Source organism: Pleuronectes platessa, chromosome 6, assembly GCF_947347685.1.
Source record: "Pleuronectes platessa chromosome 6, fPlePla1.1, whole genome shotgun sequence".
NCBI classification, from domain to species: domain Eukaryota; kingdom Metazoa; phylum Chordata; class Actinopteri; order Pleuronectiformes; family Pleuronectidae; genus Pleuronectes; species Pleuronectes platessa.
In genome coordinates, this window is record NC_070631.1 from 8498774 (window position 1) to 8639182 (window position 140409).

Consider the following 140409-nt stretch of genomic DNA (forward strand, 5'->3'; position numbering starts at 1 on the left):
GTTTCTCTATTTGCAGCGCGTTTCTCTATTTAAAGTGCGTTTGTCTATTTGCAGCGCGTTTCTGTAACGTGTTGTGTTGTGTTGTGAAATTGATGAAGATGTTTTCTAACTTTGCTTGTGTTTTGTCAACTTGCATGTGTTTTGTCAACTTGCATGTGTTTTCTTAAGTTGTTGTTCGTTGAGCTCTCAGGGCCACCGTAGTGGAGTGATTTGACTCTGCATAAAGGACAAGGCAAACAACGCACATAGTTTCATTCAGGAGATTTTGGTGAGATTAGGATTAAGGTATGATATTTATAAATGAAGTTGTGCTCAACACCATAAGGATCAAAACTCCTAAAAGATGACTTCTTTATAGTTAAATCATTTTAACTGAAAATCCTCAGTATTCATGACCGACTCTGTCAGGACCTATGGTCAGGACAGAAAAATCTTTGTGTTTACATCCACTTCTTTGACTTCATGTGTTCCTCCGGAGGTCTCAACTTGATGCCGGCACATCTACCCATGCAAAGAAATAGACCGTTGGAAACAGATCTTTTTTTAGACGGTAGGAATCTGCAGACATTTCAGATCTAAGCAAATCCGTTTGGATCTAGATGGAGCGAGAACACAGAGGAATCATTTAGTTGCTCTGTTTGTGTGGACTTTAAGATGTCACTTGGGTTTCCTTTATTGCCCCACCTTACCTCACCTGCAGGGATGCTGGAGCAGCTTGAAGCAACATCTCAACAAACTGCATAAACTCTAATTAAACCATCTCTAGATTGGTAAATGCAAAAACCCTGCAGCCAAGCTAAGTCCAAGACATCATTTAAAATTCAAGTGGGGATCATAAAAAAGTGAAATGTGAATAAATTGATGCACAAGATACCTGGAATAATCTCATTTGATGCTTTGGTGCAGCCCCAAAAATAAGTGTTAGGTCAGAATGTTTTCAACCCAGTGTGGCTTTAATGAAGATAAAGTGGAATTAAAGGATTTTAACAACCTTGAATATAATTGAAGGGGGAATTAAAGTGGGGAGTGGATGGTGATAGGTTTAAATATGGAAACTTGTACAGACTTTAGCACGCTGCACTTTTTAAAAAGACCAACTCAAAATACCTCTTGCTACCCCGGAGTAAAGCTACTCGGATAAATGAAGCTGTTTTGCATCGTGACTAGAAAGCATATTGTTTGTGCTCAGAGAAACCAGGTAGGTTCAACTCTCCCTCCTGAATCCTGTGGTACAACATATGAATGCATGTCTCTGCCACCTGTAACAGGGTCCAAAGGGAGACCAGCTAACCTTTTCGGTGCATCAAAAAACAACAAGGGGAACAAATCTTTAAACTGAAAATAATTTGGAAACTCATGGATTAATGTGCAGTCATACACTTAATTTCTGTGAATGAATTCATCTCATGTGGTCAATGTGTAGCGGAGCCAGCTGTCTATCTAATACTCAGCCCTTTATTTGTTTTTCAAATGACAAATTGGGCCTCAGCTCCTGTAGGGGGATCATTCAGTTGCGCACGACTTGCTGACATCATCGGGGGACGAGGGATCCTGAAAAATAACCCCAGCGTCAGTGTGACGACAGTGAGCGGTGAGTATAAATGCTGGGACGGAAAGTTGTCTGCTCATACCTCCAGACTTGGCCTTTGAGGGTCATCAACCGCTGCGAGAAGCTGAGAGCAAAAGCACCATCACTGTGCGCACAACGGGGAACGAGCAGAACTTGGATCATTCAGGTAAGACTGGTGCGATTCAGAGTAACTTCTTGTAAACAAGTAAGTAAGTAAGTTCTGCTTGATGATGTCTAGGTGGATCAATTGTTGTCAATTACTCGTTATTCAAAGGTATGTTTGAGGTTCTGCAGCTTCAGGACTTTATATGCATGTGAGAAATAAAGGACAGTAATTTACTTAAAGTAATCTACGTTAATCAACGGTTGGATAAATGATCTCTGGTCGTTTGACATTTGTTTAAAATAAATCTGCAGTTTAGCCGTTTGTTTCTAGGTCAGTTCACTTAAATTCCTGTCCTGCGATCTAATTCCTCCACAGACGATCATCCAATTTACCATGAAGTCGATATGCCTTCTCCTCCTGGCTTCTCTCGTGCTCTGCAACTTGGCGGTGTCTGGAGGACAGGGCATCCCCGCTGACGATGACACTGACCGGAGGACCATCGACGATATCCTCCTACAGGGAGCAGGGAGTCTCCTGATACGCTCCATCCTCAAAAAGATGCATGAGGAAGACGACAGAAACGGTGCGTAAAATGAGCACGGGCTACATCTTGGATCAACTTGACACAAGACACCGGATTTAATTTTATGATACTTATCGCCATGGTGTTTAGAAAATTAGATTTTCAGTTTATTTTATGTCGGTGATTATATTCCTATCTTTTCATAGATATTGAGGTTTTGTGCTCGAGGCAGTTCTGACCTTTACGCATACAGTTGGATTTGTCCAGTTGGATCATTTAAAATAAAGTTACAAATAAGGTTATAGATAAAGTTTTAAATTGTGTTTTACATCACGAAAATGGGAAAGAATATCCATCCAGTTTGATATGTTGCGTGGAATGTGAACCACCAGACAGATTTGTGCGCAATTTACGCACGGGGAATATTTACAGTACAGGGATAGGCAACTCAAAGTCTCGAGACTTCTTGAAGTAGCTAATTTAATGTTGTATGTTCTCCAGAGGGATTTTCCTCTCAGCCAGAATGGGTGACAAAAAGACAGCATCCCGGTAAGAGATACAGCGACGACTTGGAGAAGCGGCAGCATCCGGGGAGGAGAGAGGAGGACGATGAAGATGAGTACATGGACGTTCAAAAGAGACAGCACCCGGGGAAACGCGACGATGAAACGCACGAGTACACGGAGTTCCAGAAAAGACAGCACCCAGGGAAGCGCTCCACGATGGGCTACCTTTCTGACGAGCCCGTGGTACTCCTGGAGAGCGAACTTTCAAAACGCCAGCACCCTGGCAAGCGCTACCTGCTGGTACACAGCAAACGCCAGCACCCAGGCAAACGCCAGGGAGAGAACGAGGAGGGAGACGTGGACTGGGACGCGGACGGAGACGAAGACCTCACGGGGTTGGAGAAGCGGCAACACCCCGGGAAACGGTTTTGGGATAACGCAAATCCGGATTTGGGCACAAACAGTCCGTGCGATGTTTTGGACCCTACAAGCTGCAGCAAGTCCAATCTGCTGCTCGACTTTTTAGACAACATCAACAAGAGCCACGCCGAGGAGAAGAGACAACACCCGGGGAAAAGGTTTGCACCAGAGCAGGATCTAGTGACAGGAGAGTAGAGAGTGAAGAAAATAACCTCTGACGTGCGTAAACTGATGTATTGTAAACAAATCAATGTGAAAATCAAGTGACCATAATGAATTATTAAAGTTGGAAAAAAGAAATTACATCCTTTGACATTTTGTGCAGCTGTTTTTTTCATTTGGCAAATTACTGTATCATCATTGCAAAACATGAATCTGCTGTTTATTTACTTGGGGAGCTTGTGCGTAAGTAAGATTAATAATGACTTCTCACAAAAGCGAGTGTCCTATGTTAAACTTTAATAATAAATCATAGTTATAATTAGAATTAGCATTATTTAGCATTTTTTTTAAGTTGATGATGAAGTCAAGTCCAATATGGAAGCATTAGTCTACTGGCTTTTGCGACGTCGCCTCTGTGAGGCAACAGACGCTCGTCAGTACAGTTCATGCTTGAATCCAATCCAAGTGGCTGCGTTCACACTAAATGTATAGAAACCTCTTTCACTCACTGATTTGCTTCATTCTTTTGTACTTATGTCAAATATAACGAGTACCCTGAGCGAATAAATTGTGCCAGTTATTATTTTTCTACATATTCTTGCATGGATTCAGTTTATTTAACCTAATGTTGTAAATTGGAAGAAAAAGAAACTACCACCAATGTTTTTGTTGGACAATAAAGTGCATTGGTCAAAATGTATTACTTGCTTTGTTTGCAGTAATTGCACTCCTCACTGAGCGAAAATCTTTTATACTGCTGATTCAACCCAACTTAGTCTAATTAGTGTTTACGTCCCAACAGAGCATTGGCCCTGACTTTGCCTCAGTGAGAATGATTAATGCAGTTGAGTTAGAAGAGTGTCAGGTATCCTCCTCTCTGTAATTGGGCTTATTCCATCAGAGGCTCCGGAGCAGCTGTCCAGGGCCTGATCAATATGCAGATTATTCATGAGCCATGTGAGCCAGAGGTGGAGATCAGATGGTGGAGATACTCCAATGAAACACACACTCACAGAGAGGAAGGAAGGGAGAGATCATAAAATGTCTCAAACACACTTCAGTGACTCTGTCGAAACTGTAGTTCAGGGATTTCCAACTGTTGTGGTCTGCAAACTCTGGAAAACGGAGCAAAGTCTGCACGTGTGAGCACCAATCACAGGTACTGTCTCAATGAGGACACAAGGTTTTTTAGAGTTCAATCAAAGACTGATTGGTCATTTTCAGCCTGTTTAGTATATGAATCACTATTCAAGACGTAAAAGTTTTGATTTTGCAACAAAGAAGCAAGATTTTAAAATGATTTATCTACAGATCAACATTTTGCATTCACCTCAACTTTCGGTGATGAGCAACTGATACCGCAGACTTAGACGATTGATATTATCCTACCGATTTAATTTGCTTGTGACTGGAACAACCCACTAGGGCATGATGACCTTTGGGCCCTTATTGGCCCTGTGTTTCTCCTCTTCTATTCTATATCAAGCTGCCTTGTGCCCATTCACTTAAGTGCACTGGGGCATCTTGACTTCAAAATATGCACGGAGAGACTGACAAAAATCATTGTTTTCAGCAACCACTCACCAGAATCTGCGGTCGTGATCAGGAGATGTAGCCACGGTAGCCAGGTCCTGTTGACACACGTACTTGACCAATCACGAGCCATGTCTCAGCTGTCAATCATGATGTTTCCCCCCAGTTTTAGAGAAAAAAACTATTTAAAAACCAAACTTGCTGGAAAACATTCACACTTGAACATACATCAGTGAGCTAAGAACGACCTAAAATGACAGAAACCATCTTTAAAAAAAAATATGTACTTGGACTTTTTAGTTTGGTGCATGTCCCATCTGCTCACATGGAGGAGGAGGGAATTATAGACTATACTGCTGCCCGACAACAGAAGGCGATTGAGGTATATCGTCCATCTTTATGTAAAGTCTGTCGCTGTGTCCCAATTGGGTTGCTTAGAATGCACTGGCAGAACCGAATGAGAGGGTCAGGCCTGTGGAGGATTTCTGTGACGATTACAGGGACGTTCAAAAGAGTCAGCACCCGGGGAAAGAAGAACGCATTTGTCAACTGCATTGGAAGGAGCCTTCGCAACAGAACAGCCTGGGGACGCAAACGATCTTCAAATGCAGCCTCTGAAGGATGCAGGCCTCTGAATCGAGACACAGCCATAGACTGTATATAAAGAGGACACAGCTTACGTGTACGACCAATTCACTCTGGTCATCTCATATAAGGAATCTAGCAAAAACTCGCATGTCACAAGTGGCTGACAGACTCCAGCGATGGATGTGAGCTGACACAGTTTGATCCAGGGTTGTGGGGACATGTTGTTGTGCGTTTGGTTTGGTTTGTCCCTCGTATCCTCCCGTACAGCCAGGAAGGTTGGTCACATGACCAGGCTGCTGCTGCTGCTGCTGCAGCTGGAGTTCGAGCTGTCACACAAACCAAACTAACAACAACACAGCGGCGGTGGGACACGTCTGTGAGTAGAAACGATCCATCGGGTTTTTAACTCTGAGGGTTTCGGATTTGTGGAGCTGGAAGCGGCTTGTGTTCCGCAGAGAAACGGTAGAAACGGTGGCTACAGACGGCGATAGCTGCTGCTAGCATGGTCCTGCTAACGGTACATTGTTGTCCAGTAGCACGGCGGCTAACGCTACATAATTATTGAACACTATCACCTCGGATGTACACATCACACATATCAACAAAGCACTCGCTATAGCTGCTTGTGTGGTTGTGTTTGTGTAGATCAAACGAGTTGTCAATGTGTATTAATTGCTAGTTAACGTTAGCCGCCCTAAAACCTGATATAAGTTCATTATAATGGAGACGTTTTAATCTACATCAAGTCAGTGTAACATGTTTGATGTGTGTGATTCGTGTTAAAGCTGCTGTGATGTCTGCTCCTTCGCTGTTGTCCAAAATAAAAGACATGCAGCTTTCTACAAGTGGGACACACAACATTTTACCACAGTTAGGATCCTATCACATGGTTTACAGCTGAATCTGAACAGTGTTTTATACCAAAAAGGTATTTCTTTAATATTTTATTTTCACATGCCTTTTATATTTAAAATCGCCTCTCATATTTTAGTATGATTTTCAGTGTGTCTCTGCATTGACGTGTGTTTTTAATGGTTTGGCATTAAAGACCAAAAGCTCAGAATCAGAGTGTAAATCTGTGTTGGATTTAGCACAAATATTGAATATCTAAATGAACTGCATGTCATTAATGGATCCAGCTCGGGTGTGGCAATAAAACAATAGAAATAATTATCGCAATATAAATTTCCTCAATAGCAATATAATAAAGCCCAATATATATTGTATCAGTTTTGCAATCTCAGTGAGGAGGTATAACACTTAATTGATCTACCTTCTATCTATCTATCTATCTATCTATCTAGGAGCAAAACACCAGTCTTTTAACTTTGCTGTGAGGTTTATCATGACAATTATCGTTACTGAATGACTCCATTCATAGATTTACTTCGATTCATGTTTGTCTCGTTCTTCAGTGTCCTGTGATCGTGATGGAGCTGCTATGGGGTGGGTCGTACACCCTGTGACATGGAGGCCACAGCAGGATCCTCCCACCTCGCACCTCTTCTCTGACAACACAGTCGACCGCCGTCATGGCCTCCAGCTACCCTCCCCCCTTTGAGGGCACAGGTGAGGTGAAGGAGGGCTTTCTTTGCCCTCTTTGCCTGAAAGACCTTCAGTCGTTCTACCAACTCCAAGACCACTACGAAGAGGAGCACTCCGGGGACGATCGCCATGTGAGGGGGCAGCTCAAAAGTGAGTCTTCTATTTTGTGGAAATTAATTGGAATATCTAATTTTGCCAAAAAATTAAACCCAGTCAATTTTTATGTTCTCCAATGTTTGTATGTGAGTTTATGTTATGGCTGATTAGTTTAGATCCAAAGACACTGCAGCACAGAAGTCACTGCACCATTGTAAACTATCACCAGGATGAACTGGCAGAATGGATTAATTGCCTCTAGTGTACACTGTTTAAAAATCCTTTCTGCTTTTTCTTTTAATGTAATCTTTCTCAATGCACAGATTTGGTTCAAAAGGCAAAGAAAGCCAAAGACAAGCTCCTAAAGAGGGATGGTGATGACAGAGCGGATACTGGCAGTTATGAGTCCTTCTACTACGGTGGAGTGGACCCTTACATGTGGGAGCCTCAGGAACTGGGTAAGACGATAGTAACAGGAAGAAAGTAAAAATAAGCGTTTACCAGATTTCTTATATAATATACTGACAATGACTGTTCTTTTTCCTTTTGTAGGAGCAGCTAGAAGTCATCTGGACTTATTCAAAAAACACCGGGCAGCCAGGATAGACCATTATGTGATTGAGGTCAACAAGCTCATCATCAGACTGGAGAAGGTGTGTTTACAGTAGCAATTCACAGCTCATTTAAACCATAACGTTCTTCCTGTGGTTGTCGATATAAGACCTGAACACGGGCTCCACTGTGCTTCCCATTTATCATGAAAACTGTCGTTTCAGTTGACATCGTTTGACAGGATCAACTCAGATGCGGCCAAAATCCGAGGTCTGTCTGCATGCACGAGTCCTCTCAGTATATGTTAATATATATTACGGTAAACTAATGAATGTTTATCCTCCTTTATAGCCATTGAGAAGTCTGTAGTTTCATGGGTGAGCGACTCAGACGTCCCGTTTTGTCCCGACTGTGGAAACAAGTTCAACATTCGGAACAGGCGGCACCACTGTCGTCTCTGTGGGTCCATCATGTGTAGAAAGTGCATGGACTTTGTCCCCTTACCTTTAGCCCGTATGTATGAACTAAATATTACAGAAACTCCTCATACGTCTTGATGAAGTTCCGTTTTCCAATTGGGTCTCGTTGCTGTGAGTTGTTTGCTCTTTCGTCACAGAAAAGCTGATTAGTGGGACGCGAGAAGCCCTGTGTGTTCACGGGAGTCCCAGTCACTCCCAGTCTCCCCCGGCAGGAGGTGGCAGCAGTAGCATGGGCTCCAGGAGAGGCAGCATCAGCAGCCTGAGCAGCGTGACCTCCATGCTGGAGGAGAAGGACGACGAGAAGATCCGCTGCTGCCACCACTGTATGGACACACTGATGAAGATACAGCATAAACTGGAGGAGAAGGACCACACGCCTGATATAGTGAAACTTTATGAGGTTAGTTAATACAACATAAAAAGGAGTCTTTCAGAACTCACTATCTGCCTCTTGTTCAGGTCCCAGTTGTTGATTCTTCAAGCAGACTTGAGTTTACTCTGCTGTATCCGTCCCACCATGCACTGTTTGTCTTTTTGGGTTTCCTGTTGTTCACTTGCTATAAACTTTCTTCCTGTCAGAGGCTGAGAATGTGCATGGACAAAGTGGATGAACGGGCTCCAGAATACATCCGGATGGCAGAGTCGCTCAAGTGAGCCTCATATAAATTAGTTATTTTAATAATTATGGAAATCCGCCTTATTTCAGAGACTGTTTTTATTTCTTACTGTGATATTCTTTAACAGTGCCGGTGAAACTACATACAACCTTGACACTGCCGCTGGACTCCGACTGGAAGTACAGAAATATTATGAACTCATCGATGCATTAAGGTACAAGCCATTCCTGAACTACTGTTTCTAAAATTGAATATTACTTTTTTATCATGTTTATCACATATGGAGTTTGACAAGATTAACTATGTTTTATTGTCAGTAAGAGGATTTTAACACTAGGAGTTAAAGATGATCCACAACCACGTCCTAAGGCGCTGCAGCTGCAGAAGATGATCCGATACACAGCCACACTATTTGTTCAGGTGAGACCATGTACAGAAAGGGTGAAACATACATTCACACATACTAGATACTGAACCTATTAGGTGGTAGTTTTTTTTTTACAGCTGTTATTTAAATTCAGTCTTTCTGAAATTAAAGTATAAAACATATAAACAATTGGAAATAATAGTGAAAACAAATCACTTCCCTCAGAGAAACAAGTCTAAAATCTGAATGGGATCATACTGCATCTTTCAAGCATTCAGTTACATTTACGCAGTATTTCTACTTCAAATGTGTTTCGACCTTGATCCTTCCTTTCACTGAACTCCCTCATTCTTTGTGTCCTCCCGGTTTCAGGAGAAGCTGTTAGGCCTCATGTCTTTACCCACTAAGGAGAAATATGAAGAGCTGAAAGAAAAGAAGAAACAAGAACAAGAGAAGAGACTCCAACAAGAGAGACTGGTGAGATGATGTTCTGAAACCTCTGTCTTGTTTTTTCATCAGTCCATCAGTTGCTGAAAGTTTGTTCTTTGTTTGCTTTCTTGCTCAACAGGCATCCCAGGAGACCCTGAAGAGGAGGCAGGAGTCTGAGAGGAACCGTCCACCCGTCAGTACCAACGGGGAGCTGCCGCAAGCCCAGAGAGCGCTGCGCATGACCAAAGCTGCCGGCTGGTTGCCCTCCGCAGACTCTGGTCATACACGCAGTGAGTTCGAAGACCCCCTCCTACAGCAGATCGAGAACATTCAGTCGTTCCTCCGTCAAGCACGAGAGGCCCAGAGAGCAGACGAGGTTGCCATGTTAGAGGAGAACCTGCGTCAGCTGCAGGACGAATACGACCAGCAGCAGACCAGTCTGGCCATCGCTCTCTCCCAGAAGCTGGCTAAGGAGGAGAGCTTGCAGCAGGGGGAGTTCCATCGCCTTGAGGCCTGGGAACGGGAGGAAAGGGAGGAAAGGGAGGAACGGGAACACAGGGGCCCTGCTGTGGGCTCAGCTCAGTCGTCCTTCACCATGGAGAGGTCTCTAGATATCAGCCCAGTGGTCGTCTTCCAGGGAGAGCAAGACACTGCAGCAGAGGAGCTGACTCCTAAAGCTGAGAGGAGTCCTGCGTCTCTAAGAGCGTTTCCTGCTCTCACAATCCAGGAGGAGTCGCCTCCTCGTCTGAGGAGCTTAGGGGGACACATAACTCCCCCTGGTGGTGAAGGGCAGAATAGCACCTCCCTTAACCCTTTTGAGGAGGAGGACTCTACTCCCACTGAGGAGGATCCCAACAATCCTTTCTCAGAAGACATCAAGAGGGAACACAAAGACGTACCCAACGGGAAGAAAGAATACAACCCTTTTGATGAAGGTGTCGAGGAGGACTCTCGGGCCGACTCCGCGGCCAGGAACCCCTTTGAGGAGGAGGACAACACCGACACTCGTAACCCTTTCATGGAGGCCTCTGGCAATTCCCCAGGAGTATCAACCAATCCCTTTGACGGGTTAGATGAAGGCGAGGCTTTGCCCGATTTGGACATGATAGAGGAGGAACTGCTGCTGCAGCAGATCGACAACATAAGGGCCTACATTTTTGATGCCAAGCTCAGCGGCCGCCTTGACGAGGTGGAGCTCCTGTCAGAGAATCTGAGAGAGCTACAGCACACCCTACAGGAGCAGAAGAAAAAGAAGCACTGACAACTTTTCTTAAAAATCCCCCTGATCACCTGCTACTTACCAAGTCCTGCAAGGCTAGTTCACTTTACATGACTAATGAGCCCGCTGAGTTTAGTACGGGTGAAGTCTGCAAGAAAGATTAGGTCTGTCCCAAAATTACACATACTAGAGACAAGGGGTCTGGAACGATTCATTTTCAAACACCTTTCTAAACCACTTAACCTGCACAGAGGGCTGGAGCCAATCCCAGCATGCACAGTTTCTAAGCACCACAAGTAAAACATGTCTATTTGTACAGGCAGCGTTGCCGATCTCCAGCTGCATCAGTGCAAACATGAACAATAGAAGATGGAAGAATGCCACTGTAAAGAATGTTGTAATGGGACCAATGGCTGGTCCTTTGAGTTTTGTCTGACTGTGGTCTTGTGTGATTTGGCGTCGTCTGCCAGAAGCTACGAATGAAGACATAACAAGTTAACATGGCGACGGTTGAACCATGGGACGGAATGATGCACAAAATCCATTATTCATCATTTCAAGAGTTTTTCTTCCAAAGGAATTGAGTGGCAGTATAAAAAAGTGTCAAAATTGATGAACCGTAACCTGAGATTTTATTTTTCCTCTTGGTCAAAACCTATTGCTTGCATTACCCACCGTGCAATTCAGCTCTCCGCAGGTCAGTTGGATATATGGATGTTTTATACTCGATGTGGCTGATGAGGCTTTGAACGAAGATTAATTTTTTTGTCTTCAGCTCATTGATGAACATTCTTCATCGGCTGAAATCTACATCCGATTTTTCTCTGTAGCCACTTTAGGTTTTAAACAACTGCTCGTCACATATACAGAATCAATCCCCCTTAGAGCTGGGAAACTATCAAGTGAAAAATCCACTGTTCATTTAATTTATGCCAAAGAACTGAACCACGACTGTTGTAACTGGAACATGAACTATTCCTATAACATCTCTTTCTTTAGTAAGACACAAAATGAATTAGACTTTTGAGACTGTTTGGGGGCAATTTGGTTTTTGAAACAGCCTGATCATTAAATAAATTAAGATATTTATATTTTTAATCACAGGCTCAAATTAATAATGCCATCTCACCACTTGCAACACTGCAGTAGCTGTTGCAGCACCTATGACTCTTTGCTCATATATTTGAAAGGGAAATCTCCATTCCACAGAATTAGGCAATTTTTGTTGCTTGTCAAATATGCTGACGTATCTGATCCTGAGGACGTTTACCACGAATCACACTGATACTAACGACTGGCTTGTTTGAGAAAGGGTTTTGTTCCGGCAGCGTATTATTTCAGTTTCCGTTAGTTTTTGTTTTAAACATCAAATGAATTTATCACATGAGCCTGTTCCTGTCCTGCATGGTGGACTTGGTCGAGGAGATTAAACTCAGCGTTTTGTGCGTCTGGTTAGTGTGTCAGTCAGCTTTGACAGTAGAGACGTTTATTCTTAAAAGTTGCGTCGTATTTGCCACAGTGAGCCAAGTGAACTAAAGTTTTTCCACGTTGTACTGTGCGCCCCCTGCTGGTTGTGATCTCGATGTTTACAGTGGCTGCCCCTGATCTGAGCGAGGATCAGGGGTTGCATGATTTGTGCGTTTGTGAGTCTCTGAAGTGCTGTTTGATTCTGGTCTGTCTATCCAGCTTGTGGCCAAGCTTGTCTTCCTGCTTTTAGTTTTTTTGTTTTCACATTTGGACAAATCGATCGGTTTGACACGCCGCTCTTGTTCCGTGTTGTTGGATAAGATCTGTTTGTAAAGCATGTGATTCGTTCGCTTGTTTCATCTCAGACGTCCAGTCAAAGTTGGTCCAGCCGGCTTGTTGCAGCACTCACCATCTACATACTTAACACTACTTTCTAACACACATAGTAGACAACTATAACGTCAACGAACAAGGCACAAGATTTCACTAAAATTGCAGAGTGTACAAAAATGTAAGGACTAAATCCTTTGGTCAGGGCTACATCTTAGACATATTTACACTACATGAATGCCAGCAAGTATTATCACTCAGTCAGTGCTGCTACATCTGTCCCTAAGTGAATCTTTCCTGTCACTCACTGTCTGTATTTCTCTTCGTAGACCCGAGCGTTTGTTGCCTGTTAATCTCACACTGCTCATCAGAAGATCGTGAGCAAAACGTTTAGCGACGGACTGAAGAACTCGAGGAGCAGCTTCTCAATGTGTTGACTTTAGCTTTGGAAGTACTTTGACTAACGCTGCTGTATTTAAAAACTAACTACAATCTTCTGGACCCGCGCAGACGTCTCTGTATTAACTTTAGGAAACTCCATCCCAGCACCAATAAAAAAGAAAGTTGTCTACAGTAAATGATGTTTGTATTTCTCCTTCTTCCATAAATGCTTTGATCCTTTTCTGATCACTCACTTATATTACTCTGTAATTTTTTTCCTTTCAGTTTGCACTTAATGTAAAAGTATAGGCTCATTACTACAGCCACACGGGGAAATCTGGGTTTTATTGTTTACACTGGAACATTCAGTGAGGAATCTTTAACCAGGTCACATTATTTACAAACACAAGGTTCAATCTCAACATATCCAAACCTACAGGAACCAAAAGAATGAACTTCCCGGATGCTGACGAGCGTTGCTGCTGGATTTCTGTTGGAGTGGATCCAGGCATCCTCCATTTGCAATAAGTTAGTCCTTTACTGTAATCGTACAAAATACTAATATTGTTCATTAAATCAGCAATAGTATCCTCTCCTTCCCGGCCTTTTAGTCCTGTGACGCTGCCATCCTTGTTCGATATTTGCCCGTCATCTCTTTGGGCAGCGGCGTGGTGCCAGGACACGGCACCTGGCCGTCCACCTGACAGATGCACTCCCTCAGACAGTACTTCTTTGGCCCGAAGTTTGCAGGGTTGGAGGCCTGCATCCGCGCAAGAGCCTCAGCCTCTAACAGTTCTCTGTGAGCAGAGAGAGAGACAGTCAAATAAATCACCTGGTCACTGCTGGAACAGGGCTGCGTTCGACAAAGTTCACTCAACCGTAAAATGTTTGTGTTGCAACTACGGCAGCTCAGAAGGCCATTCTATGAGATTTTGTTGAAGACATCTCAGGGGGGGAGATGACCTGGCTTTAAACACATGATAAATTCTTGTCTCCCATCATCTTTAACTGACGGGAGCACGAAGCAGCAGTTCACTCAATAATCAATTGTGTGCGCTGCCTTTGGAATAGGGCGGAGTTTGTGTACCCGTCACTGCTGATTGGGCAGCATCTGACACACCCACCTCTTGTTAACGGGTTTGAGCAAAAGTGACTTTGAACTTTGAAACCATAGCAAAATGTTTTGAGATTCTCAGCAGACATTTAGAGATTCACTGTTAAAACACAGATGGGTAAGAAAATAAAAAAAGATAATGGCTAAAATTCTATTCAGCTGCTTCTATATCAAGGTCCCGATTTTACTAGAGTATATGATAATATATGTAACTCGCATGAATAATTACATCAACATAACTCATCATGTTTGCCCCTGATCACCAGGATATTCTCATGTCAGTGTCGTGCAACAAGGACCATGTGCAGAAATCAATCTGAAGATCTTACTCTGATTTGCCCACAATCTTCTTAACATGTTGGGAAATGACTTTGAGGTCTTTCCCTTCCACGTCCACCAGCACCTGCTCCCCATCATCTGCAAGAGACGAGACATTAGCACCACTGCATGGAGTTACACAGGTATAATGGTTATTATTGTTATCATAGAGTTTTAATAACTGGTACAAACCCAGGTAGAACTTCACGAACGGTGATGGAGTCATATTTTTGAACATCATTATTTGGACCCATGGGTTTTTGTACTGGATCTGAGGGATGTTGAAGAACACAAACTTCCTGCAAAACAAAAAGGGACAAAACAAAGAGTTGGAAGCAAACATCAACACAAAGCTTTAACATGTCACTCTAGTTCTCCTTCTCACCCACATCACACCATGTGTATTCATCTTTTTATATCAAGTTAATGAAAGTAACAGCGCATTAAAATAAAATGTGTTTAGTGTAGGGGTTTTATTTACTTGGTTTCTCTTCAGGAATGAAGACATGTTAAATATGTTCCTCTTTCACACGCACACAAACACATACAGTGGGATGCTAGCAGTTAGCCGTTAGCTCTGACCTTGCTCCGTCGCTCAGCTCCCCGTGTGTGTTGTAATTCACTGTCATGATCTTCACTCTGTTCTTGAAGATGATGTCGCCTTTCTGCAGATACTCCAGCGTCCTCCTGATCGGAAACCTCCCCTTCATCGGCATCTTGAACCGTTTAGTTATTCACCTTTTATTCACTCAGAGTCCAACATCTGACGAGTGTGTACCGGAGACAGTGGCGCGGTTTGATGACGTCAAACGTGGAGCTGGTTGTCGTTTGTTTGTTTTTAACAATCTGTATTTTATTCACGTTTATTTTTTAAACAAGATAATAACCCTAACCCTAACCCTAAATGCTGAGGTCAAATATAACTAATGTTGCTCATGTTGTTAGCAAATCTCTATTACTGTGATGATTGATTCTGGTAAAAACCCTTCAAGGCTCAATGTTATATTCTATTCCCTACTGTAGGGGGAATTTTTCTCAGATTAAGGGAATACTAAAAATAAAACACCACAATGACATAAATGATTACAACAAAAAGCACAAACACTTAAACGATAAGAATGATAAAAGAACTAGTACCTGCAGATACCATAACAGTCACTGATCATGAACAGTTTCCAGCATGAACATACTCAGTCTTGTTGTATTTGATGAATAATTGTTTATTTATTTTTATAATACGTGGCTTCAGAGAAGCCGGCCCCAGAGACTGGAATGCTGATACAGGAACTCAGTCGTTAATACATTTTGTCTTACATCTGCATTGGTGTGAGGTAGAAATGTAGAGTTGTGAGAGAAGAAAACATGAATATCTGAATTTCACAATCTCTTGTTTGAAGACGTACATTTTACATGAGCAAAAATAATGGAGACAAAAAAAAAACGACATTTAACACAGTATAAAACTTTAACCATGGGATGCTCAATCCACAAAGGTGAAGAAAAATGCACTAATACCCTCTAATGTGGGAGCTGCTCATGGTTGACACTGTAAAGCCACAACATTTAAATCAATATTTCTTATACAGCATTTAATTAAATGCACTTAAGCAACTTTGTCATGCACTTCAAAGCACTATAAAAAATCATAACAATTCTCCTTTATTAGGGCAATCAGCCACAACATTATAAAACCCCGCTTAAAAACAACATGCACTCATTTTAATGAAATTACATGAAAAAAAGGTCATTTCACGCCAGTGTCTTTTACAAACAGTCTGAAAGGGTTTTTAACCCGATTATTACAACCGACATTACAACCGACATTAACTTCACAAGACATAATAATTTACTTCTTTATATCCCCATCATCATTCATGTTGCTGTGGATCTTTCTTCTGAACCGTTAGACAAGTGGGTAAACCAATGTTGCCAGATGGTCTTCAAGACATTCAGTGTTTCCCATAACATTACCTTGAGAGGGCAGACAGGCCCAAAAAAAAAAATAGATTGAAAAAGAGAGGAGAATTCTTTTAAAAATCTAATACATTTATTTTACCTAATTGAAGTGCACTCTTTTAATTTCAGCTCATTGAGTCTGATTTAAAGTCACATTTCTCTTCGCTCACGTTTTGAAAATTTGTTATGATGAGTGCAATAAAAACTTTCCAACAAGTGCAATAAATCTTTCTTAGAATTAGGATCAATACATCCCAACCGTCTGAAAGTTAGGACAAAATATCAGCATTTTTTGTACGCAAGTTATCTGGTGACAGCGCCACAGAGGTTCTCTCCCCAGTCGATGCAAGGGAAACACTGACACTGGAGACTGGTTTCCCAGTAGATCTATTCACTATTCTTCCTTTTTTTTTACCAGGGAAACCTGCCCAAAAGTACTTTAAGTACACTTAGTATGCAACTAGCAAATTTGTTTACAACAAATAAAAGTCTTTAGAAAACAAAGAGATGACAAAGTTTTAGTCAGCATGAAAGCAGTGGAACGCCTCAGAAGCTGATTAATGTGCACTTAGCAGAAAACAAACAAAGCAGCATAGAACGTAAGAAACATTTCTGAACCAAACATCTTCAAAGTAAGGACTTAAAAGAAATATTTGCCACTGATAAATACGCATATAAAATGCTGACAGTTGTGACACTGATGCATCAGAAGGAAACAACAGATGATTGTCGTAGAAGGACAAGCGATGAGGTGATTGCACGGCTAAGTAAAGAAAGTTTAAGAAACGTAATCATGAACAAATGTACCTTAACATAACAACTCTCTCAAACCGAAACTCTGCGATGTCATTCAATGTAAACCAAGGAGAACTTAATCTGTAAATTTGTGATTTTGAGAATGTAAATTAAAACTTAAAATTTGTATTATCACATTGTATTGAGCTATGTGTTAGCTCAATGATGAATACTTTGCAAAAACATTATTTAAATTAATGATTGAGGTTTGAGTTTCCTCATATACCTGATTGAAATAATCCCAACGATTATTTCAATTAATGTTGAAAGTGAAGATCTGTTCATTTGTGTCAAGTGTGTCACTTTCAAAAGAAAAAAAAGAAGAAAATTTCAAATAAGTCACACTTAATCTTTTTCAAAGTCTGAATTCTCAATTAAACAGCACAGTCATTAATTATACAAGATTATACTGTACCATGTTCAGAAAATCTAAAATAAATAAATACTTTACTACTTTAAAGTACATTAGAAAAGAAAATACTCAGATTTACAATAATCTTAGAGACTAGAGTTTTTAAACACGTGAAAATTCAATTCTACATGTCAAATTCCATCTAAGATCTTTAGATTCTGGTTCATTTATATATCTCGCCTTATATCTGCAGATGATATATGCAATCATCATGAAAGCATAGTAAGGCTTAGATAAAACCAATTGAAAGGCTTAGGTCGAAGGGTAAAGTTCACACGTAACAAGCTTTAAGTGCTATAAAGATGTGCAGGAAATGAGCACCGCTGCAGCTGAGGAGAATTTCTTTTGGATCTAATTCAGTGTGGCTGAATTTAGGCCAGAAACTCCAGATAACCACACAGTGTCGGCTCCAGAGAAGAATCCAGGAGTCATCCCAGTGCCAGGTTGTCCTAATCTACCAGGGATTCCTGAATGACTTTTCACTTTGCATCACTAGAAAGCAAGGAGCTGCTGCAGCATTTTAGATCGGGGTTAATAATTAAACCCTCTGAGAGACAAAGAGAGTACCATCTTTAAATTGACAGTTCTGGGTCCTGGAGCAGTGGGATGTTATTCTGCGGTATCAGAGTCCTGGCTGTTATATTCAGCCGTCTCCATCTTGAGGATGTAGGGAATTATACTGTCAATGGAGACGTTACCTATCAGGCCAGTGAAGAAGAGCTCCTCTGTGATACTCGAGTTCATGAGGCGCAGGGCGGGGAGACGAGTCAGGATACGGGTCATCCTGGGGAGGCACAGACACAACACGTCCGGTCATTCTTACATTTTGTGTTTACTGTTTGTTTGCAAATATGAGCTCCTTTTCTTTATCATCAGTGTCACTTCAATCTTCTACATCCTCCTGCATTCTTCAGGGTGCAAGGTTCAAAACTGTCTTTATTGTTCTAGTTGGGGGGGAATTGATTTGCTGCCAGGGTTCACATCCAACTAATACACAGCATGGACTGTGACCAGAACATATGGCACATGGAAACAATATGTCACTGATGTATTATTAGAAGATACTACTCTGAGGTAGCACAGATAAAGGGCTTGTTGCTGCTGCGGATTATTAGATAGGCTCGAGAGCACAGCTACAAACGTTGAGCAAAGAACAAGTGAAACGTTGGCATGTCTATTAAAACTGGTACATGCCTGTGAGAAGTGTTAATCTGTGATAACCTGAATCTCAGTGCTGCTTAGTGAGTAAAACAGCTGAAACCGAAAGTGACTTATAATTAAGTAGTTATTGTGAAGATTTTACTCCTCATAATGTAATGTTGAATTACTCTCTACCTTAAATGCACGATGATCCAATGCAATTCACCGTGTTCCTGCTTTAAGCTGCTTTGAGGTGGTGGTGCTGGAAGGCTGGAGGTGTGACTGTACCTGTACATGTCATCAGGATAAGTTTTCTGCACATAGTCCTGCAGCTCCATCAGCGCCCTCTCCTGGAACTTCTCAATCTGCCCACTGCTGTCCACACCTGGGTGATCTGATGAGACAAACACACAACTGTCATTCCGCAAATTACTAAATATAGGCAGATTATTTAAGTTTCATTCTCTCCTCTATGGAATTCCTTAGATTTAGCGCACCACAGCTATAGTGTCTGTTATAAATAAGACACCCCTCTAGACTCACCAGGGCTGAACAGCACTATAGCTTTCAGGTAGGCGTATTCATAGCTGTCGGTGTCCAATCTCGTCATGCTGTTACAGAACTCCTGGAACTTCCAGATATGCTCCATCACCTGCTTCACCCTGTCCCCTGAAAGTTTGTCTGAGACAGAAGAACATGTCTGGTTTGATGTATCAACATTCGTGATATCCTCAGTCTTATTACTTTAGCTGTTTGAGCTTCATCTAACAAGGAATGTCCCTACAACAATCACATGATCACTCTCAGAAGTTGCAATTCCCCATAATCATCATGTCAGTAGTTGGGGGGATACATAAAAATGACTCGCCATCTGGGGCATGTACCAACATGGTAGTAAAACATGTAATATCTCAAACTTTCATCAGTATTCTCCAGGACTTTCTTTGTTTGAGTAACATGTTTAAACGTCACATTTCTTCTCTCCTGTTTATGTCCGACTGTGAGGTGCTGACGAGGCCTGTGGTCCATACCTTCCTGGATGCTGCTCTGAAGGTGGTTGACGATGGCAGTGAGGATGGTCGACAGGTTCATCACGTGAGCACACTGAGCAAGACCCAGAGTGAACAGCTCATTCCAGCAGGCTCTTACCAGACTGGTGTTTGCCTCCTGACTGAAAAAGAAAGAGACAGTGGGTGTGAGCTCATAGACCGTTTCCTGTGACCGTCTCAACTTTATCTTCATGTCTTCATGTGTCAAATCCATTCTTACCCCAGAGCTGAGAAGGCAGGTATGGAGCGCGCCCAGTGCATGGATAGAAAGAGAAGCCTGGATGCTGATTCACAGATGTAGTGTACATTCAGATACTCTGGTATGGGGCTGGGCATGCTCAGCTGGAGGAAGGACACAGGGACAGAGAATGAGGACACAAGAAATGGATATTAAGGGGTGATAAGAAGCATACATGTGTAACTGGAATGTCAAACAACTTGACACCTGACTGGGGATCCTCGTTGCATTTCAAACGTCTCTCTCTCCAAACATTTCATGTATGTATCTCAACTACCACTAAAATTATACTTAATAATATTGTACTTAACTACTACTGAACAACAATATGCAGTCAATATACACACATCATGTACAGACACACATTGGTTACTTCCTCTTTAAAATACTGTATAGCCACCTGAATAAGGACTTTGTTATTTGGCCATTAGCTTTGACCATCGGTTGACCGCACCCACCTTGAAGCCAACATGGCCGTCAGTGAGCAGTGGTCCCTCCACCTCAATGATAGGGGTCCCCTGGTCTCGACCAATCAGCTGGATTGTTGTTCCACCAACACACGCCAATTTCTCTGTCAGACTATGTACGACCCGTATTTCAGGTGGGTTGAATACTTTGGCCAGGGTGTCGAAGGCACTTTGTACAACACACACACAAACACGTTTTAGTACACTGATTAGACAGAAACGTTGGCGACATAAATGTTTACTTCTCATTTACATATAATTTATTTCATACTTGTAAATTCAAGACACAAAGTGTCTTTGTTATCAAATAATTCATTTGTGAGCTCTTTCTTGTCTTGTGGTGCTGTTCTGAACTTTTGGAAAAGTTTAGCTGTGTAAATCAACAATGAAGCTGTCACTCTTTATAATAAAATTATTTAAAAAAAAAAAAATCATCAGATCGAAAAGTTATATTAGAAAAGTGATAATAAGGTCTAAATTTATATATTTGAAGGCTTTATTATTTTTACTAAATCTGAATGGGTAAAAATATTATGCTTGTACTCGAGTAAGAAGACAATCTTCAGGAAGTCCTGGTTTTACCTCTATTTCTACATATTTTGCCTCAGTAGAGACAAACACTCTCCCTTTAAAGATAATCTGCTTCTGAATTAGAGAAGCTGGTCAGCCACTAACATGACATGTGACCCCGGGGCAGACACATGCAGAAAAGACTTAGCAGAGCACCTGCCAAACAAAGTGAGCAATGAAACATTTCTGATAGCTCTCACAAACACACTCCCCCTGTCTGTGCTCTGCTGACTTACCGTGTTATCTCGATGGCAGATTGCTCCTCTTGTTGACTCTCTGAGGTGTCCCCATTGTTTAGATTTTCTTTCAATGTGTCACTCAGGTTGGCCAGTGACGTCACCACATTAGCTAGTGTCCCCAAGTCCCCCTGCCCAGAATCCATCTGAAAAGAGAACAGCCTATGCAGATTAGTTTACTTCATATAGGCCAAGGTCACGACACTTGATCCATTCTAGACACAAAATGTTTGAAATTGAGTGTCATGCAACAAAGAAAACTGTGAATGCTTCTTAAAACACACAAAGGACCTACATAAAGAGGGAATCTACTGTATCTCAGCTCTAAATCATTTGGGTCAGAACTTATTTGTTGTATTTATTTTACACGTATCAGAAGGAGACAGATATATCTGTGACTGTATCTGCAGAGACGTCTGTACCTTTGAGTCATTGGCCAGCAGCAAAGTTCCATCACTTTGGATGACAGGCTGCTGGATGTTCACCAGCATCCCCTGGTCAAGCAGGCTGGATCTGCACATGACACAAAGCATTATCAAAAACCAGTTCACGTCACACTAAACACCTGAGAAATAGAACAAGACATCCGTCTGTCATCCTGATTCCAACCGACCTGGAGCCGTCTGTCTCTGAATCTGAGATAAAGGTTGGCGTGGCGATGAGCGGACTGTTTAGGTCCTTACGAATGTAGATCTTCTGGGTGGAGGCAGCACAGTTGGCATGTTTCTCTCTGGGCACTACATCGATGGGTTTTCTCTCACTCTGAACAGCTGAAGACAAACAGTAAACAGACAAATGCAAATTACCTTTTCTAACTGCTGGAAGTGACTGGATATAACAATAATACTGATCAGTACTTTATTTATCTCAGAAATCAATAGGAATAATATGGTTTACTATCATTTAAAATATAAATTACTACATATAAAATTACTGAAAACAAAAAGGGACTATAAGATCTATAATTATTCAATAGATGAATATCATATCAAAGTTTAAGCAGTAGTTCTCAGCCATATTTGACAATTCCCAGTAATATTATGACTCAATTAACGTGACCTTTCTGTGGTAGAAGTGGAAAAACTCACAAACATAAAGCCCCCAGCTATGGCTGTCGCCGATGCTGAGGTGTGAAGAGTATTAATAAATGTTACTGTCTACTCCAGGCAAGACAAATTATCAAGACGTTTGTAGACATAATTTAAGACTTTTTAATAACTTTTGAGACAATTTAGCTTTTTATTTAGAGAACCGAGTAATATCATGGATTGGGATGTTAACTCACAGTCAGTCTTCATCCCCATCTTAAGGCATTTGCTCAACCGACAGAACTGGCAGCGATTGCGGTGGTGTTTGTTGATGATGCAGTCCTGTTTGCTGCGGCAGCTGTAGGACAAGTTCTTCCTCACGCTCCTCTTGAAGAAGCCTTTACATCCCTCACAACTGACGGCTCCGTAGTGACGCCCTGAACACAGAGAAAACTGCTTTAGAAGTGTCCCAACATGGAACTTACAGACACATGAAGCTACATCTATTGTTAGATTTAACATCAGGAGGCATCAGTTAAACGACACAGAGAACATCACATCTCCACTTGATGCACCTGTAAGCTTTAGTACCTGAAGCCTTGTCCCCACACACCAAACAGTATTCTACGGGCTGCGATCGGGTCAAGTCCCCCGACTGCCCTAACAACCGTTCCATTGACACTGGATCTGTGACAATCTGAAAAGCAAAGTCAAACACAGGCTTTTAAGTTTTCATTTCTCTTTACTGTCTGTTACAAAGTTATACAAATGTCTGAATAACAGAAAAGGGCTTTTTGCAGATGATAATGACATCATAGCGAATTTGACCTTTGACCATTTGAATGTAAAATGTCATCTCTTCATCATTTTATTTTATTTTATAATGCATTTGTCTACAAATTCAAATAGCATTGTCAGACACAAAGGGCTGATATTGTGGGCACAACTGTACCTGTATTCTTCCTGGCATTAGGTTGTCGGCAGCAGTGAAGATGAGCTGCTTAGTGTTGTGACTGTCTGATGAGGCCAGGATAACCTTGCCCGCCCCTGAGCTGTCAGCCGTAGTGAAAATGAACTGCTGCTTGGGAGCATTGGACGGGTTCATCGCTGTTACTATCTGGATCTTCTGACCGGTCTGCTGGTCAGTTACAATCTGATCAGGGTGGAGGAAGAAGACACAAAGAGAGGGAGGTGGAAATGAGCAAACACCAGTGGGGTTGAGGGGCAAAAACAAGTCTACAATGAAGAGAGGAGAGTTGAGTCACATGTTGTGGCATCAACTTGATCATTGCTGCTGCTTATGCACTGAAGTAGAACAATGTCAACAGGGAGGAGCAGTGTCACATTATCTGATGTCTTCTACACAGGCAGCAGTTACCTGTATTCGCTGTGGTGTTGTGGCAGGCTCAGTAGAGATGACCTGAAAGCGCTGCGGAGACTCACTCATCACTGAGTCTGATGGAGAGGAGGACGCCTACGATTTACAAAACATGTCAACCACGGTAAACACATGCAAATTATAATCAGTATGTCTGCAACAGAAATATATTTCACTTGACTGTGTGTAAAGCATGAAAACCTTATTATAAAACACATAATTTTATGTCACTGTGAAAAAAATCATATCAGCATTTACTAAGCACACAAATATTTGTTTATTTAAAAGTACCCTTCATGTTTTGTATGGAGCAGATCAGACTGCCAGCCAGTGTCCTTCTGCACACTCACCTCTGCCTCGTGCTCAGAATCCACTTTCTGCTGAGAGAGCAGATTCAGGCCCGTTGTCATGATGATGTAAGGTCATTAGTGAGGTCTGTTTGGAAAGACGCCACAGACATTAATCAGCCACAAAGGGGCAAAACCGACACAGGAGAGCTGAATAATGCTGGGAAATTTTCAGAAGAATAACGGTAATGCTTGAATATCATAGACACAAAAAATATTTATACATTCTTTAATGTAATATTCTACAAGACCAGAAACCTTAAACAAAATGCGTTTGACAAATCCAGTCTTGACATGACACCAGTGATAATCATCACAAGCTGAGTCATTGACCTCGGAGTGTGACCTGAACATGACATTTATGTTTCACTGAGGAAGAGAACACGCTGACGGGTGACAACCAGAGTGCACTGCACCCGGTAACGCAGGTGGACAGCAGATGTCCCCCCCAGAGAAAAGTATCATCTTCTACATGCACTACATCTAACACCACAGCTGCTTTCCCCACTCCCTCTGCTTCCACTGTCTAGGAAACAAGGTAACAAACCAGGTCTGCTCGTCTACATGTCACTTCATGCTGATTATTAAGTTTCTCTTAAACCAGATTACTGCAAGCAGAACATTTTGTCTTGGGTCTTTCTGTTTCAAATAATCTAACTTTTGGGCCACACTGACAGAGATCAAGATGAAAGTTGGCGTGCTGAATTTTGTCATATGAGAAAACTAAGGAACCGATATTGTATGAGTCTTGGATCCTAATTCACCGAGATATGGGCAAACAAACTTGAACTTTTCGTGGGGACTTTTACTGGTCATGTCTTTTAATGTAGGTCATAAATAAATGCTTCTCATATTTATCTGAGCAGTTAACTATCCACAATAAAAGACAATATATCAACATTATTAGTGGTTACAAAAGTTTAAGTTGTTTCAACAAAAATATATTTTTTGGCTCCCAGGCCATTGGATGGTGATTTAGGAGACACACATCCTGGATTCATTTTTTTTTAAACTAAAGTTTTTGACCTGATATTTTTTTAAACCTTGAGATGCTAATTAAAGGAGCCATTCTTAATTTCTCCTTCAGAGTCTTTGATGCAGCAGTTGGGTCTTTGCTCGGGTCCTGTCACAAAACATCACAATTTGCCCAAACAACCCATGTCATTTTCCAATTCATTTGAAACGTATACGACAACTCATTTTGGACATTGTCAAATCTCTCCGACACAGTTTGGAATTAGAAAACCTGTTTATCAACTACACTGCTTTTGGCATCTTACTTTGGGGACAGCATCTCGGGTAGCAGCTGACAATTATTGACATTAGTCTGATTATTTTTATGATTGATTTTTTTTTAATATTTAAAAAGGGCAAAGAAATTAGTACTGCTTGAAATACAATACACCCACTCACATACTCCACCATAACTGACAATAACTCCTCAATTCATTTGTATTCTTCATTGCTGCTCCCTTCTTCTCTATCAGACACCTTCTCATGTACAAATACACTTTTACATTATGTTAAAAACTGGTTCTTCTAATCAATGTTGTAAAAGCTGTTATTAAGATGATGCGTTCAGTTACACACCACATATATTGCACTGAAGAGGGATCCCTCACGTGTCTTTCTCTCTTTCAGGTTCTACGTATTCCCCCTATTAATCATGTTTTTCAGTAGCTTTTCCTCGCTCTTGATGAGGGTTAAGGACAGAGGATGTCCCACCTTGTAAAACCCTATGAGACCAATTGTGATTTGTGAATACAGGCTAAACAATATATACATAATAAGTTTAAATATACGTCCAGGAAATGCATCCTAATATGACTTTATATGAGTGTTTTTTAGACACAATTTTTTTTCTGTCGCTCAGCTAATCAGATAATCATCTAATCTTTATAGTCCTAATAAAACTTTGCCCTTCTATCGTTTGCCTCCTTTCACCCTCCAGGTGTCGGGTCATAATAACCCAGACACCGACAGCATTAGTGACTCATGTGCCTGCAGAGGGAAGCAGATTGCCTCTTCACGTTGTTCACCGATTGGCTCAACACCATGTCCATCAAAATAACCACTTTCCCCAAACACATCACGGAACAAAATGGAGAATGTGGCAGACAGCCAATAACACAGGAGACGAATCCTTATGATAAATATATATTAGGGACATTTTCATTACAGACATTGCAGTGCACGACTCTCAAAGCGCCGCTGGTACATTTATAAAATACAGCTGGGGGTAAATAAAAGTCATGGTTGTCTCCAGCCTGTCCTGTCCCCGTCCTGTGGCAAAGGTAAAAGGGTCGAGTTCATCTGCAGCGGCTCCATCTTTTCCCCTGCTAGCTGCGTTAGCTGACGCTAGCTTCATACAGATACCCTGCGCCAGGAGCCAACTCTACCCGTCTCTCGCCCGCTGTCACACCGGGATTAGCTCGGGTTATGTGCACGGGGCTACCACGTGTTAACAATTATATTAACTGTCTGTAAAGGACATCCGCGTTAGCCTCGCTGAGCCCAGCGTCCGTGCCCGGGTCCCGAGTTGCCGGAGACGGGGGCAGGAAGGGAGCTCCGCAGCGGCTATAGCTAACAAGCTAACCCGGAGATTAGCTTCGCGGTTTTATGATCCAGTATCTCCGAGGGCTTTGTGCGCTTTTCAGCCCGGGATTGAGACTTACCTCCGGGGCACGGCGGCCGCGTATTTAGGACGTTCCTCTATTTTATAAAATGTTTGTTTTGGTTTTCTTCTGTTAAAGGTCATAGTTCGTGACCCCGCTCCGACAGCTCCGGGATGATGGTTCAGGCTTTTTTTTTTTTTCTTCCTCTCTCGCGCCCCCCCGCCCTCCTCCTCCTTCCCTCCCCCCCCCCCCCCCTCCTCCACGCGAGCCAGACACCACTGACGTCATTGTGTCTGGTGACCAGATGGTTATGGATTATGGATGATCAAAAGAATAAAAATTGATTATATATAACCGGTTGGTATTAATATTCAGATGACTTACTTAAGATAACCACGCAGCAGTGTAAAAGTTAAGAACCCTATCGGCCAATTAATCGATCATCAAAATAGCCTGATTGATAGTGTAGTCGTAAAATCACGTGATGTTAGACCGGTTAGACAAGATGTGACTTTAGAATTAACAGCTATAAATGAGACAGAAGACACATTCATACTGTATCATGGTGTTTATAATGTCATATCCCCCTTACTCCACAGAAAACCTTCTGTAAGTCAGGTGATAAACAGTCTTGTGATAAAATCAACCCATTAGATCATTACAATTGAAGGTCCTGCATGAAATTCCAGATTCAATACTTGCCACACAACTCAGTTGTTTGGAATTTTCCTCCGTCTGCCCATGATGCGACAACAATCACAGCATAACACAAAACACTTCTGTGGAAGTAAAACACAGAATACAACTAAATAAACACCCTATATCCCAAAGACACACGTTTAATCAGCAGATTGCACTTTATGTATACGTCATATCTGACTTTGTTAATACTGAGGGATCAATGCATTTTATAGTTGTAGTTAGTAGAGGTGTAGCTTATTCAAATCACTTATTTGGGCCTGTCCCAACATAAGGGTCAGGGCCATTGGACACACAGGATCCTTTGAGTGGTGAACTGCCCTGATTTGCATTTGCAAGTGTAGACGTAAATTACTGACATGATTCATAGTGTAGTTGCTCTGCTCTGTAGCCACAGACTTTACATCTGACCTGAAATTCTGATTGAATAATTAGATAGTTAAAGGCAGTTTATGTCTGTCTTCCCATCATGCATCTCTGAAATAGACAGACAATAAATAGACAGTAAACAGGGTTGGTTCATATGTTAGCTAAAGAAAGAGAAACGAGCGAAGGAAGACAAAGAAGGGGAAAAAGAATAAGGGAAAATAGAAGAGGTAGATAGCTGGATAGATGGATTCATGGATGGATCTGTGGTCTACTGTACATGCATTACCACTAAATGACCAGCAGGTGTCGACATGCACCACTTGGTGCGACAGGGGAACGAGCGCAAGGGAAAGCTTCACATCCAGTGAACTAGCAACAAAACAACAATAACTTAAATAATAATAACGATAATATCCCCGTAGAATACTTATCATCATAATCATCATCATCATAATTATTGTTATTATAATAATTATACGTATTATTATTATTATTATTATATTACTATAATTCTTTTTATTATTATAGTCCTGTCATACTTGTTATTTTCCTCTCATTCTTGTTATTGTTACCAATATTTACAGTATACGGTTATGCTCCCTTTCGCCGGCTCCCCAGTTCAGCGCACGCAGGGTGGAGGGGCTCCAGCCGGTCTGCAAACACAAGGTGAAGCCTGATAAGAAAACTGTTGGGTCCTTGGTCAGATATTTTTTCGGTCGTAAACTTATAGCGACGTTTTTCTTCTCAGGATTTGAAATTATTTATGGACCCAGATGGCATGATTCTGTTACTGGGTCTCCAAATTCCAGTAGAGGAGATGCTCAAGAACCCGCTATAGATAGATAATCGTGATGAGTGTGTTGGCTCAGCCGTGTAAAAAAACGTCATGCATCCTCTTTTATCGACAGGATGCATTCAATAGAAACAATCTGCGTTTCACATTAAATCTATGCACCGTGCTTGGGCTGCATGGTGCGCATACAGTCGTGGATCAGGCCACATACGCAGCCCAGTGACCGAAAAATAAAAAGCTGCTCCGCACAAGCAAAAAGCCATCGCATCATCAGAGACGAGCATCTGGACGGTTCAGCACAGAAGGGTGGAGTAAAGAGCCAGAGCAGCTCCGGGCTGTTGTCGAGCGTCTCATTTGCGCAGATGCACAGATTCCCCCAGCTCCGTGAAAACGGACCGAGCTGCAGCATTAACACAAGAGAAGGTACAGGCTCTTTTTTTAATTATTTGATTGCATCACTGTCTCCTGCTGCTGCTCTGGATACATTCTGAGCAAAGAAACCGATAGCGGACGAGACGCGCAATTACGCAATGAGTGGCGAGCGCTTCTAGGGAGACAAGAAAAGGGAGAGACGGTGGGGGACGGTTGGGGGATGCTGTAGCCGCCCTCGCGGTCTCCAGATCTGAGGTCGGTTATGGTGGGACGTGGAATCTGGGTTTGTAGAGCCCGGCTCGGGAAACGAGGGAGCCGGCTCGGGGTTCTGCCCTTTCTGTGCGCTGCGGCGGCGTGCGCGGCGCTGGTGGCCCTGCTCTTCGTGGACCTCATCGAGTCATGGGTCACCTCTAGGAACATGAACACCGTGGTGGAGCCGCACGCCGGCATCATCCCCCTGCAGAGCGTCCCCCCCCGCCCGACCCGAGGAGTTCCTGCTCATGCCCAGCCCGCTCGTGTGCCAGCGTGCCAAGCCTTACCTCATCACCATGGTCACGACGGCTCCCGCCGACCAGAGGGCCCGCCAAGCCATCCGGGACACCTGGGGAGGGGAGGTGGAGGTGAGGGGCCTGCGGGTCATGACCCTCTTCATGGTGGGCGTTGCGTCTGGCCCAGGACTGGCCAAGCTGCTGATAGAGGAGGCCAGGGAGCGAGGGGATCTGGTCCAGGGCCGGTTTTTGGACACCTACTCCAACCTCACCCTGAAGACCCTGTCCATGCTGAGCTGGGCCCGCAGATTCTGCCCTCAGGCCCACTTCATGGCCAAAGTGGACGATGATGTCCTCTTCAATCCCAGCGCCCTCCTGCACTTCCTGAACAAGAGCCGTAACCCCTATGAACAAGGAGACCTGTACCTTGGCAGGGTGCATCTCCATGTGGCGCCAGACCGTGATCCAGACAGCAAGCACTACCTCCCTTCAGGTGCCTATCCTCCCTCTGTCTTCCCAGACTATTGCAGTGGTACGGCCTACGTTCTGTCCCGCTCTGCATTGCTCAAAATCTCCATGGCAGCCTCTGCTTCACCTTTATCCACACCTCTGCCCCCTGAGGATGTGTTTGTGGGTCTATGTGCCCGGACTGCTGGCGTGCTACCCTCACATTGCCCTCTCTTCTCTGGTGGTCCAGGCGTTCCCTATGGGCGCTGCTGTTACCAGGCCATGGTGTCCATCCACCACATCCCACCCAGGGAGATGCTGCACTTCTGGGCCGGCGTTCACTTATCTCCTCCCTGCTCTTGGCTGAGTCTTCGTGCTTCACTGGGGGTGTGCAAGGTCAGGGCGATGCTGGGGTCGGCTCTGGGGCTGGAGCAGGGGTTGTGAGGGGTACCCGGGCAGGAGAACAGGAACCAGGTGGGCTGTGCCTCGCTTCCATGCTGTGAACAGCACAAGTGCTCTTCATATTGTGAGGCTGCTCTATGTGTGCACTGAGAAAAGGGAAGTTTATTTTTATAGCTTTATTTTTTTAAACACTATTTAACAGGCTTTTTTTTTTCTTTTGCAAAAAAGTGACTATCAGCTGAAAGTGTGAAGAATCTCATCTTAAAAAACTTCCCTAGACTGTTACAGCTTCCGCCATTATAACATTGACACATACTGTAGATGTAGAACAAACAACTATGGCATGCTGATAGTGTATAGCCAGGAAGTAAGTACTTCTATTGCCATGTAAGGGACGAAATCTATAAGCTGCTGCTGTTATATATGTAGTTTACCACCACTTAAATTGTACATGATTATAGTCATGTAGTCTATTAAGATGCTTAAATGCATGTCTCCAAAAAACAGTGCAATTGGACTCACAAAATGCATATGTAGGCAGTACATGTATGTAGGATGTAACGATAAAAAAAGAGACATTATCTTCAAAAAGAATCACCTCTGTATATGAAATTACTATTTTGCCATCTAGTAATAAGGACATGGTGGCACGTGCATCCACGGGTCATTGATTGTTCTGTTGGAGACATTTTGCCTCAGTTTTGCTGCTGCATCAAGAACAACAGTGAAGAGGATGTGATACACGTCTACTCAACGCTATTTCAGTATTTTGATCCTCTTTCCTGCAACAGTGAGATCAACCATGAAGTCAAGTGTGAATGAGAGTTTTGTGCTGATGGGTCTAGACTGGGGTTTAGACTCTGCTAGTAGTCGGTGTAAGATGATGGTCATTTTTAAAGTTTGCAAAATGTTACAGATCAAGTGTCAGGCTGGCTTGTTCCTTCGGTAAACATGGAGGTCAGTGTGTTTACACTCAGGAAATATACTGTGATATAAATCTGGGGATACAAGAGGCTGGAAACAACAAAGTTATCTACGTGTATTTAATAAGGGGCTTTCTGCAGAAAGGATCAACACAGGGAAACCACAAGGGTCTCAGAGTGAGGATGAAGAACAGTCAAAAACACAGATCTTATATAGTAGGATTTAGGGCTGTCCTTCTGAACCAATCCAGGAAGGATACATGGGTGGGGGAAGGAGAGGAATCTAAACATTAGCAGCTGATTCACATGTGTTTCCTTAGGTGATAAGAAGACATCCACTCCTTCCTTTGATGGGTAATTAAGTAACAAATGGTCTCAACGTATTTCAACACTAACAGTGCCGAGCATAAAACAGCTCAAGTCTTAAACATTTGGTGTATGTAAATACAAGTCATAAAAGTCTCTTACAAGGCTGCAGAAACTTACTATCCAAATACAAAATAGTTTGTTACGCATGTTTAGTTAATTTTTCTACTACAATACGTACAAATCCATTACTGTCTCAAATAAACCTCTGTATCCGAACTTAGTGTTGCCTGGTTTCTTTTTCAGGCAAACACACATAATACATTGTGCTTTTTCAAAGGGTTTCACTATGACAAAGAAACCTACCGGAGCACAAACAGTTTCAATCTGATTTGGTTATGAAACTAATGTCGAGCTTGAGGCATCATCAGTTCCCACCTTGACTTGTTTGTCTATTGTATTCCTTTTCATGGGAATCTGTGAGTCGCATAACAAACAGCTACTACACGTGTCTGTGATTGATCTTTTCGAGTTCACTGCCATATGACCTGAAAACGTGAGAAGAGAAACCTGGAGTGAAGGAGCCTCATACATGCAAAATGCTTCTAATCGACCGAATACCGGCGGTGAGGTAAAACCAGTCTCCCAGCCACGTCCGATGTGGTATGAGGAACTTTTTAACACATCCTGAAAGATCAAACCTCATCTGATAATGTAAAAGACAAGTGGAAACTTTTGTTAGACGAAGATGATGCAGGTTTAAGACTCCTTCATCAACTGGTTTCAAGAGTTTGTGTTGCTTCCATCAGTTATTTATATTGAGTTTATTTACATTGTATGGATTATCTGTTTTTTGTCATGCACGGACTGCTGGCTGCACAGCAGCGGGAATAAAAGAATGATTTTTTTTTCTTGACCATGTCAAATAACACAGGATCCAAAGGCTTGGCAGTATGTTGTTTATTTTTAGGACATCAATATAAAACATTTGACATATGCTCCGCCAGTATTGTTAAAAAATTAGTGAACAATCCATCAGATGAGAAGAAAAAAAAGCTATAACTCATCACAAATTCTAGGAAACACATACGCCAGCCGTGGCACCGCACTCATCTACCCATGTAGACAGGAATTGTTTCAGGCTACATTGAATAGAGCTGCCCTTCCACTACACTGATTTAAGATGAACTGTTACCCATCAGAATGTCCTCAGTAGTAGACAATATCCACAATTTCTGCCACTTGTGTTTTGTTGGAGAAATGTGTCCAAAAATGAGTCCTTTATATGAAGTTCAAAAGGTCGCTCCCACAGGATGTCTCTGACGTCCGGGCGGCACAAAGGGTCCCACTTTTCTATTTTTTGAATCTGTCCAGAGCAGATTTCGTGCCAGAAGATACCCCCGTCTTCAAATCCTTCTCTTTTCGTTCTTTTGCAACCTTCATTTTGTCTTCCACAGTTTCCCTGATCACATCCTGCAGGGCAAAACAGTTAAGAGAGATGAGCCAACAGCAGAAAAATGGTTCCCCTTTTTTTCTTTCCCCAAACGTCATCTTATTTTCTGGATTACTCACCCTCAGGTCCTCGTGAGCCACTTTCTTCTTGCGCTTTTCGATACTGCCAGTAGAACTGCGACCCTTCTTCTTAAACCTGGGTACAAATTTTTCTTTGGCAAGTGGATCAAAGCCCTGAGAAGAAAAAAAACATGTATTTAGAAGGCTGTAAAGAAAATAAACCGTTATTCCAAACTGTACAGATTTGTATATTAAAATGAAAATGGCACAAATAAGATACTGACCAGAGCGGTGACCCTGTCCTGGTGCCTTTGTGTAAAGGTGGCGTTGTCAACTTGGCCCAGTTCATTGGGGTTCAGGGTGATGAGCTCTGGCTGGATCTTCTCCAACAGTGCCTTAACCTCCCACTCCTGCCTCTGCTTAACACTGCGGTATGGGTTAGCATCCAAACCGTCAAAGTTAGGCTCACCGGCACCTGTACATTTTTAGAATGAGGGCAACCGAGGTAGAGATGGGATGAGAACAGTTTTAATACACAGACAAATTGATTGATTACAGTCAAATAAACCATTATCTATTTAGGGAAGACGTACTGTGTGTCATATGGATGTTTTGACTAGAGATGAGCCGGATACTCGGTTGAAACGAGTATCCGGTACGGATAAAGCACTTTTGCCGAGCACGAGTATTATACGAGTAATACGAGTCAATATCTGTGCTCGGACTGAATGAAAATCCTCACACAGCGTCACAGCGCTCCTCCCCTTCACACAGCGCTCTGCTCACTCACTCACAGAACAGCTCTCTGTCTCTCAGTCACTCAGGTTCGCGGGTCTTTTCCGTTAACGTTTAGGGCTTCTTCAGCTTGAAGTTTGTTTTTATTTCAGTTTGTACTTACTTATTAACCAGTAGAGTTCTGTTAAACGTGGGTTCGTTCAGACGTGGTGCTGGTAGAAAGCGACTCGCGTTGCGTCTCTGCCTGTCGGAGATTTTTTTTTTTTTTTTTTAAACAGTTTTTTTTTTTTTACTTTAACGGTTTAAACTTTTTTTAAACCGTCAGTTGGCTCTAACCAGTTTTATTTTACTTCACGCACTGAGTGTCTGACAAGTTCTAGGTAGTAGTGGTATAAAAAATATTACAAATTAAGCTACACACACACTCCCCCTCTCTCTGTCTCTCTCTTACACACACACACACACACACACACACACACACACACACACACACACACACACACACACACACACACACACACACACACACACACACACACACACACACACACACACACACACACACACACACACACACACACACACACACACACACAGAGGAAATAAATTAAAAAAAATTCAAAGTTAAAAAAGAAAGTTATGTTGAGTATGAAAACACTTGTTATTACATTTCACTTCATAATTGCAACAGCATGTGTTGTATTCATTGTTACAAAACTTGTTCTGTAAATAGTTTGTTTGCTATTGTGATCAAAATCATTGATCTGAAGCTCAATGCTGATGCTGTCCTGTAATAGTTTTCTAATCAGCAATAAATATAACAATTTCTGATCAACCCATATCAATTGCATGCTTAAAATAACATACTGGTTAAAGCCCCGCCCATTTCAAGACAACCCGGCCCACTTCCGGGTTAAATCACACCCACTTCCGGGTTAGGCCCCGCCCACTCCGAGTACGGATACAGATACAGATACAGATAATGCTGTACTCGCTCATCCCTAGTTTTGACCATGACCTATTTGGCGCGCCCTTGTTGTTTGGTCTGTGTGTGTGTGAGAGTGTGAGGGTGTGTGAGGGAGAGAGTGTGAGGGTGTGTGAGGGCGAGAGTGCATGTCCGGAAATCAAGTCGAACCTGGTACGAGCATGCTGGTGAAGCCGTCTCCGTGTCCGACCCCGAGGACGTCTTCAAAGGGACAAAACTGCAGCCCCCATGCTGTTCCCCGAACCCTGTGAGCCATGTAGGGTTTAGTTACTGGAGTGCTCCACACGTCCCTGTACACCTGCATGGAGACAGTTTACACACACATATTCAGTGATATGCAGCTTAACGGTTACCAACATATAAAGAGGTCTGTAATGTATAACCAAGAAAAAAATAATTGTGTAATCTTTCTTACAACACACAAATCCACCAACAAACAGACAAATGACTAGGGGTGAAAACATTTCCTCTTTGGCAGAGGGAGATAACCGATTAATTATTAATATTTCTGCTTAAAATGATATTCCTCTGGAAATCAAAAACTGATTTAACTCTCAGAACATTTCCCATGATTAAAACCATTTGACATAGTTCTGCCTGGGATAATTAAGAGGCTATTATAAGGATATCACTGACCCATAAAACAAAGTGTGACTGTCCAGATACACGACGATGTGTTTTTCAATATCCCGTATCTACAGTTTGCACGTTCCCCATTAAAGAATGCTTTATTTTCTGATCATGGTATATATCAAGCACTGTGAATGTGGATGACCTTGTGTTCGCTGGATCCGTTCTGAACTACAAATCATTAATCGTGCGGTGTGGCGGTGATAATGACCTGAACAATATCCCCTGTGGCTGCAGATAGCAGCCCTCTCTGGCTCAGTGACAAACAGGAAGCTCCAGCAGGGAGGAAGTAGGAATTGAGGGGCTTGAAGGTTCGAATGTCATACACCTTCAACTTTTTGTCCATCCCAGATGTCAGCATGTATCTGCCAAGAAGAGAAGACCATAATGACGGTGAGCATTGTGGAGACCGCAGTTCGTTGGTCCCATCAGAAAATGTGACAGTCAATCAACCTGAATGAAGCTGTTCATCACATTTATGGATTTCTTGTGCCGACATGTTCCTGGTTGCATAAGTAAGAACATGTGACCCACTGTATGCATGTATGGAGACACATGTAAGTATGTGAACCATTTGGACAAACGCATCTATCCATAATGTGATTAAGATTTTAACACACCAGCAAAGACAATATTTCATGTCAATATTTAACATATCAATTAAAAATTCACAGCACTGGAGGAAAAGTAAGTGGACCCTTGAATTTAACTCAAAGGTCACTCAGTAGGCGCCCAACCGTCGAATCCAATCACCGACCAAGTACAAAAGCAAGTCCCTAAAAAATATATGTGAGCGTTTGAGGACTGAATCAAATATTTGATCATGAATTACAAGCACTCGTTAAACATTCAGGCATTGAAGTAAAAAACAACAGCTTCCTGCCTTTAAATAAAATACAAACTCCATCCTACATCCTGTCAGGGGTTTAAAAGTGACTCACGTGCCCGACTTGTCAACGGTGACAGAGCGCACGCCGCCTCGGTGACAGAGCATCTTGACGAGGGCTTCTCTCTGGTTGGGCGACCACAGGGTGACTGTACCGTTGGAGTGTCCCAGGTGGATGATAGCATTACGGGGGTTCTGGCACATCACATCCAGTCGGCCAGTCTTGGTGCAGATGGCTGCCACCTCCTTTCCCACAGACACATCCAGGTACTGTAGGAAGCCTGTAGCACTCTGAAGACAAAGAGGGACGAGGGAAAGATTTGTCAGAACAGGTTACGCTTCATGAATTCAAGTCAGATTATAAATTTGTTTTTGCTGTGAACCAGGGTTTCTGTGAGATGAGAACTGAATGAAAGGCAGATGCAGGTGTTCTGAACAACAGGAAGTTGGTTTTGTGGTCTCAACACCTCACACACAGCTGTGCCGGGTTCACACCGGATGCGGAAGCGACACCAAAGCGTGGTGTAAGCGCAGGGCCAAGCCTTTTTCCGGTTGACGTGAGCGTATCGCGACAGGAAACACACTGAAAAATGATTTTAAACGATATTGATGACGTATTTTATATGATATAAATTATCAAATATGCATCCCATACATTGTATTCACCTTCTGTTGTCCTGGAGTTTAAATTTGACCACTTTTACCAACCACATTATTAAATGTTCCCCTCTGCCCATCCACTACCGCTTCACAAGTAGTCATAAAGATAAAAAGAGGGGGAGGGGGGGGGGGTAAGGTCTACGTATTCTCCACATAGGCTTGAGTGGAGAATACGTAATTTACCCTCGACACCCGACATTTAACGGAGCAAACAGCGGAGAAGTTCTTCAACATGGATGACATTAAATTAATAATTGAAGTGGAGAAGTACAGTGAGTTGTATGATCCTCGGAACATGTTGTATAAAGACAAATGTTGGGACGCTGTTGCTTAATGTTGGAGCAACAATTAAGTATATGCTTGAATACTACTGGATCAACGGGTGATATTATTAGTGTGAACAGCCAAGCGCCGCATGCTAGGGATTAGCGCTTACGCCAAGCTTTGGCGTCACTTCCGCATTTGGTGTGAACCCGGCGTTAGATTTCTTTATATATTTGTAGACTGAAACTTTCCAACCACATCATCATCTCCCCCATCCCTTGCAAATAAACATCACATTTTTCAGCTCTCTTAGTAATACAGCAGAAACGTCTGTACACCAGTGGGTACACTGCTTACAGGAACTGCTAATAGCTCATTCAGCTTGATTTTGATAGTGAAAATGTCTCCACTTTGTCCATCTAGTTGACAAAATTATCCTCTTGACAGATATGTTTATGCATCTGATGAGATTGTTATTTCTATTTACAATCATAATTAACAACTTTTCACTTTATGCCCTTTTTGTCAGGTCTGTGCTGAAAGTTAAAATGAAGCTTCAACTAAACGGAAAACATCAGGGTCTGTGGTAAATATCTTTAACACAAACAGGCAGTAAGCCACAGTTTGAATGAACCCACCGCTGTAGCAAGCAGGAAGTGATAAGGGAGGAACTGCATACGAAGGACATCATTGAACTTGCGGATGCAGTGAAGCTCTATTCCGTTGGAGTCGTAAATGTACAGCCACTTCTTCTGAGCCACTGCGTACATGGTCTCAGTGTGAAGCCACCTACATGAAGGCAGAAATGTGTTAATGTATCATACCAGAGTTAATATGTAGCATGACTAGTACATTACGTTTTTTGTGTTGGACTTACTTGACATCATTGACAGACTCCATCACGTTAATTTCACACATCAGCTGTTTGGACTGCCAGTCTACGCAAGCTACATGGCCTCTCCTCCCACCAAGCAAAAGGTGGCTGAGGGAAATAAAGAGCGCAACATTAACAACAAACAACTCAATCATTGAAAATATGCATTTGCTGAGCACTAGACTAGAAACAGAGACAGTTAGTGAGCTTCTGGAGAAAGCGGTGGATCATTTCCCGGTCGGAGAGTCAGATATTGCCAAAACAGAGTTAAACGTGAGTGAATACTGGTTGTACATTCTTCAGGGCCAACGAATGAACCACACTCTAAACTAATGATCTTGTTATTTTCCTGCCTTTTACTCAGAGGAAATTTTTTCACCCGGGTCCCTTTGTCCATTTGTTGGCAGAATTATGCAAAAGTCGTCAAACTTGAGGCGGGGATGATGCATGAGCCAAGGAAAACCACGTTCACTGTTCTAAGGCAGACAAAGCCTTGAGTGCAGTGAATGCGAGTTTTACTGACCTCTTGATCCCAATTAAATAACCTACCAGAGGACTGTTGGAGTTCTGCCAAGTTTGGGTCACTCCTCAATCTGAGTCATGCATTTGTAAATAGTGCTACACTACAAATGAGGTGGGGCAATATGATGGACTCACTCCTTAGAGAGCAAATAAAAAAGTTATGACAGACACACTTCATGTTGATACTTCCTCATCATCTTACACACAGCTCACTGTGACTTCTCATAAACCGACAACCACCCTGTCTCTCAACTGCTGCGTGTTTGTGATCAAGGCAACAACCTGGTTTCTGCAGAGCCTTTTTCTTCACTGATCTGTGGTCGAGTGTGGGTGGACTCGTGTGAAGTTTCTCACATGAAGCGCTCGTCTCTTTCTCAACAAACCAACTAGTGATGTTCCAAAACCATTATACCTGCAAATGCCTCTGATACTTTCAAAGATGCCTGGTTTGGGCATCGGTGAGTACGTTGGTTAAATAAATAAGTTCCACCTCTATCTCTCTCTCTCCAAGTCTGACCCACTTCCCATAATTCACTTAGAAAAGATACAATTGACTGGCATAGTATAAAAAAATGTATTATGCAACACATAACATTTGATATATATTGTGATGATATCAATATTGAGAATTATTTTGGCCATTATAATTGTCTAGTGAAAAACCAATATATATTGCGGCAGCCCGATCTGTCAATGTTGTGTTTAGTCCCTTGTGTGCTGCCCTCAAGTGGCAAGAAGAAAGCTACTGCTTCTACCAACAAAAAATATATGTTAACCAATTTCTCTTTACTCTGATTTCACAGTGGAACAACTGTGCTTTCAACTTTGTGTTACTGATTGAAAGCAGCTGTTGTCTTCCACTGCATTGAACAAAGGTCACTGTTTGGCCATGTAAACAATAACAGCATTAAAACAACACAAAGTCAAACATCATATACTGACCGTCCAGTTTTGCTGTAATCCACTCGATACGGACCAAACTGAGACAGCTTCAGGTTAAAATACTGAGGAGAGAGAGAGAGAGGGAGCGTTTGTTGGTTTCTTTACTTGGAAGCATGATTACACGTACACAATGGGATGGATTTCCACAAAACTTGGTGGAAAGACGGGGTATCAGTCAGGATAGAACCCATTAAACGTTGGTGCATATCTGGATCAAGGGACGGAGCAGGGAACTTTCAATTTCTTTAACCTTGCTAGATTGCGGTTTTTTTGTTTTTAATTTCCACCGCTTTACAAAGGAAATAGTTAATGGTTGATGAATTCAAAGACACGTAGGGAACTCATATCTATAGGGTGGGAAATTTGTTGCAGCTTGTTTTTTAGAGAAAGGTCCATGGAGTCGCCTTTAAAGTTGACATTAAAAAAACAGGTGTGTGGTTTATTTTGTTTTACTCTGTGTTTTACTGATGAGATCTCTTTTAATCCAATTGTAAAATGTTGTGAATTTATAAGGGAAAAAGGGGGAGACTGAATTCTTATTATTTATTATACTTTACAGATGTATATACCTGTCTCTAAAACCCTGATGTCTAAATGTCTTATGTTACTGATGAAGGTGATTTTTTTTCTGATACCAATTATCATATCATCTGACAACGACTTGTGTTTTAATGAATCAGGCTCCTGCTCTTGGAAAGTGAACTTTTCCAACAATCTCACTTGGGGCCAGATTAGTGTCCCTCACCTTTGCTCCAGATGTTATATCCACAGCATCTGCAATATCTTCCTGAGAGATCGTACATGTGTCCTCTTCTTCCTCTCCTTCAAGAAACCTGAGATCAGAGGGAAGTTCTTCACACCCAGGCTTTCAATCAAAGTATTTAAGTGACATATTCATTATCTAATGTGTCGCATCATCCACAGTGACATGAAGAAAACTGAAAATGTTACCCTGCGTCCTCTGGGAGTAGGATGTCAAACCGTGCAGCTTGTTTCTGAGCCATTTGTGAAGTTTCTTCGGAGCGAGATATCATGTCTTTCAGCTTATAATGCTGCTTCCGACGCTAGGGAGAGAATTTATAAAAAATTAGCTGTTGGCTTCTGGCAACCGTTATATCCATTACTTACCAGATATGAGACAGTGACAGACAGGGTTGTTTACCTTTTTTATAGTCTCTTTCCTCTTGAACTTGTCCAGCCTGTCTTGTGGAATAGGAGCAGGACCAGGGAAAGGGTCTGGTTTCTAAACGGAGAGTGAGGTAGAGTACACAGATTTTAATTTGTTGGCTTTAGAATAATGCTGCAGCTAATGCACAGATGGGAGATGAGTTTTATAGTACAACAATGTCTTCGGTTTGTATTGACATGCAAGCCGTTATAGAGTCATGTAAATAATCTTAAATGCTAGAGGGATAAGTGGTTAACTGCTCAGAGTAAAAACAAAAGCATAAATTTCAGAGAATAGAAGCCTCTTTCAGATATAAAAAAAAAGATTAACTTATGACTGACTGCAGCAAAGGGTTAGGACTTAAAGACTTAAAAGACTTAAAAGTTCATGCAAACAAGTATTGCATGACAGCAGTGTGGAGAAAGATCATGTCATGGAACATTAAGTCCAAACAAAAAGAGGAAAACGTATCTATTCAAATGAATAAGAATCTTGATATGTTCTTGGTATTGACCGACAAATATTGTGGTGCTGCGCAGACACCAGACCACCACTCCTCAGTAATACAGATTTTAAATTCACCTGAATGGTGACAGCAGTTATTCATCATTACTCAACATCGTCACCCTGAGAGGATCAAATGAGTGACAGAGGCATCTTGATGCTTAGCTGGGCAACTACAACCACTTTCATTCTCTGATGACAATAATAATAATAATAAAATTGCATTATAATTAGTATAAAAAGTATTCTGTGATGTAAGAACTTAATGATAAAAACAAAAAAATGAAATCTTACTCCTGATATGAATTTCTTTCCACCTCCTTTAGCCTCCTCTTGCTTCCTTTTCTTCGTCTTGGGCTCCTTCTGCTGTGGAGCTTTTCCTCCGTCTCCTCCCGCTTGGTTTTCATCTTTCCCGTTCTCCTGCCAGTACCGGACAGGAGGCTGTAGAAGAGGAGCACACAGGTATCATTTTAGGAGAGCTGATTTAGAAGGAGCACACAGGTATCATTTTAGGAGAGCTGATTTAGGAGGAGCACACAGGTATCATTTTAGGAGAGCTGACTTTAGGAGGAGCAATAAGGTATCATGATGGGAGAGCTGTCTTAGGAAGAGCACACACAGGTATCATGTAAGGAGAGCTGGCTTGAGGAGGAGCACACAGGTATCATGTTAGGAGGGAAGACTTTAGGAGGAGCAATAAGGCAACATGATGGGAGAGCTGACGTTAGGAGGAGCACACAGGCATCATGATGGGACAGCTGAATTTAGGAGGAGCAATAAGGTATCATGTAAGGAGAGCTGACTTTAGGAGGAGCAATAAGGTATCATGTCAGGAGAGCTGACGTTAGGAGGAGCAATACGGTAACAAGATGGGAGGGCTGACATTAGGAGGAGCACACTGGGATCATGTCGGGACAGCTGACATTAGGAGGAGCAATAAGCTATCATGTCAGGAGAGCTGACGTTAGGAGGAGCACGCAAGTATCATGCCAGGAGAGGTGACTTTAGGAGGAGCAATACGGTAACAAGATGGGAGGGCTGACATTAGGAGGAGCACACTGGGATCATGTCGGGACAGCTGACATTAGGAGGAGCAATAAGCTATCATGTCAGGAGAGCTGACTTTAGGAGGAGCAATAAGCTACCATGTCAGGAGAGCTGACTTCAGGAGGAGCAAACAGGTATCATGTCAGGAGAGCTGACTTCAGGAGGAGCACACAGGTATCATTTCAGGAGAGCTGACTTTAGGAGGAGCACACAGGTATCATGATGGGACAGCTGAATTTAGAAGGAGCAATAAGGTATCATGTAAGGAGAGCTGACTTTAGGAGGAGCAATAAGGTATCATGTCAGGAGAGCTGACGTTAGGAGGAGCACGCAAGTATCATGCCAGGAGAGGTGACTTTAGGAGGAGCAATACGGTAACAAGATGGGAGGGCTGACATTAGGAGGAGCACACTGGGATCATGTCGGGACAGCTGACATTAGGAGGAGCAATAAGCTATCATGTCAGGAGAGCTGACTTTAGGAGGAGCAATAAGCTACCATGTCAGGAGAGCTGACTTCAGGAGGAGCAAACAGGTATCATGTCAGGAGAGCTGACTTTAGGAGGAGCAATAAGGTATCATGTCAGGAGAGCTGACTTTAGGAGGAGCACACAGGTATCATATCAGGAGAGCTGACTTCAAGAGGAGCACACATGTATCATGTCAGGAGAGCTGACTTCAGGAGAACACACAGGTATCATGTCAGGAGAGCTGACTTCAGGAGAAGCACACAGAGATTCGTGTTAGCTTGGAGAAGCCTGCACATTAGCTCTTCGCTAGCTAACACTAATCTGCTGTGACTGTGTGTCTGTTAACTGCTGATATAAATACACCGACACTCTTCTACTGACGAACATTTCCCCTTGTGATCTAATAACACACTAATAATTACCCCCTTCTTCTTCTTCTTCTCCTTATTCTCCACGTGTGAAACGATCGCCGTGGCCTCGCCGGTGGTCGCCATCTTTGTTGTATACGTTTCTTAGTTCCTGTGTCGCCGCATGTGAATTGCGTAATTTCCTGTTTCATATTCGCTACTCTTTTTTTATTTTGTTTAATAATGAAATGTTAAATGAATGAATTTAATATTTAAATAGATTAAAACGCCAACATGTTATTTTAAATTGTAAGTAATTATATATAATTATATAGACAGTTGGACAAGTTTTTATGTTTCTTTATTAAGGATCAAAACTGCTATAATAAATAAATAAGCCAAATAATAAATACATAAATAAATTATGGAAAAGGCTAATTATTTAAAAAAAAACGGCAATTTTTCTCATTCTTGGGGTCTCTTTGTAGTAGTTTGACTTTTTAGCAATATATTTTAAGTGGGAGTTTTTGATGAACACATTCCTCCGTTTATTACCATGTACGTTCAAAAATGTTTAATACACAGATCAGCTACAGCATTTTAACAGCTAACTGCAGTTGTGCTTTATCCATTCTCCTCTCACCAAATTATATGACCTCAAAAGTTTCTCAAAGAGTAATGAATAGCATATGTTTTGACAGATGGTTTTCACTTTGCACCACAAATTTAAAAGAAATAAAGTAATGAAATCATTTGAATGTTGTATGGAATTGTTGTCTAGTCATTTCTCTTGTTCAAAGTTCTGATTCACCCAAACCTAGATCTGCATCCCTCCGTAAACATGAATGAAACTATGTTGCGTCTAAACATATGTGCTCCTCATGTTTCTGGGAAAACAGGGGGCTTAAACAAAAACACAGGAAAACTGGAGGCACAGAGTGGGGGAGATGTTAACACCACATCTGGGCCTTCCGTTACCAATGAGAGTGTGATACACAGCAAGTCCCGAGAGCCGCCTGAACAATGGAAGGGAAAAGAGAAAAGTGTTGAACTGGCATTTTACATTGAACTTAATCCAGACTTTTTGTGGGCTTCACTATGATGAAGTTAATTTTCTTGTTAAGGATGTAATGACCATGTAGTTGTTCATGAAAGCAGAGGAAGGAGAAACATTTCAACCCCTCCTCACCTCAAAGCCTCTCCTCTCTTTAACAGCATCTGTTTTTCTGGTTCGGACACGACGGACATTTTTTGCCTGTCAACAATTTACGGTCTCTTTGCTTTAAGATGACCCGTACATGTCATGTTCTAGGACCATCGGACTTCATTCTCCACAGCTGAAAACAGTGTTTTCCCTTTGCTGCTCAGTATCAATGTGCTGCACCTTTTTTATTGTTCTCTGTGCTTTTTAAAGATTTGCTTCTCAATGACTCAGCCTGTGGGGATATTCATATCGTCCAGGTATGATAAATAAAGAGAGGTGGAGATTTACTTTTATTCATCTCTGCCTCTTTATATCAGTATAAGATGATTGTAAATTTGAGCTGAGAGAAATAGAATGAGGTGACAGGAGTAAGGAGACTGATTACTGAAACCAGATACAGATTTAGAGATAAATAAAGGAAGTTGTGCATTAGACCATAGCCTGTAAATTATGGCACAGCATGTGTTAAGTGTATTTATGTAATACAATATATTAAGTGCATTTATATTATAGAGAGAGAGAGAGAGAGAGAGAGAGAGAGAGAGAGAGAGAGAGAGAGAGAGAGAGAGAGAGATACAAGTTATACAGTGCCTTGCATAAGTATTCACCCCCCTCGGACTTTTTCCCATTATGTACTGTTACTAACTGGAATTCAAATAGACTTAAATAAACTTTTTCCCGTTTGATCAACAAAACATGCATAGTACTTTGGAGGTGCAAAATAAATTTTATTGTGACACATACAATGAGAACAAAAAAGTTGACATCTGTTGGGTGCATAAGTATTCACCCCCCTGTGTCAATACTTGGTAGAACCCCCTTTCGCTGCACATACAGCTGCAAGTCTTTTGGGGTATGTCTCTACCAGCTTTGCACATCTAGAGATGGAAAGGTTTGGCCATTCTTCTTGGCAAAAAAGATGAAGCTCAGTCAGATTGGATGGAGACCGTCTGTGAACCGCAATCTTCAAGTCTTGCCATAGATTCTCTATTGGATTGAGGTCTGGGCTTTGACTGGGCCATTTTAAGACATTAACATTCTTTAATCCAAACCATTCCTTTGTAGCTCTGGCTGTATGTTTAGGGTCATTGTCCTGCTGGAAGATGAACCTCTGCCCCAGTCTCAAGTCTTTTGCAGACTGCATCAGATTTTCTTCAAGGATTTCCCTGTATTTGGCTCCATCCATCTTTCCCTCTATTCTGACCAGTTTCCCTGTACCTGCTGAAGAGAAGCATCCCCACAGCATGATGCTACCACCACCATGTTTCACTGTTGGGATGGTGTGCTCAGGGTGATGGGCAGTGTTGGGTTTTCGCCACACATAGCGTTTTGCATTGAGGCCAAAAAGTTCAATTTTGACCAGAGCACCTTCTTCCACATGTTTGCTGTGTCTCCCACATGGCTTCTGGCAAACTCCAAATGGGATTTTTTATGGATCCCTTTCAACAATGGCTTTCTTCTTGCCACTCTTCCATAAAGGCCAGATTTGTGGAGTAGACGACTAATAGTTGTCCTGTGGACAGATTCTCCCACCTCAGCTGTGGATCTCTGCAACTCCTCCAGAGTAACCATGGGCCTCCTGGTTGCTTCTCTGATTCATTTTCTCCTTGTCCGACTCTTCAGTTTGGGTGGACGGCCTCCTCTTGGGAGGTTTGCGGTTGTGCCATATTCTTTCCATTTTCTTATGATGGATTTTATGGTGCTCAGAGAGATGTTCAAAGCTCTGGATATTTTTTCATAACCTAACCCTGCTTCATATTTCTCCACAACTTTATCCCTGACCTGTTTGGTGAGCTCCTTGGTCTTCATGATGCTGTTTGTTCAGTAATGATCTCCAACAAACTCTGAGTCCATCACAGAGCAGGTGTATTTATACTGAGATTAAATTGCAGACAGGTGGACCCTATTTACTAATTATGTGACTTGCAAATGTGACTTGTGAATGCAATTGGTCGCACCAGATCTTTGTTAGGGGTTTCACAGTAAAGGGGGTGAATACATATGCACTCAACACTTTTCAGATTTTTATTTGTAAATAATTGTGAAATCCATGTAATATTTCCCCCCACTTCCAAATGATGCACTATTTTGTGTTGGTCCATTACATAAACTCACGATGAAATAAATTTTAATCTGTGGTTATACCATGACAAAATGTAGAAAAGTCCAAAGGGGGTGAATACTTATGCAAGGCACTGTATGTGATGTGTATATAAACTGATTATCTGTTTTGAAACTTTACTTAAATTCAAGGCACACGGTTTGTCACTGTACCCTCTGTGTGGTATTAATAAAGTTGGCTGAGGAGCAGTAGAGTGGAAGTGCCGTCAGTTTCTCTTTTCTCGTGTTTCCTCATAACTGAAATGATAAACTGTTCCTCACATTCTTCCGTCCCCTCAGGACGTTTCACATCGAGCTCGAGGAGAAGTGGTTGTGAAAGAACAAGAACATGTTTCTGACTTTCCACTGTAGATTATAGACAGTCGATTATTGACTGTAAACTGAAGATTACCGACTATAGACTATTGAATAATAGTGTAAATTATAGACTGTACATTATTGATTGTGCACAGTAGATTATAGACTGTAAATTGTGTATTATAGACTATAGCAAAAAACTGTAGATTATAGACTATATAATATAGAATAACACTGTAGATTTTAGACTTCAGTTTATTGAATGCAAACTGTAGATTACAGATTATACATTTGAGAATAACTGTAGATTATAGATTATAGACTATAAAATAACACTGTAGATGATTGTATGTACACCGTAGATTGTGGAGTGTAGTTTATCGAATGTACACTGTAGAATATAAACGTGTTTATATGCAGTCTATGAACTGTAGATAAGAGATTTCAGCTTCGTTGAACTTTCTCTGGGGCGCGGTCTGAAAACCAGAACTTCCGAGTGAAACGCAGTATCAGAGGGACGCTTCTCTGGGAACCTGAGGTAACTAAACACTTTTACTTTCCAAAACTAATGTGGTCACGTTCAGTGTGTGTCGGGTTCGGACGCTGCAGATCGACGTTGCGTTCGCTCGCGTGGCCGTGAACTGCGCAAAAACTGAGTGAAAGTTTGCAGCAAATCGATTTTTTCTGGACATGTTTCCGGACCTTTTGTGCAAACCAGGGATTCACAGCCGCAGACTCGTTGTGGTTAGTTTTGGATTGAGTTCTTCGCTATAGAACAGAGAAACAGATTTGACTCGACCTGCTCTACACTGTAAAACACACAATTTGTACTCACATTAGAAGCAAAACAATACTTTATTTGTATCTCTATTTGTGTTGTATGTTATTTTTGATAAAATGATGTTAGAAAAAAGGTGACTCGATAAAATCAAGCAATTTAAACGCAAACAAAATTGAAGAAAATATGGAAATGTAAAATAGTAGTGGTGGTTTGTCAAAAGCAGTTTGAGAACTGAGAAGATCAAATAAATCATCACATATCTCTCTGATAAACACATGAGAAGCATCCATTCAATATGAAATACACAATCCAGAAGGAAGTCCACTACAACATGCCTGGTTTGACAAAAAAACTAGTAGTGAATGTTTTTCCTTAAAAATGCTGCAGGACATAAAAAGGACTCCGTCAACAGTAGACCTGCCTCACCCCCCCCCCCCCCCCCCCCCCACACACACACATACACACACACACACACACACACACACACACATTCCTGCATTCCAGTGCAGAAGTTGATATTTCAGTCTGCTTTGTGATTGGATTGTCAATGCCCAATCAGATTCAGATCAAAAATCATCTCACACCAGTAAATTTGAGCTTTTGAGGTTTACTCACGGCTGTCTGACCCGTACCTGCACAGTTGTTCCTCTTAATTGTAAACTTAATCTTTTTCTAGAAATGTGCAAACTTAAAAAAAACGTTTTCAAATATAATATATGTTAACATCACTTTACAAGTTCAAATTGTGAATTGACCTGATTTGATTCCATACGTTGGCATAGCGCCATATCTTGTGCACACAAGTCACACACAAGTCAAACATCTGGATCCTGTGTCACCTTTCATCCTGCAAAGTTAACTTGGATTAAATAACCACATAGAAATGAACACTCCCAAAAGGAGCTTATGTTTTACGTCTGCATTTGTCGTCAGGGGGCGGATTCAGACAAATTTTGTTTTACTTTCTGTAACATTGTGCGATTTTTTATTGATTTCCCAGAAAACAATGAATGCATCTTAAAGAATAATATCAGGCATATTCAGGGGACATATGATGAACTAATTTGACGTCTGCCCTGAACTCAACTTTACTTGTTTATCAAGTCAGATTGGACCGGCCACATGGCAAAATGTACCCACCTACATTTGTTCATTTCAGAAAGTTGCGCAACATGTCACATGTCCCTTTTATTAACAACTATAGAATAAAAATCAAGTGTAGACTTCCTCGTAAAGTTCCAAGTCCCATACACTATGAACAACTTACCAAGTGGCTTCACCTTTGTTTAGAATGGTGAGGCACACACCTCAGTGACAATCTAGATAATATTTGAGTCAACAGGAGTGAACCAGAAAGGCAAACAAGCATTGTAGTTAGAGGGTTTCAGCAACAAATCTATGACGTTATATCAAAAGGAACTCTTGGCTTAATAGGAAATGTAGCAATGTTTGCATATCCCTCTTATTCTAACACTGGTCGGCAGGATGGTTTTTTTTCCTGAATGCAATAACCATTTAAGTGATTGTCATATTGATATTTTCCGACAGATGGAGCTACCGCCTCGACCAACAATCTTTGACTTCCACGGAGTCTCCATGATCAAATACTTCACTGAAAACTGGGACAACATCCAAAGCTTCGAAGCGAGACCAAGTGATATTGTCATAGCTACTTATCCTAAAGCAGGTGGGGGTTGTGTGTTTGACAGTGAAGCATTTAAGGCATCGCAGTTCTCATAAATCCATTATTGTGTGTCGATGAATGCCCAGAACGAGCCTCTCACCAGTTTGTATGCATGTGTGTTTTAATTCCAGGGACAACATGGGTCTCTTACATCCTGGATCTTCTGTATTTTGAGGAAATGGGTCCCGAGCGAATGGCATCCACCCCCCTTCATGAGAGAGTGCCCTTCCTGGAGATCAGCGTATCTTTTCATTACAAAGGTTCAATCATGTCCTCGCAATCACAATTATGTAACATTGTAAAACATCAATGTTTAAATTGTCACATATTGCCATAGTGACAACAGACAATGTCTAAGGTTCTAAAACAGGATTTTCATTTACAACACATTTTTGTAATCTTTTTGACACACAAAAACAAATTTTGTACCAATGCTTGAACTTTTACGATTTGATATTGATCATGACTTTGGCATGTTGACTCTATAGTATCCCCTTATTACTTTACCTTTTTTTGATGCCCTAGGGGTTCTTGGAATCTCATGGAAACTTTGCTCTTGCATCAGAAGAGCCTTTACTTCATACCTGATAGAGGTCTGGAGTGAGGCTCCAGCAAAAAGAGCCAAGGGTGCCCCAGAGAAAATGTCAATGGCTGCTCTCGCAGAATGTTTCATGTATATCTACGGAAACGTAAAAAGCTTCTTGTAGCCATACACTAAAAACAGGAAGTCAGCAACTTTTAATTAAGTGTGTAATTTTAATTTCTTTTCTGTTACCAACTCCTAGAATGAACCAAATTGGGAACAAATTTAAAATGTGATAGAAAATCTAAAATTGTGAGGTGGTCAGCAACCATAAGCTGAAAGTATACATTTTGTCTGGACTCAACTGTGATGTCACAGAAACACAAATGCCTTGACTAACCGAGCGATCGACTGACTGAGTGACTTCCCTGACTGACCGAGTGATAAGGTTACACCACTGGTGGAGTATTGAATGTTTTTCACTGTGTAAATTCATGAAGCAATGAAGCAGCTCACAACGGCTTCGGCGTTGAAGTCCTGTTGTTCTCTGGTACATAAACAAGTCTAATCGTGCGTGTAATCAGTCTCAGACAAATCCTTCTCTTCATAAAGGCAAAGACCTGGCGGACCAGCTACCCACCACGCCTCGTCTAATTAAAACTCATCTACCAATCCAGTTTGTGCCAAAGTCCTTCTGGGAGCAGAACTGCCGGGTAAAGCCCTGAGAAATTGATCAGTTATGGACCAAGTTTGTGTCCTATTTTTATTCATATTTTCTATTTTTCTCCCTCTGCAGATTATCTACGTCGGTCGTAATGCAAAGGACTCGGCAGTGTCCTATTTTCATTTTAGCCGGATGAACTTAGTCCAGCCAGATCCAGTTAACTGGAGCACCTTCCTGCAGGATTTCGAGCAGGGAAAGAGTGAGTTCAAATACGTTTTCATGTAAACGTAGTGTCAAGTTCCCTCATTACCTTTCTCAATGCTCCTTCATGTATTGTCCTGTGGCTACAGTGGTGTTTGGATCTTGGTATGACCACGTGAACGGCTGGTGGGAGAAGAAACAGACATATTCCAATATTCACTACATGCTCTATGAAGACCTGACTGAGGTAAGCCCGGAGGTGTTTGCATCTGTGTTTTCAGTTAAGGAATAATCCATACTGTAATGTTAGTGTAATGATGTTTAATGAATTGTGGGTGACGCCCTGCTCCTACTAATCAGCAGAGGCAGGGTAGGGGCGAGTCCTCCCTCCATCTTGTGTGGTTAAGAAAATAGAAATAAAGCGGTTAGTAAGGCCTCAGGGACAGGAGAGGAGGGAGGTGTTGGGATTCAGGGGATGGAGATGTAGAAGAGAGTCTCTAGGACATGTGGTGGATGGATGAAGAGTAGCAGGACCTGCTGTCGGCAGTACTATCTAATTGCCAGTATAGTCAGTAAAGTATTTTTTTTAGCCAGCATCATATATGTCCTCACAATTCACTCTCTGCAAGAAAACAATACTGCAGTAGTAAGAAGTAGAATTCAATGTTGTGCAGCGATAAAAATGCATTTAAATGGAGCTGGGAAAGATCTTGTTTTTGTCCTTTTGCATTGATGTGCTGACAATGAGGTTGTTCAATATGTGCAGGACACGGGGCGAGAGATAGACAAGCTCTGTTCCTTCCTCGGTTTGTCTCCTTCGGCCGAAAAGAAGGAAAGAGTCGCAACTGGAGCGAAGTTTGACAACATGAAACAAGACAAAATGGCCAATTATTCCACTATTAAAATGATGGACCACAAGGTGTCTCCTTTCATGCGAAAAGGTACAGTGAAGGAGAAATCTTCTCAAACCATAGTCCCTCATCTCATTATGTTTCCTGACTGATACTCTGTGGCTCTGCAGGGAAAGTTGGTGACTGGAAGAACCACTTCACTGTGGCTCAGAATGAAGAGTTTGATGAAGACTACAAGAAAAAGATGAAGAATCCCACACTGAAGTTTCGCAATGAGATTTAGAAGTCTACCCCCTTTGCTTAATGAAACATTCCTGAACTGGTATTTTATCAAATAGTGTGAGCCAGATGTTTAATTTAGAGATTTGGTAACAGATAGATAGATAGATAGATAGATGGATACTTTATTAATACCTTGGGAATTTTAGGTCATCCAGTAGCTTATACACTTATACACTTAAGCGACGTACATACATAAAACACATATACATAGGTAGAACATTGCAGATACAGGTGCATGAATGGGTCTGACCCTATGGTACAGAATGCAATGATGTGATTGTGTCAGTGTCTAGTATGAAAGTGTTCTTGTGCTGCTGGAGTGGATAGTACAAAAATATATATATGTATATAAAACCAACAAATATATATATATATATATATATATATATATATATATATATATAGCCGTACCATTCAGGGCCTTGTAAAGAAGTGGAAATACTTTGAAATCCATTCATTACTGTACCACGACAACAGTCTCTTTGTCAAACTTGATTTAATAGAAATGCACTATGTCTACTGTTAAGCTGTGATCTCATGGTCCTGAAAACAATGTCGGTCTCAATAAAGGAACTAACCTATTCATATATTTCCATTTACCTGTTCCTTGATTACATTTGTCACATGAAAAACTTGAAAGGTAAATACCTCTGCCAAGTCTAACACCGGATCTTGCCAAGTTAAATTTCATGTAAATTTGTTTCATGTAAACTTAACCATCTTGGTGGAAGTTGAACTACCACAACTACTAATAATAATGATAATAACAATGGTACACACAGTACCGATGTGTCCATTAATTACTGGCAGCAGTCAATTTGGATGAGCCGTAGATAGCCTCATGTCCACATGGACCAGAATCTCTCAGTGTCAATGTTAGGCAAAGGAGGCTCAGATCAATATTAGTTCTGTGTTTAGAATAAAGTGCCCAGGGAATGAATATGCCCATTAATTAAAACTTAGAAGTTAAAATGATCAGATCTGCTACAACATGGATTGAGTTCTTCCTGGGGGGTTATGACCCATCCCTTCACTAAGTTTCATGGAACTCGATTTAGTAGAAGTAGTGTCTAAAAAACCAAAATGTTCTAAAAAGTGACAAAAAGGCACTTTTTTTGACATTTTTTGTGTGTACTGGAGAAAGTCTCTAATTCAAATTTAGTGAATGAATTAAAGATATTCAACCAATAGTAAAAGCAGCCAAACAGGAAAGTCAGGTAGATAAACTAATACCCGGACATCGATACTGTTAAATAGAGAGAGGTTTTCAAAGAGAGGGAGGAAGGACACACAGTCATTCACGCATCATCAGCGACTGGAGGACAGACTGAATTATCCATCATCTCGACAAGGTATGTCTCCAGATCACTCAGTTTTCAAAGCTACTCATGTCATGTATTGTTTCTTTTTGAAAGATCTGCTCACCATCAATTTGGTTGTTTGACTTCCTGCAGTTTGATTACTCACTGATTAACTAAGATCATATGTTTTAAGCCTTTGCTTCTTTAAAAAAAAAAGATGGTTTCACGACCAGAACTCATTGAATTCCAAGGAGAATGGACGACTCACTATTTCAGAGACAACTGGGAAAACATTCAAAACTTCAAGGCCAGGCCAGATGATGTACTCATCGTAACATACCCCAAATCAGGTATGTCCTTAGCTACAGTATATGTACCGTGGATGAATGGTGGTGGTGAGATGTTTGACTTGTCTCCATTATTTCATGTAGGAAGCACCTGGGTCTCATACATGCTTGACCTTCTGTATTATGGTCAGTCGACTCCTCAGAGTCCGAGAACTGGCCGCCTTCATGAAAGAGTGACGGTCTTTGAGATGTGCTTCCCTGGTCCGCAGCCAGGTTCAGTCACATTTATATAATACATATTCATCACTGGTGCATTTATGTTCATCATCATATCTGAACCGTTTGTGTTTGTGTGTTGATAATTTGCAGAATCAGGGGGTCCTCCACCCGTTTACAGAGGAACAGAGCAATTGGACAATCTCGTCACTTCTCCTCGACTCATTAGGACTCATCTTCCAGTTCGCTTTTTGCCAAAATCATTCTGGGAGCAAAACTGCAGGGTACAGTAGCCTGTGTGTTATTTTCCACACATTGTTTCTGTCAGGATTCCGCCCCTGGAACTTTAAATAATTGAAAAGGACTGTTTTTGGACCTGACTTTCTGTCGTTTGTCCTTTTCAGTTTGTGGACATTTACCTTGTTTTCATTGTGTTTGGATTGTGTTCTATTTGGTTGGTTTCTCTGAGTTCTCCGTTTCCTTTTTTTATTTTGAAATCTTGCTCCTTGTGAGTCTCCAACTTTATTCGACTGTTAAGCATCTTATCGTTTAGTTGCTGCTGAATCTCCTCTTGCCAAGGAGTTCATAGGTCCCTGTCAGACATTTGATAAATAACTTGTAAACTGGTTGTATTTGAATTACATCTGGTACATTAGTTAATCTCTTACGCAGTCACTGACATTTCTTCAATGATTGACGGATTTGTTGCTGAGACTTTAAAGCCAGTGAGATAATTATTTATGAGGGGATCAGATTGAAACAACGTGTACTCAGTTGATATGGATAATATGTGATCAGAGGAATGATCAAATGACAGACGACATATTCCAGGTTTATCTCTATTTCTTAAATTAACTACTTTCTCAAGTGTTTAATGTCAACAAAGTAAATTAGAATAATAAGATAATACATTTTTTGGGGATAATACAAATATACTTTTCCTACTACATATGAAGTTTTCCTTTGGTACTTGGTGCCTCCAGCGACTGGTACAGCAGATTTATGTTCATTAATATTTAGAGCACTTTCTGATTTAGCGGTTTTCTTTTTGCTTCCACTCCTCTCTAGACTGCAGATTGATACTACTCAGATAACGTCAGTGTTTTCTTGTTGTGTAGATCATTTACGTGGCGCGCAATGCGAAAGACAGTGTGGTGTCTTATTTCCACTTTGATCGCATGTCACTGGTCCAGCCAGAGCCTGGAGACTGGAACAGTTACCTGCACAGATTCATGGAGGGAAAGAGTAAGTATAGCAAACATAGAAATAAGGTTTTATTGTTTTGGAAATTGCAAAGATTCCTTTAATCTTTTGTTGTGTTGGTGCAGTGGTGCATGGATCCTGGTATGACCATGTGAGCAGCTGGTGGGAGAAGAAAACAACATATTCAAACCTTCATTTCATGTTCTATGAAGACCTGGTTGAGGTGATTTTGTGTTGGTGTGAGAAGTCTCTGCTCCTGCGTTAACAGTGTGCTGACAGTATCTGACCACTGTGTTTCCAGGATACTGGACGGGAAATAGACAAACTCTGCAGCTTCCTCGGTTTGTCTCCATCAGTCGAGGAGATGGAAGGACTGAAAGGCACCGTGGAGTTTGATAGCATGAAACAAGACATGGTGGTCAACCAAGTAGGATTTCCCTGGATGGATACCAAAATTTCCTCTTTCATGAGGAAAGGTAAAGTTAATTGTAATGAATAGTACATGTGACATGTCGTCCAGATTCAGCTAAAATGACCCGACTCATTCCCTGTGGCTCTGCAGGGAAAGTTGGGGACTGGAAGAACCACTTCACTGTGGCTCAGAATGAAGAATTTGAAGAAGACTACAAGAAAAAGATGAAGAATCCCACTCTGAAGTTTCCCAATGAGCCTGTGTCCGGCTGTAAATAACAGAAAACCCCTGAGATGATATGCCATCAAAGAATAATGTCACATGTGTCTGATATGTTATAAAAATAGATATTAATGTTGATATTAAACAAGGATATTGTCCAATCACAGTGAAGCTGATTTACAAGCTAATGTATATGGAACTTGAGAAGTTATTACTTTCACAAAGGAGCTGATGTTTTCATTGGTGTAATTAGTTTTGTCTGTTAGTTAACAGCATTACAGAAAAACTACTGAACAGATTTCCCCACAAGTTTTCCGTATTGATTAACATTATGAGATCGAGCGTTTTCCAACATTTTTTGTGAGTTTTTTTGGAAATAATACAGATACTTGTGAAAAAACTTGATTTCATTTCATTCTAATTCATACCCATGTTTACATGTTCTCAGCAGTGTCCAGGTTTCTGACCATCTGTGTCACAAATGTGTTCAGATGTCTCATAATTTTACCCACTTTCTTTCTTCTGTACCTTTATATACACGTTTATAAGCCACAGCTGATTATTTACACTCTTACCGTTTCCATATTGTGAAAAAACATAACAGAAAAATATGACAGTCAGGAGATTTTGAATTTTATTTTGGATCCAGACACAAAATGCAGCAAGAAATACAAGAACAGAAGTTCAATGAGCAAAAGAAATGAATCAAACTAACACTGTACTCCTGCACTGCGGCTACAGACTGGAGAGGGTACAATGACTTGTATCTTCTATGGCACATACTGCTGCGTAGAGGGGAGAACACTGTGGGGCGCTGAGGTACCACCCTGGTCATGAAGAAAAAGATGTAACAGTGAGTACTGGGGCACTGAAATCTTACAGGTGCATTGGAATGTTGACAACACAAGGCCATTTTACTGCAAAATACTAAACAAGTCAAATATCTCACATCACTGGGAGGAGCTGCAAGTCACCCTGAGGTAACTGGAAAACAAGTCATGGATTGGCTCTCAGTGGTCACAGGGGCATGAGTTACGTTTTACTCCAAACTCCACTTGGGATAAAATGTCAAAATATAATAAGATATTAACAGGAGCATCCAAAGTAGCATTTCAGGTAGAAGAGTCTCAGTTTTTCAGTAATCGTAGTAGTTTTCAATAAATCCTTGTAACTTTAAAACTGAACAATGGGAACCACCGGCTTAAGTTCGGGAAAAAAGACAAACTAGTGTGTTTTGTTTGTTTCTTTACAAATGTCGCTGAAATCATTTAATGACAGAAACAATTTAATAGAAATCCAAATCCTGCGGACCACGGCCATCAGATCTTCTTTTGCAAAACCAGCATCATTATTACAATCCTGAGCACAACCCAGAAAGTCCTCGATATGCACGTCATCTCAATCTGATCAAAATAGCGCAACTTTCTGCAAAAGCATTACTTCAGATTGTCTTTCACAGTTACAACTATTGACTGTTTCAATTACACCTTTATTCATGAACATCAAAAATAACTGTATTTACATCGTCGCTTATACATCGTATAGTTGAAAGATATTTCCCCCTAGAGTAGTAAAATACTTTAGTGCTCAGGCGTTCAGTTAAGTGCTCTGATAATACATAACTAGAACAGTTCCCAGGTTCATGCCAGGCCAGTCGTGTGTGCTGCAGCCAGTGATGCTATATAACCAAAGTACATTAATGTACTTAAATACATTTTTCATTTACTTAATCATTTTACAACACGTTCTTTTGTTTATCTTATTATTATTATTATTATGTAATAACAATAAAATTGGTCGACGGCTCCAATCAAAGCTGTAACATTAGATCATCTGAGAACAGGCCACCGCCGAGACACAGACATCAGTTATACGTGATCCTTGGCCGTATTTAAAAGAGATAGTATTCTTGAATCAAATCAAGATACACAGGCACAGTTACAGATGTCGTAGGCTGTTGCATTGGGAAGACGTTGCATTCTGCAAGTACTTTTACTTTGAATACTTTAAGTATATTTTAACACAAGTACTTCTTAACTTTTAGTCAAGGAGAAATCTTGTTGTGGTACTTTTACTTGAGTACACTTTTTTTGTCTATTTATGTGTACTTTTACCACAGTAAAATGTTTGAATACTTCCTACACCACTGGCTGCAGCTCTGCAAAGCTGTGAAGCGTCTTATTAGAGAAGAGATCAAACTGTGTAAATCGACTCAATGCAACTGATTAGGATTCCTATTCTAAAGTTAGATTCTGTAAAAATGCATTCAGAGGCTTCAGTTGTACATTAGTTGCAGGAGCTTTGTCTTAACAGCAAAAAGTCACAATGAAATGCATTTACCTCACATGTGAATGCTTGGAAATCATTTCACGAATAAGCATGCGTCTGCATGTCTCTGACTGTTGTTCACCGCCTGCATCTTTATGTAACTAGCTTCACATTGACATACAAGGCAGAATAGACGACGACAACAACAAAAGCGGCAGCATGTTAAGAGCTTAGAAGTAGTAATCCATAGCTGAGTCACTATGATACTGGTTAGGCGCTATAGAAAGTTAATCCAAACAATGGGTTTGTAAAACCATTAAAAATAGCACAGAACCGACCGAGGTCACGTATGGCACATCACAGAGCAAACTGAAACATGAAAGACGGAGAATAAACTTCATGAAAGCAATGAAATTCACGACTGTTGACATGCAGACATGTTTTCACGGAGACGATATAGAAAATGGAGACACATTTCAAACTTATTGAAACTCAGAAAGTAAATACAAATATGTTCATGTTGACGGTATTCATGATATGAAACTATTACATCGATTTCTTACTTGATGGTTAAATTAAATCTATATCCATGACAAATTTCACTCCTACACCTAATGAACAGCTGTTCTCAGGTGTAGGCAATGTGTGTATGGTCCCATCGTTATTGAAGTTGTGTTAATATAATGCCAGTGTGTGTGAGTGTGTGTGTGTGTGTGCGTGTGTGTGGGCATTTGAAAACAAAAAGAGTTCGAGAGAGATGGAGAGTTGTTGTTTATCTGTGCTTGAGCTCTCAGTTTTACTCCCAGAGTAAAAGATTTAACATTTCAGTTCCACAAACACAGTCGTTGAATCCTTAACAAGGTAAACAGATTTTCCTAATATGTGTTAAAGGAACAGCTTTTGTTAAATGGGCGTGTCTGATGTCCAGTCATTGGTCCTCACGTCCACAGTCTGGTTCATAAGTCAATGATTTCACTGCTCACACTGGCAGAGTCGTCATGTCGACTGACCTCCAGGTAACTCCGTGATCCCGCCGGCCTCCCAGCCCTTCCCCGCACCCTCTCTGAGTCCGGCGTGATGAATGGCCGCGTGTCATCCACTCCGTCGTCCCCCAGATGCCCAGTAGATATTCTGGTGGGACGAAGCGACACAGGGCAGGACACTGATGAGGGGACACTTGCCACTCCGTTCCCAGCCCACCTGTTACCCTGATGGGAAGGTGTGGGGGGAGCAGTCACCTGTCTACTTGGTACACTGCTGAGTACGCTGCCACCTAGTGGCATGGATGACTCTGTCGGGGCCTCGCTGCTCTCAGAGAGCATCTGAGGATCACTGTTCCTGCGGAGCCAGGGTCCCTGGCTGCCCCCTGAGCCCGGGGAGGGAGACTGTGAGTTTTGGTTGTAAGGATAAAACAGGCTGCCTCCTTCCAACAGGTGCCCCCTGTGCAGAGCCTCGTCAATACTGCGGGTCAGGTTGATGGGAGAGGGGGGGCGTAGATCAAAGTCACACAGAGACAGGGAAGTGTCCTTATCCTGATCCAGGCTGCCACTCACTGAGCGCTGAGGAGGACGTCCCAGCGCCTGCAGTCTCAGCAGGGAGCCTGTGGAGCCATCAGATACGCCTCGTTCTGCAGAGTGGCCCCTATGGTTGCGTCCCCTGTTGTTGTCTTTGACATAGCGTGGCACGGCAGTGACCTGCTCGTGGTTCTGGTTCCTGATCAGACTTTTACTGATATCAGCTCCAGGACGTTCCTGACCAGCCCAGTTGTTAGGCATCTCCCCTGGTCCTCCTGGTCCACTTCCTCCTCCTCCCCCCCCTCCCACCCCATTGCTCTCAGATTTTCTGCACGGCTTCACTTTCAGGCTCTGCACTATCTTGGACCAGCAGGTATGTCTTTGAGTGGACCCTACAGATTGGCCAGGGGATGGCACATCTCCAGCTGCTCTGCCATCTGCTCCACCCTCCTCCCTTCCCTGGTAACCTTGGGGCCTCCAGAACAGCCAAGAACTCAGGAGAAGGAGCGAGAACCCCCAGGAGAGCTCCAAGAGCCGGGCCCAGAAGTGAACCAGCCACCATCCCCAGTTGAAGTGTGTCCAGTCCCCTAGAAGCCCATAGAGCCATAAGGTGGCATAGACATGCAGCCCACAGCACAAGGACCCCAAAACTGCACACACTGCCAGGACTCTCCCCAGGACCACGCCTATCCTCCTGCTCCCTGTCCAAGCCTTCCTCGTGCCCTGTTCAGGGACTCCAGGCTGGGGAAGCGGTGGGCAGCGTACACGTGGAAAGACGTAGCAGAGAAAACCCAGACAGAGAGCCAGGCCCCAGCACAGCGACAGGACCTGCAGGGTGACGGGCACCACAGGGGACAGGGCTGGGGAGAGCAGATCGGCTGCCAGCAGCAGGGTGCACTGCAACACAGCCAACACAGCCACCAGAGGAGGACGCTCCATGGTTGAAGGTAACACACTCACCCCTGCCACCCTTATGGCCAACAGTGCCACGGCAGCATGCGTCCACACCAACAGGTGGAGAGGCAAGTTGTATAGCACCAGAACTGCAGGGCGGGGGAGCAATTTCCGTGTGCCATAGGGGTCAATTAGAAAGAGAGCTGCCCTAAGGCCTCCGGCTAGAAACAACAGAGCGTTGGCGAGTGCAACAGCACCCCGATGTGGACAGTTTGTGGCAGGGGACAGGGTGAGGCCGAGAGCAGCCCCAGCAAACAGGAGGAGGAAGAGACTTGCTGAGCCGTAGACATGAAGCTCCCAGGCGAAGGCCAGCGTCCGGCTCAGGTCACCCCAGTACAGATATGTTTCGTTAGAGGGACTGGCGCTGGGAGAGGGGACTGGGTTATAAGTAGCGTGGGGAGCTTGGTGAGGATGTCCCAGGAGAATGGAGCGGTTCTTCTGACCAATACCACTCTGGTAGGTGGGGAAAATCCTTATCCGGGTGACTGGGACTACAGCGGTGGTGAGGAAGGTATGTTTTCCTAGAAAAAAAAAGAAGAAAAAGAGATTTGTTTCGTTTTAATTTACGTAAATCAAATGTTACTGAATATAATTTAAGTGAAACATTGACTCATACCAAAAAAAGTACATGAAATTATATACAAAGCCACTAGAGGGGAGTAGCTCCCCATCTATGTCATTAACCAGAGCCATCTGACACTCGAGTAATTTTAAACAGACACAAAACACATGGCCTGACAAGATCTAATTAAACTATAAAACTAATAAAAAACTCAATAACACCTGTTTTAAAAATCTTTTTCAGTAAGCGAGCAAAGATTCAGTCATGTAGCACATTTTGTTCAAGGTGGAAGCAAAATGTGCTGCACAAAGCATGAGCAAGATAAACATTAGACGCAGATTAAAACAAACACACAGATGCATGAAGATACATAAGATCTATAACTATATCACATGACCTAATATAAAATTAACAGACCTAAGCCAAAGCCAATGTTCCTTAATTCAGGTCGGTATTATGAACTCCAAAAACGCACACACAACTCCACACGTGAGCCGAAGACACAACAACTCAGCTAACACACTTCTGAGCCAAGGTCTGATTAGGTTTAAATAACAATTTAAATAGAAACAAGCCTTAACTCATTAAATACAAATTGAAACAGGAATCATGAAGGACACATCATACACGTTATTCTCATCACTACATCAGAGATTTTGCTGAGCGAATCTCTCCCGGATATCTGAGCAGTTATTGGGACTTAATTGGATTAGACTACGTAATTAATGTTACATACTGCAGCACAATGGCACAATGCATTGGAACCAGGAAATCTCTCTGCAAAGCATAGATCCCTTAATGAGACGAGACGACTCTTTGACAACAGCGCAGCACATTGTGTCTCTGTCTCGAACCGTCTCTTTGTGTTTGTTCAAGGCACCGCACCTCCAGCAAAAGGCTGGAAACGCCCAACAACATTACAATCATAGGGCCATTCATCACTAACGCTTTGTCAGCTCCTCAACTACATAGATAACAGCATAAAAGACCGTGACATACAAATGGTAATTTTGACTTTAAGTGAACAATAATAACACTAAATGTAATCATTTAGAAGGATTGATTGACAAGAAAACAAACATGGCTCAGTGAGTGATGGGGCATGAAGAAATAGGTGTAACCTATAGAGGCATCTAGGATTATTCATGAGGAGCTGACTCGGACTTGTGACATGATATCTGCACACTTAAAAGACTCACAACTTGTATAAAACGTATTTTACCAGCTGTGTACTACTAACCCTGGATGGAAGCGATGACTGTTATCATTGTTGTATGGCCTAGCTCAGGTTAAACCCTTTGACAAACAACAGAGGATGAATGTCATATGGAATTTCATCTCGGATTTAGTTTGACAGTCACAAACAAATCAAAGTTTCCAAAGTTTGCTGCTGTAATTCGTTTTTTCTCTTCGCCTCGGTGAACTCCTCCTGCTCTTTCATGTGATGGTCCTAAATGGTAAAATGGCTTTGTATTTATATAGCGCTTTTCTAGTATTGAAGACCACTCAGAGCGCTTTACAGTACAGTTTTACATTCACCCATTCACACACACATTCATACAGTGCATCTATTCACAGCACTTAGTTATTCTACTGGGGGCCATTCGGGGTTCAGCATCTTGCCCAAGGACACTTAGGCATGCAGATGGGTCAGACTGGGGATCGAACTGCCGACCTTCAGGTTGGAGGACGACCACTCTACCCCTCAGCCACAGCCGCTCAGGTCTCTATTATGTGAGGGGAAGTTTTTATCTACAAGGGCTTTATGGGATGGCTGGTGTTGTAATTGGCAAAACTAGCGCCATCTACTTCTCAGACTGAATCTCTGCCATTCTAGCTTGCCTTGCCCTGGCTAATGCTACACTACCAGAAATCACTCCAAGAAACAGCACTTGCCAATGGCAGTACAGCGCAACTGCTGTTTTGGAGCAGTTAAGAGGAAGAAGTGATTTCCAGGAGAAAGAAAAACTGTACTTTCAAGTCATTGCATTGGATCGGGTCATAGATTCACGTACTCGCCGATGCCTGACCCAGTATCATAGCCGGTATCCGATTAGAACATCTCTATTTTACGCGGGCATTTAACTTGATGGATGGTGGAACTAAATGATCAGTGCTGCTGAAAACACACAAACCACTAGCCGTTGAAAGCACCGAGGAGTTCATCCCCCTGTAGAAGACACGCTCACTAATGACTCACTCCAACATGTGTTTCAATTCCTGGCTCTGTCCCGGCACTCCGTCCCTCCTATTACACACCCACCCACCACCACCACCACCCACCCACCCACCCACACACTCAATTCACTTTCAGACTCACATAGGCGAGCGCCGCACACAGATCACACACACATTTCTTTATTTTTATAAAAGGTATGTTTCACTTCCTTCCCTGAAACTCCTTTTTTTCCTCAAAGGAGCAAAATCCAGACACATTCCACATGTGCTGATCACATTTCACAGCTGGGTACACTTAAACGTACCCACACCCTGGAGTTTTTTTCACTGCTTTTATACTGTATGTCCACCCATTGCAATGAACTATTAAATAAATATATCCTGCTCCATCTAATAGGAACTACAATCATGTTTATGGCACAGATACAAATGTGAGCAGATATGTACATACTGTACAAACTGCTACTCTTGGACACAGGAAGTTATTTCTTTCAATGAGCTGCTAAAGGCCCATTTAAAGACTTTATAGGTTCTCGTGGGGCCGAAGAGCCCGAGTGTTTAAAAGTAGTTATGATGTTGTTCTCCTGGTATCTAAGAGACTGGCTCATGTGTCCCATGTGTCATGCTTTTCCTTTTCCATTTACTTTTCCTCCACTCCGCTCCCTTCATGGCTTTCCTCAGTGCATCTGGTTTTCATTACCTACGCCACTCGCCCGTACCTTTTCCTCTGCCACACTCTAACCCATCCTGTCTGCTCTCTGTCCCAGCTGTATTTCGCAACGCTCTTTTTTTCAGACCCCACTCGTCTATCTCTTTGCTCGGCTGCGAAATCCATCCCCTCCCTCTTTCTTTCCACTCGTACTTTTCTCCCCTTGCTGTGTCTGCTCCACACAACTACCACCCCACTTTCCACGGAAAAGGGTCTCCACGTTTTCCCCTTCTTTTGAGGCTTTTTTTCCCTCCAGATTCTTCCAGTAAAAAGTTCCAGCTGCACAAATAATTCCATTTTGAATTATCAGGACAATCTTGCAATCTCCTCATCTATAAAACACAGTACCTTTGCCCCTTACCTGTCCTTGTTGTGCTGGCTGTATTTCCTCCTTGTTGCGTCATTATGTTGGTTGGGTTTGATGCTTTCGAGGACGCTCTCACAGCCGCCACTGTTGTGGTAAGCACAGTAGCTATAGATGTGGTCGTCACTTGTGGTGTTGTGGTGGTTGAAGGCGAAATCTTCTGGCTTCGGGCAGTGACTGGCCGCTCTGAAGCCTGTGGCTGATTCTCAGGAGACCCAGTGCTGGTGGTCATCACAGAGTCCTGCTGCGGAGGAAGTGTGCTCGCTGTCAGGTCTCCTAAAATATGGCGAAGAAGGCAAAGTTGTTATGTGGTGTAAATACTGTGACCCAAACAGCACTCTACTATCGTGACGTGATTATTCTAGCTAATGCAGTGCCGTTCTAAACCTGCCTGTTTGGAACTAGCTTATTGAATTTATCGCATGTCCAAATTGCACCAAATTCAACACTGCACTTTCTTTGGACCTTAAGAATACACAATTGAGAAGCTGATGATATGAACAGTTCTTGAGATATGCATACAACATACAGACAAACAGAGATTTAGGAAATTAGAAGAAAGACATATTGGATTTCTCACCTGTTAAAACTACAGTCTGAGGTGTTGCTTTCGTCACCACAGGGGACAGTGTTGCTCTCGTCTCTGGTGTCTGTGGTGATGTTGTGGTTTTACTGGCCGTTGTGAGCACAAACACCGGAGGCTTCACAGTCTGACTCTCAGGTGGTGGTGTCTTTTCGTCAGAACTTTTAGATATCACTGTCTGTGCCTGAGGCCGATACTGCGACATTTCATCGCCAAGCGTTGGAGCAGGTGTTTCCTCCTTCACAAGCATTGTTGTTGGAGATACACCTGATCCTAACCCCTGTGGATCATCATCCTCTGACTCTGGATTACCTGCCTTGTTACCAGCAGGCTCAGCGACAGCAGTGGGAAGAGGTGGAGTCAAATCCTTTGTAGCAGTGTCCCCCTTAGCAAAGGCCCTGCTGAAGGTTAAACCGGCTGTGTCAGTCCTGGGCCTGGAGGCAGTCGGTTGGGTTAAAACTGTCCCGATGCTGAGGTTTTTTGCAGAGAGACCAGATATAAAAGAAGGAATGGACTGCACAGTGGGACGGGTCACTCTTTGCCCCTGTTGCACTGCATTCATACTCTTCAGCCTATCCCGGACTGTCGCTCTGACGGGCACATCACTGCGCCCACTGGGAGGTAAAGAGGGCCAGAAACTAACAGTTTGCTTGGTAGGTGGAGGTGAAGAATTAATTGGCAGGTCGAGAGGAGGAAATGACGAGGAAGAGCCGATGATGGTCTGGGTATGTGAAGAATGGAGGAAGGAGAGGAAGAAGCCCAGAAAGAGGAGGGACATGGGAGCCATGGTCTGCCTCTATGTGGCGAGCAGTGACTGGTCCCTCAGTCTGTCTCTGTATCGGTCACACCATCCTTCAGCTGGTGGCAGAGAAAACAGGCACTGTGTTAGTTTCATGGCATAAAACAAGAAACAAGAACATATTATGATATTAAAAAGGGACCGAATACAGTTAAACACCTTAACGGATAAAAGCTTGAGTTAAATTCAGAATCTTTCTCTTATGCAGGAGCAATGGTCATAGTTTGATGAAGGTTGATGAGGTGAATTTTGTGAACATGTGATGCAGTTAAATGTACATGGTGTAACTTTAGTTGCTAAAGATCTCTCAATAAAAAAAAATTAAAAAGACAACTGTACTAATGAAAATCTACCTGCCGCTGCTCCTGCTCAAATAATCTTCACTGACGAGGTAATGTATTAAAGTCTTAAATATTAAATCCTGACACCGCCAATAATAATCGTTATCCATTACAAGTGACCACTAGAAACAGTGAAAGTGAAAAACAGCCAACTGGCTAGCAATGTGTTATTCCTTCTTCATATGTCGTTTGCAGAGCCACGAGAAAAACTGAGATGATGCAATTAAAAGACGATCAAAATGAAACTGGGAGGTTTATGTGTTTTAAGGGGCGTAGCTTTAACGAGAGGGCCGATGGGAGGGGGGTGGGACGTGGGACGTTGTTTAATGTCAAACTGTAGCCTACTTTTGCTTTTCCAGGATTACCAACCCTAGCTTTAATAAGGAATGATTACATGTTATAGCAGACACACAGGGTGTGGCCAGGTATAAGGTTTCAGAATGAATGTCACACAGACAAACACAATGGCAAGAGTTCAACTTCTAAAGTTATATAACAAGCACTGTCAAAACCAACAGGAGTCACAGATGGTTTCATTCAGTAGCAGATGGACGAATTCAGTTTTTTTCCACACCATCTATTCCCTGCCATAAAATGTTCTTTGGACGAATATCAGTTTCTTTTTCTTTCTTCGCTCCACTGCTTTTTCTGATAGTTATGTTTGAGTCACGGATGCCAGGAGCATCAGGAGTGTGGTGAAGCTCAGAGGGCCCGGTGCCACACAGAAACCCCCCAAGCTCCTGAGGATTACACAATCCCACGAGTCATCAACCTAAACAGCTGCCGGCCGCGTCCCAACATGCACCTCTTATCAAAAAACACCTCTTTTTCTGTTACTATTTCAGGCAAGACTTACGTAAAACCCTCCCTTGTTCACACTTGTGTCTGCCTATGACTCACTGTGGGAGATAACCTCAGGGGGCAGAGTCAGGATCATATCGAAACTTCAACCTGAAACATCAGGAGGGAAAGCACAAATAAAGCGCCTATGGGAGAGTCCATTCTGCTGCAGATGACTCACCGAGGCCTCATTCACAACCCTGGTGTCTAGTTCTCTGAGAAATTACTGCAGCTGTGCACCACCGTTGGTGTGCACGTGCATGAGAGACGCAGTGAGTATATGGAAAACATGTTTAAGGGTATGTGTGTGCACAAGGGGTCAGTCACCAAGCAGGAAGTTCTTGAGCATACTGTAGGTATGTGAGAAGATTCAGACCCATGCACAGAAAGTAGAGTCTCTGCTAGAACTTGTCACCTTAACTCATGTTTTGATTCCCTGTTTGCTGACTGTTAGCGGAGCAGCTGTAGAGAAAAGCTGTCCATAAGTACAGTAATATAAATGGTAGTATATCTCAATCCCCACGCACTCACGTCTTAACCACCTCCTCCTCTCTCAGTGCAGTCGGCTGTTAGCCAATGGAATCTCTGATAAATCCCAGTTTTTCCTCCCGTCTTTCTTTTACTCATGCCCCCCCATTTAGCTGGAATTATTTCACCACAGTGCTGCAGCATGCTCCTGGATGAGAGTTGAAAGAAAGCCCTGCAGATAAGAGAGATAAGAGAGATAAGTCGAAACACAGGAGGTAGATGTAGGAATGTGGAGATAAGAAAAGAGAGGTTCACTGGGATGACGGGGCTGTAGGAGGATTGGGGGGGAGCTGGGCTGGAAGGTCGGAGAAGACGGAGGAGAAGCAGTGATGGTAGTGAATCTGACAGTGGAGGATACAGGGAAGGGAGGGGGCAGGAATTGAAGGGATCTGTGACAAAATTAAGACGGAGAGAAGCGGTGAAGGCTGTAAATTTAGAACATGTGGACAGGGGCGGGGGGGAAGGCGAGGTTGACAGAAACTGTCAGAAACGAAGTAGCAGAAATGTTCCGATACTAATACCAAGATTGTAAATGCCACCAGCACTGCTGAAAACACCGGGTGGGGCATCGTCGAGTATGATCTGATCGGAAAGCATGTCGTTAAAGTGTATTTGTGATTTGGCAATATTGGAAAGTCCCTCAAGCAAAACAGCGATGTGTACTGCAAGACGTCAGTACTGAGGGGTGGTGCAGCATTAGCACTTTCACAGATATTTGAAGGAAATACTTTGTATATGTGTATTTCTAGTTTTATGTGTTATTTTTCAGTTAATACTTTCAAACTATGGCATAGATTCTCTGTTTGTATCTGTTTTTCAAAGGGTTTAACCTGAGCCAGGCTACACGACAGTGAGAGCTATCATCAGTTCCCTTCAGTGTTAGCAGCATCAAATATGTTATACAGGGTGTAGGCAAAGTCCAGGGGTCTTTATCGGTAATGGTAGAGGTAGGGAATTGTATTGAAACATCTCTACTGAGACACAGAATATCTGCGAGGAAGAGTCAAGAGGAAATTACAGCAAGTTTTAGGATGAACAAGTTTGTTATGGTCCAAGCAGAGAAATCTGTGCAGGGAAGGCATGCGGGGAAACTGAGCCTCCCTCACCTTTGCTCTGATGGTAACTGGTAGCTATGGAGTCGCTGGCAGCTGGAGATAAACACCCTGACTATTGAGAAATGGATTTTAGTAAACATACCAGTATCTTGATTTGAAGTAATCCAGCGCGAGTCAGCCTTAAACGTGCATGACACCATAGGTAGTGGTGATTAATGAGTCTCGAAGGCATTTTAAAGTATAAACTCTAGTGAGAAGCAAAAACACTGCTGCTGTATTTAAAAAGCTGTCAGCGCTAATCTCATCTACGTAAACGGGTCAAATGCACGAACGACGAGCCACACACACAGCAGCGGTTTCTCAAAAGGTTTTTCTTGACTGGATTTTGACAATTTTACCACAAATTTCCACTGAAGAAATAAATGTGAGTGTAAATGAGGCTGACTGGCAGCTCCTCTTCTACAGTCTGAATTTCAAACTGGGAACAGACCTGTCAGATTTCATTTCTAACCAAAACACTACAAAGACGAGATCGGTGTAATCAGCTGGTTATGTGTTTGGATTGAATGTAGACCTACATGCTCTCAGCCAACCACAGCAGATGCTTGTATTGAATATCCTTTCAACAGTGAGTGACACACACACACACACACACACACACACACACACACACACACACACACACACACACACACACACACACACACACACACACACACACACACACACACACACACACACACACACACACACACACACACACACACACACACACACACACACACACACACACAGAAGTAAGACAGCACGTCCCTCTGTGACTGTCCAGAGGAGGAGAAGGCAGCAAGTGTATTTTTATCACATTAACCCCTCGGGGCCCTGACACACATCACTCTGGATTTAATTTGTATCCGTGCTTTGCATGTTGTGCAGATGTCGTCACTCTCTTTCGCACAATACACTCTTTATCCAGGGCAGGAAAGGCCCATGGATGAAATCCAATGTTACAGCAGTGGGCAACAATCTGAAGATTACTATAAACTCCTCGCCCACAGTGTAGACCTGCTGGTTATATCATCATCTGAGTCAGTGCAACAGCAGCTGCTACTAATCTGTTAATCGTTGGAGTAGTGATGCTATGTCTACGCTAATGTATTAATATGGCGAGTTAATGCAACTTTACATAAAGAGACAGGCAGAGAGGGTGGGACCCAGAGAAAGGTGTGGTTTAGAGAACTCTCTCTCTCTCAAACACATGCACACACACTGTGGCAGTGCAAAAATTCCATTAATTTCCCTGAATGTTTCCAGGGACAGTCCTAAGTCCGTTTGGGAACAGAAGAATCTGTGTCTTTGCAACAAAGACTGGTCAAACCTTCCCTGGGTATTGAGCCTCAACTCTGAAATGTCCGAAATGTTTCTAAGAACAGACTAAGAACTGTGAAGTACTGAAAGACAGGATTGAAATATCTAGTCGGATATGTCTTTTATTTTATTCTAATAAACTCTAACAAGGTTGTTATATTTTCATTTGCACGTTTGTTGTCTCTTAGTTAGCAGCATTACACAAAAATTACTGGATGAATTACCACCAATCTTGGGTGGAAGGATGCTGTATACGTCAGTGAAGAACCCATTATATTTTCTTTAACTATATTTTATGCATACAAAACTTTACAATACATTTACAAATTCACTGTTTTCTATACATGTACAAACTTGAATTTCTTTTGCGGATTTAATGTTTACAAAGGTTGAACTCTGGACTTGTTTGTGAACCCCACTCATATGCGTGTTACACATGGTGTAATGTGGGCTCCAAATTTAATAAAAATACATCCAATAGTCTTGTGACATTTCCTAAATAGTAACATTATGGAGGAATGACAGGAAATATCACAGACACTGTCTGTACAAAAATGTGATGGCAATCTATCGAGTGTTGAGACATTTGAGTCGGGAGCAAAGTGGTCGGACTGACTGATCATCCGATCCTCATCCTTGGTGCTGCGTCACTAGCATGGTTAAAAATTCATACCCAGCCGTCGTCTTCCTCAGAATATGTGTGAATGCACACATGCTGAGGCTGCGTGTGTCTGGGAATGAGATTACAAGGTCATGTCTTTGAGTGAGTGCCCAATACCTGAGATGACTTTACAGTATCCAGTGTCAAGGAGGCTCACGGTGGAGCACAAACAAAGTCGTGAGCAGAGAAACGGTCAGTCAGCGGAGAGGGACAGCTGGTTAAAGGAAGACGGGGATGAACACAAGCGAGAGACCAGGGGGCAATGATAAGAATCAAAGCTTCCCAAAAAAACAGGAGAAGGAAACTGATGGTAGGAATCTGATTACAAGGTGAGATTGGTACGGACAGAGTGTTTCTGATGGGACAGCAAGAAAAGCAAAGACAGTGGAACAGTAAAGATGGAGAGAGAAGGAAAAGCAGAAAGCGACTGGAATAAACCAGTACAGATCTGGTGGACTTCTGCAAAGCAACTGGGACTCAGACCAAAAGAGCAGTTATGTATTACTGCTTGTCCATCAGCTTTTGCCGTACTGATGTATGACTTGTTTGTATTGCACTCTGTGAGGGGAGAGGTGTGACTGTGAGGCAGTGTATGCTTGTTCATTTGTGAGTATGTGAGACATAGGGAGAGAGATGGGGCAGAGGGGAGAAATAGGTGGGGGACCATATGTGGTTTTGTTGGTATGCGAGTGGTGGGGGGAGGTTGCTGGTTTGACCGTTGAAAAATTCCACACCTTGAAATAACATATGGATAGCAAACAGCTCTTCCATTATTTTCTTGCTCATTTTCAAAATATATGGCTACTATATTAATTAATTAAAAATAGACACTTAAAGGTTGTCTTGGGATGCCGCCATGTGTTTTACAGTCGTCCAAACTGGACTAACTAAACACCTTTTGAGTTTATAAGGCAACTGAAGCCTAACACAGTTTCGCTTTCGTGTTTGGAACGGGAGGGGGAAGTGAGGGGTATTTAGCTGCAACATGCAACTTCACCACTAGATGTCACTACATTCTACACACTAAACCTTTAATCATTTTATATTCAGTTAATATACATTAAGACATAGTCAAACTCTTCCAGAAATTGTTCAGCCAACTTCGAGGCGTCTAGACCAAACTAAAACTGTCCATTTAGCTCTTAAGTGGAACCAAAGCCTGGTAAAGATGCCTCTTGTGGTGCTCCACTGCCCCGGGGCGGAGGGGGGACGTCGACCACCCAGCGAGGTCATGCTATATGGAGAGGGGAGGCTCCATAACCAATCGTGGATGCTTTTGATCCCCGGTTAAAGCGGATGTCCAGTTTAAAAGTGCTGAGCCCCACAACATCTTTGACTGATGTTCCTCCTTCATGCGAGCCACAGATCAAAAGCTGAAGGAGGTCAGCCTTTAAAGGTTGGGGCGCTTTAACTGTCACTCCAACAAACACACACACACACACACACACAAACACACACCTAAACAGCACCCCCCTGCATAAAAACACATGCTATGACGATTGTCATGTGATCAGTGGCCCCAGAGAGAAACCTCACCAGAGAGCTGACACCGTCTACAAATATTCTGTGAATTATTATGACATAGTGGGTACTCACATGTTCGAATTACCACGCACACATTCCCAGGATTACAAGCCGAGAGATTGCAAGTCTGGGGACTGATTAAGACAGCTGCTGAACCATGACCAGCCACAAAACACTTGCAGGAAAAGTGTTTACAGGCATCGCAAGTCATAAAGTGTGTGCCTGCTGCAGGGAGTCAACCATAGCTCCACTTCAACCCAACACTCGCACAGCTGCATTCAATAAAGACTGGTGTGTTAAGTGGTGTGTTGTGTGGCAATCATTCGATTTGCAAGCAAATTGTGTATTTACGAACATAAAGTGTTATCATGTGCATGGACGTCCTTGGAACTTATTTACAACTCTATTAAAAAATGTTATGAGTTCAGCCGACTGGATCAAAAAAAGATCCAGAGCCATGAAAGAGCGGGGGAACAGATGTGTCCAGTGGTTAGTTGGTTTGTGCCTCATCAATATCTTGAGTTATTCTTTACGTTCCTCTACTCTGACAGTCCAGCACTGTCTGTGCTGAGGAGTGTGACATGTTGGCTATTAACTGGAAGGTATGGTTTAACTATCCTGACAGCTTATAAGTGTATGAGTGAATGATAACTGTTATTTGACAAGGTAAGCCATTAAAGTAAGACATCTATAGACTACTCAATACTGAGGCATGACGTCAAGGTTCATCTTCAGTCCTGCAACAGCCTTTCACTCTTTCAAACCTGCACTTCTCTACAAAACACTATCACCTAAATCTTTTCAGCGGATTGAGCCTTTTTCTCTCAATACAGATTGGGGTGAGATGTTTTTCTTTTGATTTCAACTCGTCATGCTTGGCTCTGCATTACATCAAGTAGCACTTTGGAGCAGCTCTGTCTGCCTGATCCCAGTAAGAGTGGTTTCCCCCCCCTTTTAACCCTCCCTCCCTCCCTCCCTCCGCTGGATGCGTTCAGACCCTGATGAGGAACAGGTGCAGCCAGATCCTCTGAAGTGCCACAGCCCTTCTCCTACACGCCGAGGTTGGACAACCCTCACAAATGTTCTGTAAACACGCAGATACAACGTGTTGCACACATGCGAGCGGTTGCCAAATGTTGAAATACTACTTGTTGCCGTTTCACCACCTAAGTGCGGACAGTTATTTACACTTTGTTGACAGCAGGTGAATAAGAGGTAACATTAACATTAGAGCCAGGTGAGTCCTAATCCTGAGAAAAACAGTTATGATTAAAAAAAGGTTCATAGTTTTAACTGTATCCAAAACACCTACTAGTTAGTAACATCAGCAAACATTAGCTAGGAGGTGACTGTACAGTGTCATTTAACCCTGGTTTTAGTATGTTCCATGACCGGCTGTCATAATTCACTAATTATAAAGCAGATAAACAACATTACTACGTTCAATCCTATAGACTGCATTAACTATCAAAATGGACAACGCGTCTCAACTTCAGAAATAGAGCCCAAATATCCCGTATACGAACGTCATCATCTTTCCATTTGGAAAGTCTGAGATAAGGAGGTGGAGCCATGGTATCTAGGTCCCGCCTGTACACACGCTTGAATAATGATGAGTAAGTCTCAGCTGTCAATCACAACGATTCACCATGTTTTGTACATCATCAAATAACTATGATAAACAAAACAAAACTTAATTTAGACATCCACCATTTAACACACTTCAATGCAATAAGATTAACCCCAAATGACACAAACAATCTGAGACATTTATATATTGTGCACTTTTTAGTTTGGTCCATGTCCCATTCACCAACATGGAGGAGGCTGGATTTGTGAACTGTACCGCTGCCAGCCACTAGGTGGCAATATGCGAGTTTGGCTTCACTTCCAGGTAACAGTCATGTCGTCCATCCTCATATTGTCTATGGTTCATCCTAACTACACCTAATCGGCCCATCAGACGCTTCTCCTGCACACCTCGTGACGCGTTACTCACAACGACAACGTACGCAAAGCACGGAAATCGATTACAGGTAAATTAGTGGCGGCAGTAATGCGTAAAAAGCCCGTCAACCCGAAGCAGCGGCGCAGGTATATTACGCGTGACTCACTGCGCCAAGTGTCGCCGCATAGCGCAGCTTCTCCACAACTGTTCTCCAAAGTCCACGATGTGTGCCGAGCGGATCGTACCTGCGGGGCCGTGCTGCTCACTCCGATGGCGTCCTCTGCGGCAGGACACCGGATGCTACGGCATATCCGAAGCGATCCGCGGTTCACCGTCTTTGTATCAGGGCGCGGGACGTGAGAAACGCAGCTCTCACACGCATCCACAGAGCGGGTGTGCGCTCAGCAGCTTTGTGCCGCGGCCAGCTCCCTCCAGTCATGAGCCAGTGAGGAGACGTACGCCCCCTCCGACCGACCGCTCCATCTCTCCTCACATCTCTTCCTCCCTCCCTCTTTTTTTTTTCTGCTCGCAAGCGGATGAACACGGTTGCCTACCTATTAACCTACCGCCCGATACGACTGTTACGCAACAGAGGTCTGTGTCACGCAGTTTCAAGCTCGGGCCCTCATTGTATTTCAGTGTGCGTGTGTGTGTGTTGGTGTGGGTGGGTGTGTTGTCATCCACCTTTTACAGAGGCTTGTTTGGACAGTGCTTTGTGAAAACGTGACGACACAGGCATTGACGTCATCATCATCAGCATAATCGTTGATCTACATCTTATCCGGTCTAACCTAAAGCCAAATAAATAATATTTAGAATTTCCATTTATCCAACTAATCATTTCTTACATTCACGTATTTTTATTGGAATGACAGCTGATGACATTTCTGTCAAAGAGACACTGAAAGCGTGGAACATGTTTACCTCCATTGGGATTTATGGGCTCTAATCCAAAACTATTAGGATACTACTTCAGCTGTTCTCAGACATGTCCTGAACTGATAATCTCCTGAAATTAACCGGAGGTGGTGTAGGTGTGAAAAACAAATGTCAGAGTCATTTGCTCAGGACATTTTTCTGAGTTTCTCCTGTCAGCCCCAATAGAAGGTCTGGATAATGTCGGAATGAGCCTATGAGAGCAGGAGAATCCTCCAGAGGATTCATCAGCGAGCAGATGGACGTTTTGATGACATGCCACAAACCTTAAAACTTGAAGAAAAAAAAAGAATACAAATATCTAAGGATAAAAAGAGGAGCAATACATGAAGAAGCCTTAGAAAGAAAACAGGTGTCTAGGGCTTTTGGTGATACCTTGTGATGGTGGTGCTGATGAGCCTTAAACAGGTGATATAGACGTGAAACAGCCTTTTATTGACTGATATTTGTTGATATTTTGGCTAATTTTGTACAATAAACAAACGCTTTGGGGGTTTCAGTGGTATAAAATTAGACAATTAGACAGGTGAGGAGGCACCTGACTGGTCTGGTGCAGCAGCAGTGAGGACAATCAGCTTGGATCAGAGCCGTGCAGGAAACTCAAGCTGCCCTCCCTGTCACCCTCTCCTGTCCTCCAACCAGGGATGGCAGAAGTGGGGAGCGAGCCGCTCTGAGCCAACATGATACTGCTTCCTCATGCTGCACCTTGGCTCCGTGCCCTCCACTTCATCCTCCGCCTGATTGTCTATCTGTCCTGCACAAACACCACACTCCAGTTAGGACACGTATGCTGTTGACACTGCAGCTCTGCCCCGACTAGAGCCCCCAAAACACAGACATATACGGATAAAGACTCTCATAACCGTCACACTCTCTCATCCCCCCCCCCCCCCCCCCCCCCCCCCCAATGTATGTCACTTTCATTAGATTGTCTGCACTGTACACTCAAGTCCTAAAATAACCAGCGCGGCTCAGAGGATTGTCCTAATGCCATTATATTACTACTGAAGCAGCAGGAGAGACACTGAAGGGTTAGGACAGGAGGTGCGGGGACACTTCAAGATGCTAATCAGATTCATTGCACATGGATTATGAGTAATAGTCTCGAGGTGAGGGATAATCGAACAAACAGTACATATTAAAAGACGCTCATCTCACAGGAACGAATAGAGAATGGATGTTTACGTGATGCTTTTGCAAGAGATATCATGTAATCTATAATATTAACACAAAAAGGCATTTTGTGTGTTTACATCTAAATCGCATCTGCTACTCACCTCCTTGGAGAATGAATTGATTGTTATCCAGCTCTATTTCTAAAAAGACGACTCATCTTCTGTGCTGCATCTGATTTATCTGACATAATAAAGGCCCCTATACGTCACTCCTCTTACACGGGTGTTTCTTGTTCTCTGAGTTGAATGTTAGTTGATTAAAATACAGGAGAGCTCAGGTGGGTCCAAACAAAATGATAAATGAGATATTTTAACTTTTGTGTCATGAGGTGACCCAGTTTTCAAGTGTTTCCAATTAATGCTCAATCTTTTTTTTCACAAACTGTTCTATATCATATCAAACACACAAACATGGGTGCACATTTTCTTATCCATCTCGCAATGTTAAAGAAAGGTTGATGCTTGTCTGCGGAGAGCTGGTCGTGTAATGTTTTCAAAAACGTTTTCCACAATTCCAGAATTGACTGAAATATTAGTTATATTTTCAAAACGATAGTGGAAAAGTGCCTTAAATCATATTTTCTTTAATCTCTTTCAGAAATGTTGTTAAGGGTTAGGAATGTGTTTACATTTGGAGGGAGCACTGAAGTTACCCATTTATAGTAAGGGGTCACAAGACAAAAACTTTAGGAACCACTTATTTAGCCTTATACTGCATTTGCAGCTACAGGTTTTTCAAAAAACGGTGGCTATACTAATAAAATACTCAACCAATCAGGTACTTTTACCTCTGCAAGCTTTTTTGTAAAGTTCTACCCCCAACCAGGAACTGTTTTGGGGTGTAAAAAGAATTAAACAAAACCTTATTTAGACCCTGGTTCCCATAGTGGAAATGCAAGGAGTTCCCTAAAAGGTTTGTAGATCTGGGGGAAATTTACTAGAGTGGTTACTCAGTTAATGTGTTTTTAAAGTAACTATCGAGTGTTCTCTGGTGAATGGAATACAGTTCAAAAAGTTTAAATAGAAATACTTCACCTAACCAAAAGTACCTTAAAATCGACACCTACGTTACATGAGTAAATGTACTTAGTTACTTTCCAGCACTGTGTCCCACTTAAATCAAAGCAGGTCAACCATGTGACTTGGACGTACATCATCATTGACTGACAGCTCTGGATTCATATGGGTCACTTTTAGGGGGCTTTAAATAAAGTGAGAGGGGGGCTTATTTAAAGCTTCCTAAATGAACACATTCTTAAAAAGGAAAGAGTTCGCTGCCCTGACACTGCAATAAAAAAAACCTCACATGGAATATATGCTCTCCCACACTGGATAGTGTTTCTATACCATCTTTGTCCAGGAATGCGTAGAATACATTCCACTTAAGTCATTTGAATTGATCGTGGTCGGGGGCTCTGAAATTTAATACCAGAGCAGACGGAACAGTTTCTTCCACCCAATCTGTTCGGCCCTGAGCCTTAATCACAGTCAGCTAAGCAGAGATCCTATCAGATGGAAGAAAGTATTCCATTTAACCACAAAGTAAAGCTCTGTTATTGAGAACAGTAAAGATGCTAAAAATCCATCTGCACATACATGATTCAGAAAAGCTCAGGGTCTAAAATACCTCTGCCAGCTCTGCACTCACTTTCTCTCTCTCTCTCTGTGTGGCTTTGCCTTCACCCTGGTTGTCTAGACACCAAAGAATATTCTCCCCTACTCCGGGCCCCCAAAGACAGACTCCAACGTGGGGACTGCCTCCCTCCCCAGGTCCGTCAGGCTCCCCCACGAATGTCTCCTGCTGCATTGGGTTTCACCACATCTAAGGTGAAGCAACACAACTCGCTCCAAATACGGTCCATTTTTGGTAATGTATCAGATACTGTTATATAATGCATCTGTAACTGTTCAGGAACGATAACATCCATCACTTTAAGTAACGGACAAAGTTTGAACGTGCACAGAGACCATCTTTGGACAACAGAGACAGAGCACGGATATTCAAAATGAATCCGTTCCTTTAAATAAATCATAACAGCAGCAATAACTATTTTACAATAATTATATTTTTCTAGACTTTATTCCATCGCAAAAACATATTTTAGCTTTGAGTGCAACATGATTATGCTGTGAAAAATTATGAGTTGTTGATTTACACTTTACATTGACATAGACATAACTGGATTTTGTTTTATTATCTTTTAAATTATTGATATATTAATGTATATCAAATACCTGTTCATATATTCCAATTATATACAGAACTGTTAGTATAAATACTTTAACTGTATTGATAGTGTAGGGGATAAATTCCAGCCGTTTAAATCACAGTAAAACAAGGATACTGTCTTCAGTACAGTATCTACTAGACTCTCACTGACTATATATATATATATATATATATATATATATATATTTATATATAATATTACTACAAATTACAGTCTATCATTTATATTATCATTCATACTGTTGCAGCTATTGCTTGGCTTTCTCTGGCTGGTTATTATGGGTATTGTTGTTGGGCTGCTTTAAAGCTATACCTCAGTTTTCAGATTATTAGGAACACCTAAGTTGAAATGTTAATTTGTATTTGAATCCGTGCTAGAGAGGTGTTGCTTCAGGTGTATGATCATGACAGAGGCTGCAGCTTGTGTTGCTGTTGGCTGCACTTCGATCTACATCCTCTAGAAACGATCCAACAGTGTAATCAACACCTCTGTCAACCTTTTAAAAAATAACTGAACATTAAAACCTTCATGAAAGATGGATATATTGGACTAAGATTAGACAGCAAGTGTTCCTAATAAACTGACAACTGAGTGTATTGGATTTTTTAATTCCTACATTAGTGCGATGAAATACCTTGATTTATGCTCACCTAATTACCTACATCAGTGAAAACAGGTCCATTAGGTTATTTAATCAATGAACACAAATAAGGTCCCCACCTCTCTCATACTCAACCACCTCACTTGTCACATGTCATCCAAAGGCCAACTTCAAACAAATGCTGCACATCTAAAACTCACAAGGCTGATCTACTTTCTCTTTTGCTCATGTTCCAAGAGTGGCGCCCCCTGGTGCCTGCAGGAGAGACTTTTATTAGAGAAGGAAGGCACACTGAGTTGAGAGATGTACTCTCAAGTGAACAATTCCCGCAGGCATAACACAAGCAGTGACCCACCTCTTACATAATGCACAGGCCAGCGTCACGTTGTTGTTTTTGACTGTGTGTGTATCAATGTGCGTGCATACGCGGCTTTCTCTTTAAAAAGCATGTCGCCACCTCAAGCGCACTTTCACCTTTTCTACTCTCTCTCCCTTAAAATAAATTAATTTCCCTGTTCTCTCAACTGTTTTATTTTTAACTTCTGTTATTATCTATTTTTTGTCTTCCTCAGTGTGACTCTGCCTTTAAGCTGGGCCCCAGCTTTTTGTCCAGCTCAACTGGAGTGGGGATGAAAGCTGACTCAGTCATTAACTCACATGGCTGCACACTCTTCCACAAATACAAACATTTGTATGCGTGCGACACGTGCACATACTGACACAGATGCAGCTACACGCGTGATGCACCTGCTCACTTCAGACTATACGTTCAGCAAATATTTCTCAAATGAGCACAAGAATGAGATTTGAAGACATTGTAGGGTATATTAGTTCCATATATTTTAGACTCATTAAAATAAGACTTCATCATTGCTGTAAAGAGACATTAATGAGTCAAATGGGACACGAGACATGTCCATGTGGTCACCAGAAAGAGTCACACTAACCCCCTAGCAGTGACAACAGATAACTGCAATCCCTGCTATAAATAGATCAGCTGACACAGTCAACTTCTGCCTATAGATGAACATACAGACACTGTAGCTCTCCACAGCCGTCCGCCCACACCGCGTTGTTATGATCCAACCGACAGATTCACTATGTTAATACAGGAAACTAAGAAGAAACACCATTTTTGTCCTATGACCTTTTCAGAGATGCACTCAAATGCCATGGCGTGTGTGTGTGTTCATGGTGTAACAAGAGCCTGAGGTCTGAACTAAAATTATTCACCCAGTGCAATTTCCCCCCCTAAAAAAAGAAAAAGAAAATAGGCTAAAGCAAATGGTCCATTATGTGACATTATCTCCCAGGGCAACATCTTCCAAAGCATGCTGCCATCTAGTGGCCACTTCTGGCAACATTTAGCAGAATTACCTGACGGTTTTACTGGATTTAAAAGATACGATCTGTATCTGTATTGATGACTGTGCTAATAAAATAGAAAGAAGTAAAAAGTAGTGCATGAAGTATTTTTGCTTTATTGTAAAAACAACCCTTTGTTGTGATCATTACAGTGAACTTATGGGGAAGTAGACATAGGACAGGTTACAGTTAAATATAAACAGTGAGGATCATCATACGATATAAAATATAGAATTATTCTGTTATAATCATTTCATATTTTCCTGTAAGAAAATTCTCCTGTATTTTCTCCTTTACATTTCATTTTGAGTTTAAAAATAATCTGAAATATCCCTGAGTGATTTTTTGTAATATTGTGTGGATCGGCTGTGGGGGTAGAGCGGTCGTCCTCCAACCAGATGGTCGGCAGCTCAACCCCAGCCCATGCCGAAGTGTCCTTGGGCAAGATGCTGAACCCTGAATGGCCCCTCATAGATGTTGAATGCACTAATTGGATAAAAGCGTGAGCTAAATGACATGTAACGTAAATGACGTGTAATCCTGATGCAAGAAGCTTGTTTAACTCACACATCTCGCTCCGTCTTGACCGACATCTTCGCTTTCTTGTGAGATGCTGACTTGGTTTTCGAACGCTTCACAGCAACATTTGCTTGCGTCTTAATCTTTGTTTTCTTGCTTTCTTCCCCAAGTTCTTCGACATCCTGTTCCTCCTTCTTTGGCTGCATCAGTGGCATCTCTTTCAGTTTTTGGAACTTCTTAAGGTCAGCACAGAACAGCACCTGAAACAGAAAGATAGAGAGAGTGTTACGAGACAAGACAGAGACTGACCATCAGATTGAATGTTTGAAGAAACACTGACCTCCTGTGCCCAACCAGCGTAAGGACCCCACAGTTTTCTGAAGAAATCCCCTGTGTTGAAAAATAACAGTAGTCTTTGTATTAAGAGTTACAAATATTAAATTTACATCAACCGTAAACTAATGAGATGTGTGAATACCAACCAATGTCTCTGTGAAGTTTTTCTGTGATACTCTTCTGGGCTTTGCCAGAAGTATAATTGTAGTCCCGCTTAGCGATCTGCCATACGTGTGTGTCAACAGGGACAGCGTCTGCCTTGTCAAGGGACATCAGACAAACACAGTCCGCCACCTACAGGACGACAATAATCCATCATCCCGTGTGAATAAAGGTTCACTGAATATTTAAAAAAAACATACGGCTGCTGTACCTTAGTGCCCACACCAGGAAGAGTGCGCAGGGCATCCCGGGCCTGCAGATACGGGACACTACGTAGACCTTCAAGCCACTGGAGCCCATGGGTGTCCAGGATCTGCTTGGCACTCTGCTGCAGGAACCGAGCCCTGTATCCAAAACCAAGATCCCTGAGACACGCCTCCGTGCTGCTTTCTGCCAATTGAATTTGATAAAAAAAAAAAACATGATAGTGAGCATGCACCGCTTTAAAATGCGGCACCTCTTAAATTTGATATGAAGATTTCACTGACTATTACCTCAAATAGTTACTGAGGATGACTCACAATTTTTTTGTTGTTGCTGTTATTGGTTAACTTTACAGATTTTCAGAGATTATAACACGTTGATAACAATAATTTGTTATTTGATAGTGTTGAATAGACTGTGAAGCCCATAGAACTCATGTAAAATGACAAAAATGAAATGAATCTGCATTTGTATATGATAATTTAGTATTTGCTCATCTGAACCATTAATGACAAGGAATGGTTGTGAGCCTCCTCTCTATTCTGCAACATGACTCAAGTTGAAAATGTTGCTGCAGTGGAAGTCGCTTTGAACCAAGAACACCACAGCAAAATAGATGAATTGACTTATATCACTGACCCAGGTCCCTGACATAGTTTTAAATACTGGTTTCCCCATTCTGTTTCTCAAACATGGGTTTACAGATTATCGAGGGATGAGTGGAATGTTTTGGTGTCTTTAGGGAAAGAACAAAGTACCTGCAAGCGCAGCCAGGGAAGGAAAGTCAAAGTAAGAGGTTTGCTCCAGCTGACACAGTGGAGCTCCCAGAGTCTGACACAGTCTGTCCACCATGCCCTGGATTCGAGAGATGTGATTGTTGGAGGTGCAGATGAAGGTGAACAAGCATTCAGTGGGGTCCTGGCGCAGCATCCGCAGACCTGAGTGAGAACAAACTACATGACTCACGTTTCATAAAAACAAACACTGACTCAGCACTGTTAGCTACCGAACAGTGATATCGTGAATTCACAAAACGTACCCGTGAAAATGTCTGCGATTTGCCTGAAGTGGGGGTCTGCTGTTTGCCACTGTGTGTACAGCTCCGACAGATTCACACTCAGCTGGAGGTAATCTCTCAGCATCTGCTCTTCCTCCTCAGTGTCCGTCACCTCCTCTTCCTTCTTCACAGTTCCTTTCAGTGCCCTCTCTGACTCACTGTCTCCTGGGGAGGAAACCCCAGCCGGTCCCCTCCTCCGCCCGCCTGGGTTGTTATAAACGTGGTACCACAGGATGTCCTCTGTTTGGGTCAGAGTCCACACTCGTCCCCCCATCACCCCTGTCCAGTGCTCTCGCGCGGTTTCTTTCCATCTGTGGGTTCAGACATATTTCATTTATTGTCACCTGTCGATTTAATCTGCACCAGTGTTGTTGTACGTGATGTTAAAAGTCCTTCTTATTGAGCTCAACCAACCGGAAGGATTGTCCACAGTCGAGAGTGAGCTCCAGACGCAGCTCGGACTTCGCACAGGCCAGACTTCTCCACAAGTGTTTCCCCGATGTTAACACTGCATGTTTGGCCATTGATGCGAACACTTAGCCCGCTTGTTTCTACAGCTTATACAGCGTTTAGCGACCTCTGGCATGTCCTGTTGTTATTAAACTCATCATAGACTCATAACTAAACCGGTCTTCTTCTTCTTCTTCTCCTCCTTCTTCTTCTTCTTCTTCTTCTTCTTCTTCTTCTTGTTTGGGTTTGATTGGTGGTTGGAAAACAACAATCCGGTTTATTACCGCCACCAGCTGGTATGGAGTGTGGATCAGGATGTCTCTTTTTAGAAGTTGATGTATATTCCTTGATTTCTTTTAATCCTGATATTAAATGTTCTCTGTTTATTATATTTCAATGGTGACAGTTTCAGCTTTTTTGCAATGTTCTTTCTCTCTTCTCTTCTTCAAGCTGCTTTTTTTTTAGGGCAGTTGACAAACCAATTTTAGGTCACCTTCTGAACTCCACATCACACCATATAATAACAAATGAAACAAAAAATGTAAACAACTACATCTCTCTCTCTCTCTCTCTCTCTCTCTCTCTCTCTCTCTCTCTCTCTCTCTCTCTCTCTCTCTCTCTCTCTTTATATATATTGTTTGTTTCATTTTAAATGTTTGTATTTAAAAACGGAAATCAAGTGTTTTGTATACATTTTCTATGAGTACAAAATGTGCACACTTGTAGTTTAAAACGTAGTCAAATTCAAATATTATATTTGTTAAACTTATTAATTATTTAATAATTGTCTTTAAATCCAATAAATTACTGAATGTCACGCTCCATTCGTCTGTTTATTAACCGATTGTATAACCCTAAACATTTATTTCCAATGAATTATTATTTTATGACCTGTTATCAAAATTGCTGCTAATGTTTATCTATTCTTACTCATCTAGGTCACTCTACGTGTGCACGTCTACAGTAAATCAAATGCAGGGCAATTAAATATAATAGGTTTTCAAATTATTCCAACGATTATTTTCGTCCGCCATCTTTCTGTTTGTGTGACGTCAGCAACCGTACAAGAAATTTTTTGTTATTGTTGTGAACTATTGTTCACGTGAGTTTCGCATCTCGTTTTCCGACTTTTTTCGACATCACCGTCAAACTGATGCAACATTACAGCTTCTGTAGCCACTCACTCGCAGGAGTCGCACAGCCGCGGATTGGCTCCATCGTCATAGTAGGCGGTGACTTGTTCTAGTACGCACACTCGATTGGTCAATACCACCCGCTCCCTCCGTGTCCCATTGGTTATTTTCTTTTTTTCTTTCAGGGTGTACAGGAAGTCACACTCACACATTTCCCTTCCTCTGCAGTGGGAACAGTCTCGTTGGTGGTGGTGTCTCCGTGTGGCTCCAGTCAGACCGGCTGTTTGTGTGAAAAATGGCGGATATGTTGACACTTTTCACCTCCATAGGGCTCAGCGAGCAGAAGGCGAAAGAAACGCTGAAGAATGAAGCACTGAGTTCGGCCCTGAAGGACGCGATTACCCAGGTATGAGCCAGAGTGTGGAGGAAAGTTAAAGTGCCTGGAGGGACAGCTGCGGTATTCCTGTCTGCAGACCCCGTGTTGTATGCACCTCCTCTCCATAAGGGTTTATATATATATATATATATATATATATATATTTATAAGTAGATCACACTCTTTAAATACCGTTACTTTAAGTAGTTGTTTTGTCTCTGTACTTTTGTTTTCACTTTCCATATGAGGGTCGTATGCAACATGGCTTGAAAGATAAGCAGGAAACTGCCTTTGACAACCGGTGGGCAAAGGCTTTACAGAGTAATGATAGTAGATAACCACATGTCTATTAAGAGGTAGCTGTCATAGTGGATCTAGTGGTTAAAAGTATTTTTAAGTACAACTGTGCACATGTTGTGTTGGTGTCTTTTTCTCAAACTTGTGTCTCCTTGTATTCAACAGGCTCACAGTGTTCATGGGGCGTCAGGAGTGGACAAAGCCATGGGCACGCTGCTGTACAGTATGGCATCTCGTCTCAAAGACACAAATCGTCTGGTGTTTCTTTCAGTCAGCATAGCTCAGCGCAAAATCTGTACAGAGCTGCAACTGGCAGGTAATACCTGAGGGACCCAAACTGTGTGAGCATGAACAAAGTACAAGGATGTTGCATAACAGGAAACATTTTAACTTTAATTTCTCTGTCAGGGCTCCTTTTCAGAATAATTCTCAAAACAAGAAAACTCGTTTAGCAGGTCGTATATTGTATTCTAGAATCTGACTGATATGGATGTCTAGGGGCCGGTACCTATACTGATGGATGGAGTTTAAAAATATAAAAAACAATATCAAATCATCCACCTATATAAAGACATAAAAAATGGCACTAAAGGTGTCTTTATTAAACCCTTATGACAAAGGTATGATATTGAGGCTTGATATTTTAATGATTAATCAAATAATTTACTATAGATAAGTGAAAAAACTAATACAACCAATTATATAAAAGTTTAAAACAATATAGAAAATACATCAGCTAACATATTTTTCCACATGATGTTTTGCAGCTGCACTGGACTTTTTGAAGAGTCATCGTCAGGACCCCATCAACATGAAGGAGTTTGAGGAAGCGTGTGGAGTGGGCGTGGTTATAACACCTGAACAGATTGAAGATGCAGTAAGTGCACAAGCTCACGATGAGCAGAAGTAAAGTAACTTTTTATGAGCTTCACAGGGTGTGTTCACTGACCATGGAATGTTTCAAAGGTGGAGTCTGTGATCAAGAAGCACAAGGAACTGCTGTTAAAGGAGAGGTACCACTTCAACATGGGACTTCTAATGGGTATGACCTCACACTTAAAAAGCTTCTACTTACCATTATAGAGCCAATTTCAGACATGAACTGTGGAAAAATGTCATGAAAATTAGGTCCAGACTTATTCTGGATTTAGTTTACAACACAGCAACACCAACGTTGGTCCTTATCACCAAAAGCTGTCAACCTCAATGTCTTTCTAATTTGACATCGTCATCGCCACCTTCTCCATGTACGACACCTCTTTTTAGATATTTATATTGTTTTAGTTTCATGTCCGTCGTGTGTTAATAAATACGTCATCACTCTTGGTGAATTTTAGAGGCTTAGAGGGCCTATTGTATACAAAAACAAAACAACATGTCTCACTGAGTTTTTTGTGTATTACAGGAGAAGCACGTGCTACCATGAAGTGGGCTGATGGGAAGGTCATCAAAAATGAGGTCGACCTTCAGGTGTGTTGGGAAGGGAAAATATTATGTCCGTCTTATGTAACAGAATATTTTGAATTAAGATTTGTTTTCACTGTATAGCCTGTCTAACTCCGGCTTTCATCTTGAAGGTCTTGCACCTCTTAGGACCAAAGACAGAGGCTGATCTGGAGAAGAAATCTAAGGTAATGCTCCAAAAAAAATGTTTGTGCTTTCTTTATGCACATGGTCAATAATTTGGGATACAACCCACTTTATGGGTTAAAACTTATTTTCTGTTTGGATTTAACAAACGAGACATAAGAAGTTTTGTAGTGAACTTCAGAGCTGCAGGTCGACATATTTATTTGATAGAGCCAGGCCGGCTCTTTCTGCCTTTTTCTAGCTAAGCGGCAGCTGGCTGAGTCATGTTCATCTTCCCAATTAACTGTCCACAAGAAAGCACATACGCTGATTTCAAAAATGTCAAATCACTTTTTTAATCCATGCACTTTTAATGTTTTTATGTCATCTATATATGTAATGATCTTCCAGGTCCAGAAAACAAAAGTCAGTGAGAATGACGTGAAGCCAAAGAAAGAGGAGGTGGCAGTGAATGGTAAGCAGCGAGGGGGTTGGTAGACAGGAGCTAATTTACCTGTACACGTCTGTGGATTGTTTGTCAACTGTTTGCTTGTGCTTGTTTAGGTGAGCCGAGGGCTGAGCAGGGAAAGTCCCTCATGGAACAGCTCAGAGGAGAAGCACTTAAATTCCATAAAACAGGTGAGAAGAAAAGACCTGAACAATTTAGTGTCTCCCCCCCTCACACACACTCAACCACAAGAGCAGAAAAGTGCATTTACTGATTATGTTGAACTTTAATCCTTCAATCTTACAGGAGAGAACTATACGACTGAGGGCTATGTGGTTACGCCAAACACCATGTCCCTGCTTAAAAAGCACCTGGAGTTCACTGGTGGACAGGTACACATTTTCAATAAGTCAATTTCGGAAAACAGCTTATTTTTAGACCAACGAACTGATCACTGAAATCATTAAAATAACTTGTGTGTTAACTAATGATTCATAGCTGCAGTCTGAAGATGATCTTGTGTTTTGGTTTTCCTGAATTCCTTCAGATTCGTACCCGGTTTCCTCCCGAGCCCAACGGCATCCTTCACATCGGACACGCCAAAGCTATTAACTTCAATTTTGGTTATGCTAAGGTAGGGGTATTTATCTCATCTTTCACCATCACACAGTCTGTTTAACCCTCTCTAATGTAGATGTTCTCTTTAAACTTCTCCTCTTCCTGCAGGCAAACGATGGTATTTGTTTCCTGAGGTACGATGACACAAATCCCGAAAAGGAGGAGGAGAAATACTTCACTGCCATTAGGGACATGGTGGAGTGGCTTGGTGAGTTTGATATGTTTGTTTCGGTCTGATTAAAACTTTGTTAAATAGATTTCTTACCAGTGTGAGTTCATTCCACAGGCTACTCACCTTACAAAGTCACTCATGCATCTGACAACTTCCAGCAACTCTACGACCTTGCTGTGGATCTAATTCGCAGGTGAGATTAGGAACTATGAACACATGTTGGTAATTGTGCGCAACCCATGATCTGATGTTTCTTTTCTTTGTCGTTCTGCAGGGGCCACGCGTATGTGTGCCACCAGAAGGGGCAGGACCTGAAGGGCCATAACGCTCCTCCGTCACCGTGGAAGGACCGTCCCATCGAAGAGTCCCTGGTCTTGTTTGAGAGGATGAAGAAGGGCCTGTATGCAGAGGGAGAGGCCACACTCAGGATGAAGATGGTCATGGAGGACGGGAAGTTGGACCCGGTGGCGTATAGAATCAAATACACGCCTCATCATCGAACAGGAAATGAATGGTAGGAAAATGTGTTGCTTTCATTTTCCACCAAGGTAGATCCGTTTAAATCTCGTTTTACTTACTTTTACTTATCTCTCTCTGCAGGTGCATATACCCCACATATGACTACACCCACTGTCTGTGTGACTCCATTGAAAATATCACACACTCGCTGTGTACCAAAGAGTTTCAGGCCAGGTATACATGAATTCTGTTCTACATTTTACTCTGTCTTGTATGCAAACAAATGTGTTGTTAACGTTGGCTTTCTCTGTTGGTTATTTGATCGACAGGCGTTCATCGTATTACTGGCTGGTTAACGCTCTGGACTTGTACTGCCCTGTGCAGTGGGAATATGGGCGTTTGAACCTCACTTATACTGTCGTATCCAAGAGGAAAATCATCAAACTGGTAGAGGCTGGCGTTGTCAGGTGAAGTAGCATTTCTGTTTGCTTTGGTATCTAATATATTATTTTTAGTGCTGTCAAACGATTAAAATATTTAATCGCGATTAATTGCATTTATGTCATAGTTAACTCAAAATGAATCGTGATTAATCGCAAATTTTGATCCATTCTAAATGTCCCTTCATTTATTTATTTTGTCCATAATTTTTTTTTCATTTTGATGCTCTTATCAACATGGAAAAGTGGATTAGCTTGCTTTATGCAAATGTTTTATTTTATTGAAAACCAACATTGCCAAACAGGGCGGTACAAAATAAAATTATAAAGTGCACATTTCAGGTAAACAAGGACTGAGCCTATAGTGCAGTTAAACTATGCCTTAATGTTTTCTTTTTTTCAAGTTTTCTGTGAACATAGCAGTCAGGCTTCTTATTTCAGAAACAATGAACCGTAACAGTTAGATTACCAATAAAAGGTGAGCCTACTACTTCTTTGCTTTCAGCCAGCTACTCAAACAGAGAAGAAACAAAATAACAAACAAACAAAATACACAGGCAATAATAATAAATTAAACACAGAACTTTGTAGGGCTTTTTGAGTCCTCCCCATATTTGTGGAAAATGAATGAAATAAGAAGTACCCTATTTTTAAATAAATAAAAATATATAGCTGCAGCCTAATAGCTTAAAAATTTATATTTTAGTTGGCGAAATATTAAAACAAAAAGCGAGAGCAGGTCAGACTGGAGGCGAACACATAAACTGAAGCTCAGTGGAAACCAACTGCAGCTTCTGCTCTGATCAAGAAGCTGCTGCGCTGATCTCTGATCAGCTGAGACCAGAAACTCTGTGTTTTCACTTTTTCCATAGTTAAGAAGCAGTCAGTCACTGAGCGGCTGCTTCACGTGAACGAGCTCTGATCTCACTGTGCCTCTCTGAGCGAGTGAGCGGGGGCGGGGGGGCAGTGCCCCGGGACCGTTGCGCTATCTGGGAGGACACCCACACACACACACCCCCACAGACACACAGACACACAGACTCGCCCGCTCCTAGTACTTCATGACGGCCTGATACGATGATGTTTTAAAAATGATTGTGACTTAGTCAACCACCAACATGCAAAAGTGTGTGTCACACGGCGAAAGTGTTGTCAGCTCTGCGTTAATCTTGCGAGAAAAAAATTGACGTCTTTAAAATGGGTTTGCGTTAACGCCGTTAATAACGCGTTTAACTGACAGCACTAATTATTTTTAATTAAATATGCCGAAACTCAGAGCCTGAATTCTTATGGTCTGCAATTGTATATGTTTGTGATTTTAGTGTGCAGCAGTATTCATGTGATGTCTTCATGCTACATTTGACCAATTAGGTAACTGGGGCAATATCTATCTCATTACAGAGACTGGGACGATCCCCGCCTCTTCACTTTGACTGCGCTGAGAAGAAGAGGTTTCCCACCAGAGGCTATTAACAACTTTTGTGCACGGGTATGCAGGATGGATGAAAGGACACATGGGTGGATGGAAGAGCTAGTTATTAAATTGTAATGGGGTGATGCCGCGTGTAACAGTGCGTTGCATCTCTTGGCAGGTCGGAGTCACTGTTTCTCAGACAACAACAGAGCCCCACCTGCTGGAGTCGTGTGTGAGGGACGTGCTTAATGACACAGCACCCAGAGTCATGGCTGTGCTGGAGCCACTTAAAATCACCATAGTTAACCTCCCAGAGAACTCACGGGTTTGTACATTTCTTACAGTGCAAACTTCTCCCTGGGAACTTGTTGTACTGTGTGTATTTGGTCTTTAGCAAAGCATCATAAACGTCATGGTATGTTTTCTCCTCTTCTCCCTCAGTCAGATGTACGAGTACCAGACTTTCCTGCCAATGAGGCCAGGGGCAGCCACACGGTTCCATTCACTCGCACGATCTTCATTGAACAGAGCGACTTCCGAGAGGTCAGAGAGAAACAAAATAAACACTCATTAACAATAAAAGTATCAGACTTTCTTTGTGCATTTTCCTTCATTGTGTACATGAGGATGGACCCCTTCTGTTTTGCAGGTGATGGAAAAGGGCTACAAGCGTCTGACCCCAGAGCAGCCTGTGGGTCTGAGGCATGCTGGGTATGTCATCTCTGTGCAGAAGGTCATAAAGGTAAGACTTTCACTCAGTAGCCCTTTGAAATCCTGATCCTAATCCTGTGCCATTATGATATATGTTCTGTTGGTGTCTGTCTTATCAGTTCTGAGCATTTTTACCTCAATATCTCCTGTAAACCTTTGAAATGTTGTTTGTAAGACTCATTCTGAACTCGGTTACACAAATTAATCTAATATTGTAGATTTGAGAACAACTTTTCCGAGGCAGGAAGTTTGTTTGTTTCTTCATCTCATTCTCTGCTTCTCACCACTATTAATGACTAATCAATGATATTATTAGGAATTCTTGTTCGTAACTTTCGGACAGTCATTGCAAAAGTGTAAAATGTGAGTTAATTACTTAGTTTTAATGTGTGATATTGATAATGTCTTAAAATCTAATTTGACATGTTCAAGTGGGTGGGGTGGGTGGGATGTTGTTTGTATGTGTATGTAAAAAAAAAAAAAAAAAAAAAAAAACTATGGATATGTCTGTTAAAATGTATGCTCAGTGTATTCGGTGTTCATATACATTTCCAAATAAAAAAATTATCAAAAAAAAAAAAATCTAATTTGATGTACTCAACAGAAACCCTGTTAACATTCTCTGTAGATACCTCCATGTTTCCTTCTAGTGTCTGTGTCCTTACAACATGTCTTTGTTTGTTCTGCTCATTTCTCAGGACGCTCAGGGGAAAGTGGTGGAGCTGGAGGTAAATTGCTGCAGCTCTGACTCCGCAGAGAAACCAAAGGCCTTCATCCACTGGGTCAGCCAGCCGCTGGTGTGTGAAGTGCGTCTCTATGAAAGACTGTAAGTCACAAACGACCTCCGTCACTCACAGCTAGTACTTCATGTGGAAAGCTCACTACCTAAACCTAAACTTCTTGTTGTCTTAAGATTCCTGCACAAAAACCCAGAGGATCCATCTGAGGTGCCCAACGGCTTCCTGAGTGACATCAATTCTGTGAGTAATTTTGCACACCTGTGCCAGACAGCCTTTTTGATTTTATTAAAGGTTCAGTGTGCAAGATTTTATTGAAAGTGTTCTATTGGCAGAAATGTTATACAGTATAATCCTAGTTATCGTCTAGGAAAATCTGTTTAAACTAAACACCTTTTGAGTTTTATGACTGAAGACTACCACAGGTTCTCTTTTATGTTTTGAAGGGGAGGGGGAGGTGAGGGATATTTAGCTGCAGCATGCAACTTCACCACTAGATGTCGCTGAATTCTACACACTGAACCTTTAAGATGTTTCAATTGATGAAGTAATTGCTTGATTTCTTCTTCTTGTTATGTAGAATTCAATGCAGGTGATCAGAAGTGCCTTAGTCGATACCTCAGTCAAGGGAGCAAAAGTTTTAGACAAATTCCAGTTTGAGAGAGTCGGCTACTTCTCCCTGGACCCAGACAGCACTGAAGACAAGGTACATTACATGCTTGTGTTTTAGATTTTACATCATAAATACTCATTTGAGAAGTCATTTGTTAATCTACTTAGAAAAACATGTTGACATCTCATTAATAGGAGCAAGAGCTGTAACTGTAATCTTCTTTTATCACAGCTGGTCTTCAACAGAACAGTCACACTGAAAGAAGACCCTGGGAAGATCTGATTGACTGAGATCAAGTCGCACGTGCTGCTTCCCATGAGCCTAGAGATACATGCCCAAATTGTTTTGCATCGCTCAGTGTGTAACATCAGCGAGGGCACATGCTGCTTCAGCTTAGATTAGTCCAAATCAGACAATGTAGTTATTGCATTTTCTTATTTTTGAACTGCAGTTCTTGTTTATGGATCATTTTCACTGAAACAGGGAAATGTAAATTGTCAACTTTATCAAAACGACTGTGATAACACTGACCAATCTCAAACTCTGCGGTTTCTGTCAGAGTCTGGTTTAATCTTTTCTACATCTGCTGCAAAGATATTTACTTACTAAGGTTCCTCTTTGTTGTTGAATGTATGCAACTTTGATTACTGTTCAACAAGGACCTAATGTATGTAGTGTTTTGTGTTGGCTCCAAGCTGGTGTTACACAGAGGAGATGCTCTCACATGCCATACACAACTTTCTTACACGGGTGGTGGATCAGTGCCAAACCACAGTGTGTGTGTGTATGTGTGTTTTTTAAGACTCAGATGGGTGCACATGTGACCTTTTTTGACAAGAGACAAAAATAAATAAAACATTAAAACTCCGGTGTTTCTGTGGTAATAATTTGTAGTATGATGCACTGTTATGTTTGTTGAAGCCGACATATCAAAAATATTTCCCAACTGTGATATTCTATCTATTTGATAAAGTATATGATAAAAATCTGGGGGGAAATAGTAAATTATCAGGTTTTGGCAGGTGGTGGCAGCAAGTTGATATAAAATACTTAAATGTATTGATTATCAAAATTGTTGCAAGTTAATCATTGATCATTTGACTACTCAAGTGATACATATAACCGTACAGTTTGATTCTGGCTTTATTTGGAAAATATGTTATTAATGTCTTATGTGTAGTTTTTTTTATTTTACATATATATATTTTTTTTATAGTTCCTTACACTTAAATATTATTATTCTTACACCTACTTATCATTACTGAGATTTGCCCATATTTGAATTGCTGCTGTAATATTGAAAATTTCCCTTTTAACTTTCACTTTATAAGGTTGGACTAATAAAGGATTATCTTATTTTAGTTGAGGTAAATAAGGCTCAATTATCCTTAACTTCAACCCAATAATAAATATAAAGTTAAAGTAAATATTACTTGTCACTTTACAAAGACCATGCTGAGGTGTAAATTCGTGGGAATTAACTCTCAGTTGTCCGGAGCAGCTTCAGCACCACCCAGGTGTTTAGGTCATCTCGGCGGGACCACCTTAAAAGATATAGACGCCAGTGAACCACTAGGAGCTGGTGTCCGGCTGTAACTGTGTTTTAAGGTGGACTGGCATCTTCCTCGTCTGCTCTGAGTTATCGTGGACGTGCGGCTGCTTTAAGGCTCTGATTCTCCACCGCCACTTGTCGCGATAAAATGCGACGAAAACACCGCGAGAACACGGCGGAGTCACAACTCGCTCTCTCATTGGTCAAGTGCCCTTGTTGTAAGATGGCGCCCAGCGAAATATGAGTGGCTTTCAAAAAAGAAAACTACACTTCGCCATCTAACTATAATTCACAAGAAATAAAGAATAAGGCGGCCGCAGAGACGCAGCTCCGGCACTTCGCTTCCCTGCGGCTCGGAAGAGGCGCGCTGGTTCGCGGGCTGAGAGGCGCGGCTGGGGGCGGTTCGATCCTCGGCCCGGCTGAGGAAAAGAGGTAGCTAACGCGCCTGCTAACCTTAGCATGCTAGCTGCGAGGATAACACAAATACAGTCGCGCTAGCCTCGGAGGGTAACGCAGCTTTGTGTTGCTCTCAGCTCACGCACCATGTGTTACCAAGTGGAGACACTGTCACGCATTGACATGCTGCATTAGTGTCAGCTGCTCTACACTGTTGTGATGGATTTTGCCCGCACAAAACACGCGGCTAGTTAGCCTTGTACCTGGCTTAACTAGCGCGTTGTGTCATCAGCTGTTTGATCAGCTTCTCTTGACCCACTGCACCGTATTCATAGTGAAAACTGGCGTGTGTTCGATTGCGCTGCAGTGTCCACCAGCGCTATGAACACTGCGTCGGATTTGGAAAGTGACCGCGCTTTTGTCCCAGCTCCTATACCCTCAGTCAGAATTAACCCCTTCGTACTAGCATCTGTTAGTTGAAAGTTGACGTTGGGCTTGTGTGTGGGACTGTAAACACGCAGAAGTGTCAACTGATGCCCTCTGTATTTTTCACTTTCATTTGTAATTCATGAACTTTGCATCTGCGCTTTGTTTTGATTGGGTGTTTACAAACAGGTTTTCAAATCGAATATTTTTGGGGTCCCATTGGGAATTTCTTAATGGGCCAAAGTGCTATACAGCATCTGCGGATCAGCACATTGTGTAACAAACAACAAAAACACCACACAAGGACATTTCATCTAAGACCCAGAATAATAATGCAGAATAAAAGTGAGATGAATATTGTACCTGCCCTAAAATCACATACAATTATAAAACACTACAAGGATGTAACACACAAAAGCTGAAAGACCTAAGATGGCATTAAAACCTAAAGACCAGTGCAAAATGTGCCAGATTTTGTACATAATGCACAAGAGCATTATACACATTTTTACAACAGTTCTACATAAATTATCATTTCCGCAGGTTCCCCATTGCAGAGGAGGCCACTTTAAGCAGCAATGAATAACTCCCTGGATGGTGCCGGCTCCTACGAGGAGCTTGTGAGGCAGAAAGCACGGAGCATCCCTCAGCATCGCATGAAGGAGTTCCTGGAGTCCTTGGCCAGCAAGGGTCCAGATGCTCTGCAGGAGTTCAGCCAGTCAAGCGGGGACCCAACAACAACCACCACCACCACCACTATGGTCTACCAGCAAGAGGCTAATTGCATCTACACAGACAGCACAGAGGTGGCAGGGTCATTGCTGGAACTGGCCTGCCCGGTAAATCAATATGTTCTAAATTGTTAAGAAACAGTTTTTGAAAAGGCTCTGTTCTTGAAATTAGTTTCTTTGACAGACACTGTCTTACAATGCAGGTTCAGGTGCAGGTCCAGCCACAGCAGCAGCAGATACAGATACAAGAGTCTCAGCAACAATCTGTTCAGCAGAATGCAGAACAACAGATAGTGCAGGTTTGTTTTAATGCACCTTAATGTTGTTTGTCACTTATTCCTTATCCAATATATTGTTGTTCAACTTCATGTTGGCCTCTATTTTCAGGTGCAAATCCAGGGCCATCAACAAGGTCAGATGCTGGGTCAAGTCCTCCAATTGCCCTCTGGTTCACATCAACAGCTACAGGGTGTGACTACTGCACAGCTGATTCAGCCTGGGGATCTCACAGAGGAGCAGCACCAACAAGTATACCTCTGCACAGACATGCACAACAAAATTGCACTGTTAATTTGTCACCAGTTACCAGTTATCCTTTCCCTCCCATTTGTCGTAGCTGCAAGCCCAGTTGGTGGCAGCTGTTGCAGGAGGACAGCAGATCCAAATCCAGACAGTGGGGGCCCTTTCTCCCACACAACAGCAGGACAATGCAGAGAGAAGGGTACTGGGAACTACAGTTGCCACATCCCAGGGAGCAGGTGTCCTCCAGCCAGCCAAGAAGCGTAAGGTGGACATGCCCATCACTGTGTCCTATGCCCTGCCTGGTCAGCAGGTAGCCACAGTCCTGGCTATCCCTCAAGGACAGGGTCAGCAGCAAAGTTATGTGTCACTGCGGCCGGACCTCCTAACAGTGGACAGCTCACATCTTTATAGTGCCACAGGCACAATCACCAGTCCTACAGGTGAGACTTGGACAATCCCTGTGTACTCTGCTCCTGCTGGGTCTGGAGGCCGGGAGCAGGTAACACACATTGCCATCCCCCAGGAGGCTTATGGAACAGTGCAGGTTTCAGGGGCAAACACTACAACAATGACCACAATGCCAACACATGTCACTGTTGAAAGTGACAAGCTGAAAATCCCTGTCAGTCAGAGTCAGACAGTGCAGGCTGTTTCTAGTATAACAAGCTCTGGAGGAATGGGGGGTCAGGAAGAAGTTGTGCACACACTAGCTGCAAACACGCTGTTCCCTGCCCAGCTGATGAATGGAAACATTCACATCCCAGTGTCTGTACAGGGTTATTCCAATGCTACACAGTCCCTCATCTGGGACCCACAGCAGCAGGTGTTGCACACGCAGGGTCTGTCAGCGCAGGAAGCACAGCAGCTACAGGTAATAGCATTTGTTGAACCATTTGGTCTTTATATATATCTACCAGTAGACATGTATATCTTTATTGCACTTGTTAATCATGTTATTTGTGTAGTTGCAGGGTCAGACGGTGGTAGCAGAGGTAGATGGCCAACAGCAAGTGCAGGTGCAGGAGCTCCTGTTGCCAGCCACGCTGAAGCCTGAAGAGGGGCTAGAAGTATGGCGGCTTTGGGCTCAACGAAAAAATGTAGAGCTTGATAAATCAGACAGTACTAAACTGGCCCCAATTGGCCGTAAGTGCATACACAGTGTTTATTAGAGTGTCAAAATAATAATTTATGTTCTGGTGTCTCACATGTCAATGCGATCACTGATGTGTGTGTGTGTGTGTATTTTAGGACGTCAGGCACTACGTTTCCAGGAAGACCTGGTGTCAAGTGCAGTCGCTGAGCTCTGCATGGGTCTCTCTATGATGACAACAGATGCTCGGGGACTGGAAGGGGAGACTTTTGAGTCTGATGTTCTCTACTATGTATTTCTGTGCATTCAAAAGGTAAGTTCACTATCCTCGCAAACAAAACATACTTACTGTTGGTTGTGGTGTAGAAACATTGTTTAACTGACGCTTTGCTTGTGTGTTCTCTTTCCAGTATCTGTTCGATAATGGCCGTGTGGATGACGTTTTCTCGGATCAGTACTACACCCGCTTCGCTCACAGTCTGCATCAGATCCTGGAGCCTTGGAGACCATCCGTTCATCCGCTAGGTGAGAAAAAAGATTTTAATCAAATAGGAGATTCAAGTTTTTAGGACATTTTCACCAAGGTCTCAGACTTAATTTGTTTGAGGTTTTGTTTGGTAATAATCCTGGTTAGGAAAGGACCATTTTCAAAGCTTTTTAAATACTACTTAAACCATGTCCAAAATATCAACAGCCTTGGTCTGCACTAAGCTTTGTTGCACTCTAAAAATTCAAGTAATTGATGCGTCTCCTCAGCTTGAAATGTTGTAAAGAAATGGCAGGTAAAAGAGATAAGAGATGGACAAAGAAAAGAGCATCTTTCCTGCTGTTAAAATTTGGTCTGATGCAGCTCTATAGAAAATATTCTCAATACTGGTCTTCAGTTTTTATACCTGCTAATCTGTTCTGCATAGGTCTATGTGTTCTTAAACTGACCAATGGAACACACGGTTTTAAAGGAGGGAGGCTTGTACTGGCCTTTCTGGTCAACCACAATCAAGTTACTTAATATATATTGACATTGTGGACAAATGCAAGAGGATGTGTGTTTCCTTGTAACTAATATATTCTGTGTTGCTTGCCCAGTTTCATAAACTGCCTGTTCTTCATCAGCTGCTCTTAACCTCATACCAGGTTACATTATACCCAGTCATGTGACGGAGGAGATGCTATGGGAATGTAAACAGCTGGGAGCTCATTCACCCTCAACACTGCTCACAACTCTTATGTTCTTCAACACAAAGTGAGTTACACTGTGCTCCCACATGTGGCAGTTTCTTCTGTCATCACACAAGAAGGATATTTATAAAGCTGTGCACAGTATTGTCATTATATACTTCTGGACATAAGAGCACATCATTATCTTTTCATCTATACAGCAACATAACACTAGCATGTTCATTTACAGACATGCAGAAATGCACATACTTGGCACCTCAAGTCCCCTTTATCGTGAACAAATCATTTCCAACTCACATATCTGCCAAAAAGTCTACAAAAGGCATTACTATAATTACTCTGTATCACCCCTCTGAAGCTATATATCACTGACTAATGACACTACTGACCCTGACTTCTTCTCAGGTATTTTCACCTAAAGACAGTGGATCAGCATCTAAAAGTGGCCTTTTCTAAGGTGCTCCGGCACACCAGAAAAAGTCCCAACAACCCCAAAGACAAGAGCACCAGCATCCGGTACCTCAAGTCGACAGAGAGGTTCATAGGACAGAAAGGTAACAACATACATGGATTAGATGTGTGCTGGGTTGTCTGAGAGAGAAACCACATATTAAAGATAATGAATAATTTTCCTAATGAATGTTATTTTTTGTTCTTGTTCAGTGACAGATGACATGTACTCGGAGCAGCTGGAGGACCCAGATAACCCACTGCGCTGCCCCATCAAACTCTACGATTTCTACCTCTTCAAATGGTAAATATCAAACATGATTAAACGATTGTCAAGTGTCTTTATTAAGTAGATACAGTCTTTTTGTCATAAAAGCATTAATTCAGCTAGTGTGAAATAGAATCAACAATTGGTAAGAAAAAAAAAAGATCTTTGCTACCATGTAGTCACTCTACCTTGCTGCTGCTGCCTTTGAATAAATCATTTTTTATTGACATGCAAGGTGGAGAACATGTGCAGTTGATGTTCAAGCAGCTAAACTTGTAGAGGGCACTGTTGCTAGGCAACTGACAAAACATGGTTGCCTTATAATATATTTTTTTCTCCTCAAAAACCTTGATATTTTTTTTGTATGCGTGTGTTAACATTATGTCAAGGAATAAAGACAAATAATCTTTCTGGCCTTTGCTGCCTTGACAAATATGCAGCATCTTTCACAACTGGTGAATATGGAAAACATTTCTGCTGGAGAAAAAAGACAAAAAGAAAAAAACACAGATGGGGTTGTTCATATCAGTGATCGACTCCACAATTATAAGATTTATTTTAAGACCACAGCTTTCACTGGTTTGTTGTGTAAAATTTTACAACCTAAATGTTAAGATCTCAACACATTTGTAAGGAACACCTGTAATGTCTTGTGATCAAATCCAACAGGTCCGCCTTGAACTCTCTTTCATAACTCATCAATTGAATTTTCTAAAGGTTAAGACTAAATTATGTTTATTACTAAAGGCATAATTAAAAGTGGTGTTGTGCTAGACTTGATCATACGTAAGGTTTCCTTTATGATTTTTTTGGGGGCCTTTTCATTTGCATACATGTGGAAGGCAGATTATTTGAAGATAATAAATATCTGAATACTTACCTGAATATAATACAGCCCAGGATCATACCAACACTATGACATCCCTGCTAAAACATGTATTTCAATCCATACCTCCATGAACATGTCAAAAAAACATTATAGACGTCCAACAGACATACCTAATTGAATGGGCACTCGGTCTATATGATGCAGTAATGATTAATAACAATGCAGAGTAAAGTTTTCCACTAACTCTTATCTGCTGTCTCCAGCATTAAACAGACATAAGATGTTTTACATAAAAGAACGCTTCCTAATTCAGTTCCTTCACAAAGTATTAAATATCTGTTTTGCAGGCAGAGACAAGGTGAAACTGTAACCTCATCCTCTGATTAATAGGCTCATCCTAGAAGTGTCCTCACGTTGTGTTCTATCTGCTCTCCTGTCAGTCCACAGAGTGCTAAAGGTCGCAACGACACCTTCTACCTGACTCCAGAGCCTGTGGTGGCTCCCAACAGCCCCATCTGGTACTCCACCCAGCCAATCTCGAAAGAACAGCTGGAGCAGATGCTCGCCCGTATCCTCGTCATCCGCGATATCCAGGAAGCCATTAACATGTCAGAGAGCATGCACTAGTGTGACTGGAGGAGAACTGTAAACGGACTCTGACTCTTCCTCTTCACCCAGCCTTTGACTGCTAATCGAGTAGTTTTCTATTCTCTCACACCCTCTTGTGGTCTGTAAGGGTGGCATGTAATTGTTTATATACATTCAGTGTCCGCATATCTTAAACACGGACTGTACATACACATACCAACATTATAGAAAATTTGTCGTACGGAGGCAATCGCTCACTCTTTTCCCTTTGTTTTGGCCAAAGGAAAGGGCGTCTAATCATTGGACCTGAACTCTAATTTAAATGTAATTTTAACTCTTGGCTCGACTCACCAATAGTCCGGAACAACTCATTTGTGTGAACTTTCTTTGTATTTCACTTGTCTGTCTTGAGCTGAGGTCGCACGAAGCGGCAGCACTGCAGCTCATCGGGACTTCACTGTTAAGGACTCTTACTACACAGTGTCATGAACTTGACCTGCAGCTACTAGCTCTTGCCGCATGGTGGCGATGTGGCAGGAGGAGGGTTAAGGATGATCACGGCTGCTGGATCCTCCTCAGTCACTCCTCATCACCAACCCCAGAACTCAACCTGAAGAGTGATTCTATTGTATCATACATGTTTATTACATAATGAAAGACTCTTAAGAAGCAGGATAGCCCTTAATGTTCTATATTGTATTATACTCATAGCTCCTTCATGTACTGTATAGGGTTTCAGTCATCTAAGGAGAATGGCAGTGCCTGTGTGTTTTTGAAACATGACCTTTTTGTACAGCCACGATACCATGTGTCTGCCTTTCTAGCAAGTACAGTACATATTCTGCACATGCATCCTGACATACAAACCACATCGTGTGAAATATATAAAGATGCACAATGATTTTCTGAATAAAAGTCATCACTTTATCAGCAGTGGAGGTAAAAAATATTTAAAAAAAAACATACATTTTGTTGCACACAAGACATTTTGAGTTTAACACAAGGTGTGCATGAGTCAGTTGACCTGACTCATGCTCTTGCGCCATTATTGTTCAGAGATAATGTCTGATTGTTCCCATGAATCTTGTAAGTACTTCACTGCATGATAACACGTTGGACCTGAAAGGCAGGTGGTAATTTAATTGTCCCTTGAGGTGCACGTACAAACTGCTGCGTCTTTGGTTTCTCCATCGTGTATCTTCATGTCGTCGGACCGGTTCTCTGCCTGCAGGGCCTGTCCTCATCGAGCACTCAGCACTATTTTTTGCAGTGCCTTTCCTCGTGCCTCAGGTGCTGCATGACAGCATTTTGTTCTTGTTTGTGACTTTGTACCTTAAGCTCAACGGTATGTGAGTTCAGGGGGTGTGTGAGCCTGGGTTTAACAGGGATGAGGAGGGCAGCAGTCTCCTCAGCAGGTTCCCAGGGTTTAACATCTGCTGTATTGTGTTCGGCTCTGACGGAGGCTTCTGTCTGTGGCGGTGTTGTCGTCTCCTCCCTGTTCGCTCTCCCCGTCCGGAGCTGTGAGGCTGATCCTGAACGGGGGGGTTGGTTTTCGAACCGGCTCCCAGAATCTGTGGGCTGCTCGGAGAGAGAAGACGCCCAATTAAAATGTCATCATACGTTACAGTGACTAATAACATGCTGCCGGTGCTGAAATTGAATGTGGTGTGTGCCGGCGCTGGCTGGCAGCTTATTTCTGTTCTCTCACCCTGCTGTGGTTCTCGCTGCTCCTCCCATGAGCCACTGCAGCAGACACTGATGCACAAATATGTACTGCTCCTGATGACAAAGAATGAGCAGGTAATGGTGACCAATGGTTAATGAGCATGGAGATGATAGATTTATGTGAGCAATTTGATTCATGAGAGAAAGGGAAATACAAGTATGCGTTTAAATATACTGATTACGGCAATCCAAACTGGAATATGGCTCATTTAACAGAATATTACATATATTTGGCTTTTTTAAATAAGCAGAGTATGTCATCTAGCTGTAGCCAGTCATAATAATAATACAGTTTGGATTGCAGTAATCAGTATATTTAAACGCATACTTGTATTTCCCTCACTCTCATGAATCAAACTGCACACATACTGTACATACTGTATGAATGTAGTTTATTAGAATATGTAGTTACTCCTCAAATTAACACCATTATTTTATGGTGAGGGCATGAGTTTAATGCTTTGATTTAGTTGGACATGTTGAGAGGTTACTTGGTTTCTTGCCATAGCTCAATAAGGAGATTTATACTGTTCTTGTGTGTCCATTAAATATAAAACTACTATCAGCCGCTTAGCATAAAGATTGGATCTAGTTTCCCGGCTTCCAGTCTTGATGTTAAGCTAATTAATCCTAATGAGCTCCACCGGCTACATCAGTGAGATTCTGCTCGCATGTTCCTTACACAAACAATAATTTAATAATATATTTGAGTCATTTACTGATACAACTAACATTCTTCCTGTCGATTATTGACACATTTCACTAATAATTCTTGCAAACTTACCAAAAAACGTACTTGTTTTCAAGTATGTCAACATAAGAGTATCTACATCTGTAGAGGAGCTGAATATCAGTTCACTAAGTAAACATATAATCACTTCATCCCCACGTTGTCAAATTTAACTTAGGTACATTTACACAAGTGAGGTATAATCATTTTATTTATAGATAGTTATATGTACATATTTCACAAGTACTTTTACTTTTGAGAAGGTGTATTTTCCTGTTCTGGTGATGTAGTAACATTGTCATTGCTAATTTTATGCCAGTAAAATATCTAAATTCTTCTTCTACTGAAGGTGAGTGTCATGACTGTACAAACCAGATTCTGGACCATCCACATTCGATGCAGCCGCAGATCTTCCACAGCAGCGCGGATGTCAGGCTGGATGCCCCGAGCGCACAACTGCATCAACCACAACAGTGTCACAAACGTCCCTGAGCGCCCAACACCTGCACTGAAACACAAAGTGACAACATCGACTTTAAACACAGTCTCATGCACCTTCTGATTGACTCTAACTGATTATTAGAAGTGAGTAATGGAAGAGTAGAAGTAGTGGAAGTCAGAGGTCAGACCTGCAGTGCACCACAGTCGGCCCCAGGCGAGGGAGGCCTTCCAAGTGCAGCCGCACATGGTCAGTGAAGGCGCACAGAGAGGATGAGTCTTTAGGGATGCCCCGGTCCGGCCAGGAATGGTAGTAGTAGTGTGTGATTATCCTGTCTGTCGGACAGTCTCTCTGAAACACCAACACTTTCCTTAAATCCCACAACAAGGACGCGTATTTCTCTCTGTGATTGATCACTGGTACGGTCAGTGCACAGCAGCAGTTTAAAGCAACCAGACAGGATGACGGATGGATCTTTCTCTCACCTGTCTGAGGTTAATGGTGGTGATAAAATAATCTGGACCTTGTTTGCAGGTCATTGTTGTCACCTGGATCAGCCCGTGATAAAGTGTCCCTCGTTCCACAGGCCAGTACTTATCACACAGCACCTGGACACAAAGAAATATGGGACAACGTTATTTCTTTTAAAGAAAGATATTAAAGGTATTTTTGACCACTTGAGAAATTATTTTCCAGATTCTCTTGGCAACAATTAGATGAGAAGATCAAAACCACTATCCAAGAATGAAATTAGAAACACACGTCACACACTGGCACACACACACACTGAGAATGCCGTTCTTACTATGTCCTTGTGTCTCAGAGCTGTCACCATGACGATTATCCTGACGTTTTGCTCCCACACCATCCTCCAGAAGTCGGCCATGGTGTTGTGCAAAGGACCCTGGGTGCAGATGAAGTCTCTCTCTGATCCTCCACCCTGAATGCATACACATGCACAGTGTATCATGAGTCATGCAGACAGACGCACAGCAGCCAGGCAGAGTTGTGAAAATAATCAATTCAGCGGAGGAAGTGAACGAGTTCTCACAGGCACAAAATTTGCGTTGATGTAGTCAGTGTGTGGAACGGCGCTCTGAATGGACAGCCTCACGCGGCAGTGGTCGTCTGCGTTAGTCAGAAAATGAAAAGCAAAATTTAAGACTCACACAATCATCGCTTCAGACACTGGAGAGGACTCCGTTCTGGTGGGAGACGCTTTGCTCTTACATGGTAGAATGTAGGGGTATCTGTTCTTCTCTCTGTTGACCTCCGATTCCCCCGCTCTGCTGGGAAGGTCTTTGCCAACATCATTCAGCTCCTTCACAGAACAAAAGACATCAGCACTCATGGCAGATCCTTTCATAAAGCACGAATCTAATACCAGTTCCATTTCTGAGCTATACCTCAAACTCCTTCTTAAAGCCTCTGTTGTCATCGGCAGCCAGAGCCTGGCAGCGGGAACGGAACTCCTGTAGAATCTGCCCCCTCGAGAAGGTTTGAACCCTGGACAACATGAATGTGCTGCATTAGATGGTTTTAAGAGCAGAGTTTTTATGAGTCTGGTGATTGTGTAGATTTATTGAGTTTGTTCCTCTGCTGTTGTTGTTCTGCTGTTGATCCAACAAGCAATTGTGTGACAATGAACATGGGAACTTTAGAGTAAAACCCATACAAACCATGTCATACCAAACCATACCATGCCACACCATGCCATGCCTTGCCATACCATACTGTACCATAACATACCATGCTATAAATATGTTGGTGAAACTAATGGTTCTAATGGTTCTAAACTCCACTGTCCCCAGCTGTGATATTATTAGGCCTTAAAAACACAAAAGTAAATTTTTTTACGATTTACTCGGCCCCTACCAGAAGTTTGAAAATATCAAGAGACCAACATGTTGTCAGAGTTTTTTTAGTCATCGAATTTCTTGACGATCATGAAAATATAGATAATCATCTCCAGACATCTCATTCTTAATGCTACAAGGAATTCTGTCATCCTCACCTCATGTCTTCTCCTGTCGACCTGGTGCTTCAAACTGAGATTCAGCAGGGCCTCAGGAGGGAGAAGGATGCCAGGGTGATATCAGTGTTGATGCTGAAAAAAAGATGCCATGTCCTGTTTCATGAAGAAAAGTTTGTCAATCAAAACCAGCCATGAAGAAAATACAGCTGAGAACATCTGTGTTGGCCTCTTGTTTCCCCTCCCCCCTGAATTCTTCCTCCTCAACGCTGGCGTTTTGGTGCAAGAAAATAATCTGGAAACCCAGTGGAAACACACCTGTAATGAAGTTACGTGCCGGCACAAGTTTGTCTGGCTTTGTTCTTGCCATGCGACAGTTGAATTCAGCAGGTTAACTGTGTCGATCCCAGGAAAGTGTAGTTTCAGGCTGACGATGCCTCTCCTCATTATAACACGAAGGCCCACAGAGCAAGCATGGCCCAGCATTCACACGCAACTATGACTGACACTGACCAGACAAGAATGAAAACCTGTTCCTCTCAACCCCAAACACAAATAGCAGGCGGAAGAACAGACAATCCCAAAAGCTTCAGAATCATGTTGTTGTTTCAGGTTTACCTTCACAAACCGACCTCTGACGAACACTTTAAAATCTGCCACAGACCGAAGAGACAGACTGAACTACTCCAAGGCATCTTAGGTTGTCTGGTTTTAATATACTCTCTCTCTCTCTCTCTCTCTCTCTCTCTCTCTCTCTGGGATGGGTGGAGAAAATGGGTGGAGACAGAAACACTAAACCCCAGCGTGCGGTGGCCTCAGCTATTCTTTGTGTTCACTATATCATTACCTGCACTAGAAAAACATACATTTTTTCAGGCTCTTGCATCCCCTCAGTACCAGATGTTGATTTTTGTTGTAGTAGTTAGGTCCTCAGACTCGAGTTAAAGTTATGTGAACATGGAGCCTTTTGTCTCTTTTAACCAGAGATACACATGTTTTTTTTCAACACATGTAGACAAGACACTACGTGGATAAACATCCCTACAACATAATCATGTGTATTGGACACACACTGATTATACATTTCTGCAAGTCAAGTTTATATTGCTGAGAGCTGCACATTAGGTTTCAGGATTGTTTTATTAAACACTAACAGTGCATATAGTGGATATATTGTACATAAATATATATTTACACAGATACAGTACATTTGTATGCTGCTCAGGAGGAAAACATCCATTGGTTAAAGCATATAGAAAAATATATACACAATTCCATTCGACAAACACTTTGTGCGATTTGTGCTAAAGAATCATATTATAACCAGGTTCATATATTGTGGCTGTGTCTGAAAAAACTCACTAATCACTATATAGCAATAACAACAACAACAACAACAACAACAATAATAATAATAACAGTTATATAGCAAGGTAACAGTACTTTTTGTAACAGTACAAAAATAAATGGCAATAAAAACAAATAAATATAGAAATATAGTCGGCATTTCAAATAGAGTATGGGTTAGTGAATGAGCGGGTGACTTCAGACACAGCCTTGGTCAATCAGCGCCTCTGCTGAATGTTGAAGAGCGCCACCGTCTGGCGACAGAAAGGTGAGGACAGGTGTGACAGATGCTGGCACTGCGCATGCTCGTCCCAATCCCAATGAGACGAATCCGTGTATTTATTTACTTCGTGTCTGACTCATCCTGCCGCTGATTGGCTGACTGTGGAGAAAAGGAAGTGAAACCTTTATGCGCTACTTCCTTGTTTGCGTTTCAACACTCATGAGCCACTTAAAGTGCGAGGTGAAGTTTCTCAGCTCGGACTGAAGACAGAAAGTTTTACTTTGGAGATGAACCGACGATAACAGGTCGTTCACTTACTTCCGGGTGTGTTGGAGCACTTGTTGGTTTTCTTCACAAACAAACAGCAAAGCAGGAAGAGATGGATCATGCGCGAGCACAGGACGCGCATCAGAACAAGGTAAAGTCCACGCGCTGAATGAGAGACAGAGCGTATATATTATATACACTATATACAACATATATACTATCTACAAACTCACCAACAACCATAGAGCGTTTATAAAAACTCACCAACAGTTATGGAGCGTATTTAAAAAATCACCAACAGTTATTGAGCGAATAAACGAACTCACCATCAACTATAGAGTGTATATAAAAACTCAACAACAACCATACAGCGTATATAAAAACTCACCAACAGTTATGGAGCGTATTTAAAAAATCACCAACAGTTATTGAGCGAATAAACGAACTCACCATCAACTATAGAGTGTATATAAAAACTCAACAACAACCATACAGCGTATATAAAAACTCACCAACAATCATACAGCGTATATAAAAACTCACAAACAATCATAGAGCTATATAAATACTCACCAACGATCATAGTGTATATATACTCATCACCAATCATATATTGCTTCTGATAATTAAATAGCTATTAATATTAAAAGTGTAAAAATAAATACACACATTAATTATCATTAGTAATAATTGTTATTTCTATTTCTATTATAATATAAAAAATGGTCAAAAGGGGTGTGAACAGCCTCCATGCAGGAGCTTAAATCTGTGTTCGGGATATTTATATTGGTAATGATCAATATCGACTGAAATCCACATGTTTTTTTATCTCGAAACAATTCTTGAGTATGACTCTCACACGCGTATGACATTAAAATGATGGTTGGTTGCTGCGATCTTATTCTTCAAGACACTGGGTTTTAATGATACATTTTATTTCACTGCAGTTTCACACACAAGAGGCTGCATAATGAAACGTGTGGTCGGCTATTTTTAGAAGTATGTATCACTCTGTGGTTTTCTATAGGGAGTGTGTGGCGTAGGAATACATTACTCTCCTGCTACAGGGCATCAATGTACAGAATGTACGTGTAGCACTGAAAGAAATAAAAATCTACAATCAACAATGTTTCCACAAGATTTTTTATCATATCATGATTGTAATTTTTTGCATTATTATTCTTATAACCATTTTTTATCAATAGATTATTGATAAGGCCAGAAAATAGTGACAAATTTCAGAAATTCTTATTACCTTGAGTGACGTCTTCAAATTGCTTTGTCCGATAAACAGTCAAAAAACGAATAAATGCAGGTTAAAATAAAGAAGAGCAGCGAATCTTAGCCTCTGTGGAACAAGGAAGTGTTTGACATTGACTGTTTAAAAAAATCAACAAATTTATTAAGCAAATATCAAAATAGGAGATTTTATTTCTGCTCCAATTACATATTCTGCCTGAAGTGTAACACCTTATTGACCGTGCTTCCTCCAGGCCCCCAAGTTGTGGCACAGGGACTGTGGCGATGATTCTGAGGACATGAAGCCCACTCACTCCTCTCTGTCCCCCTCTCAGGTACGGCCTGGTCTTACATGTCACGTCTCAAAACAACCTTATGTTAGACTGTACCATCGTTCTGCTCTTTGTAAAACACCACCGTGTTTCTAATGGTTTTACCCTCTGTGGATTCAGGGCGAGGCGAGGCCAATCAGAAGAGTACAGAGTCCCACCAGACCCAGGGCCTGGATGTCAAATTCCTACAAACCAAAGTTTGGAGGGAAATTCTACAAACCTCGGTGCGACTGACACAAAGAAAATAACAAAATGGCCTTAAAATGATCTATGATAACACCAAGGTTTATCATGGATGCTATAAACGTTTTTCTTTTTAATACAGTTTTCCAAAGGATGACTACTCGTTCTACAAACCTGGCTTTGTCAACAAGAGGCAACACCACCTCAACCCCCGGGCATATTTCAACCAGAGAGACCACTTCCAGCCCAAACCTCACCACAGCGCACAGAGGGAGCGAGAGAAGGAGGCAGGCCGGTACAACCGGAGAGAGAGCGCTGACGGAAGTTCATGCCCAAAACAAAGCAATGGTAAGTCTGTCTGCAGAAAAATAACACACACAGACCAGCTCATTTCAACCTTTTATATAGAGAATATGCGCACAATATGTCCAAAAGTACTTTTTGTCTGTGGCAGACGGAGCTCCTTAGTTGCAATTAGTGACAGCGATATTTGTGTGATTCAGTGTGATTACAACTTTGTGGCAACACTTAGGGGAAGAACCGCACCTGTTTCAGTTCAACCGCCAAGTAAACAACAAGTAAAGAAATAAGGTTTAGTGCTTATTCTCAATAAACCTCAAAATAATATTCTATAAGAGTCAGTGCCTTGGATCCGAGGGATCAAGAGGCGGATGGAGTCTGTCTGTGTCTTGTTTTTTCTTTGCTTTCCTTTTTTCCCCCATCTCTTATTATTTGCATATTTTATATATTTTGTTTCCTGTATCTTTTTTGTATTTTCATATTTCATCAACAAAAAAACACAATAAGAGAAGTGCATGTACTAGATGTAAAATATAACCCTCCTCTTGCTATTGCATCTGGGCCATCCCTTCTTGGGATTACAATACATCCCTAATTTACAAGCACATTCATCTTCTTCTGGTATAAAACATACAAAACATGTGGGGGGGGGGAATGTGAATAATTAAATCTATAAGTTGAGTTGATGAAGAGCTTTTTTTCCCCTCTTCTCCCAGGTTTTGTCCAGATGACTGTCGTATTCAATATGTGTAAACGGCCAAACCAGTCTTTGTACATAATCCACATTTAAACAATCTGGGGAGTAGGGGAGAGTAGAAAACAGACCTACCGATCCACTTCTCTTTCTTTATTCACACATTCTCACAAGCCTCTACAAATATCAAACATTTACTGATGATCTGTTTTACTGTCTCCTCATCACATATTAACATTCTATATATGCTTATCCAGAGTATTTACATACTCGACAAGCGCTACGGTGTTTGCTTGTACTCTGATAAATGGCCATCGGGTGACAGTATAAACAAGCAGAGGCAGCGCTTTGCAATACAAATGTTTGGAGGGCTTTCGCTGGTTGTGGTTTGTGGTGGTTATAGTCACAGTGTGGTAGCAACAAACCAGTGTTACATAAGGCCCATCACTGAGCAGCTTTTCCTGGACTCACTACACGGATTATGTCACAGGTGGAGCTGATAGCGGTCAACCCACTGCCAGTGAAGGCCTCAGGTTATCTCATGTAAGCTGCGATGGAGTCGGTCGCAGGTGGATTTGTTTTACACCTGAAAATGACCTCGTCAGGGAACAGGAGGGGCTCCAATCTGATTATGTTTCCCTGTTTTTTACACTGATCATGAAATCATTGTTTCAGATTTTTGTTTAAATGTTTTTCTGGTATAAAGTGGGTTTCTTATGTTGTTTTCACAACTGAGCCGCAGCTACTGTGTGTGTCCGTGTGTGTTTTTCATCTTGCATCCAGGCACTGTATCTGTGCGCACACTGCAGCACTGTGGAGGTGTGTGTTTGTGTATGTGTGAGTGTGGAACAGGTTTTTTTTTTGTGTGTGTGCCTGAGTGATGGTGTGATGATGGTGACTCATCGCTGATTTGTGTGTATCTGAGAGTGAGAAAGTGAGAGAGAGAGAGAGCAGTATATAATGAGCCGTGACAAAGATACTGCTTCACATAAGAATTCTGCAGTCCAATGTTGCAATGCAAATTTTATGAAATATCAGCAGGTTCTGCTTTAATTTGTATTGATTTTAAGCTGTAGACTGTACATTAAGATGGACGACACGTCTCCACTTCCTCCCACCATCTTAAAATGAAGCTGAAATATTCCAGATACCAACGCTGCCAATGTCGCACATTTGGCGCCCGAGTCTGCGCCGTAGCGATGACTTGATGAAGCTGTGGTAATGAGGTCCCGTCGATAAACAGGCTCGGCCAATCGGGAGCCGGTCTCAACTGTCAATCACGACATTTCCCCCTATTTTTGTAGCATCAAATAACTAATTAAAGCCGAAGTTGTATGAAAGACGAGCTCTTGATCCAACATCAGTGTGATCAGAACCACATAAAAAGACAGAAACCAACTTTGAGAAAAATGTATTAAACATCCACGTTGACTTTTTTGTCTGGTCCATGTCCAATACACTAACATTGAGAAGACAGAGTTCACTAGCAGAAACATTTCTCTGCTATAGGACAGAACATGAGCTAGACCAATCCAAAGTCTGTCTCATGTGTCAACTTTGATGTTTCCCCCTGTTTTTATGGCATCAAATAATTTAAACCCAGTGCGGAAAATGGACCTTCAAACATACACCAGTGTGAAACAAACAGAAACCATCTTTGAGAAAAATGTATTCAACATGTACGTTTTTTTGCCTGATCCATGTCCCATCCATTAACATGGAGGAGACAGGGTTTATGACCCATACGGCAGCTAACCACCAGGTGGCGATCAACACTTTGGCTTCTCTTTTTTGCGAAACTCTCATGTTTTAAACCCGGATTCTTCTGATTCTGAAGAGAAAGAGAGGATGATTAGCAGGCTGTAAACATTATAAAGATGAATCTATCGGTGCTTTATAAAAATAAGAATACCCCAGTACCATGTAGCAGTCGTTCTTTTTTTAGATCGTACTCACACACTCTCTTGTTGTGCTGTTGTGTTGACCTTCTGGTTTGTCTGTTTTCCAGCTTCCAGACCGTTCCTGCCCATGTCCGTCTCCAGCAGGGACCAGGAGCCGCAGTTCACTGTAAGTTCGCCAGCAGAAAGATTACTCTGCTTTTCCATTTTGTTAAAAAACTGTGGATAAATAAACTTGTACCTCTGTTCCTTGAAAAAGACTCAATCCCATGTTTCCTTTCTAACTATCAAAGGGATGTAGGGCAACACAGTCTCAATTCTCTTGGGATTTTAAAGGAGCTTCTCTTTTTTTTTTGACAGTTTCCTGATGAAATGTTTGGAAATTGGAAAACATTTGAAAAGACATCAGGGATGGGAATGAAAAGCCAGTTTCTCTGAGAATTAGAAAGTATGAATTAAACTGACTAATCCTGGCCGCTCTTTCAAAACACAATCATGCAGCAATGATTTTGAAATGGATTGTTTCATTTTCCAGGCCCTAACGCCAAACCTTTGATGGTTCCAGGTTTTCAAATGTAAGGATTCACTGATCACTTAATAGTTCATTCAGTTTTTGACATGTGAGCTCAGACGGGTTATGACGTCAGGAGACTGTGGGCCGGCCCTCGCTCCGTGTCAGTGTACATATTAAATCACGATTAGGTTATTTGATTTCATAGACATTTGACAGTTGAGCAAAGATACTGAAATATTCAGTTTGACATAATTTCTGACTCCATCAAATACAGAGAAATATCAGTTGTAAGGCTCTTATTCATTTACTGTTTCAGAGAAAGTGGAAAAACACAAAACTACATCTCTGAACTCTCACTTTAATATCGCAAATTTAGGTTAGTCTTTGTGATCTCTCCCGGTTGTGTAATAACAAATATGATTTTAAAATTAAAAAATGTTCACTTCCAGTTGTCAATTAAGTTATTTATCTTATTCTTCTGTCTGAGTAGCGTAGTGAATCAGAATCAGAATTCTTTTATTTGCCAAGTATATTTCCACATACAGGAAATTGCCTTGGTGTGGTTGGTGCACTTTACATAAAACAACAATATAAAAACAACAATATAGAACAACAATATATACAGTAAGAGAGTTATGGGCACGTGCGGTGCTAAGGTGCAGAGATTGGTGATAGTGCCAATAATATATAAATTATAAATTATGTTCGAGGGGGGGGCAGAGTCAGTGTGATGCAGGGGGCTTGTTTGTGAGCCCCACTGCCAGTATAGGACGTGAAATACTGAAAACCCCCTTTGCAATGATCTAAAGCTGAAACTGACATTTTAAATGTCTCATTTAGTTTGATCAACAGTCGAAACCTCAAGTGTGGGATTCATAAAACAAAATACTGAAGAAGCTGGAACAAGAGGATGATTGGTGCTTGAAACATTATTCAATCAATAATCAAAGTTGATCCTCATAATTTTCTTCTCTTAATCATCTAAACAACTGAACCCGCTAATGACTCTAGAGCCTACTAGATGTTTCTGGATGAAGAGTAAAGACTGACTTAGCTGCAGGAAAAGGCTGAAATGAAAAGCTCATGTACGTTGTTTGGCCGACACAGCGAGCAGAAGAGCCGCACACCATGAATCACAGCTGGTCACTGCTGGAGTGATGAGACCAAAAGAAATCAAAGTTTGGCTGAGTGTTTTTCCACAGTCGATATTTCAGGAAGCAGGGTTGTTGTTAGTGTGAACTGCCCACAGGTACACATCCGTGATTAATGGCTCTTTTATTATCACAACCTTTTTTTGCCCTGTTAGTTGTTCATGTTTACCGAGGCTGTTAAAGTATGTTTCACCTCAGCAACTTTGCCAGCACAGCACTAAACGGATCAGTATTCTTCAGTGTAATCGGTTAAAAAATATATAACCTATTTAGTGTGATTTATATCTACGTTTAACCAACGTCAGTTTGAACGAGTCTGTGCAACTTACTTTTTCTAACTCTAAGCCACTTTGTAACATGGTTCTTATGCTTCGTAGAGCAGAAGTAAGTAAGTGGGTGGCCAGGTTGAGAGACGTGTCCTTCTATAGTGGATTTTGTTTTTAGCTAGCTCTTGAATTCATTTCTGAAATATTTATACTGCAGACTGGAAGGTATGTTATTATTTTAGTCCTTTGAGTAAACTTTGAGTTACTCAGAGGCAAACGAAACAAGATGCACATACAATATTGAAATGTTATCACCCTATAAAGTTGATTTGGCAAATGTGTTCAACCTAACATTATTCAGAGTTATTTTTCTGGCCATGCAACGAACAGTTGTCACTTGTTTATCTCTGTTTTTGCTTCTCATTATCTCCGGAGGAAATGTTTGGCTTCTTTAGCTGCTAAATGCTTCACTATAATCATCTATATAGGCTGTATATATAGATGGACAATGCGTCTCCACTTCCTGCTGATTTACAGAAATGACGACACAATATCCCGGATTCAGATGCCGGTCAGTCTCAGTTGTCACTCATGATGTCTCACCCTGTTCTTATAGCATAAATTAATCAATTACAACCAAACTTGGGGAAATGAGAATCTGGACAAAAAATGAGAGAAACCATTTTTGAGAAAAACTTATTTGACTCCATTTCCTGTCCACTAACATGGAAGAGACTTTAGTATGACCTTTACTTAATCCAGCCACCAGGGGGCGATCAAGATGATTTTGTGTCACTTTTAGGGAGCTGTCGTGTCATTTTTATACAGTCTATGGTGTTTCAAAGCTTGGTCACAGTTCACTGTTTAACAACCATTGTGCAAATAAGCAACCTGCACTTTGTCCCATAATTCATGTGGTGTTGTGCTTAGTTGCACTTGTGTAACCCTGGAGTCCAGGGACAAAGAGAGGGGGAATAACAACGATCCCCTCCTCCACAGACATGTCTGTAAAACAGGGTAATGTGTAACCTGCTGGGTCACCGCTGCACTGCTTCCTGGATCAATGTTTTCGGCAAAACAGCAGATTTTGCCCTCATTTGTATCATCACCGTCTGTAGTGTGTCAGCCATTTGGTGCTGAGCAGGTAGTGCATGCACAAGTATTTTTTTTTGCTAGAAACAGCTGCCTGCTGCGTCTGGAAACACTGATGTGAGCAGTGAAACAGCTAAAAGAGACTCAGTAGACCAAGCTGCAGCAAATAACACACTCATACACATCAGTGTGTGTGTGCCTGTTTCTTCATCATGATCCATTAAATATTCTCTGGGACATTGTTAAAAAACACAATGTTAAGATGGATGCTCCCTAACATTCTGCCCCTGACACGTACCACGTCCCTCCACCAGGTATAGTTGTAATCTTGTTTACAAACAAACGGATGGGTTAAAAATAACCTTGGCAGAGTTCAAAGTTAAACCAAGAAGAAAGAGCTCAAAGACACAGAAGGGCTCTGCAGAGCTGAGGGAAACTGCAGAGTTGAGTGTAAATGATCTGCGGTCTCCTCATTATGAGTCACCGCTTTAACCTTAAATGTGCACGCCATCGTTAACATTAGAATACTGACAATAAATAAGGCGTTGTGTGTAGTGCATTAGCCGGTTATGCTTTTTACAGCCTGGAAACCAAGATGCTGTTCCCATTAGTGGTTCAACACATGATTTATTAGCATTAATAAAAGGAAGCGTCTGTGATTTATAAAACCTTTGTGAACTGCTCCTCATTGGGAAGTGGTACCAGTCTGACTCTCGGTACTTACCGCCCTTGTGCTGCCTCTTTGTTGTCATTTTGTTTGCCACTGAATACATGTGCAGCCAGAACAAACTCTGAATTTCTAATGCGTGTCTAAGAAGTGGACATGTGGATCTTCACTTGAGTCATCTCCTGGTCAATAGCAGCTCAGTCATCGACAACGTTTGCACCCATCCTTTTAGCCAACTGTCTCATTCCTACTGTCCAACTCCTGCCTCATTTTGTGTGTTTTTTTAAAAAAAAATTTTGCAGGTTTGTCTGAGCAACAGAAGCCACAGCAAGACGAGCGACCACAGGGGAAGCCAGAGCAAAGAAAGGGAACAAAGCAGAGACCGGGAGCTCCCTTTAACTGCGAGCCAGACGACGACACGAGACAGAGCCATCCAGCAGAAGAGGAAAGAGATAGATGAGGTGGGAGGGTTTCATTACACAAACACGCACACACATACCTGGGGAGAGGGGATGGTTATAAACAGATAGAGGGAGAGGAGATAAGAGAAGCTGGGATTAGAGACCGGGCGTCAGAGTAAAGATCTTAGAAAGTGCTGGGAGACAGGAGACAGGAAAATAAAGTCAACATCCATTTTGAAATGCTGAGCCTGAGGCATCTCGACTGTCACTGTTATCCTCACTTTGGCGAGCCTGACAAAGTGGGTCTTATTCATTGAGCGACATGATCGATTGTGTTTGGTCTTTTATTTTTTTGTGACTGAGCAGAAAGTTAGAGTGAGGCTGTGTAGCTCAGCTCACCTGCACCACAAGAGGCTGCAACACGTGCTGTAATGCCGTCTTCAATGTGACAGACATCACGTGAGGCTCTGATCCATCGGCTGTGTGTTTGTGTGAGTGTGTGTGTGTGTGTGTGTGTGCGTGTGTTTGTTTCCACCCACTTGATGAAAAATATACCCTCTTGCTTTTCATGTCTCATAGGTTGCAGGATATCAGATTGCACTGCAGGAAAGGGCAGTCTGGCAACAGGTAGCCCATGTAAAAGATGTCCACAGGCGTAAAGCTCGCACCCAATACATGTGGACAATCTGCACGTCAGGTTTCTGCTGATAGTTCAGTCACTGGTGAATGGAAACACATAGATCCACTCGTGTGTTATTCTCTCCTCTTCCCCCTCGGACACACCCACTTTTCTACTTCTCAACACGCCATGTTCCCTTCTCCTAAAACCTTGGACGTGTGTGTGTGTGTGTGTGTGTATGTCACAGGTGTACTATCAGGAGTGTCAGATGTTTGGCCTCGTGACAAAGATGCTCATAGAAAAGGAGACGTCCCTGGAACAACTCATCCAGTCCTCGCTGCAGGAGAACCTCCGAGACATCGGCAAGCGCTGCGTGGACGCCATGGAGAAATTCATCGAGGACTACGACTCCAGAGAGCCGTCGCACTAATCGCTCACACGCTGCCGCCTGTCGTGTCAGCGTAGATCCTCATAGTAGAAATGTTCAATATTTTATATCTGGTGATTCAATGCTGGTTTTTGGATTTCATTTGCAATAAGTTTGCTCATTATTATCTGCTGCCTGGAAACAGTCTCACTCCGAGCTCTGTCTCATGCCAGCAACACTGGAGAAGAATGACAATTTTTTGATTGGAAGGTTTCATCATTATTCTAATGTTGAAAATGTGATTGGGGAAAATGCACTTGCTTGTTTGCTCTAAATCTCCCAGTGAAAAAATATTTTGAAAATCCAAGTGACCGGATTAATTTATTATCTTTCTTTTCATTAATTTAAAATGTGATCACAGCCTATTAAACAACAAATAGCTGAAAATATATTTGCAGTGTTTCATCTGTTGCCAAATAAGTATGATCCTATCAGGAAATGCATTAATGGGTCAGTAGGTAACTGGGCCACACATTGTTATGTTGGGTTGATGTATTTTTAAAATGAGGGTAAGTGCAGGTTTCTTTTTATGATAGAACGACAGATATTGACTTATCATAGAAATATCAATAACACAGCAAATGTCAGCAGATGGAAAAAAACAAGAAATGGCAGTGGTGAAATGTCAAATATGTTTTTGAGGTTATTCAGGAATCCGAGTTAACATTTCATCTGTGCAACATCCTGCTCTTCTCGAGGTCGCGGTTCTTACAGGGACTGATTTCTGCTTTTTGTTCAGTAAAAAAAAAAACCAAACAACCCTGATGATCATCTGTATCAGGATTGAGAAGCACAGATCTACGACAGAAAGGCTGCGCTACTGAAACTGGATGTGTGGAGAGAAAAAGAGGTGTGAACTAGGCACAGAGGGTCAAATGGAAGATACTCCTACTGCATTATGGGAATTGTAGGATCTCGTTTTTTGGAACTTGAATTATGCGAGAAAACTAAAGCTGGAATATCTCGACTTCTGCTCAAAGCCTGAATTTTCATTTTCAGTCTTGTGTTTTCTCTTTAGCCATCGCTAGGAGGGCGTTAACTGCTGAGACTACATTCGTCTTCATTTGAATAAGAAATTCGTCTCTGTAATAAGTATAAACCACTTGTAAAACAGATTTTGGTATTAAAAAATCAACATCTACAACAAATTGACTGAGTCAAACTGCAACTTGACAAAGATAAAGAAGGATGGTTATTAAATATATATATATATATATGTAGTCATGACCGGCTCATCGTCTTGGTGGAAATTCATTTTCATGTTTTTCCACAGATGCTCGATTAATTGAAGGGGCACTTACAGAGATGTCCCACTCCGACATTGCTCCGCTGTGGACTCAGGGTTATTATCCTGTTCCGTCCCTCTGTACCCGTCGCAGAGGAACACCTCCCCAGCATGGTGCTTCACTGTTGGGAGGTTATTTGTCAGGTGATGAGTGGCGTCTGGTTCCTTCCAGACGTGACACTGACGCATCAGAGGAAACTTGTTTCTCACAGCCTGAGAGGTCTTTAGGTTACTTGTGAACTACAAGCAGGCTGTCATGTGCGTTTCACTGAGAAGGACTGAGTCACTCAAAGTCTGGTCTGGTCACACATTCGACCCCCGATCAGTGCAGTGCTGCAGTGGTCACTGTTTTTCTGGAAGTTTCTCCCATCTCCACACAGGATCCACAGGCCTTCTCCTCTGATAGCTGATGCTTTTCTAACCTTCTTCCTTTAAGAATCATGGAGGCCAATGTGGTTCTAGGGAAGCATTTATCATAGCCTAGGCTCCAACCTCATGACTTTTGGTTGTTTTTTTGTTTTCAGCTGTGTGACCTCATACAGGCAAGGTGTGTTCGTCTGCTTTTCTGTTGATTGATTTTAGCTGGACTCAGATCCTCATGTAGAAACATCTCGAAGACGATCATGAGAAAGTGGAGACAACTGAGCTAAATTTCAAGTGGCATGGCAAAGAATCTGAATATTTATTTCCGTGTGATATTTCAGTTTTTCCTTCCTAATAATTGGGAACTTTTTCTTAAATTCAGTTTTCCCTATGATATTGACTGAAAGACACTTGATCAAACTGAGCCATATTCACTTTCTTTTTTATTTATACGCAGCCAAGTCAAGCCGACCAATCAGAGGATGGAACCCGATACAACTGACAGATACAACTTCCTGTTTATTCATTGAATTAATCTTTATTTTCAGTATGAGACAACAACAACAAATGAACATGCAAGTCTCCCTATCTCTACATCATGTTATACAAATAATGATTCTTTAGTTACAAAATATATTTATATAATATTTAAGACCATATGTACATCATATTTACACACTACATCCATTACTTTATTAGGTTTATTACTATATATACATTTAACAGGTATTATTCTTTAATATTACTATGATTATTATTTGCATTATTATTATTATTGTTAGCATTATTATTATTATCATCATCATTACTCTTAATCATCTATAGGTAACTCAAAATAAAAACAAAGCATGTAGCAGAAGATAAAACGGGACCATACCTGACGTTACTGTGCCTGAATGGTCAAGGAGCAGAGGCTGTGCGGCGCTCTGTCCTTGGTAAAGCATGGAGAGCTGGCTATGTAGAGCACAAGGTTCAACAGACTATTTGTACAAGGTGATAACAGGGCTAGCAAGCCAACACTATATTCCAGCAGCATTTGGATTCCACTGAGGTAAACAACGACGTAGCTTGGAATCTAGCACGTAGCTGTCACGTCCCAACGCCATTTCTGGGTCGTCCACATAGGATTAGAAGTTTTACCGCAGAGGGCCTGGATCACTGAGCTGCATGAACGCAGTGCCAGTCCAATCACTGCAGTTTGACCAGTGTTAGCTCCTCCCCTCTCAAACTGTTAATGGATTGATCGATCTCCTCTGTAACATGGATACACGCACAGACACACACACGCACGCACACACATACATCATGTTATTTACCCTGACCACAGTATAGTCAAATTCATCAGTGCTTCCTGGTGCCATGAGCAGCGTTGGTTATTGTAAACATTTCTGTTGTGTAAGCCAGCTGAGCTTCCTCTTATGATTAGATCATTCTGTGTAGGTGTGCACAAACACTACGCAGAGTTGTGTAAGTTCACAAGCACAATAAATAGGCCGGTTTCTCTCTTCAACCCCAACAAGCGCACACACACACACACAAACACACAAACACACACAAATACTCATCGCTGTCAGTTGTCTCACTCTCACCTTCCCACTCCCTCTGTTCCTTCTCTCTGTTGCTTTAACTGTCTCGCTTACCTCTGTCCCTTTCCTTTCTTTCTCCTGCTCATCCCTCACCATCTCTTTGCTCTACATCTACGAAATTATGCAGTTTTTGCTCTTCCTCCTCTGGCGAGTGTGTAGCTGGCCGTGACTCGGCCCATGCAGAGGTCCGTGATGGGGGCCCATCCCAGAGGGGCTGTAGCGATGGCGCAGCTCCTCGTTGTTGATGTAGCACAGCTGCACGGGCCGAGGGATTGGCTCACCCAGGAAATAACCCTCATCTCCTTCTGACTCGGAGGAAGAGGAGCAGCTGGAGCACCAGGGGTCAGCAGCCTCCATTGGGCCATCAGTCCAGCGTGGCCCACCCAGCCCCACAGGTTGCCAGCCAGCATTCTGCAGGGTGAGATCCGAGGTAGTGCGGGGGCAGGGCCGGTGGGGCTGCTGCCTGTACCCACCTGGCTCCAGACCAAACATTTCCCGAGCAGCATGACCTGCGGGGAATCGATCATAATCCTCCTGAACGCGGCGGTAGGGCGGCTCCACCATTTGAGCCGGGCGGTCAGCCACCAGGTGCAGAGCGTTATCGGAACGGGAACGCCGAGAGCGCTTGTGGTGGCGGCCACTGCGGTGCTGCCCATTACCATGGTGCCGATGGTGTTTGCGGACTCTTGGCTGCGGCTGCTGTGGCTGTGACACAGATTCCTGCCCGGTTAAGCGACGACGAGGCATTCTGTCACTCATGGGAGCCATTCGTAGGTTTCCACTGCTGCCCATCACCCCAAAACAACCTTTACCATCAAAGCTCGGTGGCTGTGGGCCGTCCCAGTACTGCAGCGGGTAGCCAACTCTCAGTGGAGCGTAGATGTTGTTGTTGACTGGACGAGAGGAGGACAGAGACTCTGTGCTGTGGCACTGGATAGAGGAACTGAGGGTGCCCATGTTGCTCTTTTCGGACACGTTCACTCCTGAGTCCTTACTTAGGTCGGGCATGGAGAACCTAGACAAATGCTCCTGTCGCTTACTGACCCCATCCAGAGAGTTACCTGCTAAAACCAAAAAAATCACATGTCAAATTTCAGATCGTTTATTATCATGTATATAATTTTATAACATGCTATTTTAGTTATATCTCAGTACCTGTAGCGTGAGACATAGTCAGGGAGTCCATGGATCCACGAGGAGTCTGTTCTAGAGGAGTAAGAGGCTCGTTGAAGCTCATGGCATTGATGGGGTTCCTCCTGGTCAGCGGGGGTCTGCCGTTTCTCTGGAACCCGTGCAGGCTGATGCTCCTCTTGTCAGAGAAGCCTTGGTTTTGGCTAGACATCTCATTGAAGCTCATCTGAGTGCGTAGCTTGTTGGGCCTGAACTCATCCTGGCTGTGGTGGATCCAGTTTTCATTAAAGGAGTGGCCCCTCAGTGCAGCCATAGGGGTCCTCTTGGCATTGCCTTGTTCCTTTCCCCAGGAATCGGGCCTCTTTCCTGGGTTGGCAGGATTCTGGACTGGAGGATGAGCATTTGCGTTGGGATTGTAGCCCTGCCTGGGGTTACACTGGCCCAGGAGATGTATAGGTGTAGGGGTCGGGGAGGGCTCCCGCTGGGGGCCCTCGTAAGCAGCAGGGACATAGGCCTCATCCCGACTCATCCACACCTGGTTAAGGCTGGGGGCACGGCTCGGAGTGCGACTGGGTGTGCGGTTAGGAGTCCTGCTTGGAGTCTGGCTTGCTGAGAGGCTTAAACGGTCCATCTGGACAGACAGGGGATCATTTTCAACAGACAGACGATCAGGCATGGGAGTAGGAGCGGATTGGCGAACATCAGCACTCCTTCGCTCCTGCTCTGCATTCCTACGCTCCTTTTTCCCAATCTTGGTACTGTGGCGAGATTCACGGGATCGGGCGCTTTGGAAAGCTGAGTCTGAGGAGTCGGACTCATCAGGATCCTAAATGATTCAAATGAAACAGACCCTACTGTTTAACTCCTAACGTGTAAAAATACAGAATAATCTGCAAGGAGATTAAAAATAGCAATTTCATAAAATCCTATTGTTTTTTTTTTCTGGTCCCCTTACCTGTCCAGCGCTGCAGGACCGTGAGCAGAAGATCTGCCCCTGCTTTGGCAGGAAGGGGCGGCCCATTAGAGAGCGCTTGCAACGGGCACAGCAAAAACATTCCTCAGTTGCGTGCCAGTGCTGCCCGTCATACGTCATCTGGCCTTGGTCGATGCCTTCGGTAAAACAGGAAAAACATAATTTTGAAACAAAACAGACAAGAATCAAGTTTATTATTGAACACAATTGGGGGTCTAGCTTTCACTGCATGAAAATGGTAATGTGATGGCAGCTATTTCTAAAACTACTGTAGAAATGTGCTGCAAGTGTGCTAAGCTCATTTTGCCTGTTAGAGCTAAAATTGAGTAAAGCAAAAACATTTTTGTTTCTGTGCCCATACATGATCCCCTTGATCTCTGAGATACATTTTACCAGCTCCTCTCCCCAGCCAGAGGAAGTAATCATCTTTCACAGCTCCCATCTGGAGTCAACATGGGAACATCCTCTGAAACACACTCTTTCACTGCTACTGGAGCCTGGGATGATAATAACCATCCATATCTCACTGCACAGACTCCGCCTCCTCACAGCTGTGGCACACAGAGCTAATAACACCCACACTTACAATAAAGGCTGTTAGGTTTTCTGTGATGCTTTGTGAGTGTAAGACAAACATGTCCATGTGTTTGGTTTGCAGTTCATAACAGAGGAGTTCAAGCAGCAATAAAAATAACCCTTCAGGAAATACATGCGTGACGTACCTATGTGTTCTCCACATGCATCACAGTACTCCGCGTAGAGGGACTCAAAGCAGTTGCAGCAGTGTGGTCGTCCATCCTTCATGATGTAGCGCTGGCCGCCGAGGGTGGTCTCACACTCATAGCAACAGAAGTGCCTCATGTGCCAGTGTCTTCCCTCCGCCTCGGTGCATTCATCAGCAAAGATGATCTGCGTGACCCAGACGTGACACTCATCAGCAGAGACATTAAACACTGAGAATCCATGATGTGGAATGGAAGTCATGAATTAATTCAAAAGTAATGTTTTACTCTTAATGGTGAACACCACACTTTTAATGTTGCTGTCGATGTCTGGGGTCCCTCAGGGCTCAATCCATGGCCCATAATTTTGTACCCGAGGAAAATGGTTCTCAATCTTTTTGACCAAAGATCCCTTAAAATGGAGGAATGTCTACTTGCACTCCATCATCACATGTTGCATAAATCAATGACTAGTAAACAATAAAGAGTGATTTTTCCTCATCTCAATTTGTTTTGTTTGGGTTATTTTAAAGATTAGAGAAAAATCTGAAAACCAGAGGCATTATTTTTTGGAGTAGAACTGGAGAGAAGATAAAACAATATGTATAATTATATCCTTGCATCAGAAAAACGTTACTTTTGGATAAAGAACATTTTGTACTTCATCCAATAGTAACGTACTTATGTACTTTTACTAAGTAAGCTCTTTGAAGCAGGACTTTACTGAATTTATTAACACCCCTGATCTGTCATCTTAAGAAAAAAACATTGGGTTTATATTTTACACAATTACACTCATGTTGTAGATCATGATTTTGCTGATATTCCAATTATACGTTTGTCAAAATTGTTAATACGTCTTGGCAGAAATGTTGAGGTGGTATCAGATAGAGCAGAATGAGTTATACAAGGAAACTGAAACTGTTTCCTATTGAATAAAAATGGACACTGAACCATTGCCTATTGTATTTTAAGTAAACAAACCTTACCAGACTTAAATTACTTCAAACAAGTGTGACCAGTGTTATTATTGTTTCTCTGGCCTGCTCGCCTCACATTATGAATAGAAAACAAACAGACTTTCTCCGTCTGGCAGGAATACTGAGACATCTTTCATCTCCAGACTAGTTTCATCCACAACATCCAAGTCATTTCCAACCCTGAAGGGCTCCAGGCCCAGACAGACACACCTCATCACAGGCACAGCAGCGGGGTTTTTGCCTCTCGGCGTGGTGCCGCCCACAGAAGATCTTGCCATCTTGGTAGAAGTAGATGAGATCCACCAACAGCTCCTCACACATGCTGCAGACAAAGCAATGAGGGTGCCAGCATTTTCCATGACCCGCCCTCGCAGCAAAGACCACGATGTCCCCTCCGTTTATCTGACCACCGCACTAAAGGAGAGGAGACGGGATGAATCAAAAGGGAAAGTGAGGAAAGGAAACAAGAGGGAAGGAGATGGAAGGACAGCAGACAAGACATTTGTAAAGAGAGGAAAGCAAAAGAGGAAGGAAAGCAGAGGAAAGGAGTGGAAGGGAAAGGAGAGCAGAGGATAGGAGAGGAAGGGAAATGAAGGAAAGGAAATCAGAGGAAAGGAAAGGAGGTGGGAGAAAGCAGAGGAAATGACAAATATAACAAATTGATAGATAGGGAGAGGAAGAGTGAGCAGATGGTACTTGAAATGACTCTTCAATATTGAAATGTCTTCTACTTCATATCTGTGTCATTTATCTGATGGAACATAAAAAAACGAGAAAATCGTTTTCCAAAAACGGTCTGAATTATTCAGATGGAACAGAGAAAATGACAATAAATGAAAAATGGCTTGAGATGGAAAGAAGCCTGAAAGCTAGTTGAGTTGTGCTTTCATGTCCTCAGTAGTCGTCAGGTTCACCTTATCACAGATGGCTCCAGTGATGGTGAGGGGGAAGGGACGGACGTTGCCTCTTCCCAAGCTGTCTTTCTTCCTTTGGTTGCTGAAGATCTTCAGTTCTCGTTTCTCCTCCTCGTCCAGACCGTTACAGTAACGCACCTGAAATACACAGTTCATCATGATCATCACGAAAACTAGAATTCCTCCAAACAAGCGGACGTCACATTCAAACTCTTCTTGTGTAGACGAGGAGTTTTCTACCTCGTTGTCATGTGGTGGCAGCTGGTGGAGCAGTTGTTTGATGCGATATTTCTCTCCAGGGCTGTTTATGTAGGGGACCTTCTCCTCGGGTAAGGAGTTGTAATACTGATGCACCTGAAACAAACAAACATCCTGGTTGTGTGAATGCAGTAGATTTACAATCCGTGCCACATTTTCCTTGCCACTTGTGGGAATAGGAAATACTTTAGGTTTAAACACCACTGATGTACATTATTATCTCCTTATGAAGTTGATATGATGAACCTGTCTTCTATTAACACATCTAGCAGCAGGGCGATATTATTTATTATTGTTGTCCCTGTGGGCTCAAAAGCAACACTGTATTAATACTGATTGTGGCAGCTTTGAGTATGATATGCAACCAACCCACACAAGGTAATTCAGTTATGAACTCAAGAAAATGTCAGAAGAATTGGGTGTGGACAATCGCCGGAGTTTGTCTTTCAAATATGAAGAACGCTGCATGAGATTGACCAGGTCAGACGTGATCTCAACAACAGGAACATGTCCAGATGATTCAGGTGATGGGGACATAAGTGGAGCAGGCAGGACGTAATGTTTAATTTCCACTGTGGACGTCACATATTTTAGCTCGGTGCACGTTGATCACCAAAAGCTCCAGAATCTTTTCCTTCTGTATTCTCACATGGGCTCACTCAGACATTTTACTAACATTTTACCAGGGTGCCGGCAGGAAAAGTTCTGGAAAAAGTCCTGAGTAATGGACGCTGATATTTATTTTCACATGTACAGCCCCAACTGGAGGATTTCAGGATAATGTCCGGATGTACTGTGAATGTCTGAAAGCAGCTACAGTGACACTCTGTTTATTATGCTGGGTGCTACGTTTCAGTTAATCTACCTGATTTTATTAATTCATGGTGACAAACCCAGGTTAAATGTTTTTTTCTCATGGACTCCGTGCCCTCCGCTATCGCTGCATTGGGAAAATCAGTGTCTGGAATTGTAAGTACGAGGCCTGATGAGCTCTGCGCTGCCACACAACCTTGAACGGCACCAGCTTCTTTAAATTTTTAACAGCTAATTTTGTCTTTGCTTAGAGGAAACTTCAGTTATCCACACTGGTACAGCAATTAGAATTCATGACGCAGTAGGACTCGATAGCTGTGGCCTGAATCGTCCACTTCTTTATTTGCATGGGAAATAGCTGGTGAAAAAGAGACAGACCGTGATTGGTGTTGGAGAAGTAAACACTCAAAAGTACGCAGAGCAATCTCATCACTTGTCCCTGAGTTTTCCGGAAAACTGTGTTCTAGTGTTCGCTGCAGTGTGAAGATGTAGTTTGCTTAAGTTGTTGTGATCCAATTTACATAATCAGAGGGGCAGCGGGCGAGAGGATGATGAAGGGAAAGCTTGGAAAGAAGCCGGTAAAGAATTAAAGAAGTATGAGCATATCACTCATTCTCATACAGCAGATTTTGCAGCCTGCAGAAATGTAACTGCTGCCACTCTCAAACTGATCATTTTGACGATCATTTAATCTGTAAAGTATTTTCTATATTAAACAATTCATTAATTCTGCTCTGGTGAAATTGCACATGGTGATTTCCCAAAGCATTTTACTGACTTTGTCCAAACAACAATATCCAAAGATTGATAAGTTCAATTTCCAACAGATCAGAGGAGTAAGAAAATATTCACATTGGATGAGCTGGAACAAGTGAAGGTTAGATATAACCAATTTAAAAAGACATAATTATTATAATTTTTGCAATTTTATAGTTTTATATTTCTCAATTTCAGAATTACTAAATGTATATGAGATTGTAATTGTTCCTGACAATGATGATGATCCTATTATCACCAGTATTTAGATTAAATAAAAGTTAATGTAATAACATTACACTCTAAAGAAACATATACCTCATACTACTTCACTCATCATCATCACTCATCGTCATCCGCTTATCCGGGGTCGGGTCGCGGGGGGAGCAGCTCAAGCAGGGGGCCCCAGACTTCCCTTTCCCGGGCCACATTGACCAGCTCTGACGGGGGGATCCCGAGGCGTTCCCAGGCCAGTGTTGAGATATAATCTCTCCACCTAGTCCTGGGTCTTCCCCGAGGTCTCCTCCCCACTGGACGCGCCTGAAAAACCTCCCAAGGGAGGCGCCCAGTGGGCATCCTTACCAGATGCCCGAACCACCTCAGCTGACTCCTTTCTAAGTAAAGGAGCAGCGGCTCTAATCCGAGTTCCTCACGGATGACTGAGCTTCTCACCCTATCCCTAAGGGAGACGCCAGCCACCCTTCTGAGAAAACTCATCTCGGCCGCTTGTACCCGCGATCTCGTCCTTTCGGTCATCACCCAGCCCTCATGACCATAGGTGAGGATAGGAACGAAGATCGACCGGTAGATCGAGATCTTTGCCTTGCGGCTCAGCTCTCTTTTCGTTTCAAAGGTGCGGTAAAGCGAATGCAATACCGCCCCCGCTGCTCCGATTCTCCGGCCAATCTCACGCTCCATAGTACCCTCACTCGCGAACAAGACCCCGAGGTACTTGAACTCCTTCACTTGGGCTAAGGACTCATTTCCTACCCGGAGTAAGCAATCCATCGGTTTCCTGCTAAGAGTCATGGCCTCAGATTTAGCGGTGCTGATCCTCATCCCAGCCTCTTCACACTCGGCCGCCAGCCGATCCAGTGAGTGCTGAAGGTCACAAGCCGATGATCCAATGAGGACCACATCATCCGCAAAAAGCAGTGACGAGATCCTCAGACCACCGAACTGCAACCCCTCCCCACCACGACTACGCCTCGATATCCTGTCCATGTATATCACAAACAGGATTGGTGACAAGGCGCAGCCCTGGCGGAGACCAGCACCCACTGAGAACGAAACTGACTGGGTCCTCTCGCTTTGGGAGTACAGAGATTGGATGGCCCTGAGGAGAGACCCCCTTACCCCATACTCCCGCAGCACCTCCCACAGTTTCTCCCGGGGGAACCGGTCATACGCCTTCTCCAGATCCACAAAACACAAGTGGACCGGATGGGCATACTCCCAGGTCCCCTCCAGGATCCTTGCGAGAGTGAAGAGCTGGTCCGTAGTTCCACGTCCGGGGCGAAAACCGCATTGTTCCTCTTCAATCTGAGGTTCGACGATCGGCCGAACCCTCCTTTCCAGCACCTTGGAGTAGACTTTACCAGGGAGGCTGAGAAGTGTGATACCCCGATAATTGGTACACACTCTCTGGTCCCCCTTTTTGAACAGGGGAACCACCACCCCGGTTTGCCACTCCTTTGGCACTGTACCCGACTCCCACGCGATGTTGAATAGGCGTGTCAACCATGACAGCCCCTCAACACCCAGAGCCTTTAGCATTTCTGGCTGGATCTCATCAATCCCTGGGGCTTTGCCACTGCGGAGATGTTTGACTACCTCAGTGACCTCCACCAGGGAAATTGACGACGAAACACCATCAACCTTGAGCTCTGCCTCCAACATAGAGGGCGTGTTATTCGGATTCAGGAGTTCCTCAAAGTGTTCCTTCCAACGTCCGACGACCTCCTCAGTTGAGGTCAACAGAGTCCCATCCTTACTGTACACAGCTTGGATGGTTCCCCGTTTCCCCCTCCTGAGGTGCCGGATAGTCTTCCAGAAACACTTTGGTGCCGACCGAAAGTCCTTCTCCATGGCCTCTCCGAACTTCTCCCACACCCGCTGCTTAGCCTCCGACACGGCAGCAGCTGCAGCCCTTCGGGCCTGTCGGTACCCTGCAACCGAGTCCGGAGTCCTCCAGGATATCATATCCCGGAAGGCCTCCTTCTTCAATCGGACGGCTTCCCTGACCACCGGTGTCCACCACGGTGTCCGAGGGTTACCGCCCCTTGAGGAGCCTAAGACCCTGAGGCCACAGCTAGCCACCGCAGCTTCAGCAATGGAGGCTTTGAACACCGCCCACTCTGGCTCAATGCCCCCAACCTCCACAGGAATGCCAGAAAAACTCCGCCGGAGGTGTGAGTTGAAGATACCTAGGACGGGGGCCTCCTCCAGACGTTCCCAGTTCACCCGCACTACTCGTTTGGGCTTACCAGGTCTATCCGGAAATTTCCCCCATTCCCTGATCCAACTGACAACCAGATGGTGGTCGGTTGACAGTTCCGCCCCTCTCTTTACCCGAGTGTCCAAAACATGCGGCCTCAGATCAGATGACACAATCACAAAATCGATCATTGATCTTCGGCCTAGGGTACTCTGGTACCAGGTACACTTATGAGCACCCTTATGTTCGAACATGGTGTTTGTTATGGATAATCCATGACTAGCACAGAAGTCCAATAAGAAATGACCGCTCGGGTTTAGATCAGGGAGGCCGTTCCTCCCCACCACGCCTCTCCAGGTGTCTCCATCGTTGCCCACGTGGGCGTTGAAGTCACCCAGCATAACTACGGAGTGCCCTACTGGAGCCCCATACAGGACTCCATTCAGGGTCTCCAAGAAGGCCGAGTACTCTGAGCTGCTGTTTGGTGCATACGCACAAACAACAGTCAGAGTTTCCCCCCCTACAACCCTTAGGCGCAGGGAGGCGACCCTCTCGTCTACTGGGGTAAACTCCAACACCGCGGCGCTCAGCCGGGGATTTATGAGTATCCCCACACCCGCCCGGCGCCACACGCCCTCGGCAACTCCGGAGAAGAATAGAGTCCAACCCTTATCCAGGAGTACGGTACCAGAGCTGAGACTGTGCGTGGAGGTAAGCCCCACCAGATCTAACTGATAGCGCTCCACCTCCCTCACAAGCTCCGGTTCCTTTCCCCACAGCGAGGTGACGTTCCACGTCCCCAGAGCCAGCTTCTGCCGCCCCGGGTCTGGTCCGTCGAGACCCCTGACCTTCGCTGCCACCCATGTGGCTGCGCACCCGACCCCAACGGGTCTTCCCACAGGTGGTGGGCCCATGGGATGTACTCATACTACTTATATTACTTAAAGTGCCAAAAGTAAGAGTAACCAAAGCAGAAATATTTTCCCTCCCAGTATTATTCTATTAGACTGTTATACCCTCAACCATTAGGTTATTATAAGACATGGATTGATATAATGTTTAAATCATTATTATTTTTATTATGGATTAACATTTGATTATTCAGAGTGATAGTTTAGTTTGTAAGTATCAATTGCCGTTACCAAAAGAACAATTCAAAATGCTTCTTTTGTCCAAACAAATATCTGGGAAAAGAAAAGAAAAAGCGAATCCCGACATCTGAGAATAAATCTCGATCATTTTTGCATTAAAACCGATTTCTGTAAGTCAGATAATCTCTTCAGCCTAATTGTGTTTTATGTACCAATTTCATCTAAACTCTTCATTTGTTTTTATGCAGAAATCTGAAACTTAAGAAAACTGAAGCTGTCGATTAAATGTGCAGTAGTTCCCTCTGAAATGCAGTGCAGTGCAGTACAAGTACCTCACTTGAGTTAACACTCCAGCACAGATACTGACCAGTCATTCTCTGCTAAAAAGTCAGAGATGGTCAGAAGTGAACGGTTCTGTCAGGGACACCACATTAAGAACATTTTGTCAGAAACACTTCAACAAGTCAGTCCTGACACGAGCGAAGCCTATTTTCACTGCAACTGCAAGTCAAAACTTTTCAAGTCTGAAAGCTCGAGGAACTGTAACTACATGGAATAAGGATTTTCTTTTTAAAATGTGAGTCACATTAATGGCATTGTGCGGAGAGGAGGCAGAAGTGACAGGCTTAAAAATTATTACATTCAAACGCAATAAAAAAAAAGCAACAGCCACAATTGCCTGCACCTCCTGTTGGCAGAGCGGAGCTGCAGCCTCTTTCAGCATCCTGTCAAGATGGCTGACTGGTGAAAATGACTGTTATCAGCCCAGCCTGTCATCTGTTAACACAGCCCTGGGAGGCTGAGTGCACTGGAGTGCCGCTCTTACTAAATTAGGACCGAAGTGTTTATACCAAATGAAGTTGAGCGGCACCGTGTTATCTCATGTCAGAAAGGACAAAAACAATGGACATGATAAAAGAACAATGACGAGGAAGTATCTTCGTCAGGATGTGCACAGTTGATTACATTGGCTGGGTCATTCATGCAATTAAAAGGCATTTAAACTGCAAATGAGTGCAGACAGGGGATTATGAAACCTGCACACATAAACACAACGCCACACATTTTCAATTAGAGTCACCCAAACAGTCAAATTACTTCCATCCCTCCGGGTTTAGGTTTTCAAGGATGCACTAAACTGCAGAACAAAATGAGGCTTAGTTACCAACAGCTCCATTAAAGGGGAAATGAAATTATACCCATTCAGTCGTTGTGCAGAATGTATCTATATTCGTTTTAGAAATAAGTAATCATATCCTAAATAGTGATCAAGGAAAAGACCCTTTCAGTCGTCGTGGATAAATATAACCTTGTACACTTGAAGATAAACCATCTTACACAGTTCCTCTATCTTATAAATCGATTAAATCGATAGTCATTCTGACTCACTGTGAACTTGGGTCCTACACAATGTCACTTTCAACACTGAGAGCTGAATAATAATCGTTCTTCCAGGAAATGTCTGACAGCTGTGTCTCAGTGATTTGTATGTCACCCCCCCGCCACCTCCTCACTTCACCCCCCCCCCCCCCCCCCCCACACCGGAGCCCAACCCAGAGAGACTCAATCACCATGAAGGAGATCTCAAGACAACAATCATCCATTGTCTTGTTTTCAGATCAGGGAATTTTCCATCTCCGGATTACAAAATGCCTCCGATGCCTAAACGTCCAAATAATTAGATTCTCCTGAATGATTCAGTTTAATTCGATGTGGTCTGTCTGTGTCTGACCAAAATGAGCATCAGCTAATGAAGCACTTAGTGACGTGGGTGAGCATTTATCCCAATGTGCCTTCCGAAGATATGTGACTTGAGAGAGAAGGATGTCGAACTTGTGTACCTGCTCAGGACTGAGGGCGGGGGGGACCCAGGCGTATTCCTCCAGCGCACACCCAGAGTCGTCGTCAGAGGTGGAGTTCCTCTGGAAGTCGTACATCAGCTTGGTGATGGTCTTCTCCATCTCCAGGGACATGGTTGTCACAACATGCTCCTCTACACAAACCAATTCAGTGGACACAAGTATTCCTGTTGAGGCAAAAATGAGGATTGGAATTAAAAGAATAATATTTGGAGGTTCAGATAAGAGTCGTAATGAGATGACATATCCCCCTGAGACCCATGAAAAAAGAACTGATAATATGGTGCCATCACAGTAGAAGTCTTAACATTTCCCTAAGAGCTAAAGAAGATTTAACTATTTTTTAAAAACACACAAAAATCTGAAAGGCAGGCAATAAAATGTTAAATCACAATAGATAAGAATACTTTTGGATAATTGTGTCATTTTGTGTTTATTTTTATGTGCAGGTTGTGTGAACACAGAGAGAAAAGACAGTAAAATGCAAGCACGATAAAGTGATATCAATAATACAGTTTTCAAGTATGTTCAGGGATTTATGTTTTTAACATAGACTGTGTATAAATATGAACGTAGATTCCAGGTGCGGAAAGTGAAGCCAATGTGAAAGTGACTGAAATATGTATTCTCTCAAATGACCTGCAGAGGGCCACTCCACAGGTTGCAAAAAGAAGCCAGTCTACAAAAGTCTATGAGTCTAAGTGACTCTACGTCTCATTTGATTTTTAAAGCCGACATTACTTGGGAAGTAAAGGTTTTGTTAAAGAGTTTACGGTCACGCCCACTAGTTTCAAGTCTTTTCCAATAAAACAAAATGTCCAACCCGAGGCTTCGAAACGGCAGCTCACAAACCAATGGGCGACATCACCGGGGGTTGACACATTTTATCTGTCCGTTAATCAGTTTGGAGCAAAGTGTTGAATCAATCGACCAAGTGACATCACCATCCCAAGAGCCAGGCAGGTAAAAACATCAGATCTGAAAACTGTCAAAAGTACATTTCAAAAAAACTGATATAACACAAAATCACTTTAACGATGCAGTGCCCAAGACTTAATTATCTGAGAACAACGCTGCATGTGCATTCACTGCTTCCCTCGTATGTATAGATTAGAGAAAGAATCAATCTTCTCCTTCTGTCTGTCTGAGGGAAGAACAGCTGCACTCATTACTGACGCATGAATAATCAACAGGCCCAGTTATCGTCTTGACCACCAAAGTATTAAATGAAATGCTACTCAACTTTATCAGGCAATTGGAATATACAGTGAGAGAGCGAGAGAATGAGCTCTGTATACATCTCACGGCTCGTTATTCTGAAAGCTGATGACTGGAGAGATGCTGGAGTCAATTAGTGTGAAGTGGAAGGAAACAATAACATTATCAGAGCCCAATATAAAAATGAAAAAACTCTGAGGCTGGTGTAATTCAATCTGATCGACGAGGACAGACAGACAAGATGTTTTATTCTGTCTGTAGCTCACACATCAAGGTCATAGCATGATCACGGCTCAAAAATAAAACACACTGTGTAATGCTCGGTGAGTATCTGTGACCAGGTCGTGACATTTCTGATTCAAGAGGATTTCTCCCAAACTATGAGACAGGTCATTTTCTGGTCCGTTTCAAACAGCAGCAACTCTATTTCCTCCAGATTAGAAATCACAGAAAAAAACAGAGCTGAAGCAGTGGCCACGCAACAGCAGACATTTCCACAGACTGAGCCAGTGAGTCAGCCTCCATCCAAGCAGAGCCGAGTACTGTTTATCTCCCTAAGATGGGTGCTGCTGATTTCTTTGTGAGGAGAGATTGCAGGTATGTAACCTTGAACCTCCAGCCTGGCCTGAGGCGATCGGTCATTAGAGCGAGGAGGCGTGGTGAGAGCGGGCCTGCTGGGGAGCCTGCGGCCTGATGCGCCACTTTATAAGTTTATACGTCAGTTATGAAATCAGAGCTGTGAGCTAGAGAAGAAACAATTTTGACAACTAGTTGACAAGTTATATTGATTGTCTGGTGTTAAAATTCCCCTTGGCCGAAAATACTTTTCAAATCATTCGGGAAACCTGTCTTTTGTGTACCTCAGGGTCACATGACAAGATTAATATTTCAGGTATGATCATTAATCATTTAGTTAATTCCCATTGTTTTGCTTGGTTAAAAGAACAAACACCTTTCTTTTTTTTTAAAGATTCCCCTTTGCTCTCTGGCCAAGAATTGTACTTGGTTAGTTAGCCTTTAGCTTAGCAACACTGGAGCCTGGTTCTGTTTCATACCAGAGCCTTTAAAACTCACCAGTTCACAGGTTATATGTCCATCGTGTAATGCTTATAAAACATTGAAGGTTAAATGCTAGATTATTTTTCAGCCGCAGTCACTGTTCCTGGTAAAGACACAGTCCTTCACAAATCTGGCGAGAAAGGCAAATAAGTGTGTTTCCCAAATTACTAAGCTATTAATCAAATATTGTCTCTACAAGAAGGCCTCATTCAGCTCCTTTAATAATTCACAGCAGCAGTATAAACAATGGCAACTCTGTGATGTTACACTGCAGTTTCTGACTGTCTTCTGATTTGAAGATGTTCAGTTCTAATCCAGGTCTAAAGAAAGGTTCCTGTGGTCTTTCAATGAAGTTGCTTACCACAGCATTTTGACCTGATTCCTTGTCTACAAAGCTCTCAATGGTCTTGCCCCTCACTAATTCACTAATCTCCTGAACCCACATTGTGCATCCAGGTCACTTTGGTCAATCCCCTTTCTCCTTTAGATACTTCAGTAGACCGAGGTCTTCTCTGTTGCTGACCTTAAACTCCTTGTAATACTATTGATAATTTAAAATCTGATTTAAAATCCAGCTTTTTAAATCTAGCTTTTAGTTCAGATTTTATATTATTATTCTGTCACTTTTGTCTCACTTGCTTTTATCCTATGTCTCTTATATTGCATCTTTCTCTTGCACTCTCTTTACCATCCTTACTAATATAGTTTTCCTTTACGATGATTGAAAAGCACTTTGACTCAAGATCTGATTTGATACGGCAACACTTTCAGTTCCCAGTTAGTGCGGCTCCGATGCTCCTAGCTGCTCATTGTCGTCCATTTGTTGAAAATCTCTGACCTATTGTGACTTGGCGGCTGTGGCTCAGGGGGTAGAGCGAACCCAAGGGGCAGCAGTTCGATCCCAGTCTTCCCCATTCCCAATGTCAAAGGGCAAGAAACTGAACCACTGAACCCCTAACAGCTGTGCCATTATCATAGAATCAGTGCTGCCCATAGATGCACTGTATGATTGTGTGTGTGAATGGCCAAAAACTGTGCTGTAAAGCACTTGGTCGTCAAGACTAGAAAAGTACAATATGAATACAGATCATACAGATAATCACTAATTAACCTTTTTTAGCATAAAGACTGAAAACAGGTGCTATACTTCATTAACAAATAAGTGGTTTCTTTTATGCTAACAAGCTAGCTACAATCACCTGGGTTGTGTTGAGTTAGGGAATGAGCAGCGTCAGCAGGTTCAGTAAGATTGAACCGGTGGAGGCTGTTTGAAATGGCTCCAATCTGAATAAACAAAGTGCTCATTAGGAAAAGACTGTTTTTCTATGTCTTCACACGTTAGACGAACAAGATGGATTATGCAAAGCCTTAGAGATGTTGGATGTCACCTCAGGTGGATTTGGATGTTGCCCACTGCTTCCATTGTTTGTTCCTGGGGCTAAACATGACACATGACTCCCATCATGCCAGAGTATCAGTGCATCCACAGGCTCTATGTAGGTTCCCATAACATAAGGTGTGTTAATGTGCTTTGAGGGAAAAACGTGCAAAACAAAGTGTGTTATGTTTAGGTGTTTAGAGCATTTAAACAGCACCTTGAGATAACAACAAATAGAAGTGAGGTGTTACAGGCATACAAATAACTTTAAATATATACACATTAATCATTAAAAACATCTGTATTGGCTGATAAGTGGGGTTGGACCCTTGTGGGAGATGGAGATGCAGTTTGCAATTGACAGAAGTGTGGCATTTGATAGATTCATGTAAAAAGCTATTATTTACTGCTGATTCTAAAATTATGTTATTTGGTTTATGAGTAATGATGTCAGCAATTCCACAACTCAAGACTTTTTGAATTGGTTTGAGATGGCATTCACATAAATTTTCCCAATTGGGAACTAATTTCCCTAATTACTGTATTCTGACACATGAACTCACACTGGTTTTTTAAATGGATCAGGTTTCCCCCGATGAGGGTCTGTGAGCGAAACTAAATTTTTCTTAGCTGTTTTTTCAAGGCATACATTTTTGACATGTCATAGCAGGAGACCCACAGGTGTAATGAGTAACATGAATTATGACTAAGTCCATTGTAGTGTGCACACTGACTCAATAACACCCCTTGGTGTTGCACATAAAGGAAATAGAGCCATGATTAATGCTACAAATAACACAATAAATACATAAAAGATTCCATCAGCAAGGACTGACAGTTTGCAGGACTCCACAACGAAAAGTTCCCTTTAGAATAAGGAGGAGCAACCAGGGGCAAATCAATGGGGTGGCTTCAGGGGGGCACTGGGCCCAGCCCTGATTGGCTCCTAAAATGCTCCTGTCCTGTAAGTATATATTTTTTAAATATACTAGTCACTTACTAATAATACTAACAATGCGTAGGACAAATTGTATTTTTTTTTTTTTTTGAAGAACACAATGTGCTTGAAGAAATATATAGTATAAATTAATATATTCAATGATGTGTGGTTTTGCTCTAAGCTATAGTGATAACTTCAATGTGCACCTTACTGAATCAGGACTTGTGTATTGGTGTTGGTTATATAATTGCCCCTATACGTAATTTTTGGTCCCCTTATGGCCCCTGATTTAAAAACTCCTAGATCCGCCCCTGGGAGAAACTACACATTCATACCATAGCAAGTTGGTTGTAAGCCGCTCTCACCCTCTCTCTCTCTAATCCAGTGTTAGTAAAAATGTTCCATGTTCAGCTCACACATTGTTCGATGGAGGGAATGACACCGTCACCGGGTGCCTCGCTGCTTCGATTAATGGCCCCTGCACACCCCCCCCCCCCCCCCATTCAAGATGCACTGTTCTGCTGCGCATTGTCAAACAAAGACACAGCTTTAGTGTCAAACTGTCTCAATGTAACGTGGCATCTTTCCAATCTAACTTTTAACTGAAACACACGTTCAGCTGGTACAGAAGGCTGCTGATGAGTGTGTGTCTTTTTGACGCAATACACATTCGCCAGGCCGACTGATTAGTCACAACACACTCTTGTGTTCTTCCCCAGCAACACAAGGAGAGAGGAGAGGCAAGTTGTGAACTTCTGTTTCCTGGAGGAGGCACAGCTCCGTGTAATTCATGCTCCAGAGGGAAGTGGTAATATATTTGGGGAGAAAATACATTTTTCACCATTTCCTGCTTTGTAATTTCCTATGTCTCTGTAATTAGTTTGATTTCCAGGTGAATTGTTCACATGCCTTTGGTAGAAACATTCCTACAACGGTCTGATTGTTGAGTTTGCTGATTGCACTGTCTATCTCTCAGCTAATCACAGTAGATTATGGGCTGGAGGACAACCAGTCCTCCTCTTTAATGCATAATGGTAATTGCCATTTTAGCAGTTTATGTCCAGAGCAATGTTCGTTGTTCAAATGTTTAAAAACTATTTTAATCATCAAAATATATTTCGTCATCTGAAAGTGTTGTGTGGTGAAAAGCAGTAAAATATCAATTGGAAAGCTCACTCGAGGTTTATAATTCTGTGATGGGTTTAGTTCAAAGCTGTGAAAGGATCAGGATTTTGTAATTAACACTGTACAAAGGTTCACTGCAGAAATAGGCGATCAACTGCCATCGAGGACCAAAAGTCTTTACAGCCAATCAATACTTTGAACCAGGTCGGAGAAACTAATCAGTGAAAGGAGAGATTGGCCGGAAGAAAAGGCTGACCTCCGAACATGAAGTCTTAAATCATTACAAACACCTTCTAATCCGTTTTGACTTTGCCTCAGTTTTTATTCAATTTTCGATCTTTAAACCACAATGAGACCCTAATTAACGTCGGGGACACCGGAGCCACTCTCTGGGTCAGATGACACCGAGCAGCTACAATAAAGATGTCTGACATTTTACTCAGGAAGAAAAGGGGAAACAGTCATGTGCCTTCTTGTATATTGTGACCCCAAACATCGAGTGGCAACGCACAGTGTGATGACAATTTAATAATGGCAAAGAAAGTAGGCAAAGTCCCTTATCTGAAAAAACTGAAACAGCGTCAGTTTCATCTATCTTATCAGTTAAATAATTAAATTTATTATCAAAATAGCTTCTGAAGATCCTCTTATCGTTGCATCTCAACAGGCATAAATAGCTCATGTTTTATTATTGTACTATATTGAATTTAAGTTTAATTGATTCTGCAGCTGCTGAAGCTGAAGTTGAATCAAACTGAGGTTATCTCCAATATCACGTCTCTTGATTTAGATTTCTTCCATACACCTAATAACTTCCTAATCATTAGTTTACAATTGCTTTTGATGCATCTCAGCGGTTTCCAATTAAACAGAGTTTTTTTTTTTAATCTGTGAAAACTAAATTTGAGACATATCCAAGGTCACTGAGTATCAAGCCCAAGGTCCATTTACACAAAGATCCATTCCACAGTTATGTCCCATTCTTTATGCTGATGATTATGTTGTATATATATATAAATGCCTTCAAATTATACAATACTATATCCATGTATATAGTTTACATTTTAAATGAATTAAAGCCCCTTTGTAGAGATCTGCTTTCATGTCATTTGCCCTCTTTGGAAGAAGCCTGCTGCTGTCGGGATTCATGATAATTGACGAGCTCAGTTCGGGTTTGCTCAGTTTTTACTTAATTAGAAAAGCAATTATTTGTCAAGGATGCTATTTTAACCCTGCAGGGTGACTAGTATACCGGGGAGAAGACGACTCATCCAGCCCCAGCCTTGGTGAGGCAGCACCCACCCAACTGTGGGTCAGTTGGAAAAAACCTCGACGAGTTGCCATGGTAACTGATTAGTGCTCAAAGTCCCAAACAACACACGTTTCTGATTGTCAGTAAAGATGCATGATCACATGTTAACGATAGCATACAGGCAGAGAGACCTAGAATACATTTTCTTTCAACCACCGTCTTTGTTGAGAAGCACGACCTGTTTCTTTTTTTACACACACTATGACAGGGTTATGTAATGGATTATGTTGAAAGCATATCATGTTTTACAGATCATAAATCATCACTGAATCTGAATTTAGTCTTCCCACAATTTGCTTCTCTTTCGGTTAGATCCAATTAAAGGTATCTTAATTTGCACATAAATTAACTGAGATTAATGGAGCGGGGAGCGAAGATCCTCATAACAAATGGGATAATTTTGAGAACAAAGAGAAAAGGCTCCGCGTGTGAGCTCACAATAGATTCTAGCTCGGGCAGATACGTACGGTTTCCAAAGAAAAACGACGGAGGGAGAAAATTTGGAGAAACAATAGACTGGGGGGCTGTAGATGCATTGTTAAGAGCAACGCGTTTCCTTTTTCACGTGTCATGCTTCACCCACCTCCCTCCTTCCTCCTCCCATCCTCATGTGCCTCTGACAGGCTCTGTGTGGGAGTGCAGGAGAGAAAGAGAAGGAGAGGGAGTGATGGAGAGAAAAAGCTCTTATTTATGTAAAAGCTGACATGAGAGGAGGTGCTCAGCTGAAGCACAGAGCCTGACCAGGGCTCTTTTAACTCTTCACAGTGAGAGCAGCACCAATCGAAACCAACGATATGCTCTACACGACGGCAAAAATAAGGCGAAACCAACTTTTAATCTGTTAACTCTATACAGTGTGTCGGGGTTATTAAAATTTCCTCTCGCTGAAAATTTCCCTGGCTCTGTATATTCCCAATTTCACTCTTTAAAACGACACAAAAAAAAAATGTTGAAATCCTTCAGGGATATCTCAAATTAACATGAAAAATGTATGCTTTGAGTGTAATGATTAAATCGGATGTTAACAATTTGTAATCTGAAAAAGACAGTGAAGAGTCTTGAAATGCATCTGCTCCGATTGGCCCAAGTAGAACAACAGAGGAAAACTAATCGTCTCAACAGGTTCTCAGTTCTCAGCTAATTTGCAATTATTTAATCGTAAACAAACGCTGTGTGGAATTATCGTTCTAACGCAGTGTAATTAATCATCTCTGCCTGGTGAGGAGTAACGTGGCAGAGGAACTCCTCAGGATATGTGAACGCTGTTAAACTATCCACTCTGTTCCTGAAACATGGGAAATCAGATGCAACAGAGAGATATCATTCACTCCTGCCCACTGTTAATGGCTGCACTTTACCACTTTCAACTCCATCACATTCTCAAAGACTCAGCACATCTGATGAAATATTAAAGCCAGAGTACAGTGGGAGGTTTGAAGATGTGTTTTTTTTTAGGCAATACATTTTCTGCTCTCTCTCCTATGTGTAGTGGTTAAACACATGCTCCAAATAATAAAGACGTGGTAGTGGTTTAGTTTGGCCCCGGGCTTCCTTTGTGAAACATCAAACACTTCAGCAATATTCCCCTGGGAGACATGTGGCACACAAATACATGATGCAACACGGTTCATACAGTAAAGGTCAGTCATTGAACATTTGAAATGTTAATTTTTCTTTATTTTTCGGGGGAGAAGCTGTGCTGTTTGGTGGGAGACTGAGAAAAGGGACGTTTTTTATGTTCTGCAATGAGTTGTCCCATTTCGTCAACATGGAGGCTTCATTTATCAATTTCTCCATTTTACAGATACTGCCGATGCAATAATACATATTAATACAGTTATACAAATACATCAACATGCTTAACAGGGTTAATTTTTGTCTGTCAGGATTACTGATCAGATTTTCATAAAGAAAACTATTGAATCTGTTTCTTAGTAGGATTATACAAAAAAACGACAAGACAGATTACTACAGAAGTTGGTGGAAGGATGTGGTACGAGTCAAGGAAAAAATTATTACATTTTGGTGCTGATCCGGCTCAGGGGAAAGATCTAGGATTTTTTGTTTCATATTATTAGATGCCTGTATTGCAAATCTGAAACATATCTTTCTAGTTCAGATGTGTTTCTCCAATGTACGTGATGTGGGCGACATTTAAAAACTGTATAATATTCCTCTAATCATGATTCTAATAATAATTATCTGCCTGTGACATCTACAAAGACGAACCTGGCAGCGTTTTGAAGTTGAACAAGAGGATTTGGATATTTATCAGATTATAGTTTTGCTTTGACAAAACAAAATGGTAGATTAAGCTGTTATGTGATATG

General features: G+C 42.3%; 15 protein-coding genes across 23 annotated transcripts; 8 read left to right on the forward strand and 7 right to left on the reverse strand.

Moving 5' to 3' along the window:
- The first annotated feature begins 1653 nt into the window (after positions 1-1653).
- Positions 1654-3320, forward strand: trh (thyrotropin-releasing hormone). The gene is made up of 3 exons (XM_053425433.1): positions 1654-1736; positions 2052-2259; positions 2701-3320. The coding sequence occupies exons 2-3, from the start codon at positions 2070-2072 to the stop codon at positions 3318-3320; spliced, it is 810 nt and encodes a 269-aa protein (XP_053281408.1). The 5' UTR covers positions 1654-1736; positions 2052-2069.
- A 2371-nt stretch (positions 3321-5691) lies between these two features.
- Positions 5692-13087, forward strand: LOC128442313 (rabenosyn-5). Its single transcript, XM_053424706.1, has 12 exons — positions 5692-5784; positions 6824-7103; positions 7373-7507; positions 7602-7702; positions 7826-7871; positions 7953-8114; positions 8218-8480; positions 8660-8730; positions 8825-8911; positions 9015-9117; positions 9437-9541; positions 9633-13087. Exons 2-12 carry the CDS (start codon positions 6941-6943, stop codon positions 10752-10754), a joined length of 2358 nt encoding a protein of 785 aa, XP_053280681.1. The 5' UTR covers positions 5692-5784; positions 6824-6940; the 3' UTR covers positions 10755-13087.
- A 129-nt stretch (positions 13088-13216) lies between these two features.
- mrps25 (mitochondrial ribosomal protein S25) lies at positions 13217-15138 on the reverse strand. The gene is made up of 4 exons (XM_053424707.1): positions 14905-15138; positions 14515-14621; positions 14334-14421; positions 13217-13687 (listed from the first exon to the last, which is right to left on the reverse strand). Exons 1-4 carry the CDS (start codon positions 15036-15038, stop codon positions 13498-13500), a joined length of 519 nt encoding a protein of 172 aa, XP_053280682.1. The 5' UTR covers positions 15039-15138; the 3' UTR covers positions 13217-13497.
- A 380-nt stretch (positions 15139-15518) lies between these two features.
- nr2c2 (nuclear receptor subfamily 2, group C, member 2) lies at positions 15519-27706 on the reverse strand. Of its 2 annotated transcripts, none has more exons than XM_053425441.1 (15): positions 27256-27706; positions 23942-24026; positions 23592-23687; positions 23166-23366; positions 22805-22910; positions 22471-22650; positions 21799-21955; positions 21608-21698; positions 21186-21331; positions 20371-20548; positions 19895-20016; positions 19657-19796; positions 19169-19306; positions 18914-19019; positions 15519-18269 (listed from the first exon to the last, which is right to left on the reverse strand). In XM_053425441.1, exons 2-15 carry the CDS (start codon positions 23999-24001, stop codon positions 18095-18097), a joined length of 1896 nt encoding a protein of 631 aa, XP_053281416.1. In that variant the 5' UTR covers positions 24002-24026; positions 27256-27706; the 3' UTR covers positions 15519-18094. The 2 variants fall into 2 exon arrangements, with proteins under 2 accessions (XP_053281416.1, XP_053281415.1); XM_053425440.1 differs by lacking the exon at positions 27256-27706 and adding an exon at positions 26614-26753.
- Positions 27707-28298: 592 nt separating this feature from the next.
- b3galt4 (UDP-Gal:betaGlcNAc beta 1,3-galactosyltransferase, polypeptide 4) lies at positions 28299-32642 on the forward strand. Its single transcript, XM_053425443.1, is given in 2 exon segments — positions 28299-29255; positions 29257-32642. Coding segments are annotated over 2 exon segments (1116 nt in total). The 5' UTR covers positions 28299-29048; the 3' UTR covers positions 30166-32642.
- On the reverse strand, positions 32298-43072 carry wdr46 (WD repeat domain 46). The gene is made up of 14 exons (XM_053425442.1): positions 42973-43072; positions 41329-41475; positions 40525-40605; positions 40314-40426; positions 40108-40195; positions 39363-39424; positions 37902-38006; positions 37663-37813; positions 36156-36391; positions 35426-35579; positions 34735-34882; positions 33149-33339; positions 32925-33038; positions 32298-32825 (listed from the first exon to the last, which is right to left on the reverse strand). Exons 1-14 carry the CDS (start codon positions 43042-43044, stop codon positions 32706-32708), a joined length of 1782 nt encoding a protein of 593 aa, XP_053281417.1. The 5' UTR covers positions 43045-43072; the 3' UTR covers positions 32298-32705.
- A 3414-nt stretch (positions 43073-46486) lies between these two features.
- On the forward strand, positions 46487-52094 carry LOC128442846 (cytosolic sulfotransferase 3). Its single transcript, XM_053425445.1, has 8 exons — positions 46487-47057; positions 48849-48987; positions 49116-49244; positions 50120-50220; positions 50304-50430; positions 50522-50619; positions 51139-51313; positions 51394-52094. Exons 2-8 carry the CDS (start codon positions 48849-48851, stop codon positions 51504-51506), a joined length of 882 nt encoding a protein of 293 aa, XP_053281420.1. The 5' UTR covers positions 46487-47057; the 3' UTR covers positions 51507-52094.
- A 122-nt stretch (positions 52095-52216) lies between these two features.
- On the forward strand, positions 52217-55493 carry LOC128442845 (cytosolic sulfotransferase 1). The gene is made up of 7 exons (XM_053425444.1): positions 52217-53156; positions 53238-53366; positions 53463-53593; positions 54428-54554; positions 54638-54735; positions 54814-54988; positions 55075-55493. Exons 1-7 carry the CDS (start codon positions 53024-53026, stop codon positions 55200-55202), a joined length of 921 nt encoding a protein of 306 aa, XP_053281419.1. The 5' UTR covers positions 52217-53023; the 3' UTR covers positions 55203-55493.
- A 269-nt stretch (positions 55494-55762) lies between these two features.
- On the reverse strand, positions 55763-73962 carry LOC128442911 (proline-rich transmembrane protein 3). The gene is made up of 4 exons (XM_053425541.1): positions 73585-73962; positions 64276-65136; positions 63693-63971; positions 55763-60403 (listed from the first exon to the last, which is right to left on the reverse strand). The coding sequence occupies exons 2-4, from the start codon at positions 65063-65065 to the stop codon at positions 58371-58373; spliced, it is 3102 nt and encodes a 1033-aa protein (XP_053281516.1). The 5' UTR covers positions 65066-65136; positions 73585-73962; the 3' UTR covers positions 55763-58370.
- Positions 73963-79879: 5917 nt separating this feature from the next.
- ogg1 (8-oxoguanine DNA glycosylase) lies at positions 79880-82604 on the reverse strand. The gene is made up of 7 exons (XM_053424793.1): positions 82340-82604; positions 81908-82236; positions 81627-81806; positions 80876-81054; positions 80649-80796; positions 80507-80556; positions 79880-80426 (listed from the first exon to the last, which is right to left on the reverse strand). The coding sequence occupies exons 1-7, from the start codon at positions 82447-82449 to the stop codon at positions 80211-80213; spliced, it is 1212 nt and encodes a 403-aa protein (XP_053280768.1). The 5' UTR covers positions 82450-82604; the 3' UTR covers positions 79880-80210.
- Positions 82605-83693: 1089 nt separating this feature from the next.
- On the forward strand, positions 83694-92229 carry qars1 (glutaminyl-tRNA synthetase 1). The gene is made up of 23 exons (XM_053425180.1): positions 83694-83914; positions 84347-84497; positions 84949-85058; positions 85148-85223; positions 85587-85651; positions 85759-85812; positions 86162-86225; positions 86315-86389; positions 86505-86590; positions 86746-86832; positions 86925-87024; positions 87103-87181; positions 87263-87502; positions 87589-87681; positions 87777-87914; positions 89289-89376; positions 89480-89626; positions 89743-89844; positions 89951-90043; positions 90711-90838; positions 90926-90992; positions 91330-91455; positions 91594-92229. Exons 1-23 carry the CDS (start codon positions 83804-83806, stop codon positions 91642-91644), a joined length of 2331 nt encoding a protein of 776 aa, XP_053281155.1. The 5' UTR covers positions 83694-83803; the 3' UTR covers positions 91645-92229.
- A 918-nt stretch (positions 92230-93147) lies between these two features.
- Positions 93148-100320, forward strand: LOC128442158 (transcriptional regulator QRICH1). 4 transcript variants are annotated; one of them, XM_053424440.1, is made up of 12 exons: positions 93148-93346; positions 94280-94575; positions 94671-94766; positions 94855-94995; positions 95084-95860; positions 95955-96132; positions 96238-96392; positions 96490-96604; positions 97193-97322; positions 97664-97812; positions 97922-98012; positions 99246-100320. In XM_053424440.1, the coding sequence occupies exons 2-12, from the start codon at positions 94315-94317 to the stop codon at positions 99430-99432; spliced, it is 2280 nt and encodes a 759-aa protein (XP_053280415.1). In that variant the 5' UTR covers positions 93148-93346; positions 94280-94314; the 3' UTR covers positions 99433-100320. The 4 variants fall into 4 exon arrangements, with proteins under 4 accessions (XP_053280415.1, XP_053280416.1, XP_053280418.1 ...); XM_053424441.1 differs by having other exon boundaries at positions 95961-96132; XM_053424443.1 differs by having other exon boundaries at positions 93149-93346; positions 95961-96132; positions 97214-97322.
- On the reverse strand, positions 100015-105010 carry LOC128442160 (receptor-type tyrosine-protein phosphatase V). 5 transcript variants are annotated; one of them, XM_053424446.1, is made up of 12 exons: positions 104878-105010; positions 104578-104767; positions 104302-104415; positions 103694-103793; positions 103518-103608; positions 103339-103415; positions 103093-103227; positions 102773-102895; positions 102478-102638; positions 102221-102356; positions 101102-101172; positions 100015-100971 (listed from the first exon to the last, which is right to left on the reverse strand). In XM_053424446.1, exons 3-12 carry the CDS (start codon positions 104304-104306, stop codon positions 100749-100751), a joined length of 1122 nt encoding a protein of 373 aa, XP_053280421.1. In that variant the 5' UTR covers positions 104307-104415; positions 104578-104767; positions 104878-105010; the 3' UTR covers positions 100015-100748. The 5 variants fall into 5 exon arrangements, with proteins under 5 accessions (XP_053280421.1, XP_053280424.1, XP_053280419.1 ...); XM_053424449.1 differs by lacking the exon at positions 104578-104767 and having other exon boundaries at positions 104302-104394; XM_053424444.1 differs by lacking the exon at positions 104578-104767.
- Positions 105011-105933: 923 nt separating this feature from the next.
- On the forward strand, positions 105934-116268 carry LOC128442161 (periphilin-1). Its single transcript, XM_053424450.1, has 7 exons — positions 105934-106247; positions 107590-107670; positions 107788-107891; positions 107993-108198; positions 110853-110911; positions 114735-114893; positions 115700-116268. The coding sequence occupies exons 1-7, from the start codon at positions 106209-106211 to the stop codon at positions 115880-115882; spliced, it is 831 nt and encodes a 276-aa protein (XP_053280425.1). The 5' UTR covers positions 105934-106208; the 3' UTR covers positions 115883-116268.
- Positions 116269-119224: 2956 nt separating this feature from the next.
- On the reverse strand, positions 119225-131176 carry LOC128442162 (prickle-like protein 2). The gene is made up of 8 exons (XM_053424451.1): positions 131030-131176; positions 124074-124187; positions 123834-123971; positions 123130-123333; positions 121940-122126; positions 121200-121354; positions 120269-121070; positions 119225-120174 (listed from the first exon to the last, which is right to left on the reverse strand). The coding sequence occupies exons 1-8, from the start codon at positions 131159-131161 to the stop codon at positions 119225-119227; spliced, it is 2682 nt and encodes an 893-aa protein (XP_053280426.1). The 5' UTR covers positions 131162-131176.
- Positions 131177-140409: the final 9233 nt, after the last annotated feature.

Coding starts and splice junctions, on each gene's coding strand:
- ogg1 (XM_053424793.1), bottom strand. CDS start 82,449: ATGGCCAAACATGCAGTGTTAACATCGGGGAAACACTTGTGGAGAAGT. Junction 82,237..82,339: donor GACTGTGGACAATCCTTCCG/GTTGGTTGAGCT, acceptor CTGAACCCACAG/ATGGAAAGAAACCGCGCGAG. Junction 81,807..81,907: donor AATCGCAGACATTTTCACGG/GTACGTTTTGTG, acceptor GTTCTCACTCAG/GTCTGCGGATGCTGCGCCAG.
- wdr46 (XM_053425442.1), bottom strand. CDS start 43,044: ATGGCGACCACCGGCGAGGCCACGGCGATCGTTTCACACGTGGAGAAT. Junction 41,476..42,972: donor AGAAGAAGAAGAAGAAGGGG/GTAATTATTAGT, acceptor CCTCTTCTACAG/CCTCCTGTCCGGTACTGGCA. Junction 40,606..41,328: donor GAAAGAAATTCATATCAGGA/GTAAGATTTCAT, acceptor CTCTCCGTTTAG/AAACCAGACCCTTTCCCTGG.
- LOC128442911 (XM_053425541.1), bottom strand. CDS start 65,065: ATGGCTCCCATGTCCCTCCTCTTTCTGGGCTTCTTCCTCTCCTTCCTC. Junction 63,972..64,275: donor TCAGACTGTAGTTTTAACAG/GTGAGAAATCCA, acceptor GCCATATTTTAG/GAGACCTGACAGCGAGCACA. Junction 60,404..63,692: donor AGCCAGCACAACAAGGACAG/GTAAGGGGCAAA, acceptor TTTTTTTTCTAG/GAAAACATACCTTCCTCACC.
- trh (XM_053425433.1), top strand. CDS start 2,070: ATGAAGTCGATATGCCTTCTCCTCCTGGCTTCTCTCGTGCTCTGCAAC. Junction 2,260..2,700: donor TGAGGAAGACGACAGAAACG/GTGCGTAAAATG, acceptor TATGTTCTCCAG/AGGGATTTTCCTCTCAGCCA.
- LOC128442161 (XM_053424450.1), top strand. CDS start 106,209: ATGGATCATGCGCGAGCACAGGACGCGCATCAGAACAAG. Junction 106,248..107,589: donor AGGACGCGCATCAGAACAAG/GTAAAGTCCACG, acceptor TGCTTCCTCCAG/GCCCCCAAGTTGTGGCACAG. Junction 108,199..110,852: donor ATGCCCAAAACAAAGCAATG/GTAAGTCTGTCT, acceptor TCTGTTTTCCAG/CTTCCAGACCGTTCCTGCCC.
- LOC128442160 (XM_053424449.1), bottom strand. Junction 102,639..102,772: donor CCACCATTAACCTCAGACAG/GTGAGAGAAAGA, acceptor TTGGTGTTTCAG/AGAGACTGTCCGACAGACAG. Junction 101,173..102,220: donor TGTGGATGGTCCAGAATCTG/GTTTGTACAGTC, acceptor CTTTGTCATCAG/GAGCAGTACATATTTGTGCA.
- LOC128442158 (XM_053424440.1), top strand. CDS start 94,315: ATGAATAACTCCCTGGATGGTGCCGGCTCCTACGAGGAGCTTGTGAGG. Junction 96,393..96,489: donor TATTTCTGTGCATTCAAAAG/GTAAGTTCACTA, acceptor TTCTCTTTCCAG/TATCTGTTCGATAATGGCCG. Junction 96,605..97,192: donor ACCATCCGTTCATCCGCTAG/GTGAGAAAAAAG, acceptor GTTCTTCATCAG/CTGCTCTTAACCTCATACCA.
- mrps25 (XM_053424707.1), bottom strand. CDS start 15,038: ATGCCGATGAAGGGGAGGTTTCCGATCAGGAGGACGCTGGAGTATCTG. Junction 14,622..14,904: donor GAGCTGAGCGACGGAGCAAG/GTCAGAGCTAAC, acceptor TTTGTTTTGCAG/GAAGTTTGTGTTCTTCAACA. Junction 13,688..14,333: donor AAGATTGTGGGCAAATCAGA/GTAAGATCTTCA, acceptor CTCTGCTCACAG/AGAACTGTTAGAGGCTGAGG.
- LOC128442162 (XM_053424451.1), bottom strand. CDS start 131,161: ATGTCCCTGGAGATGGAGAAGACCATCACCAAGCTGATGTACGACTTC. Junction 123,334..123,833: donor CTGGAGCCATCTGTGATAAG/GTGAACCTGACG, acceptor CCTCTCCTTTAG/TGCGGTGGTCAGATAAACGG. Junction 120,175..120,268: donor GACTATGTCTCACGCTACAG/GTACTGAGATAT, acceptor TGGTTTTAGCAG/GTAACTCTCTGGATGGGGTC.
- LOC128442845 (XM_053425444.1), top strand. CDS start 53,024: ATGGTTTCACGACCAGAACTCATTGAATTCCAAGGAGAATGGACGACT. Junction 53,367..53,462: donor CTTCCCTGGTCCGCAGCCAG/GTTCAGTCACAT, acceptor GATAATTTGCAG/AATCAGGGGGTCCTCCACCC. Junction 53,594..54,427: donor TCTGGGAGCAAAACTGCAGG/GTACAGTAGCCT, acceptor CTTGTTGTGTAG/ATCATTTACGTGGCGCGCAA.
- LOC128442846 (XM_053425445.1), top strand. CDS start 48,849: ATGGAGCTACCGCCTCGACCAACAATCTTTGACTTCCACGGAGTCTCC. Junction 48,988..49,115: donor AGCTACTTATCCTAAAGCAG/GTGGGGGTTGTG, acceptor TTTTAATTCCAG/GGACAACATGGGTCTCTTAC. Junction 50,620..51,138: donor TCTATGAAGACCTGACTGAG/GTAAGCCCGGAG, acceptor CAATATGTGCAG/GACACGGGGCGAGAGATAGA.
- nr2c2 (XM_053425441.1), bottom strand. CDS start 24,001: ATGACAACGGGCCTGAATCTGCTCTCTCAGCAGAAAGTGGATTCTGAG. Junction 23,688..23,941: donor ATTCTGAGCACGAGGCAGAG/GTGAGTGTGCAG, acceptor TGTAAATCGTAG/GCGTCCTCCTCTCCATCAGA. Junction 21,699..21,798: donor TCAGAGACAGACGGCTCCAG/GTCGGTTGGAAT, acceptor TGTCATGTGCAG/ATCCAGCCTGCTTGACCAGG.
- qars1 (XM_053425180.1), top strand. CDS start 83,804: ATGGCGGATATGTTGACACTTTTCACCTCCATAGGGCTCAGCGAGCAG. Junction 85,059..85,147: donor CTGAACAGATTGAAGATGCA/GTAAGTGCACAA, acceptor AATGTTTCAAAG/GTGGAGTCTGTGATCAAGAA. Junction 87,915..89,288: donor GTAGAGGCTGGCGTTGTCAG/GTGAAGTAGCAT, acceptor ATCTCATTACAG/AGACTGGGACGATCCCCGCC.
- LOC128442313 (XM_053424706.1), top strand. CDS start 6,941: ATGGCCTCCAGCTACCCTCCCCCCTTTGAGGGCACAGGTGAGGTGAAG. Junction 7,872..7,952: donor AGATGCGGCCAAAATCCGAG/GTCTGTCTGCAT, acceptor CCTCCTTTATAG/CCATTGAGAAGTCTGTAGTT. Junction 9,118..9,436: donor CAGCCACACTATTTGTTCAG/GTGAGACCATGT, acceptor TCCCGGTTTCAG/GAGAAGCTGTTAGGCCTCAT.